At 44.0% G+C, this 144,179-nt stretch overlaps 1 protein-coding gene across 3 annotated transcripts; it reads right to left on the reverse strand.

The window, feature by feature from the left end:
• Window positions 1-19,905: 19,905 nt before the first annotated feature.
• On the reverse strand, window positions 19,906-91,810 carry slc19a1 (solute carrier family 19 member 1). 3 transcript variants are annotated; one of them, XM_072481943.1, is made up of 6 exons: window positions 91,259-91,810; window positions 44,883-45,483; window positions 37,698-37,868; window positions 33,619-33,811; window positions 31,391-31,532; window positions 19,906-20,112 (listed from the first exon to the last, which is right to left on the reverse strand). In XM_072481943.1, the coding sequence occupies exons 1-6, from the start codon at window positions 91,421-91,423 to the stop codon at window positions 19,924-19,926; spliced, it is 1,461 nt and encodes a 486-aa protein (XP_072338044.1). In that variant the 5' UTR covers window positions 91,424-91,810; the 3' UTR covers window positions 19,906-19,923. The 3 variants fall into 3 exon arrangements, with proteins under 3 accessions (XP_072338044.1, XP_072338042.1, XP_072338045.1); XM_072481941.1 differs by lacking the exon at window positions 91,259-91,810 and adding an exon at window positions 81,369-81,910; XM_072481944.1 differs by lacking the exon at window positions 91,259-91,810 and adding an exon at window positions 66,906-67,417.
• Window positions 91,811-144,179: the final 52,369 nt, after the last annotated feature.

Raw genomic sequence — 144,179 nt, forward strand, 5'->3', positions numbered from 1 at the left:
GTCAGGGATGTCTCGGATCGTGTCTTCAGGATCCTTAAGGGGGAGGGCGAGCAGCCAGAAGTCGTGGTGCACATTGGTATCAACGACATAGGTAGGAAAAGGGGTGTGGAGGTAATAAACAAGTTTAGGGAGTTAGGCTGGAAGTTAAAAGCCAGGACAGACAGAGTTGTCATCTCTGGTTTGTTGCCGGCGCCACGTGATAGCGAGGCTAGGAATAGGGAGAGAGTGCAGTTGAACACGTGGCTGCAGGAATGGTGTAGGAGGGAGGGCTTCAGGTATTTGGATAACTGGAGCGCATTCTGGGGAAGGTGGGACCTGTACAAGCAGGACGGGTTGCATCTGAACCAGAGGGGCACCAATATCCTGGGAGGGAGGTTTTCTAGTACTCTTCGAGAGGGTTTAAACTAATTTGGCAGGGGAATGGGAACCGGATTTGTAGTCCAGCAACTAAGGTAGCCGATATTCAGGACGCCAAAGCGTGTAATGAGGCAGTGGGGAAGGGAACACTGACAAAGGAGAGTACTTGCAGGCAAGGAGATGGGTTGAAGTGTGTATACTTCAACGCAAGAAGCATCAGGAATAAGGTGGGTGAACTTAAGGCATGGATCGGTACTTGGGACTACGATGTGGTGGCCATCACGGAAACTTGGATAGAAGAGGGGCAGAAATGGTTGTTGGAGGTCCCTGGTTATATATGTTTCAATAAGATTAGGGAGGGGGGTAAAAGAGGTGGGGGGGTGGCATTGTTAATTAGAGATAGTATAACAGCTGCAGAAAGGCAGTTCGAGGAGTATCACCCTAATGAGGTAGTATGGGTTGAAGTCAGAAATAGGAAAGGAGCAGTCACCTTGTTAGGAGTTTTCTATAGGCCCCCCAATAGTAGCAGAGATGTGGAGGAACAGATTGGGAAACAGATTTTGGAAAGGTGCAGAAGTCACAGGGTAGTAGTCATGGGTGACTTTAACTTCCCAAATATTGAGTGGAAACTCTTTAGATCAAATAATGTGGATGGGGTGGTGTTTGTGCAGTGTGTCCAGGAAGCTTTTCTAACACAGTATGTAGATTGTCCGACCAGAGGAGGGGCAATATTGGATTTAGTACTTAGTAATGAACCAGGGCAAGTGATAGATTTGTTAGTGGGGGAGCATTTTGGAGGTAGTGACCACAATTCTGTGACTTTCACTTTAGTAATGGAGAGGGATAGGTGCGTGCAACAGGGCAAGGTTTACAATTGGGGGAAGGGTAAATACGATGTTGTCAGACAAGAATTGAAGTGCATAAGTTGGGAACATAGGCTGGCAGGGAAGGACACAAGCGAAATGTGGAATTTGTTCAAGGAACAGGTACTACGTGTCCTTGATATGTATGTCCCTGTCAAACAGGGAAGAGATGGTCGAGTGAGGGAACCATGGTTGACAAGAGAGGTTGAATGTCTTGTTAAGAGGAAAAAGGAGACTTATGTAAGGCTGAGGAAACAAGGTTCAGACAGGGCATTGGAGGGATACAAGCTAGCCAGGAGGGAACTGAAGAAAGGGATTAGGAGAGCTAAGAGAGGGCATGAACAATCTTTGGCGGGTAGGATCAAGGAAAACCCCAAGGCCTTTTACACATATGTGAGAAATATGAGAATGACTAGAGCGAGGGTAGGTCCGATCAAGGACAGTGGCGGGAGATTGTGTATTGAGTCTGAAGAGATAGGAGAGGTCTTGAACGAGTACTTTTCTTCTGTATTTACAAATGAGAGGGGCGATATTGTTGGAGAGGACAGTGTGAAACAGATTGGTAAGCTCGAGGAAATACTTGTTAGGAAGGAAGATGTGTTGGGCATTTTGAAAAACTTGAGGATAGACAAGTCCCCCGGGTCTGACGGGATATATCCAAGGATTCTATGGGAAGCAAGAGATGAAATTGCAGAGCCGTTGGCAATGATCTTTTCGTCCTCACTGTCAACAGGGGTGGTACCAGGGGAGTGGAGAGTGGCGAATGTAGTGCCCCTGTTCAAAAAAGGGACTGGGGATAACCCTGGGAATTACAGGCCAGTTAGTCTTACTTCGGTGGTAGGCAAAGTAATGGAAAGGGTACTGAAGGATAGGATTTCTGAGCATCTGGAAAGACACTGCTTGATTATGGATAGTCAGCACGGATTTGTGAGGGGTAGGTCTTGCCTTACAAATCTTATTGAATTCTTTGAGGAGGTGACCAAGCATGTGGATGAAGGTAAAGCAGTGGATGTAGTGTACATGGATTTTAGTAAGGCATTTGATAAGGTTCCCCATGGTAGGCTTCTGCAGAAAGTAAGGAGGCATGGGATAGTGGGAAATTTGGCCAGTTGGATAACGAACTGGCTAACCGATAGAAGTCAGAGTGTGGTGGTGGATGGCAAATATTCAGCCTGGATCCCAGTTACCAGTGGCGTACCGCAGGGGTCAGTTCTGGGTCGTCTGCTGTTTGTGATTTTCATTAATGACTTGGATGAGGGAGTTGAAGGGTGGGTCAGTAAATTTGCAGACGATACGAAGATTGGTGGAGTTGTGGATAGTAAGGAGGGCTGTTGTCGGCTGCAAAGAGACATTGATAGGATGCAGAGCTGGGCTGAGAAGTGGCAGATGGAGTTTAACCTTGAAAAGTGTGAGGTTGTCCATTTTGGAAGGACAAATATGAATGCGGAATACAGGGTTAACGGTAGAGTTCTTGGCAATGTGGAGGAGCAGAGAGATCTTGGGGTCTACGTTCATACATCTTTGAAAGTTGCCACTCAAGTGGATAGAGCTGTGAAGAAGGCCTATGGTGTGCTCGCGTTCATTAACAGAGGGATTGAATTTAAGAGCCGTGAGGTGATGATGCAGCTGTACAAAACTTTGGTAAGGCCACATTTGGAGTACTGTGTACAGTTCTGGTCACCTCATTTTAGGAAGGATGTGGAAGCTTTGGAAAAGGTGCAAAGAAGATTTACCAGGATGTTACCTGGAATGGAGAGTAGGTCTTACGAGGAAAGGTTGAGGGTGCTAGGCCTTTTCTCATTAGAACGGAGAAGGATGAGGGGCGACTTGATAGAGGTTTATAAGATGATCAGGGGAATAGATAGACAGAGACTTTTTCCCCGGGTGGAACAAACCATTACAAGGGGACATAAATTTAAGGTGAAAGGTGGAAGATATAGGAGGGATATCAGAGGTAGGTTCTTTACCCAGAGAGTAGTGGGGGCATGGAATGCACTGCCCGTGGAAGTAGTTGAGTCGGAAACATTAGAGACCTTCAAGCAGCTATTGGATAGGTACATGGATTACGGTAAAATGATATAGTGTAGATTTATTTGTTCTTAAGGGCAGCACGGTAGCATTGTGGATAGCACAATTGCTTCACAGCTCCAGGGTCCCAGGTTCGATTCCGGCTTGGGTCACTGTCTGTGCGGAGTCTGCACGTCCTCCCCGTGTCTGCGTGGGTTTCCTCCGGGTGCTCCGGTTTCCTCCCACAGTCCAAAGATGTGCAGGGTAGGTGGATTGGCCATGATAAATTGCCCTTAGTGTCCAAAATTGCCCTTGGTGTTGGGTGGAGGTGTTGAGTTTGGGTGGGGTGCTCTTTCCAAGACCCAGTGCAGACTCAGGGGGCCGAATGGCCTCCTTCTGCACTGTAAATTCAATGATAATCTATGATTAATCTAGGACAAAGGTTCGGCACAACATCGTGGGCCGAAGGGCCTGTTCTGTGCTGTATTTTCTATGTTCTATGTTCTATGTCTGACGACTCGCATATCCAGACATAGGAACAGCTTCGTCCCCACAGCTACAAGACTCCTCAACGACCCCCCCTCGGACTGATCTGTTCCCTGTAAGAACGCTATTCACGATGCCCTATGCTGCTCTTGCTCATGTATTTGCTTTGTTTGGCCCCTTGTTCCGCACTGTAACCAATCACCGTTTGTCGATCTACCATTTGTCAGTGTACTCTGTTGATTATTCTTTTGTCTACTATGTACGTACTGTGTACGTTCCCTCGGCTGCAGAGAAACCAGCCGCAGGGGCTGGTTTAGCACTCTGGGCTAAATAGCTGGCTTTTAAAGTCGACCAAGGCAGGCCAGCAGCACGGTTCAATTCCCGTACCAGCCTCCCTGAACAGGCGTCGGAATGTGGCGACTAGGGGCTTTTCACAGTAACTTCATTGAAGCCTACTTGTGACAATAAGTCATTTTAATTTAATTTCAAAATATTTTTCACTGTACTTCGATACATGTGACAATAAATCAAACCAAATCAAAGTTTAGAAGAATGAGAGACATAACCTCATTGAAACATATACAAACATGGGGGTACCATAAGACCTAGGAGCGGAAGTAAGGCCATTCGGCCCATCGAGTCCACTCCACCATTCAATCATGGCTGATTTCAACTCCATTTACCCGCTCTCTCTCCATAGCCCTTAATTCCTCGAGAAATCAAGAATTTATCAACTTCTGTCTTAAAGACACTCAACGTCCCGGCCTCCACCACCCTCTGTGGCAATGAATTCCACAGTCCCACCACTCTCTGGCTGAAGAAATTTCTCCTCATCTCTGTTCTAAAGTGACTCCCTTTTATTCTAAGGCTGTGCCCCCGGGTCCTAGTCTCCCCTGCAAATGGAAATAACTTCCCTACGTCCACCCTATCTAAGCCATTCATTATCTTGTAAGTTTCTATTAGATCTCCCCTCCACCTCCTAAACTCCAATGAATATAATCCCAGGATCCTCAGACGTTCATCGTATGTTAGGCCTACCATTCCTGGGATCATCCGTGCGAATCTCCGCTGGACCCGCTCCAGTGCCAGTATGAACTTCCTGAGGTGTGGGGCCCAAAATTGCTCACAGTATTCTAAATGGGGCCTAACTAATGCTTTATAAAGCTTCAGAAGTACATCCCTGCTTTTATATTCCAAGCCTCTTGAGATGAATGACAACATTCCATTTGCTTTCTTAATTACGGACTCAACCTGCAAGTTTACCTTTAGAGAATCCTGGACTAGGACTCCCAAGTCCCTTTGCACTTCAGCATTATGAATTTTGTCACCGTTTAGAAAATAGTCCATGCCTCTATTCTTTTTTCCAAAGTGCAAGACCTCGCACTTGCCCATGTTGAATTTCATCAGCCATTTCTTGGACCACTCTCCTAAAGTGTCTAAATCTTTCTGCAGCCTCCCCACCTACTCCATACTACCTGCCCCTCCACCTATCTTTGTATCATCGGCAACCTTAGCCAGAATGCCCCCAGTCCCATCATCTAGATCGTTAATATATAAAGAGAACAGCTGTGGCCCCAACACTGAACCCTGCGGGACACCACTCGTCACCGGTTGCCATTCCGAAAAAGAACCTTTTATCCCAACTGTCTGCCTTCTGCCTGACAGCCAATCGTCAATCCATGTTAATACCTTGCCTCGAATACCATGGGCCCTTATTTTACTCAGCAGTCTCCCGTAAGGCACTTTATCAAAGGCCTTTTGGAAGTCAAAATAGATAACATCCATTGGCTCTCCTTGGTCTAACCTATTTGCTATCTCTTCAAAGAGCTCTTAACAGGTTTGTCAGGCACGACCTCCCCTTACTAAATCCACGCTGACTTGTCCTAATCCGACCCTGCACTTCCAAGAATTTAGAAATCTCATCCTTAACAATGGATTCTAGAATCTTGCCAACAACCGAGGTTAGGCTAATTGGCCTATAATTTTCCATCTTTTTCCTTGTTCCCTTTTTGAACAGGGGGGTTACAACAGCGATTTTCCAATCCTCTGGGACTTTCCCTGACTCCAGTGACTTTTGAAAGATCATAACGCCTCCACTATTTCTTCAGCTATCTCCTTTAGAACTCTAGGATGTAGCCCATCTGGGCCCGGAGATTTATCAATTTTTAGACCTCTTAGTTTTCTAGCACTTTCTCCTTTGTGATGGCTACCATATTCAACTCTGCCCCCTGACTCTCCGGAATTGTTGGGATATTACTCATGTCTTCTACTGTGAAGACTGACGCAAAGTACTTATTTAGTTCCTCAGCTATTTCCTTGTCTCCCATCACAAAATTACCAGCGTCATTTTGGAGCGGCCCAATGTCAACTTTTGCCTCCCGTTTGTTTTTAATGTATTTAAAGAAACTTTTACTATCATTCCTAATGTTACTGGCTGGCCTACCTTCATATTTGATCCTCTCTTTCCTTATTTCTCTCTTTGTTATCCTCTGTTTGTTTTTGTAGCCTTCCCAATCTTCTGACTTCCCACTATTCTTTGCCACATTATAGGCTTTCTCTTTTGCTTTGATGCATTCCCTAACTTCCTTTGTCAGCCATGGCTGCCTAATCCCCCCTCTGATAACCTTTCTTTTCTTTGGGATGAACCTCTGTACTGTGTCCTCAATTACTCCCAGAAACTCCTGCCATTGCTGTTCTACTGTCTTTCCCACTAGGCTCTGCTCCCAGTCGATTTTCGTCAGTTCCTCCCTCATGCCCCTGTAGTTACCTTTATTTAACTGTAACACCTTTACATCTGATTCTACCGTCTTTCTTTCAAATTGGAGATTGAATTCGACCATATTATGATCACTGCCTCCTAAGTGCTCCCTTACTTTAAGATCTTTAATCAAGTCTGGCTCATTACATAACACTAAGTCCAGAATGGCCTGTTCCCTCGTCGCCTCCATCACAAGCTGTTCCAAAAAGCCCTCCTGTAAACATTCAATGAATTCCCTTTCCTTGGGTCCACTGGTAGCATTATTTATCCAGTCCATCTGCATATTGAAGTCCCCCATGATCACTGTGACCTTGCCTTTCTGACATGCACTTTCGATTTCGTGGTGCATTTTGTGCCCCCGGTCCTGACCACTGTTAGGAGGCCTGTACATAACTCCCATTATGGTTTTTTTGCCTTTGTGGTTCCTCAACTCTACCCACACAGACTCCACATCATCTGACCCTATGTCATTTAGTGCTATTGATTTAATTTCATTCCTAATTGACAAGGCAACCCCGCCCCCTCTGCCCACCTCTCTGTCTTTTCGATAGGTTGTGAATCCCTGGATGTTTAAATGCCAGTCCTGAACCCCCTGCAACCATGTCTCTGTGATGCCTACCACATCATACCTGCCAGTCACAATCTGGGCCACAAGCTCATCTACCTTGTTCCGTACACTACGCGCATTTAAATATAGCACCTTTAATTCTCTATTGACCGTCCCTTTTTGTTTTCTTAGTGTGGTGGACCTTGGTTTACTGAGCCTTTCCATACACTGTGTCATAGTTTGTGGGATGGGGACTATCGTAACCTCTCCTGAGTTTTGTCTTTTCGTGCTTTTTTGTATTTCTAAGCAGCTACGCTTCCCACTGATTACTTCACCTCTTGGTTCCCTGACTTTCCCTTCCCCCCCCCCCAATCTTTAGTTTAAAGTCCTATTGACCACCCTATTTATTCTTTTCGCCAGAACACTGGTCCCAGCTCGGTTAAGTGGAGACCATCCCAACGGTATAGGTCCCCCCGTCCCAAAACTGATGCCAGTGTCCCATGAAAAGGAACCCCTCTTTACCACACCACTCTTTCAGCCACGTGTTAACTTCCCTTATTCTTGCCTCCCTATGCCAATTTGCACGTGGCTCGGGCAGTAATCCGGAGATTATGACCCTTGAGGACCTGTTTTTTTAATTTGAATCCTAGCTCTTTATAATCTCTAAACAGGTCCTCTTTCCTAGACTTGCCTATGTTGTTGGTACCGACATGGACCACAACAACTGGATCCTCCCCCTCCCTCTCCAGTATCCTTTCAAGCCGGTCAGAGATGTCCCGCACCCTAGCACCGGGCAGGCAACATATCATGCGGGACTCTTTATCCTGCTCACAAAGGATACTATCTATCCCCCTGATAATAGAATCCCCTCCAACTACAACTTGCCTATTTACTCCCTCCCCTTGAATGGCCTGCTGAACCATGGTGCCTTGGTCAGCTGACTCATCCTTCCTGCAGCCCTGTTCGCCATCCACACAGGGAGCAAGTGCCTCATACCTGTTGGACAGAGTCAAGGGCTGAGGCTCCTGAGTTCCTGACTGCTGGTTCCCTTTACCTGCCTGACTTGCTGTCACACCCTGCTGTCCCTGGCCACTGGCAGGATTTAAACTACTTACTCTAACAGGTGTGACTGCCTCCTGAAACACAGCGTCCAGGTAAGTCTCCCCCTCCCGGATGTGCCTCAGTGTTTGAAGCTCAGACTCCAGCTCATCAACTCTGAACCGGAGTTCTTCGAGCAGCCAACACTTACTGCAGATGTGGTCGCTGCAGCTCGCAATGGGATCTGCCAGCTCCCACATCAAGCAGCTCAAGCACATCACCTGACCAGCCATCACTAATTAATTAATTAGGTACCTGACAGGGTCGATGCTGAAAAGGTGTTGGAGAGATTTGAATTAATCGGTGGGAGGGCAGTTGAAAAATTAGGGATCTCCCATTTATGACAACACCAAGGAGAAATGATATTTTCACAGAGGGTCGTGGGCCTGTCTCTCCCGCAGCGAGCAGTGGAGAATGTGTCATTGAATGCAGTCAGAACTGAGTGAGATTCTTGATCCGAGTCAATGGTGTTGGGGATGCAGACAGAGAAGTAGGGTTGAGGCCACAATCAGATCAGCAATTATCTTATTGAATGATGGAGAAGATTTAAAGGGTCGAATGGCCTCCTCTTGCTCCGATTTCTTAGGTTCTTCTGAGGTAGCGAGGCAGAGAGGTTTAAGAGGAGAATTCTAAAGATTCGTGCTATGATAGCTGATGGTATGGCACCCAATGGTGTGATGAAGGTAACAGCAGGTGCATGGGGGGGTGGGGGGCAGAATTGGCAGGAGGGAAGAGTGCTGGGATGTTGCAAGGCTGGCGGCGGTTACAGAGCTAGGAAATGGAGGCGGTCAGAGAGGGATTGAAACGCAAAAGCCTGGGGGTTTCCCACCCCTGGGAGAACGTGCCCTTGAAATCAGTGACTCACTCAGCCATTTCAGTGGAGCTGTTAAGCCCCAACCACATTGCTGTGGGTCTGGAGTCACATGTAGGCCAGACCCAGTAAGGATGGCAGATTTCCATCCCCAAAGGACATTAGTGAACCAGATAGGTATTGAAGACAAATTGATGATAGTTTTGTGGTCACCATTGCCGAGACGAGCTTTTCAATTCTAGATTTATTAATTGAACTCAAATTCCACCAGCTGCTGTGGTGAGATTTGAATCCAAGTCCCCAAAACAATAACCTGGCCCTTGGGATTACTAGTCCAGTGACATTACCACTATGCCACCCGATTCTGCACCCAGGCTGAGCATTGAGCCTCCTCTTAACCTTCTCCGCTCTAAGGATGTCAAATCCAGATTCTGGCCTTTCCAATTAGCTGAAGTGCCTCATCGGTGGGCTGAGTCTAGTAAATCCTTTCTGCGCTCTCTCCAAGACTTACATGTTTCCCGAGGTGCAGTTCCCAGAGTTGGACACATTAATCCGCCATTTGTAAAATGGATGTCATGTAACATTCCTTATAGACACAGAGAGCCAAGGAGACCAGCAGTTCAGGCTTAGATTCCTGATAAGTACGGAGGGACTCTCACACAATAAATGACCCACCAAACTTATCAAGGTTGAAATATTTAATACTTTATTCAAATAATAAATCATTAATTACAAAGCAAAATGTACCATTGCGGAAAGTGAAAGTGAAGAGATCAAGAAAGCTTTAAAATCTCTAAACCAATTTGGAATTGTGGATTATCTTAATTTTTTTAAAAAAGTGATGCGTACATAAAATGTAATACTGCAAAACTGGTCTGTGACATTGTTCGATATGCAAAACATGCATATCTTTAACACTGTAATCTGTAGAGAGAGAGCAGGCAGGATGTTTCCTGGGGTCGTGCTTTGCTGAGCACTCTCAGGTCGACTTTTATGTTTGCATCTGCCTCAATGCTCTCATTAACCCAATGGTAAGTACAGCATTCTGAGTAATGTGCAGGAAGATGTTCAGGGAGCAGATTAAGCTGTGTGCTAAGTGACGAAGCAATACCCACTGCTCAAATATCTGAGGGGGTAATTCACATTCAAGTGCGATCGACTGAATCAGCAGAGGGTTTTCCATCTTCTCATCCATGGTTCCTTTGAAAGCATGTTTAGGGTAGAAATGTGGATGCACGCCCCTTTAGTACTGGGCTGGAACCGCCTCTAAACTGAATTCAGTGGGCTCAGCGGCCATCACTCTCACCTTTGGGTTGGATGTTAATAGGTTCACATGTTGCAGAGGCTGAAGTAACCCGATTTCAAAGAATTTACAGTGCAGGAGGCCATTCGGCCCATTGGGTCTGCACCGGCTCTTTGAAAGAGCACCCTACCCAAGCCCACACCTCCACCCTATCCCCATAACCCAGTAACCCCACCCAACACCAAGGGAAATTTTGGACACTAAGGGCAATTTATCATGGCCAATCCACCGAACCTCCACATCTTTGGACTGTTGGAGGAAACCGGAGCACCCGGAGGAAACCCACGCACACACGGGGAGAATGTGCAGACTCCGCACAGACAGTGACCCAAGCCAGGAATCGAACCTGGGACCCTGGAGCTGTGAAGCAATTGTGCTAACTACTATGCTACTGTGCTGATCGAGGTTAACGCTCCAGTGCAGCCATTGATGGAATGCTGCAATGTCAGAAGCATGGTACATTGGCTCAGGACTCCAAGCAAGACCTCATCTTCTCTTTAACAAGACGGTAGATGAGCCGGGCTGTCCCGGTCCCTGGGCAATAGTCAACCCCCTCCCCCAACCCCGTCCAGACTCCCATCACTAAAACAGGTCTTCTGTTCCTGACACATTGCCATCTGTGGGATCTGTGTGTGTGCAAATTTCATGCATCAAAAGCACTTCAGTGGCTGTAAAGGGCATTGGGCAATCTGGAGATCAGAAAAGGTGCAATAGAAATGCAAGCCATTGGGTTTGTATAACACGTTGGGCAAGATGTCCAAAGATGTGCGGTTTAGGTGGATTGGCTATGCTAAATTGCCCTTAGTGTTGGGTGGGGTTACTGGGGGATAGGGCGGAGGTGTGGGCTTGGGTAGAGTGCTCTTTCAAAGAGCCGGTGCAGACTCGATGGGCCGAATGGCCTCCTTCTGCACTGTAAATTCTATGAATTCTATGAAGGAGGGGGAAGGAAGAGTGAGTGAACAAGGGGAAAACAGAATTTCATGGCATTGCTGACAAATGTAAACAACCTCATGACCCTTGGTTAGAGTTGTGAAAGCAAATTCCAACATAGTTCTATATCGGTACAAGGAGGATTGGACTGTTAGCCTGACACTGGGTAGTCTGATCCAAAATCACCTCCAAATTTCCAGTAAATCCCATAATATATATTTAACTTCAAAGATTACAGATTCATCATACAAAGGCAAAGAGATTTATTTACAAAATACTGTATAAAGTAATTGCACTTCTGTTTTTCTAAGTTATAAAACTAAGCTTTAAGATACATATTAAACTGTTAAGCTACAGTACCAGGATATATAGAAAGGGATAATATCTAGGTGCTGGCTGTTTAATACTTAATCGAGGTACATGGTGAGCCTATCAGTCACTGTGCATAATGGAAAGGTGATGGAGACACTGCCCATGTACTAGAATAACCATCACGTCACCATAACATCCTATAGATTGACTGTCGTAGATTCATATCATCCATTAAGGAACAGAATGGGCACTGTGCCACTGACCATCCAATAGAATGGGCACTGGGCTAGTGACCATCTGAAGTGAGAGTATAATTGCTTAAAGAGGGAGCAGGCAACATAAGGGACCAGTTCATTCACTGCAGGTCAGTCTATGGCATGTGGCATAATTTCACAGCGGAGCACTAAATCTGGAGAAACCAGCCAAGGCGGTTTGCAAACCAGTTTGCTCTTCTGTTCAACTAAATACATTATTCACTTAATCAGAAAATGGATCTCCAACGTAGAGGAGACCCAGGGCAACATGAAGAACTTGGGAACAGCACAGTTGTCGCGACTCAAGTATTGGAGAATTACGTATATTACTTAGAATGTACTGAACAGAAACAGGCCATTCAGCCCACTGGTCTGCACCAGTTCTATGTTCCGCCTGAGCCTCTTCCTGCACAAATCCATCTCACCCCATCCTCCTGTTCCCGTTATCTGCTTATCCAGCTCCACCTTATTTGCATCCACTTCACCATAATGATTTAGAAAGATGTGCAATGTCAGCTTATATATTGTGATGTCCAAAACGGCCAATGGTTCTGAATGGTTATAATATCAAACTGAGGGCAGCACGGTGGTGCAGCCTCACGGCGCCAAGGTCCCAGGTTCGATCCCAGCTCTGGGTCACTGTGGAGTTTGCCCATTCTCCCCGTGTTTGCTTGGGTTTCGCCCCCACAACCCAAAGATGTGCAGGGTAGGTGGATTGGTTACGCTAAATTGCCCCTTAATTGGAAAAAATGAATTGGGTACTCGAAATTTTTTTTTTTAAATATCAAACCGGGGAGTGGTGACTGGGTGGGGACCTAAAATGTGTAGATGTTGACAAGTGTCAACGCTCTTAATGCCTTCGAGTTAGAAGATTATGGATTCAAGTACCGCTCTCGACACAATCGAGGCGGATGGTTGGAGGTGCTGCAATGCCAGGGGAGATGTTAAACCGAGACTCTTGTCTCTCTTAGGATGCCCCAAGGTAGTGAAAAGGAGTATTTAATTGCAAGCTCTCTCACCATTGAAAAGTGGACATGACTGGATACCATTTGCAGGATTTTCCTGCCCCTTTATGTCAGTCTCTGGATGGACATGGGGCAGCCATGAGTAGATTTCCCCCCCTGCCCCGTCCTGTGTAAAGACAGCGATGGGGTCTGTGCAGTGAGAGGGATGGACAGGTGCTGCTTTAAGACAGATGGAGCCATAATTCAGCCCCTCATTACAAAAAAAAGACTTAAGTTGAGACAGAACTTTCTCCCAAATGTAGGATGCCCAAATAACACTTTTATGGCCAAGGAGGTTTAAAAAAAATTTTTTTTTATACATGTACCACTCTTGTAACATAGGAAATGCAACAGCAAGATTTATGCACAACAAGCTTCCGCAGACAGCAATGTTCCATTTTGGTGATGTCGGCTGGGTTTAAGTATTGGATCAGGACACTTGGGGGAGCTTGCTTGGCTTCTCAGATAGTGTCACATATCGGATCTTTCCACCCATTGTTCAGCAGTGTATCAGTTGTGGCTCAGTGGATTACACCCTTACCTCTCTGAATCAAAGGCTGTGAATTCAAATCTGACATGCAAAGAAAATGAGGCAGATGCCCCAGTGCCACACTGAGGGTGTGCTACCCTCTCAGGGCCTCACAGATGATTTTCACCGTCTGTCACCTCGGTGGGTGACAAAGAATTCCATTACACCTTTGCAAAGACGAGCAGGTGAGTTCTCCCCGGTGTCCTGGGGCCAATATTTATCCCTTAATAACTTTTTTTCAACACCCCAAAAAACAGATTATGTGGTCCTTGTAACATTGGTATTTGTGGGAGCTTGCTGTGCACAAACAGCAGTGACCATACTTCCGGAAGTAGCTCATTGGGTGCAAAGCACTTTGGGGGACACCCCGAGGTCACAAAAGGTGCTATAGAAGTGCAATTTGCTCTTCCGCCACCTGACAGGGCCTCAGTTAAACGGCTGTGCAGCGGCCCCTCAGTACTGCACTGGGCAGAGACTTGGTGCTGAAGTGGGACTTGAACCAACAACCCTCTCTGGCTGAGCCTGCTCAAGTGCAGCCCGTTGAGCCATGGCTGACATCCGATGTTGGCTCGAGCATGACATGTCACTCCAATTCCAACTACCCAGGATTAGCAATGATGGAAGCCAGCTTTAGAAGTGGGGGAGGTTTGAAGACAAGTGATTCTGGGCGACAACCTAAAGCAAACCAGATGTTCTCCGGTACCACCCTCTTGGCACCAGGGCTCGCTGTTTATAACACGTGCCTGTGGCATAAATAGAACACATGTTAGGAGGCGGTGGTTTGGAAAGTGATGCGCATCCTGAGCAGTGATGCCATCGACCTCAAACGCCCACGGAGAAACTTCAGACCTCAGCAGGACACAGCCCCAAGAATCCACTCACTCCCACACGCCAACCTCAGTCCAAAATAAAACTCAACCCCAACACTGCTCTATTCTGTGTACCCAATACAAAAACAGACTCAATGTTTCCTGCTATAAGCCGCAGCTTTAAATAAAGCAATCAGTTTATGACATTGTATTTCCTTTTTTAAATTTTGCTAATCCCTCCCAGAATATTGCCACAAATAGTCACAGTAGCGAGTAGAGGTCTTGAACCGATAGGGAGGTGCCTAACACGGAGGCTGTTCCACCGTCGAGTGTGGCCGATCGATATCTCAACTTCACCCTAAGTGCTTCCGTTCTGTAATCCTTAATACCCTTCCAGCAAAATCTATCGATCTCAGTTTTGACATTTTCAATTGACGCATCTGTTTTTTTGTGGGCGGGTTGGGGGGGGGGGGGGGGGGGTTGACGATCAGTCTTTTAGATTTTCACTTTCCTTTCTATGAAGTCTGTTTCCCAACATTGTTTCCCAATCCCCTAACTTTCACTTTAAAAGCTTGTGCCACTGCCTGGCCACTCCCCATCCCATCACCAAAGGAAATAGTTTAAAAAAAATAGAGCTTATATTAGCAACTAACGTCTATTTATGATTCCTGATTTTGGACCCCAGCCCCACTAGGGGGAGCACAGGAATTAGGAACAGGAGTAGGCCAAATAGCCCCTCGAGCTTGCGCCTCCATTCAATACGATTGCGGTTGACAATTCCAATTTCCTGCCCGCTCACCATATCCCTTAATTCCCCGAGAGACCAAAACTGTCTATCCCCAGCCTTAAATACATTCAACGATGGGGCATCCACAACTCTGTGGGGTGGAGAATTCCAAAGATTCACAACCCTTTGTGTGAAGAAATTTCTCCTCATCTTAGTCCTTATCCCGAGACTGTGCTCCCTGTGTTTTAGATTCCCCAAGCAGTGGGAACAATCTCTCAGCACCCACCCTATCAAACCCCCTCAGAATCTTGTATGTTTCAATGAGATCACCTCTCGTTCTTCTAAACTCCAGGGAATATAAACTCAATTTGTTCACCTTCTCATCATAGGACAACCCAGGGACCAAACGAGGAATATCTTTACTCTGTCTACCTCATCAAATTGCTTCAAAAATATATATGTTTTTAAAGAACTCTCTCGGCTTTCTCCTTTTGAGAGTAAAGGACCCCTTCTCCACTGAATCTATATCCTTTTGGTAATATGGAGACCAAAATTGTGCACAGCATTCTAACCTGAGTGTGCTTCCTTCACTTTGCACCATCATGCCACAATTAGAAAGAATTCCAACTCTCTAAATGTTAAATCTAGTCATTAAATTGTAGCTAAGCACAACTTCAGTACCTCCAGCCTTGCTAAATATTAAAACTAAAACCTTAAAACTGTACACATTTCATTCAAACATATATATATATTATTTCTTAATGTATAATTTCTAAATAAGCACTGAAAATAATCTCTCAGTCCTGCAACCTTTGTAATAGGGCCTTGGTAGGATGCCATTAAATGTTTGCATGAAGGAGGCAACGCACAACCAAAAAATAAATTTGAAGAGGGAAGGGCTGATTTCACTGGTTCACTGGCATATTGAGCAAAGGAAGGCTGCTCAATGGGGTTGAGGCTTTGCATTCTGTAAGTGGGGGCACCCAACGCTTCGGGATCGGTCTTGGGGGCTCCTGTAATTAAAGATTAATCACTGCGAGCAAACTAAGCTAAGAAAAAATAGCGACGATATAAAAAATGTTTTTTCTTTCAATGATTTGGAATATTTTTTTTTCGTTTTATAAATTTAGAGTACCCAATTCATTTTTTCCAATTTAGCGTGGCCAATTCACTCACCCTGCACATCTTTGGGTTGTGAGGGTGAAACCCACGCAAACACGGGGAGAATGTGCAAACTCCACACAGACAGTGACCCAGAGCGAGGATTGAACCTGGGACCTCAGCGCTGTGAGGCAGCAGTGCTACCCACTGCGCCACCGTGCTGCCCGATTATGAATATTTTAGTTAGAGTTGGAGGTGGGAATTTTGATTGGCGACCAGGTAAGCGTTTTTTAAAATGCATTCAATCGCAAGATGTGGATGTCACTGACAAGGCCTGTGTTATGATATGGAGACATGGAGATAATGATATACAGACAGGCAGCTAACGAACACAGAGAACAGGACATGACCAATAAGCAGGCAGTACACTCAGGGGTGGTACCTCATACTCCACCTCTTTCCACGAGGCACTCATACTCCACCTCTTTCCACTGATGAACATCTACAGAGTGAGTCAGGGTGTATGTACAGTATCACACCTCCGCACGTGGCTAAGAGCTAGTCTGGTTCAGTCAGACAGTCAGACAGAGTAACCACACTTAGGTTAGCAGAGAGTCGAATGCATAGGGAACTGTGCTAACTGTGCTACTGGTTCAATAAATCAGATTGAACTAACTTTAAGGTCTGGAGTGTCTTTTGGTTAAAGCTGCATCCAGTTGCAGCCTGTGTTATCCCACAGTACATAACACATCAGCCAGCATTTGTTGCCCATTCCCAATTACCCAGAGTGGTTTGCTCGGCTATTTCAGGAGGGCATTTAAGAGTCAACCACACTGCTGTGGGTCTGGAGTCACATGTAGGCCAGACCGGGTAAGGACGACAGATTTCCTTTCCTAAAAGGATATTAGTGAATCAGATGGGTTTTTAAATAACAAAATAATGGTGACCATGAAACTATTACTTAGGGGACCAGATTTTTCTGTTTAATTCATTGAATTAAGATTCACCCGTGATAGTGGTGAGATTCGAACCCAAATCTCCCCCCCCCCCCATAGCATCTGGATTATTCATCCAGTAACATTTCGGCTACAGCACCTTGTCCCTCCATGAAGTGATGAAGCCTCTAGGGACAGCCCAATCGGAGTTGGTAACGCTATGAGGCCTCAATAAAGACTGGGGCTGGGTTAAAAAGCTACCTCTATGGTCCTGCTTGAGAATGCAACCGTTTTGGTTTAACATGCAGCCTGGACATTCCTCTGACCACCAATAATCAGCCATGGCATCTGCCAGAGTGAGTATTGGCACCTTGCTCGCCTCTAATGTCCAACTCGGCTGGACTAGCAACAAATCTGGGTACAATGCGTACTGATCAGTTAAGTAGCAATATTTATAGAACATGGTTGACATGATTTACATAAAACAAACAGAATGGTTAAAAAGTATCACAAACTGAAAGCATTTTTGAATTGGTTACTACAGAGCATGTTGAAGTTACCTATAATTCAACCCACTTCTTGGTAAAGAGCGTGTGAGAAATGGGGCCTCGTTAAACAAGTTTAAATAATTCCTTCTAAATCAGCTCTGGGGGAAAACCAGCACCTGGCTACGACTCTGTATTCATTGAATTGCGAGTGTTTAAACTGTCATCTGTGGGCTGGAGGGGTTGCCAACCCTTCAGGATTTGCCCCGAGCTCTCCAGGAATTGAAGGTTAATCGTTTAGACAATGTCACAAGCTAGTGGGGGAGGGGGGGAAAAATATAGGAACAAAATTGTGTTTTAAAACAAAAACAATTTATTATATTTAATAGTCGTTGAAATATTAGAAATGTGGGGGAGGCGAGGAACAGGCAACTCAACCAGGTAGGACAGTTAGCTGTGGGAGGTCATGTGATGGAACATTCCGATTATGTCCAATGAGAGTTGGCAGCCATGTGCCCTGGTGACAGCTTTTTTTAGACATCACCAACTGGGCCCCAAGACTCAGCCACATCTTAGGAGAAAAAGGTTGTGCTTGTATGGCCGTGGAGTGCACAATTACTGCAAGGCTAGGCACAGGTCAATGTGACCTCGGAGACGTAAGAAAGATGCTCTGGGGCCAGGTGATGCAATTTGGTTTGAGTTTGAAAAAAAAATATTCACATGTCTTGAAGCTCCTTGCTCTTCAAAATAATCCCCTATTTCCACTCACCTGTCATTCCTAACATTGCCTCAAACTTGGCAGTCCTGTGTTTGATTCCTAGTTCTCAATGACAGCTCCCTGACCAGAAGAGGCGTTCACTAATCAAAATTGTTGGAGAAGCATCAAATATCTTAATTTAAAAAGTGGAGACATGATCTTGACGTATTCTAATCATTGCTAACCAGGAACCCACTCCGGCATCAAGCCTCCAATACTGTCCATAAATTATGTATTGAAAAAAATATTTTTTAACACTATTATTGTTGATCGATAATTATAAACCACTACAATATGACCAAGTTACAATCAATCGACTTGATCTCCTCCCTTACCAGTCATGCAAATGGAGCTAGTTAATGGGTGTGCATTAATAGAGTTAGAGTTAGTCGTTTGGTAATATAGAACTTGAATATTGCTAACAAACACAAATTAAAGAGACATCCTGTCAAAGCTTTTTGTCTTGCACTCATCAGGCCAGATGAAAGAACACCAAATTCCAAAGGGAGCAACAATCTATACTACATGAAGGGTGGTGATTCGCTAGCAAATCGACTTGGGGTGATGTCGTTTACAGAGGCCATTCATCCCAAAGATGGGTGGATTGCGCCGAACCACACATACCCATCAGCTGTTCGCAAGAGACAGAGAACGTATCGGACTCAGCCAGCCCATGCTTGCAAAAGCCAGAATATAATGTTGAATGTTAGACTTGATTCCACCCACTATTGGACAGCACTTGTTGAATAATCCCAACTGTGCTACAAATTACGCTGACAGCCCATTTAAGATTATGAGTCGGGTTCACTTATGTTTACTAGAAGTTACACATATTCATGCAGCCAAAGGAAGATGCCCAGGCATGTGCCTTTCTTGAAGTGTTGGGGACAATTTTTTCCTAGTGCATTCTCCATTGCAGCGCCTCAACCAATCAGAGTCAATTTGCCAACTAATCAGTATCCTTTATTCATGCAGCGTAAATTGTTGCTCCCTTTGAAATTTGGCATTCTTGTGTCTGTCCTTATGAGTACAAGATGAATAGCTTCAACAGCATGTGTCTCTCTTTTCATTAATAATATAGTTCTATTTTAAATGTGCTTCCCTCTCCATTATAATTGTGGCAGGGAAACAGGCTTGGAAAATTGGTCTGTGGCTATTTTTACCAGATCCCTTATGGAATGAACCCTCTTGATGTCTGTTCTGTGCACCTCAGTGACGAGTGTCATGGATATGGCAGATTTTGTGTCCTTACTTGTGCCTGATGGTCAGTGTCTTTGTGAGCACTTGTGCTTAGAGCAAAATTGTCTGCCACTCAGGATGCATGCATCGCTCTGTAAAGCCAATGGCGATCAAGTTATCATGCAGAGGAGCTTGCATTGAGAAGGCATGCTGGCGATATAGAGTTCAATACAAGGATGAACCATCCTTTTTTCCAAGTTAAAGTGCATAAATTTTGAAATGATTGACATATTAAATTATAGACAAGTGGGTGGCAGTGTAGACCCTACCTCTCATCCCCAATTCCTAGGTTTTCAGATTGGCGGTGAAATCACATTAGTGGTAGTTATGATCCAACCCTGCATATTTCCATTGAGATTTCTCATCTCAATCTTTGTTGTCATGGTATATCTATTGACTTTGGAAGCGTCCATTAGTGACCAGCCTGGTTAAAATGTTGACCAATCGTTCGCCCAATCGCAAACAGTAGCTTCCACGCTTCCTACTTTAAATTAAATCCCAAAACATTCTCACCCTTGTCTTAAGGCACAAGAGACACCTCCTTTCCCCACCCCCACCAACCCCCTCCCCTCACTTCACCCTAACCCACCCCGCTGACGCCCATTTCCACCTCACGCCTTCGAGCAGGCCGCGTATGCTTGACCGTCAGTCCTATCCCCCTCCGTTGCCGAGCAGGTGGCCTCCTCCTCCTTCTGTGTCCCTCGCGCCTTCTGCTCCTGGTGGTGCCTAATGCAGACGTACAGTCCTCTCCCCAGGTAAATGGTTGCCAGCAGGGTGAAGTAGCCAATGTAGAAGTAGAACTGCAGCCAGGACAATGGGGTGGGAGGTAAAGAGAGAGAAGAGTTAGTGATTGACGACAATGGTAAATTGAGCAGATGTCAAGCAGAAATGTGTGGCCTGAATTGTAGGAACTAATTGGCCTCTGCTCGATTATAAACAGGTCTGGTGGAAAATCAGGCAGAATCACACCCAAAACCATGAGCAAAATTTCCACTACATCATATAATTAATGCCAGTTAGCCTTAATCATTTCCCTCAGTGTCCTCTCATCCTACTGTGAAAGGGTGTGTTGCCAACCTAGGGGCAAACCCTAGTGCCCGTTAGACGGGAAGATTTGTCGATTTTTGTTCCCACCCCCCCCCCAAATCACCATCCCCCCCACCCCCCATCATATAATCGACAAGGAGACTTGGATACTAAATCTCGAGTTCGGGGGCAGCCCGCGTGTGCCAGCCGTAGCTAGGTGGACAGCACCCACCTAGCTGAGGCCAAGATTGAGAGTTCAAGCCCCGCTCCCAAAAGATGATCTCGTCCGACGCTCCCAGTGGGGTATGAAGAAAGAGTGCTGCACTAGGAGGTGCAGTCAAATTGAGGCCCTCGCATGTCAATTTAAATGATCCCCTGGCAGTATTTCGAAGGGGTGGGGGATGAAGGCAGGGGAGTTCCACCCTGAACCAATACTTATCACTCAATTAACAATCACAAAAACAGATTGTCTGGTCATTATCATAGTGCTGTATGAGAGAGCTTGCTGCGCAGTAACTGACTGTCACTTCTCCACACTGCTCCAGAGGCTACACTACATTAAAAAAAACACTTCGGTGAGAAAGCGTTTTGGGACGTCCTGAAGTGCTATAGAAATGCAGGTCTTATTAAACCACCTGCTTGGGGTAATGCAGGCTATCCACAGGGGATGAACAAGGAGCCAGCAGCCGCGAGGGTTGGAAAGGTCTGCCAGTCATACCCGCTCCTGCACTGTAACGCTACCAATCAGGCTCTGCTTCCAGCTCAATAGTAATTAATTAAAAACACAGGTTTTGTAAAAAGAAAAAATTGTTTTTGCATTTTGTGGCTTATTGCAAAATCAAAATCCACACAGCAAGGACGGCCTGGCAGCTGTCATTAATACACTGTTTATCAATTAAAGCAGCTCAAAGCAGACCCCTGGCTGGAAAACGTGAAGATCTGCAATACTCTGTTTGGCAGTTCACTCCAACACTGCGGCTTTGGCATCTCTCAAAGTTCCATTCCTGCTCCATGAAGAGGTTGAAATGTGGTTATTATAATGAATTTCAGAATTATGTAATGTCCTGTGTGTTCAAGACCGTGCTAAACCACTGGTACCTGGGACTAATTCAGCTTCCTGTCATTTTTAAGTGTACATACAAATGCGGCTCCTATAATGAGGGGGTTGTTCGGTTTTCCTGTGTTGTTGAGAAAACAATATTTAAAAATAACAACACGATTTGTCGCGACGGTTTAGACCTTCTCGTCAATCTTAACCTGCACAATGCTCCAAAATGAAGGGGAACACATTAATTTTGAATATCCACAGAATCACTACAGTGCAGAAGGAGGCCATTCGGCTCTTTGAGTCTGCACTGGCCCTCTGAAAGAGCTTGTTGCCAAGGCTCACCTAGCAGGAGTTACCGGGCTCGTGAGGCCCGGCTCAATCACGCTGGGCAAGATCCAGAAATGCATATTTAAATGAACTATTAGGCTCATCTCAATATGCGTTAACCGGATACACCCGGCGCTCAGGATTCAACAGCTGCGCCTGTGAGGCCTCAACCTAGCGCCGTTCAGTACTGGTTCGCACAAACGTGAAACAGGCATGATGGCCCTCACCAGGCAGCACCAAGGTGCCCAGGTGCCATGGTGGAAATGTCAGGGCAGACGGGAGGGGCCTAGATTTTGGGGTAGTCTTCCAAAATGACACCTCAATCTGTGAGGAACCAGTCCTACTGGTAAGCTCAGCTCGTCAGTGCAGGATGGTTGCCCAAGAAAGTCCCCAAGGCAAAATAAAAAAGCAGCAAAGTGCCCAGTGAATAGCGGGGTTATTCTCGGTGACTCAGCCACCAAGAAACACCCCACCAAACGGCCCGATACAGCATTTTCATTCAAATGCACCCCCATGCTGACAAGAGCTTGATCTTACCCAAAAGGCTGAGAAGGCCTTTCTTTTATTAGCCAGCATTTATTGCCGATCCGAGCAGCACAGTGGTTAGCACTACTGCCTCACAGCGCCAGGGACCCTGGTTCAATTCTGTCCTTGGGTGACTATCTGTGTGGAGTTTGCATGTCCTCCCAGTGTCTGCGCGGGTTTCCTCCGGGTGCTCCGGTTTCCTCCCACAGTCCAAAGATGTGCAGGTTAGGTGGATTGGCCATGATAAATTTCCCCTTATGTGTTCAGCATTGTGCGGGTTAGGCGGGGTTGAGGTTGCAAGGAGAGGGCCGAAGCCTGGTTAGGGTGTGGTTTCAGAGGATCGGTGCCGACTCGATGTGCTGAATGGCCTCCTTCTGCATGGTTGGGATTCTATCCCTAATTTACCTTGAACTGATGGTTTGCTCGGCCGTTTTAGAGGGCATTTAAGAGTCAACCACATTGGTGTGTATCTGGAGTCACATGTAGGCCAGACCAGGAAATGATGGCAGATTTCCTTCCCTAAAAGGGATTTTAGTGAACCAGGCGGATTTTTACAACAATAGTTTCATCATCATCATTAGACTTTTTAATTCCAGATTTTTATTGAATCCAATACCATGGTGGGATACGAACCAGGGTTCTCTGGAGATTTATCTCCCATTGGGTTGAATACCTGCGGTGGTGGGTTGAAGACCTTAAGTGGCCACATAATCACAGGTCATCAATTGGATCTTCTTGATCCTTCCTGCCCCAGATTTGATTGGTGGGAGTCGAGAAGGTGACTGGATCTCCCCCTGCACCTTGCCAACCCTGTAGGCCCCCACTCCTGCTTCAAGGTGGGCATCACATGACACAGAAGTCCATTTGGTCCATCGAGTCTGTGTCGGCTCTTCTAGGAAGCTACCCAATTAGTCCCCCTATCTCAAGGCAATAACTATTCCCTTTTGAAAGTTACAAAGAACTCTTTCAGGCAGTGGATAACACCTCGCTGTGTAAAAAATATTCTGCTCATCTCCCCGCTCTGGTTCTTTTGCCAATTATCTTCAACCTGTGTCCACCTGGTTACCAACCCTCCTGCCAGCGAAAACTGCTCCTCCTTATTTACTCCATCAAAAGCCCTGATCATTTTAAATGCCTCAGTTCAAACTCTGCTCAGAGGAGAATAATTACACCTTCGCCAGTCCCACCACATGACTGAAGTCACTCATCTATAAATCTCCTCCGCACCCTCCCCAGGACCTTGGCATCCTTCATACCGTGCCCAAGAGGTTGACACAATACTCCAGCTGGGGTGAAACTGGCCATTTCTAAGTGTTTAGAATAACTTATTTGCTTTTGTACTCAAATGATTCTCCTTTTAAAGCCATGAATGTGATGAGCAACATCAATGCCCGGCCTAAAGGGAAATATTTACAGCAATGTGAGAGGGCATTCATAACTGTTCAGTGGAAACATGTGAGCGACTTTCAGCTGCAGGATTATAGCTTGGGCAAACAAATTAAGTATTTGTTCATTTTATTATTTCATCATGGAGACAGCCAGCTGCATTAGCACTCAAGTGTGTTTACCCATGCGATTAACTCAGCCAAGCCCAAGCTTGATCAAGCCTGGTATTTTTGACCCCATGCAACAACAGGGGCCCACAAAAGATCTTCAAGCCACATTCATTGCTGGGAAGATCGGCTGGGCAGTAGAGGTGGGAGGGGTTACTGATGACTTCAGCTCATTTTCTCACCCTTGCCCTGTCACACCCCTGCGTCCATTCGCTAAGAGGGACTTAATACCGTGGGCTGGCCTGGAGGAGGTAATACAGTCTCTGTCGGCCTGATGCCTCCATAAAATTCTGCACACTACCTTCCCCCCCCAAAAGTCTGATGCGCAGAATCAGACCCAATACCCCAGCTGAGACTGAACAAGTGGTTTATAAAGTCTATGGTGGGTACCTCATGACAACATCCATCCTGTCCCTGGGTCGAGTAGGAGGGGAGCTTGAGAGAACTTTAGTCTTATACACACCTTGTTTTTTAAAAATAATATTTTATGAAGGTATTTGACATTTTTTATAACAGTAACAAAAATAATGACAGCCCTTGGAATGCTGCGAACAGGCACCGGAATGTGGCGACTAGGGGCTTTTCACAGTAACTTCATTGAAGCCTACTTGTGACAATAAGCGATTTTTCATTTCATTTCATTTCATCTGCTGACGTTTTTAATTTTGCCCGAGAAAGTCGACGAACGGCTGCCACCTCCGGGAGAACCCCAACATTGACCCCCTTCAGGCAAACTTTATTTTCTCAAGACTGTGAAACCCAGCCATGTCACTAACCCAGGTCTCGACACTCAGGGGGGCTTAGAGTCCCTCCACCTTAATAAGATCCGTCTCCGGTCTACCAGGGAGGCAAAGGCCAGGACGTCAGCCTCTTTCGCCCCCTGAACTCCCAGATCTTCCGACACTCCAAAGATCACTACCTCCGGACTCGGCACCACCCGTGTTTTTAGCACCGTGGACATTGCCTGCCTTAACCCTGCCAAAACCCTCTAAGCTTCGGGCATGCCCAAAACATGTGGACATGATTTGCTGGGCTTCCCGCGCACACCTACCCTCTACCCCGAAAAACTTGGCTCATCCTAGCCACTGTCATGTGTGCCCGGTGGACTACCTTAAATTGGATCAGGCTAAGCCTGGTGCACGATGAGGTGGTATTAACCCAGCTTAGGGCATCCGGTCATTGCCCCGCCTCTACCTCTCATCCTAGCTCGTCCTCCCACTTGCCCTTAAGCTCCTCCACCGGCAATGTCGCAGGCCTCGATTGCATTGATTCTGAAACGGGAGAAAGATCCGGAGCAATGCGGGTCATACAGGCCACTCCCTCCACTCTCTTATATGTCCTCCACTGCCTACAGATTCTCAGAGCCGCCACTACCACCGGACTTGTGGAATATCGGGCCGACGAGAACGGCAGAGGTGCCGTTACCAATGCTCCCAGGCTGGTGTCTTTACATGACGCCGCCTCCATCCGCTCCCATGCCGACCCGTCCCCCACTACCCACTTCCTGATCATGGCTATATTAGCCGCCAAGTAGTAATTGCATCCACATGCAGTAGAAAAATCGGCCTGTATGATCCGCATTGCTCCGGATCCTTCTCCCGTTTCAAGATCGATGAAATCGAGGCCTGCGATATTGTTTGGGGAGGGGGGGGGGGGGGGGGGGGGAGGACTCCCTTACTCCCTTCTCTCTTGCTTCGTTAAATGTCCTCACAAGCAGTGGGCTCAATATCTGAAAACCTCTTATAGAATTCCACCGGGTAGCCGTCAGGCTCCGGGGCCTTGCCCGACTGCATGCCCTCCAGCCCCTTGATTATTTCCTCAATCGCAATTGGGGCTCTCAGCCCCTCCACCAGATCCTCCTCCACCCTGGGGAACCTCAAATGATCCAGAAACTGCCTCACCCCCCACCCCAGCCGGGGGTTCCGACTCATATAATTTACTATAGAAGTCCTTAAACACCTCGTTCAACCCCGCTGGGTCCAGGATAGTATTCCCACCTCTACTCTTTACTTTACCTATCTCCCTGGCCGCCTCTCTTTTCCCGAGCTGGTGCGCTAACATTCTGCTTGACTTTTCTCCGTACCCATAAATCACCTCCCTTGCCTTCCTTAACTGTTCCACTGCTTTCCCTGTGGTCAACAGCCCAAACTCCGCCTGTAACCTCCGCCGCTCCCTCAGTAGCCCCGCGTCCGGGGCCTCAGAGTATCTCCTGTCCACCTGGAGTATCTCCTCCATTAACTCAACCCTCTCAGCACATTCCACCTTTCCTCCGTGGGCCTGTATAGCGATTAATTCCCCTTTGACTACTGCCTTCAAAGCTTCCCAGACCGTCGCTGCAGAGACCTCCCCCGTATCATTTGTTTCCAGGTAGTTGTGGATGGACTTGTTAACCCACCCACAGACCGCCTCGTCCACTAGCAACCCCACATCCCGTCTCCATAGCGGGAATTGCCCCCTCTCCACACTAACCCATAGATCCACCCAATACGGGGCATGATCCAACATTGCAATTGCCGAATACTCAGTATCCACCACCTTCGGTATTAGTGCCCTGCTCAGGACAAAAAAGTCGATGCGAGAGTATACCTTGTGAACACGTGAAAAAAAGGAAAACTCCTTCGTCCTCGGCCGTGCAAACCTCCATGGGTCTACTCCCCCCATCTATTCCATAAAACCCTTCAATTCCTTTGCTGCAGCCGGCCTCCTCCCTGTCCTGGATTTTGACCAGTCCAAATCCGGATCAATGACTTTGTTGAAGTCCCCTCCCATGATCAGGTTATGTGACTCTAAGTCTGGGATCTTACCGAACACCCGCCTCATAAATTCCACGTCGTCCCAATTCGGAGCACATATGTTCACAAGTACCACTTGCGCCCCATCCAGCTTCCCACTCACCATTATGTACCTACCCCCCTTGTCTGACACGATTCTCCCTGCCTCGAATGCCACTCGTTTGCTGATCAAGATCGCTACCCCCCTGATCGGAGTCCAGTCCTGAGTGGAACACTTGGCTGACCCACCCCGTCCTCAATCTTGTCTGGTCTGTAACATTTAGGTGTGTTTCTTGTAGCATTGCCATGTCCGCCTTCAGTTCCCTCAAATGCTCGAACACGCGAGCCCACTTGACCGGCCCATTCAGTCCTCTCATGTTCCATGTGATCAGCCTGGACGGGGGCTTCCAACCCACCACCCTGCCGACTAGCCATCACCCTTTTTAGGCTAGCCTCCGCTTCCTCGAGTCCCCACTCAGGCTGTCACCGTTCCCGACCTCCCATATGTCCCCTAGTAACAGTTCCTCCCCTGTCAGCAAAGCAGCTCCCCCCTAGCAACAAAACTAAAAACCTACTCCCCCAAGTCAAGCTCCAGCTTAACACCTGTCCAACCCCCACTGCGCTTCAGAGAGTCAGCTGACCCATGCTGACTCGATAGTTCCCGCCCCTGGCACCAAGCAGTCGGTCTCCCTATTGTACTCTCCTCTCCCCCTCACATGAATAAACATTTTAAAAGCATCTCATTCCCCAGTAAATAAACAACCGGAAAAACAGTGAAGAAACAATCACTTTAGAAAAATAGTCACCCAAAAAGCAGAACTAAATTCAAAGCCCATCTCCCCTCGAGCAAGGTCCCTGCAAGACAGATCAACCTTTAACCATCCACACAGCCCATTATTTCACATAGAGCTACTTAAACTTTTTACAATCCAGCACCACAATCGCTGCCTCAGTACTTCTCCAAGGCTTAAGTGTCTTTTAATTCACCTATAAAAAAGGTCCATACTTCGTCTGCCGTTTCAAAGTAGATGTCCAGTTCCTCATGTGTGACCCACAGGGGGGCTGGGTACAGCATCCCGAACTTCACCCCCTTCTTAAAGAGGGCCGTTTTTGCCCGATTATACCCAGCTCGCCTCTTGGCCAAATCCGCTCCCAGGTCCTGATAAATGCACAACTCACAGTTCTCCCATTTTTTGTTCCGTTCTTTCTTGGCCCACTGCAAAACGTGTTCCTTGTCCATGAAACGGTGAAAATGTAGCACCATGACCCCCAGCGGTTCATTCGCTCTGGGCTTCCTCGGTGTGCTCTGTCAATTCCAGGGATGGAGGGAACTCCCCAGCCCCCATCAACTTCTCCAACATGTCCGTCACATGCCCTCACATCCGAGGCCCTCGCATCCGATCCCTCACTGCCTTCAGGGAGGCCAACAATTCTGAGATTCTGACTCCTTAGCCTATTCTCCCGGTCCTCCAGCTTCTCCTGCATTCTTTTCTGTGGTTATACATAGAATTTACAGTGAAGGAGGCCATTCGGCCCATCGAGACTGCACCGGCTCTTGGAAAGAGCACCCTACCCAAGGTCAACACCTCCACCGATCCCCATAACCCAGTAACCCCACTCAACACGAAGGGCAATTTTGGACACTAAGCGCAATTTATCTATGCTAATCCACCTAGCCTGCACATCTTTGGACTGTGGGAGGAAACCGGAGCACCCGGAGGAAACCCACGCACACACGGGGAGGATGTGCAGACTCCGCACAGACAGTGACCCAAGCCAGAATCGAACTTGGGACCCTGGAGCGGTGAAGCAATTGTGCTATCCACAATGCTACCGTGCTGCCCCTCGTGCTCGGACAACTTTTGTTCGACCTCCTGGATCCCTCTCCCGTGGGTTTCCTGATTCTGAACCACTTGATCAATCGAAGCCTTAAATCGGGTCCAGCATGCCATTCTTCAGCTTGGCAAAGCAATCCTGAAAAAACTTCACCAGCTGCTCCGTCGACCACTGTGCCATCTCCCCGCGGCCCTTGCCCTCCGCCATACTGTCCCTTATAGGACTTTGTCGTCTCACACGGCCACTTCTGGTCCAATTCTCCATACACCAGAGGGGGATTTCTCCTTACTGTCTCACTCTTCACTGCTTTATCCCATAAAATCCAAAAAGAAATTGAGGGAAAAAGATCCAAAAGTCCGTGACAGGCGGGAGCCATCAAATGTGTGACCTACCCCTCCATGGCCGCCACCGGAAGTCTTATAAACACCTCGTTGATCACACATCTGCCAGCACTAATCAGGGTGATGATGGCTTCTTAAAATGGTGGCCAGCAATCTGTTCATACTGAATACCAGGTTGCACAGTTCTTTGGGATCTTAATGGTGCTTTGTTAACGCAAGTTGCTGGCTCGTCTCGACATAAGAATTTATAAGACTTTATAGGCCTGGGATAGGGGGTGGCCAGTGCCGAACGAATCATGGAAGGGCCAACATTAGGATATCAGAACTTTCACTTGGAGGTAGACCTGGGGGTTCATGTGCATCGATCTTTGAAGCTTACAGGACACATTGACAAAGCAATAAGCCAAGCATATGAGAACTCCGACTTCATAAATACAGGCATAGAGTACAAAATTGCTGAACCTTAATGAAGCACTGGTTAGGTCCCAATTAGAATATGCTGCTTAGTCTGGTCACCACATTTTAGGAAGAATGGGAAATCCTTGAGACGGTGCGGAGGGAGATTTACCAGAATGGTTCGAGGGATTTTAGTTACCAGGTTCTGGTTGGAGAAGTTGGAGTTGTTCACCTTGGGAGCGAAGGATATTGAGGAGAGATTTAATTGAGGTAGACAAGATTATGGCTGACTTCGGCAAAGAAAAGCTGTTCCCATTGGCTGACAGTCCAAGGACCGGGGGTGTCACAGATTTAAGGTTTTTGGAGAGAGATGCGGGGGAGGGGGATGTGAGGAGAATTTTTTTTTTACTTACCCAGCAAGTGGCAATGACCTGGAACTTGCTGCCCATGAGGGCAGTGGAAGAGGAGACAATGAAGGAGTTCAAATGAAAATAGGATGGGGACTGGAGAGAAATAAACTTAGAGCCAAGGGAAATGGGACTGACAGTATTGGTGTACAGAGAGAGACAGCATGAGCCCGATGGGCCGATTGGCCTACTTCTGTCACAATGAACACACAACTCTTAGTGTATGGTTCACCCAGATCGTGTTTGATTCACCGGATTTCTTAGCTGCTGATTGTCAGCCCTCTCGTCGAGGACTGTGAGGATGAGACTGAATCTTCCAACAATCCACCAACCTCGAGAGTGTGGGGCTCCTCACTCACTAAAAGCAGGAATTTAGGGCTGGCAGTCGAGCACATCCAACAGCACGTGACCAGATGTTCTGTGCCTGACCTCGGCTTGGCTCCTCCCTCCCCCCACAGCACAGGGCAGCAAAAATGTTTATTTACATTTGACACAAATCTCTTCCCCTCCTGTGTCGCTGCCAAAACCTCAAAGCGAGACCAAGAGATAGAAAGAATTTCAACATTACAGTTATAAATAACTACAGAGTGCACTTCATGACCTCCGCGCAGCCAATGAAGTGCTTTTTGAGGTGCAGTTGCTGTAAAAGAGTGCAGCTAATTTTGTACACAGCAGGACTCCACAAGCAGCAATGCGATAAAGGCCAGGTGATCGTTCTCTCCCAGGGTTGACTGAGAGATAGCTATAGGCCCCGGGACCTGGGAGAGATTCCCCTGTAACCCGCGGTACTTCCCCAATTTAGTGCCGTGCATTTCTTACAGCCTGTCTCTTCCCCCCCCCCCCCCCCCATCCCGAGGAAGCAGGCAGGGCCTGGGTTGAGCGGCTCATCCAAAAAGAGAGGCAATTACAGTGTGCAGCAGTCAGGACAGACAGGGTCCTGCGGACAGGGCCCTGGGAATACCAGATTACCCAGAATCCCAGTGCACTGCAGAGGGGACCTTTATAGAATCCCACACAGGGCCTATGCCAGCTCCTTGGTGGGGCCAATTAGTCCCACTTGCCTGCTCTTTGCCCAGTGGCTCGGCGAACGTTTCCCTTTCAAGTGTTTACTCAAGCCCAGTTTGAATATTCATTGTTGAATCAGCTGTTGCCACCTTTTCAGGCCTCGCATTCCAAATCAGAACAGCTCACGGTGCGAAGAAAAAAATCTTTCTCCTGCTGTTTTTATCCAGTTATCTTCAACCTGTGCCCCTCTGGTGTTTATCCTGCTAGTGCAAACAACTTCCCCTTATTTATCCTATCAAAAATCCCTCATGAATTTGAACGGAATTAAAATTTCCCTTAACCTTCTCTGCTCGAAGGAGATCAATCCTAATTTACAGGAACCGCTCCTTCAAGCCCGCTCCGCCACTCAATAAGATCATCACCCCCACCCCCCAACCCTTCGGCCCCATGCCAACCAAGAAATTGTCCAACTTATCTTTGGATAAATTCAATGACTCGACCTCCACTGCTTTTTGGATTTTGGAGAATAAATCGTCACAGATTAGCGACCCCCTGAGGGAAAGATTCGCCTCATCTTTTTTGTCCATCCCATCATTTCACAGCTTTTCCAGTTCTCTCCGCATTAATTGAAGCCCGTTACCCTCGGTGCCATTCTAAGAAATCTCCTCTGCAGCCTCTCCCAGGCTCTAGCATCCTTCCTAATGTGAGGTGCCCAGAATTGCACACTGTATTCACGCCGAGGCCTAACTAGTCATTTACAAAGTCTCACTCCCCACCGCCCTTTACTCCTGGCCCAGTGCAGTACAGAGGGGGAGCTCAGCAGACTGTTAATCTTCCAGTTACCTGGTTGTTCACATGCAGTCCCAGACCCCGTTTGTCGGCAATGATCAGGGTGATGATGGTTTTCAAGATGGTGGCTAGAAAGGTGTTGATACCAAACACCAGGGCACAGAGCTCCTTGGACAACGACGCTGCGATCTGAAAACTAAAGACAGTGGACACGCAGTCAGGAGAAATGCACTAGTGGACAGGGTATCCCTCACGTGTGGCAAATCATTCACATAAATTTGATCAGCACTTGGGGACATTGGTTGTGGACTGGTGGGGGGCACGATCGCCTTGCTGAACATCTCCTTTTGTCTGCAAACAGGATCTCCAGCTTCCATTCACCTGTCATTTTAATTCTCCCGCCAGATTCCCATTCAGGAGTCACAATGTAGGCCAAATGTCTGCACCAGCTCTCCAGATAAGCAATTTCCCTGGTGCCATTCTCCCACCTTCTCCTCTAACCCTGCACATTCTTCCTTTTCAGATAACAGTGTAATTACCTTTTTTTTCAAATTAAAAAAAAAATCCCAATTAAGGGGCAATTTAGAATGGCCAATTCACCTACCCTACAAACGTTTGGGTTGTGGGGGCGAAACCCACGCAAACATGGGGACAATCTGCAAACTTCCCACAGACACTGACTCGAGTTCAACCCTTGGTGCCATGAGGCAACAGTGCTAACCATTGCACCACCATGCCACCCCCGAATTTCCTTTTGAAAGCCTCGATTGAACCGGTCTCTACCACACTCTCAGGCAGCACATTCCAAACCCTGACCACTCGCTGCATGGAGTGTTTTCTCATGTCGCTTTTGCCAATCACTTTAAATCGGTGTCCTCTCGTTCTCGATCCTTTTACGAGAAGGAACCGTTTCTCCCTGTCTACTCTGTCTGACCCCTTGTGATTTTGACCATTTCAATTAAAACTCCTTTCAGCTTTCTTCAACTTATCTCTTTGATTAAACAATTATTCATCAGCCCTGATCTAATATCTGCCTTTCTGGCTGGATTCTCATTGGCTCATAATTTCCTGGTTCCCCAACACCACATTCAGGGTGTACTCCAAGGAATCCCTCTCGGAAGTTCCCACGTAAGGGTTTACCCGGTAATTGACCAGGTGTAATAACGTCCCCTGGGCAACTGCACTGGGCCAGAGCCAAACGACAAGTGTTTTAAATCACTAACTTCGGTTGTTCTGCCAGTTTAACCTGGATAGCTACTCTGAAAGAGTTGGAAGAAAATTTTTTAAAATCAGTTTGAACTCCAGAGCCAATATTTAAACTTCCAGATCCAGCCTCACACAGGACACCCCCAACAAAAGTAACTCCCCCCAACCCCCCTCCCTCCCCCCGCAGAGAAACCCACCACAGCAGGCGGGTCCAGACACTCCCCCGCAACCTGGACTGACCTGAACCACCGACCATCTCCCCCCACCCGCCCGATCCAACTCGACCCCCACCCACGCCTCGTCTGACAGTCTCCATCCCTCCTGGACTTGTCCTCCTCCCCTACAGAACACAACTCCCTCCCGCCCAGACAGACTGAAGCCACTCTCCCTCCCCCGCTCCCTCCCAGTCTGACCCCACTCACTCCATCGCAGATGACTCCCACTCTGCCTCCATCGCAGATGGATTCCCACTCTTTCTCTCTCTCTCCCTCCCTCCTGTCAGGCTGAACCCACTTGCTCCTCCCAGAAATGTGCCCCCTCCCAAACTGACCCTCTTCTGGCCCGACCCCACTCTATCCAACTGACCCCCATTCCCTGAATTTTTACACTTACCTGCTCCCTGTAAATTGTCCCTTTAAACATTCCATTTAATAATAAACTTTATTAGGTTTACATTAACACTGCAATGAAGTTACTGTGAAAAGCCCCTAGTCGCCACATTCCAGCGCCTGTTTGGGTACACAGAGGGACAATTCAGAATGTCCAATTCACCCAACAGCATGTCTTTCAGGACTTGGGGGAGGAAACTGGAGCACCCGGAGGAAACTCACGCAGACACGGGGAGAACATGTAGAGTCCGCACAGTGACCCAAGCCAGGGATCGAACCTGGGACCCTGGTGCTGTGCTAACCACTGTGCTATAGCAAAAAAGGGTTGCGTGGCTTAACCTCTCTGCACCCCAGTTAGTCCACGACAATCATGCCGGGGGCACGCTTCACCGCTCCTCTCACCAATCCAATTTTCCTTCTCCCCTTCAGCCAACACATTGTGGGAGGAGAGTCACGAGTAATGCTCACATTGCTATGGGAACCAGGAGTTGGTGGCTGCTCCGGAACAGGACGAAGCCAACATAGCAGACCCAGATGTTGGTGGTGGTGTTCATGAGGAAGAGAAGTCCAGCCTGCAGCGCAGTGATGACAAAAATCACCAGCTCTGCCCACAGCGACCACTGCAACTTGACATGCCCCGCAGAGAAAGAAGCAATAGCACCTGTCAACGAGACAAAGACAAGACAAATTAAAACGCAGGGGACCACTGGATTGGATGAAGATCAGACAGTAGCACCCGAGTGTGGTAAAATTGCAGGTCCTGAGCCACCAACAGTAGAATAAAAAAGGTTTTTATTTTCCAAGTCAAGGGCTTTTTATCCTCAGTGAATAAAAAATAGAGATCCAAATTATGAGTTGGACATCAATGATATTTTAAAATGTATTTATTCACAGGATGTGGGTGTCCCCTGCTAGGCCAGCATTTATTGCCCATTCCAAATTGCCCTTAAGGTGGTGGTGAGCTGCCTTCTTGAAGTGATGCAGTCCCTGTGGTGTAAGTACATCCACTGTTCTGTTGGGGAGGAAGTTCCAAAATTTTGACCCAGTGATAGTGAAGCCAGTATGCTTCCAAGTCAGGATGATGAGTGACTTGGAGGGGAGCTTGCAGGTGATGATGTTCCCATGCTGTCCTTGTCCTTCTAGATGGTAGTGCTCGTGGATTTGGAAGGTGCTATCGAAGGAGCCTTGGACAAGTTGCTTCAGTGCATCTTGCAGATAGTACACACAGCTGCTATTGTACGTCAGTGGTGGAGGGGGTGAATGTTTATGTGGATGAGCTGTCAGTCAAGCGAGCTGCTTTGTCCTTTGAGTTTCTTGTGTTGGTGTTGGAGCTGCACTCATTCAGGCAAGTGGAGAGTATTCCCTCACACTCCTGATTTGGGCCTTGTAGATGGTGGACAGGCTTTGGGGGGGGGGGGGTCAGGAGGCGAGTTACTCACCACAGAATTCCCAGCCTCTGACCTGCTGCTGTAGCCACAGTATTTACATAGCTGGTGTCCTGTAGAGTAGTCACCCATTCTGCATTTGTCTCCCCAGAGCAGTGGAGACCACGTTGTGAGCAGCGACTATAGTACTACCTGCAAATTGCTGCTTCATCTGGAAGGAGTATTTGGAGCTTTGGGCAGGTGTTACACCACCCGTGATTGCATGGGGAGCTTTTAGGTCCTTTAGCTTGTAGATTTGTGCTGTAGCTAAATATACAGAAATTTGGTTATTTGAGTTTTATCCGTCAGGATACAACCTTACAGCTGAAGGATGTCATAATAACATTTTAATCGGTGATGGCCTTTGGTGAGAAGTGTGTAATAAGATCTGGAGCTTTTCTTGGCTAACGTGTAGAGGTCAATTGTCTCGACCCAGGGAAAGAAAATACCGTTATCGTTTTGATTTCTTGGTCTGATTGAAAGATATTGGGGTCTCGGGCAATACATTTAGGATATTGGAAACCAGGTGACAGGATCCAAACTGGTTGGAACAAGGCCGGCTGGGCTGAATGCCTGTGGTCGCTACAATTTCTGTATTAAAAATAACGAAAATCCAGAGAGTAGATTGCTGATGCAGTCACTGTGCGTAGATGCTGGTCTGTGGCTCAGGATGGTTAGCACTCTGAACTCGGGTGTCAGGAGGTTGTGGGCCCGAATCACACTCCAGAGACTGATGCACCCACCGTGGAACTGAGCGAGAGCTCAGCTGTTGATGGGGGACATTGATCATATAGGACTATAAACCACCGTGTCACCTGGGCTAAACGGATTCCCACTGCACTATATTGAAGCAGAGCTGGAGCACTCTGTCCGGTGTCCTGGTTGACCTTTATCCCACGAATCAGCATCACAAGAAACCAATGATCTGGTCCTCTATCTCACTGCTGCCTGTGGGAGCTTGCTTTGGAGAAATCGGTTGCCCGGTTTCTTGCATGACTACAGTACAAGACTACTTCATTGACTGTAAAACACTTTTGGACATGCGGAGGTTGTCAAAGATGCTACATAAATAAAACTCTAAATTCTGATGTGTGGGTAGAATGGGGTCAAACTGGATGATTTAGGATTTAAACTTTACCATTTTGAATCCTACGTGCTAAAAATCAGTACCATGGTGCCAAGGGCAGCTTGTTGAATTTGCTTTAGGGGTGTGGAGGGATCTGTTTACAGCTCTTGCTTTCAAACCTGGGCAGCCAAGATTAACAAGTGTCATTACTTCACAGCAACAGGTCTTGGTATCTGAGTACATGAGCATTCTTGCCTACCAGAGCATGTTATTCTAAGTCAATTGATGGTTTGGGGCAAGCATGTTTGTCTAAGAATTGGATTTCTTGGCCCTAACCGCCATGCTTGAACTGGCAGTATCAGTGATGTAAACAACGTACTTTGGCAAAGTCATTCATCTGGACTGGTGTCAATCTCAAAGAGTTACAACACAGTCAGATTCAAACCTTCAGAATAAATAACCACGCTCCTCTCACTTCCAAGGTAGTAAAACGCTGGGAAAACATTTCCCAAATACAAAAGAAAGGAATATAGAGATTTTGCCTGTACACACAACGGGCTTCGATGGCAAGGGTACGGAAGTGGTGGACGGGTTTGCAAGCCCAAGAAACTCAATAGCTCAGTAAAAGGGGGAGGTGTGCGAGAAAGATGGCAAGATTCGCCTTTCCATAGCATCCTTCACATCTTGTTGACATCCCAAATGGAATACCTTATGGACGTACAGTCGCTGTTGTAATATAGGAAATATGGAAACTAATTTGGATCCCACAAACAGCAACGAGAAAATCATATAATCTATTTTTTAGTGATGAGGGATGGGACTGGACAACGACAACCCCGCCCCCATAAAATGATGTTGTGGGATCTTTCGCAAGCTCTTTATATAATTTCATCTGTAAATATATCTCACGGAGTGGCTTAGCCTGCATGGATCAGTATGGTGGGGGTTTATTTTCTACATTTGAGATGACAGCAGGACATGTATTCCCCAATAAACAATCAACCTCGACTTAAGTCATTAGATGGTTCCCTAACCAATTCATGTACCGGTCTAGATAATATGGGACTCATTTCTACCACTACTTACTTAGCTTTCTAACTGCAACCACATACAAATTGGGACACAACCCAAGTGGCTTGGCTACATTCCTTGGGCAATTAATCATAGGATTTGGAGCAGAGAAGGTCAAGGGAGATTTAATTGTTGGGGATGTGCAGATTCTTTTTAAATATTGATCTGAAATGCACTGTGGCCGCAGATTCAATGTTGGTGGTGTTGTGTTACAGTTCATTCAGAGTCCATGTCGCTGTGCAACATACACTTTTCCACGCATCTTGTAGCCTGGAGCTATGGATAGTGATGGATAGTAGAAGCCTCAACATTCATTCCATCACATGGCTGACCAGGAATTTCTCCTGATTTTACCATCAGCGTGTTTGGAAGGATTTACAAGTTGATAATCAACCTGTTTGGCCACGCTATGAATGCACTTTCCTTGGCCATCAAACCCTGGGAGGACTCAAACCTGGGGCTTCTGACTCAGATTCAGGGGCGCCACCGACTGCATCACAAGCTTCATGGTCACCATTATGGAGACTAGCTTTATATTCCAGGTTTTCATTAATTGAATTTAAATTCCGCCAACTGCCATGGTGGGATTCAAACCCATGTCGACAGAGCAGTAGCCAGGGTCTCTGGATTACTAGCTCAGTGACATCACCACTACACCACCACCTCCCAGTGCACCAACTGCCCGACAAGAGCTTCCAGCAGATTCAATCGTAACTTGTAAGAAAGGAATTGGATAAGTACTTGAGAAGGAGAAATGTGCAGGGCTCTGGGATAAGGACAGGGGAGTGCGACTAATTGGCTGGCACTCTTTCTGCATTGCATGATACTCTATCAGAACTGTAGACTCTGATAGTCCCGGACATTCTCGCCATTATGGTATTGTGTTGGGTTATGCCATATTGTAACTATAGGGTCCCCTGCACAGTAAACTCTCCTACCTCACACCTCATTCCCAAGGGCTGAGCGGGGCATTTTCTTTTCCATACCTAGCAGTGTTGCGGCTGCATCCACACCTCCATTGTAGACGCCCCGGTTTTCCCTGGACGGGTGGATATTGTCCCACAGGATCTGCACATAGTAGACCACCAGGTAATAACCGGTGGAGTTAAAAACCCACCACAGAGACCACAACTTCAACCGCGGTGATCGGACCGTATCTGAAGAAAGAGAAAAGACAAAAGAAAAGTTAATGATTTTGGTAGCAAGGTGGCACAGTGGTAGCACCACTGCCTCAGTGCTAGGGACCCAAGTTTGATGCCAGCCTTGGGTCACTGACTGTTGGAGTTTGCACGTTCTCCCAGTGTCTGCATGGATTTCCTCCGGGTGCTCCGGTTTCTTTCCACAGTCCAAAGATGTGCAGGTTAGCTGGGGTTATTGGGATAGGATGGGGGAGTGCGTCTAGGTAAGGTGCTTTTTCAGGGGGTCAGTACAGACTCATTGGGCCGAATGGCCTCCTTCTGCACTGTGGGGATTCTATGTTTGCTGTTCGAACTCCTGACCAGAGGCACATTTCGTAGAATCATAGAATCGCAGATTGGCCTATCGAGTATTTTGCGGGTTAGCCAGTGGCTCAGTTAATAGCATTCATGCCTTTCAAGCCAGAAGGTCATTGGTTCAAATCCCATTCCAGGTACTTGAGCCTATAATCCAGGCTACGTTAACTTACAGCACTGAAAGAAGGCTGCACTGTTTCAGAAAAGCCACCTTTCAGGTGAAGCCAAGGGCCCTCACGGATGGATATTTTGAAGAGCAGGCGAGCCCACCCAGTGTCCCGGCCAATGTTTATCCCTCAATCAACATCACCAAAGACAGATCCAAAAGCAAAATACAATAGATGACGGAAATTTTAAATTAAAAAAAAAAAGCCAATGCTGGAAACACTCAGCAAGTCTATGAGCAGAGTTAATGGGCAAACCTTTCCATCCTTGTTTGCAGCTGGGATTTTCTGGTGCCACTCAAAGTAAATCGAATTTTGGCTTGAACGCCAAATTTGCCCTTCTCACCCACAACGTGTCCAGCCACAGACGGGACCAGAGGATCCCGATCTTTCAGGGCTGCGATGTTTCAAACTGTAGTTTCTTTCCCACGGATGCTGCCAGACCAGCTGAGTATTTGTAGGATCGTCTGGTTTCGATGCAAAGAGTCAGATTATTATTACACTGCTGTTTGTGGGATCCTGCTGCGCACAAATATTGCTGTTTGCGTTTCTCACTACAACAGTGCTTACAGTTTGGAAATACTTTCATTGGCTTGAGCATTTCAGGAAATCCCGAGGCCGAGTGGTGCTACCGAAGCTTTTACTTCTTTTGAATTCTGGACAAATTCCTTTGGCATGGCAGGCTGCGAATGCAGGTGGAGGGGCCTGGGGAACAGCATCGTCAACCAGGCTCACAGCTAAAAGCAGCTGTCCAAATCTGCTGAACCCTGAACAAAGCTCAAAGCTGCTCATGGGCGCCACCTGCAGCACAGCTCCCTGACCGGCAGTGCCCTTCCCCAAATCGGAATACCAGGGTGAAAGGTCAGTTTGTCATGTAGGGTACTGCCAACATGCGTGTAGAAGAGCAGGCGGTAAACCAGTTGGCGAGGAGGAGACGCAGAACCAGGGTGCACAAGGGTGGAAAAGTCTCATGGAGATCAGGAGATCCATCTGGAGGGGGGGGGTGGGGGGGGGGGGGGAGGAAATAAGGATTGCTGAACCTCCAGGGATTGACCTCCCTGACACCACTTTGAGTAAAACCTGGACTAAATCAAAGGGAGATAAAATCCTCCTTGGTTTGCTTTGAGCACTATTGTTCATTTGTTAACAAAATTTGGGGGGGGGGGGGGGGTTTGGGCAGAGAGACAAGAATGGTTCAATCTCAGGTAACCAAAGGTCAATTCGCTTTCCAATTATTGAAGGTAGATGGTGTGGCAGCCAGGATGTAGCTACCATCAACCCCATCCCAGAAGGGGGGGGGGGGGAAACAGGTCGGACCAGTATTCTTATTTCCCTGTTTTACTACATTTTCCTTCTGGGGTGGTAGGGGCAGTTATTGGTCATGGGATGAAACCAGAGAAGAAATCATGAGTCGGAGGGGCTGGGATCTGTAAGGTATTTTTGGGGGTTGGGGGGGGCGTGCGCATGGCCATTGGCTGGAAAGCTACTGGCAACGAGGCGAGATGGAGAGGCTGACTGCGAAACAGGATCATCAACACTTAAAATGTAATATTTCAAACTTCCAATACAACATCAAGGATACACTGGTCACATAATCCCACAAGAGTGTTACAAGGGCTTCTGAAAGACAGGCTGTATAGACTTGGGCTTGTATTCCCTCGAGTAACCGGGTGATTTAATTGAAATGATTGAAGGATTCACTAGGATAAAGAGAATAACTATTTCCTCTTGGGTAGGTGGGGGTAGTCCAGAACAAGGGGGCAGAATCCTGAAATTCGGGCCAGTCTGTTCATGGTTGTTGTCAGGAAGCAGTTCCTCGCACGGAGAGGAGTGAAATCTGGATGCGGTCAGTCAAATCAAAATGGAGATCAATAGTTGAGGGTATATGGAGTTTAAGATCCAGATCAGCAATGTGTAAGAGGATAGAAGGGCTGAATGGTTCCTCTGGAGTGTTGTGAGAAATGTTCTGTGCCATTATCACAATATAGTAAAAGACACAAAGCAAATTCAAGGACAAAAGTTGATGCAGACTCAAATCTGGTTTGAGATGTGGGATATGGGGAGTTTAACAGTTTCCTCCCCCTTGACTTTTAAAGCAACAGAGATTTGAGGACAGGCAAACCATCTCTTTCCTCCCAGAGTGGTAGCCTTTTATGGGGTGTGTCCCCAGAGTCATGTGACCTAATTGGCTAATGGGGCCAGAGCATGCTACCACTGGGGGCAGAGCGTAGATCCTTGAAACATGGCAGCTTTTATCTCACTCTCTGAACATAAATTTCTTATTTTAATAAATCGCTCATTTGTTAATCCAGCTGGTGGTCACCCAGCTGTCAGGATATTACATTGGCAAAGAGGATCCACCGGAGTGCCTTCCTGCTGTTAAGAAAATCTGGAGAGTAGACCTGGTGTGAAAACTTCTCCATCGAAGCAAACTCGTTTCACGGTCCGCAAGTGACTATGCTCCTTTTTGGTAAACTAGAACGATTCAACCCTGATATAGAGCAATGAGCACTGTACTCCATTATTTTTCAAGGCAAATGCAAGTGGGAGTGGAGGAAAAGCAGTGGATAATTCTGTTAATGGTCTGCGGGGCTCCCACTTAACATCTCCAGAAGTCCGGACTCCAAAACATTCAAGAAGTTGGTGAAGTTAGTCAAGGGGCATTACCACCCAAAGCCCTCGATGATAAATGCAGTGTTACAATTTCAAATCGACAACAAGAACCCCAGGGTAGACAATCGCAGTGTTCATGGTGCACCTAAAACAAAGAGAGTTTGGGTTTGCACTCAACAACATGTTGAGGGACAGGCTGACCTGTGGTGTTAACTACAAAAACAATTTATGGAGCAGAGATTAACTTAATGAAGGCCTTAGAGGTTGCCCAGGCTATGGAAAGTGCTGAGAGGGGAGTTACAGAGCTTGCAAACAGTGGAGGTCCACCAGGTTTGGCAGAAGTGGTTAGCATTGCTGCTTCACAGCACCAAGGACCCAGGTTCGATTCCGGCCCCGGGATACTGTCTTGCGTGGTGTTTGCACATTCTCCTAGTGTCTGCGTGGGTTTCACCCCCACAACCCAAAGATGTGCAGGGTAGTTGGATTGGCCATGCTAAATTGCCCCTTAATTGGAAAAATAACGAATTGGGTACTTTAAATTTTTTTTAAAATTGTTTTAAAGGTCGCTGGCAGTCATGGCATTAAGGACGAAGGTGCAGAAAGTAATGAGCAAAGAGGTTCGGAGATGAGAGTGCTGAGATACAAGGAATTTGATCCGCAGACCAGGGGCTATAAAGAATGCTACTAGTGTTGGGAAGATCGTCCCCAGGAAAAGTGTAGATTCAGGGAAGTGCAGGGGTGGGGTTAACATTGCTGAGCTTGTCGAACTACTACTGGGCCACTAATATTGCAATGGTTGAAAATGGGCAGTGGAGGAACGGTCAGTTTTGGGGCAGTTAGATGCGGCCTTGTGTAAGGGGACAGGTTTGAGGGCACTGTTGTTGGCATCCCTTCCATTCTCACCAGTCAGGTACTGCACGAGACCCAATGTCAGCAGCACTTTGGATTGGACGGCATGTCTTTGTGGGCGCCGATAGGTTTGCTCCAGTGGGATTGGGTGCGATGTTCCGGGGGTGGTGGCAGGTGGGGATAAAATATTTAGGGATGTTTTTATGGGAGGGCAGTTTGCAGGCCTGGAGGGGGCATAACAGTAGTAAAAGGGGAATTGGTTCAGATATCTGCAGATTAGGGACTTCATGAGGCAGGAGGTGCCATTGTTTCCGATGTTGCCTCCCCCATTGCTGTAGGATAAACGTCTGTCAGAGGATGAGATAGGAGAGGCCACAGTTGTGGATATATATGAGGAGCTATTGAAGAGGGAGAGTGCTCCCATAGAGGAGGTTAGGTGTAAGTGGGAAGAGGAGTTGGGTGGGATGTTGGGGCCAGAGTGTGGAGTGAAGCTCTGCGAAGGGTGAATGTGTCCTCAATGTGTGCGAGATTAGGCCTCATCCAAGTTAAGGTGGTGCACAGGGCCCACATGACTGTGTCCAGGAGGAGTCGGTTCTTTCCATGGGTGGAGGGTAGGTGTGTGTGGGGAAGGGGGGGGGGGGGTTTACTGCGGTTGGCTTTTGTACTTCTTGGTTATGTATATATTGAAAATGCCTTCAATAAAACGTTTTTCAAAGAATAAACAGAATCTGGTCAAACAGTGTGGCCAGTGTCAATTGCAGCAACACTTACATTTGTGGCCCTCGTGCGCCCTTGGCAGTGGCCAGGTTGATCACGGGTCAGACTATACATTCACTCGCTGGCCCATATATATTGTTGCTCATCGTTGATGCTCACTCCAAATGGTTGGAAAGCCACAAAATGAAGTGCACAACCTCATCGGCAACGTAGAGAAATTGCAACAGATACTATCCACCCACGGGTTGCCCAAGGTTCTGGTCTCAAGATAAAGGGATTGCTTTTACAAGTGAATGATTCCAACATTTTGAGGACTAATGACATTCGACATATTCAAACTGCCCCCCTACCATCCCGCTTCAAATGGACTGGCTGAGAGGGCCATCCAGTCAAGGCCACGTTGCAAACAGTCTTCAGCCCCTTGGCAATTCAGACTGGCCTGGTTCCTACTCACCTACCGTACTATGCCTCACGCCACCACAGGTGCCACACCCACCAAACTCCTAATGGGCAGGCGTATTAGACCGTGATGGGACCGTATATGTGCAAATTTGGCAGGGAGGGTGGAGACTAAACAAAACAAACAGAAAAGACACCACAGTGCAAAGAAAGTTGATAAACACTTGTGTGGGCGATTTAATTTACATGAAGAATTTCAGTGCTGACCCTTTGTGGGTCCCAGGAATGACTGCGACCAAATCAGGTGCAGTATCATACGAGAAAGAAGTACAAGATGATGGTTAAAAAAAAAAAACACTTGGACCATTTAAGGAAAAGAGAACCACACACTGAACCAGTGGCCCTTGTAGGCTTGTCAGCGAGATGGATGTGGATGAAAGTAATGCCGCAGCAAACTACCCGAGGATGAACCCAGTATTGTTTCAGGGGGAACCTGTATGGGTACACCTTCACCTATCAAGAGTCAGTGAGGGCCAAACACTAGTCACCTCTACCTGAAGCATCTGTAAGTGAACTGCATAAGAATTAAGAAGTCCCCTGACCGACTGACCCTATGAGAGACTGTTTTGAGTACATTTTTGCAAATAGTTCCTGGATTATTTGAGAATGTTAATCTGGGATTTAAAAGCGGGAGGGATATGGTAGCATACCCCTTTAAGGTAATTTGGGCATTCCGAATTCTCCCTCAGTGTACCCGAACAGGCGCCAGAGTGCGGTGACTCGGGGCTTTTCACAGCAACTTCATTGCAGTGTTAATGTAAGCCTACTTGTGACAATGATTATTATTATAAGGGGGCATGTCCCCGAAGGATCATGTGATCTAATCGGCCAATGGGGCAGAGTGCAGGTCCCCAGTCAGCTTTGTCTTGGAACATGGCAGCTTTCATCTTACTCTCTGTACATATTTAAACTGTTTGTTTATTAACCAATCTGGTGGTCACCCGGTCAGGATATTACATGGAGCTATTGCCAAATCCAAGAGACCTTTCACAGTAACGTCATTGCAGTGTTAATGTAAGACTACTTGTGATAATAATAAAGATTATCATTCAGCATCCCAACATTTCCCATTGGATTAGGCCCATGATGTGGCACAGTGGTTAGCACTGCTGCCTCACAGTGCCAGGATCCATGTTCAATTCCAGCCTTTGGTCACTGCCTGTCTGGAGTCTGCATGTACTCCCTGTGTCTACGTGGTTTTCCTCTGGGTGCTCCGCTTCCTCCCACAGTCTCAAGATGTGCAAGTTAGGTGGATTGGCCACGCTAAATTTCTCCTAGTGTCCAAAAGGTTAGGTGGGGTTCCTGGATTAGGAGGATGGGGTGGGGGTGTGAGGGCTCTTTCAGAGGGTCGGTGCAGACTCAACGGGCCGAATGGCCTCCTTTTGCGCTGTAGTGATTCTATGTATACACAAAGAAAGAAGCCAACAAGCTTGCATTTATACAGCACGTTACACGACCTCATGGCCCAAAGCGTTTACAGCCAATTAAGTACTCTTGAAATATATATTGTAGTGCATGAAACATGGCAGCCAATTTGTGCACAGCAGGATCCCACAAACAGCAATGAGCTAATTATCAGATAATCTATTATTTTGTAATGTTGATTGAGGAATAAATATCGGCCAGGACACGGGGAGATCTCCCCTGTCCCACTTCGAATAGTGCCCTGGAGTCTTCGACATCCACTAGAGGGAACAGGCATGGCCTCAATTTAATGTCTCATCCAAAAGACAGCACCTCCGGCAGCGCAGCACTCCCTCAGTACTGCACAGGCAGTGCCAAATTAGATGACGTGTTCGGGTCAGGAGTGGGACTTGAACCCACCGCCTTCAGACTGTGAAGCAAGCATGGGCAAAAGAAAGGGATTCCCACTAACGTTTCAGCTCCAGCATCATCTTCACCAGCGCGGTTTCCCTCCAGTTCCAACCACCAGGGGACTTCTGCTTCTCGTTAACTAGCGTGACCGAGGTGACGTGCACAGCGTCTGCCTCGGACTGCACCGACCCATTGGCTGCCAGAGCTCGGCTGTTGAAGAACATGGTCCGTTTGGGCCTCTTGAGGAAAAGAGTCAAGGTGAAGGCAAAAGCCACAAAGCCAAGGGAGATGTAGTTCAGGGTGAAGAAGGGCATGTCACCCAAGGAAACAAAGAGTTGACCCAGCACGGAGCTAACAAAGACCCCCATGAGTACTGATGAGCGGGAGTAGCTGGCTACCTTCTGGTAGGACTGGGGGCTGACCAAGGTGAAGATGTAGGAAGAGTAGGCCACTCGGGCGGCCATGGTGATCCCGTAGAAGAACTCCATGAACTGCATCTGAAGCACGGTGGTTCCAAATAGCAGCAGAAGCCAGATGGCAACATGGCTGAGACTTTGTAGGATAAGAACTGGCTTGTAGCGGAGGTAGTCTGTCATTAGGAAGACAGGGACCAGCACCGACATGTAGGAATACGACAGGACCGGCGTGATCTCATTGGTGACCTGGAGAAAGGAACGGCAGGAAAAAGAAGAGTTTAGAGCAGCCCTTGAAAACAACTTGCATTGATATACTGCCTTTAACCCAATAACAACCTCCCAAGACTTTGCATAGGAGCATTATGCAGCAAGGTCAGACACCAAGGTACATTGAGACAGCTGTCCAAAATCTTGACCGACACCAACGGTTACGGTTTAAAATTAGGAATCTCACATATAGAACAAGAGGCGAGGAGAATTTAATTCTCCGAGGGTGTGCGAATTTGGAACACTTTAACTCAGAAGGCGGTAGGGACCAGGAGGCTGACTGAATATTTTTAAGGCGGAGGTAAAGTTATCGGGGGGGGGGGGGGGGGGGGGGATTTGGATCAGCCATGATCTTATTGAATGGTGCAGCCTGCTCAAGGGACCAAATGGCCTATTCTGCTTCTATTTCTTGGTACAGTATGTTCAGAAGTACCTTTTTTGTTTTGAATGGATAGATTCTTCCATAGACTCTCTACAGTGCAGAAGGAGGCCATTCGGCCCATCAAGTCAGCGCCAACCCTCAGAAAAGAGCACCCAAACCCACTCCCTCACCCCATCCATTCAACATAACCTACAGACCGGGCACCAAGGGGCAATTCATCATGGCCAATCCACCTAACCTGTACATCTTCGGACTGTGGCAGGAAACCCACGCAGACACGGGGAGGATGTGCAAACTCCACACAGACAATCGGTCACAGTCAGAATCAAACCTGGGTCCCTGGCGCTGTGAGGTGCCAGCGCTAACCACTGTGCCGCCAACATGACTCATTGTTCACGGCCCCTCAGAGGAATCAGTAACCAGAATCTGGATTCAGGAATCTTTTGAAAGGTAAATTCAAAAGGTTGTACTCATGCCCCCAAACATTCCCCATGGCCTCGCATATTCAGCATCCCAACTCAATGCCGACTCATGCCCCTTTCCATACAAGCTTCAATGAGGACTGGGACATCCGTGTTTCTACCTCTCCTCATTTTGCACACTTGACTAAGAGACCAGAGATATTATCTCAGGAGGAAATCGGTTTTGACGTGTAGTGAATTGTAGACTTCAGATGATTGACACCTTTAAGTGGTTATAAGTTGGTTTTCTGTGATCACTTTTGTTAATGTCTCAATGCTTATTTGAACATAATTACACAAGAAAAGGAGGAGTAATCCGCATGGTCCTTCAAACTGTTCCACCATTAAATACGATCATGGCTGGCCTTAGTTTCAACTCCAATATCCTGCCAGTTTCCCCATATCCTGCAATTTCCCGAGACCCCAAAAATCTGTCTATCCCCAGCTTCAAATATATTCAATGATATGATCAGTCCCTTATCCTGAGAATGGGCCCCCCTGCGATTTAGATTTCCCACCCAGCATGGTTATTATATATGGGCTCTTAATAAGTTATGTCTTTGATGCATATTGAATGAACGGGCATGAATGAGTAAGAGTTGGCATTGAGTTTGACTGTATGAGACGCCATGAGCAGTGGGGGAGGTTGGATGAGGTGGTGTGAGGGATGAAATCTAAGAGGGCCTCACTGTTTTTACTTCAAGACGCGAGACAGATCTTCTAACCAGCCCACCTCAGCACTCGGCAGCCCCACCCAGAGGACCTGCTCCGGGCAAAAGGGTCCGACTCTGTCCCACAGGCACTTCAACCCACAATTTCCCTGGCTCAAGCTACCTGCCTCGATAATGAAAATCCCACCCTGGGTGTCAGGGAAGCAGCCTAGCAGTGGCAAGAGATTGAGAGGTCACGCTGGGTGCTGTGTGCACAAAAAGGCTGATTCCCCCTACTTCTGAGAAAAAGGGAGTGCTCAGATGGATCCTTGGCTGGGGTATTCCGGAGGCGTCGGGGCAGAAAAGAAATTGGGAAGCCATTTCTGGAAACAGCTGGATCAGGATGAGTGGAATCAGAAGAGGGCCATTATACACCACAGGAGGGAGCATGGCTGGAGAATGGGGTGTGTAACCATGTCAAAGGCAGCTAACAGGAAAAGAATGCAAAACAATTACAGTCAGGAGGCACCCCTTTGGTGAGGGTGTTCGAGTGCTGTGGTTTCAGCATTAACCATCCTGGGAGGGCCCAGAGTCTCTGCTCAGCCTCTGGTGCAGAACCTTGAACCTTTATCAGCTGATTCCAAGGCGAGAGTTTAGCCAACTAGCAGCTGACACTGAAGAAGTCACACAGGCAGGTGGCTACGAACCAACAGAGCAGAGAGAGAAATATAATACACATCTGTCAAGAGAAGGCTGAAGTACCCGACTCGAATGATGCCACTTTTGTTGGAGTTTTGAGTTCGCTGGTGAATGTAGAATGGATTGCGATTGTTTGAATGACTTTTGGCAGTTACAGAGTCAACAGAAACAGCTACTGTTTGTTTAGAAGTAGAATGACATTCATTCTATCCAGAGTAGTTCAAGAATAGAACTTTTGATCCTTATCCTGTTTCGATGAGTTTTATCTGTAAGCTGACTCAGGCTTGGCAACTCGCATTCCATTATGTTCACAATGTATCAGCTGGTTAATAATCTCCACAGTCTTCACACCAACCCTGCCAATTATCACACAGGAATGAGTGTCCAGCAAACTCACATGGGTTCATAATCCCTCATTGCCAAGCGCACACACACACACAGATAGAGACGGACACACAGACGCAAGCACAGAGCCACACGCACAGACACAGGCACACAGTTGCCCTATTCTCAAAGTGTCTCCAGGTCCCAATGCCAGGCCTTGCCTCAGTGCAGTCCCACTGATGGTAGACGCATGATGATAGATGCCGAAACCCTGCTATTTGTTATGAAGTGCATCACCCACAAGCCAAGCCAATCTTCGCCCAATGTCTACACACCCACATTCCCCATCGGGATTCAGGACACGCTGATCAGGACAAAGAGACCCGGACGATACGGTTTTCCTTCTTTACTGAGCACAATGGGACCAATTCTAGTAAATCCTTCCATCTCGGCCTGCCTGACCAGACAGCAGCCAACGCTGCACAGGCCAAGGAATGTCTTTGCGCTATCTAACACTTAGTTGCGCACCAATTGATAACCTTGCATAAATTAGATTAATTCATAGCACAAAGGAGATCATTCAGTCCATCATGCCCCTGCTGGCTCTTCCAATTAGTCCCACTCCCCTCCAAATTCCTCCTCAAGTATTTTCACAGTTCCGTGTGGAAAATTACTACAGAATCTGCTTCCACTACCCTTTCAGACATTGTGATCCAGATCATAATAACTCGCTCCTCGTTTTGTTCTCCCAGCTCATTTTGGCAATGAACTTAAATCTGTGAGCCCTGGCTCTTCTGCCAAAAAAACAAGTTCATCATTTAGATGCACCCTGCTGGAGCAACTGCTGCTTCCGGATGTGGAAGGGGAGGGAAGAATTGGGGATATATACTAGTGGCTGTGGGAGCAGGGGATGGTGAAGATCAGGGAGAAATGGGAAGCGGAGTTGGGAGGAGAGGTCAATTGGGGAGTATGGAGTGAGGCACTGCGAAGGGTAAACAGGACCTCCTCTTGTGCAAGGATGAGCCTGATACAGTTTAAGGTGGTGCACAGGGTGCATATGACTCGGGTGGGAATGAGTGGGTTCTTTCAGGGGGGAGCAGATGAGAGAATCACACGCACATGTTTTGGGGTTGTGAAAAATTGGGAAGATTCTGGGCAGGAGTGTTTGCGGTTTTAGCCAGGATAGTGGAGGAGGGAGTGGACCCGGACCCTTTGGTGGCGATATTTGGGGTTTTGGAGAAGCCAGAGAGCATGGAGAGGAGGAAGGCTGATGTCATGGCCTTCGCCTCTCTGATTGCACGGTGGTGAATTCAGCTGGAGTGGCAGTCGGCATCACCACCATGGGTAGTGGCATGGTTGGGTGACCTGTACGACTTCCTGCGGTTAGAGAAGATAAAGTATGAATTAAGGGGCTCTTCAGGGGAGTTTGAGAAAAGGTGGGAGATGTTTGTGACGGTGTTTGAGGGGCTGTTTGTCACATGAGGTTGGGGGAGGGGGGGAATTGAAGAAGGGGAAAAATCTGTACAGGCCGTATAGTTGATTGTTGGGAAGTACGTTTCCCGGGGTGTTTATTTGCTGTAACCTGTTTTGATACATGTTTGTAATGAAATACATTTTTTTTTTAAACAAATTCATCATTTATATGTTCACCCTTTGTAATTTCTAATTCTTTAAATTTATAAACAGATGCAGAATGTATCTTCAGTGCAGGTTGAAAATAAAAATTGACTGTACTTCGAGAATAGGTTATGTGTGGTGTTGTCAACCCTCCAGGCCTGGAGTCAACAGGAATTGGAGATCAATCCCCAGGACACTGCTGTGTGAACCCCTGGAGACATTAACAAAGATTGTTCATTTTCTTTGAACATTTCTACTTGCCAGATATAAAAGGTGGTTTGGTTGACAGTCAAGCACCATCCCAATTGGAGATAGTGGTGTCGATGGACTCTGAGAAAGCCTTTGATAGGGTAGAGTGGGGGTACCTGTGGGAGGTGCTGAAGAGGTTCGGGTTTGGGGAGGGATTTGTCAGGTGGGTTAGGCTGTTGTATGAGGTCCCGATGGCGAGTGTGGCCACAAATAGGACGAGGTCCAAGTACTTTCGGTTGCACCGAGGGACGAGACAGGGGTCCCCCCTGTCCCCCCTGCTCTTCGCACTGGCGATTGAACCCCTGGCTATGGCACTGAGAGAGTAGAGGAACTAGAGGGGGTTGGTGCGGGGTGGGGAGGAGCATAGGGTGTCGCTTTTTGCGGACGACCTGCTGCTGTATGTGGCGGACCTGGTGGGAGGAATTCCAGAGGTAATGAGGATCCTTCGGGAATTCGGGGACTTTTCCGGGTACAAGCTCAATATGGGGAAGAGCGAGCTGTTCGTAGTTCATCCAGGGGACCAGGAGAGGGGGATTGGCGAGCTCCCACTAAAAAGGGCAGAGAGGAGCTTCAGATATTTGGGGGTCCAGGTGGCCAGGAGCTGGGGGGCCCTGCATAGGCTTAACTTTACAAGGCTGGTGGAGCAAATGGAGGAGGAGTTCAAGAGGTGGGACGTGTTGCCGCTGTCCCTGGCGGGTAGGGTGCAGTCAATCAAAATGACGGTGCTCCCAAGGTTTTTGTTCCTGTTCCAGTGCCTCCCTGTGTTTATCCCGAAGGCTTTTTTCAGGCGGGTTAACAGGAGTATAATGGGGTTTGTGTGGGCGCGAGGGACTCCGAGGGTGAGAAGGGTGTTCCTGGAGCGGAGTAGAGATGGGGGGGGGGGGGGGGGGGGGGGGGGGGCTGGCGCTGCCCAACCTCTGTGGGTACTACTGGGCCGCCAATGCGACAATGGTGCGCAAGTGGGTGATGGAGGGGGCTGCAGACGGCGTCCTGTGTGGGTACGAGTCTGGGGGCACAGGCAACGGCGCCGCTGCCGCTCCCTCCAAGGAGGTATACCACGAGCCCGGTGGTGGTGACGGACCTCAAAATTTGGGGGCAGTGGAGGCGGCATAGGGGGGGGAAGTTAGGGCCTCGGCGTGGACCCCATTACGGGGGAACCACCGAGATCTCGGAAACTTACCAGGTGATGCAGGAGGAGGAGGAGGCCTCGGTGGTGGAGTTGAAAGGTAAGTGGGAGGAGGAGTTGGGAGAGGAGATCGAAGAGGGGATGTGGGCAGATGCCCTAGGGAGGGTGAACTCTTCCTCATCGTGCGCAAGGCTCAGCCTCATACAGTTTAAGGTGCTGCACAGGGCACACATGACCAGGACAAGGATGAGCAGGTTCTTTGGGGGCAAGGACAGGTGTGTTAGGTGCTCAGGGAGCCCAGCAAATCACACCCATATGTTCTGGGCATGCCCAGCGCTGGAGGAATTTTGGAAGGGCGTCGCGAGGACGGTGTCGAGGGTGGTAGGATCCAGGGTCAAACCGGGCTGGGGGCTCGCAATATTTGGGGTGGCAGAGGAGCCGGGAGTGCAGGAGGCGAAAGAGGCCGGAATTCTGGCTTTTGCGTCCCTGGTAGCCCGGTGAAGGATTCGCCTTCAGTGGAAAGATACGAGGCCCCCAAGCGTGGAATCCTGGATCAGCGATATGGCAGGGTTCATTAAATTGGAGAGGGTGAAATTCGCCTTGAGGGTCGGTACAAGGGTTCTTTAGGCGGTGGCAACCGTTCTTAGACTTTCTGGCAGAACGCTAGACATTGGTCAATGGCAGCAGCAGCTTGGCGGGGGGGGGGGGGGTTTACTTTATTTTTGTTTATGTTATTTACACTGGAAGGGTCTGAGGGGGTGTATACACCTGTTGTGTTAAGTCGGGGTGTTAATGTTAATTTATTATTTAGGTACGGCGGGGGGGGGGGGGGGGGGGGGGAGGGGGGGGTTGCTTTTTTAGATTGTGTTTTGTACTTAACCCTGTTGGGTTCTTTTCTCTTTCTCATTTTGTTATTGATATTTTATGAAAACCTTTAATAAAAAAACTTTTTTTTTTTTTTTATAATATAAAAGCACCATCCCAATTGGGTCAGATCATAGAATGCCTACAGTGCAGAAAGGGGCCATTTGGCCCATCGAGTCTGCACCAACTCCCCGAAGGAGTGGCCATACCAGGCCTATTACCCATCCTATCCCCGTAACCCCATCCAACCTTTGGACACTAAGGGGCAATTTAGCATAGCCAGTCCACCTAACCTGCACGTCTTCGGACTCTGGGGAGGAAACCGGAGCACCCGGAGGAAACCCACGCAAACACGGGAAGAGAGTCACTCAAGACCAGAATTAAATCTGGGTCCCTGGCGCTGTGAGGCAGCAGTGCTAACCACTGTGCCGCCATTCTGAAGTACTTCATTGGTGGTAATCGCTTTGAGACAAATGGTGTGGTGAGAGGCTATATATATATAAATCCAAGTCTTTCATTTTCTTTTTTTGTATGTGCTCCTTCATACAGAAAATAAAATTATTTGTATTATTCTAGAGTCTTTCAGGACCTCCCAAAGCGCTTTCCAGCCAAGTTAAATACTTTCTGAAGTGGAGTCACTGAGAAACACAGCAGCCAATTATCACACAGCAATCTCTTACAAACAATGACGTGAAAACAACAGACAATCTGTTTTAGTGACATTGATCAGCATTTGGGCAGCACAGTGGTTAGCACAGTGGCTTCACAGCTCCAGGATACCAGGTTCGATTCCCGGCTTGGGTCACTGTCTGTGCGGAGTCTGCACGTTCTCCGTGTCTGCGTGGGTTTCCTCCTCCGGTTTCCTCCCACAGTCCAAATATGTGCAGGTTTGGTGGATTGGCCATGCTAAATTGCCCTTAGTATCTAAAACAAAAGGTTGGGTGGGGTTACAGGGATAGGTGTGGGCTTGGGTAGGGTGCTCTTTCCAAGGGCCGGTGCAGACTTGATGGGCCAAATGGCCTCCTTCTGCACTGTAAATTCAATGATTCTAAATTCTATGATTCTATGATCGAAGGCTAGATATTGAACAGGGGTAAGGGCACTGCTCTTCTTTGCCAATAGCGCTGCAGGAACTTATGTCCGCCCATGATCGCAGACGCGACAGTTAACATCTCATTCAACAGATGGCACCCCAGACAGTGCAGCACTCTACAATACTGCACTGGAGTGTCACCTCGAATTCTGGAACCTTCTGACTTGAGAGTGCTTCCACCCAGACACCATGGGCGGGATTCTCCAAAACGGAGGCAGTGTTCGCGCCGTCGAGGTTCACGACGGCGCGAAACCGCCCCTATTCCGGCCGATTCAGGGCCCGATAATGGACTTGGAGCGGCGCCGCGTCATTTACGTGCGCCAGGCCTTGGCGCCGCGTAAAGGCGGCGCCGCATACATGACGCGGCCGGCGCTGCATAACTGGAGTCACCCGCGCATGCGTGGTTGCCGTCCTCTCCGAGTCCGCCCTGCAAGAAGATGTCAGACGGATCTTGTGGGGCTGCAGAAGAAAGGAGGTCCTCCTTCAGAGAGGGCGGCCTGACGATCAGTGGGCACCGATCGCGGGCCATACCCCATTTCAGCCCCCCCCCCGGTGCAGGATTCCCCCTCCCCCCACCTGCAGGCCGCTCCCCCAGCATTCCCACGCTGTTCCCACCGGCAGTGACCAGGTGTGGACGGTACCGGGGGGGGAACCCGACGTTTTGGGCAGGCCGCTCAGCCCATCCGGGCCTGAGAATAGCAGGGGTGCTGAAGAATCGCCATTTTGGGTGTCTCAGGCGATTCTCCGGTCTGCGCTGCGCGGAACTCGACGGGGCCTTTCTCGCCGCTTGGGAGAATCGCAGGAGGGCGTCGGACCGGCGTCGCGGGAAAATGTGGCGACCCAGGCGATTCTCCCAACCGCCGCGGGAGCGGAGAATCGCGCTCCCATGGGTCAACGGTCATTTGTATCTTTAAGTCACTTTTTTTATTTAACATTCTGTTTTCAATTGGTGGAGCTGCTGCTAGGGGTCGCAAATCACACGTAGAATGTTGTAGCAATAGAGATTATTGGTGAAATTGCGTACTAAATATAGGATCTATCATCTTCCTGGGATTATTATGCACTGTCTATTGATACAATAGGCTATGCTCGGTCCTATATTCTTTCCAGATGAACTTTAAAACCCCATCACTTCGACCAAGCCTTCAGTCTCCAGTCTCCTTACCACATGGTTCTGTATCAAATCCTGTCCATCATGCTCATTTGGAGAGCCTGTGCAGACAAGATGGACCAAATGGCTTCCTTCTGCACCATAACAATTCGGTGGCTATAAATGGGCAACATGGTGGCAGTGGTTAGCGCCAGGGACCTGGGTTCATTTCCAGCCTTGGGCGACTGTGTGGAGTCTGCACATTCTCCCAGTGTCCACATGGGTTTCCTCCGGGTGCTCCTGTTTCCTCCCACAGTCCAAACATGTGCAGGTTAGGTGGATTGACCATGCTAAGGGGCTAGTTTAGCACAGTGGGCTAAACAGCTGGCTTGTAATGCAGGACGATGCCAGCAGTGCGGGTTCAATTCCCGTACCGGCCTCCCCGAACAGGCGCTGGGATGTGGCGACTAGGGGCTTTTCACAGTAACTTCATTGAAGCCTACTTGTGACAATAAGCTATTATTATTATTAAATTGTCCCCGATTGTCCAAAGGCTTATATAGAGTTACGGGAATAGGGAGGGTGTGTGGCCCTAGGTAGGGTCCTCTTTTGGAGGGTTGGTGCAGACTTGATGAGCCGAATGGCCTCCTTCTGGACTTTAGTCATTCTATGATGCCGAGTGCAAGTTGCCTGTTTATGTGTAGACGTCACCAAATGCAACCAGTTCAAATCCACTTTGAGAAACCCACTTCAGTGGATAGTTTAATTTTTCATCCCATTCCTAATCTGATATTCCTGTCCTCAGCGACACTCAGCACCTCACCTTTTAGTTTGGCATGTACAGCTTTCCAGCCTCAACACTGGCCAGGACTTTGCCATTAACGGTGATGGAGTGGCACCAACTGTTCATTAATAATATTTATTGTCACAGGTAGACTTTACATTAACACTGCAATGAAGTTATGCGTACACTTACCACTAAGTTTCTATGGGTGTTTTCACTGGCATTTGTTACATATTGGAAAGTTATTTCAAAGCAATGTCAGCCTCAGGGGATCTGGGATCAGTAGCTAGAGCAAGCAAACATGTATCATTTTAACCATTCAGATTAAGAATTCTTATTGAGGCACAGCATCTGAACCAGCAAGTATTAATTAAAGTAGTTAATTCATTGTAAAATATGCTGAAAAGCGGAATTTTGAGAAGGTACAGGGATAATAATAATCGCTTATCACAAGTAGGCTTCAATGAAGTTACTGTGAAAAGTCCCTAGTCGCCACATTCCGGCGCCTGTTCGGGGAGGCCGGTACGGGAATTGAACCCACGCTGCTGACATTGTTCTGCATTGCAAGCCAGCTATTTAGCCCACTGTGTTAAATAAGCTCCAGGATTGCAAGATAGATCAGAGAGACAGAAAGAGAGTCTTTATTGTATCAAATTATTTTAAATCTCCAATAATAATTAAAATCTAAAGGAATGAGCCCCCACACTTGTCAAAGATGATTTTTCAGTACCAGAGTGGCTGTCTGGCTATAATTAAGGATTAGCACATTGTTAGAAATATACAAATCCACAAACCAACTTTTCTGGCAAACTTAGTTAAATACTACAACTCAATTGCTGTTGTGTGTGTTTCTATGCAAAGTCTCTTGACAACATGCTAGTTTAGCACAGTTTCAGGAGAGGCAGAGAAACTCCGAACAGGGGGAGCAAACTTCCAGATTACCACATTTTACTGCAGATGTGCAGTCACCATAAAGTTGTACCGTGAGTACCCGCTAGCTTCACCATTATTTCTCATCACAAAATCTGGATTATTCAGTTCAACAACCGCCAATCATAATCACTGCTTGCAGTTTTGCTGACAGTAATGGTTCCTGCTCCCACCTTTCTTTATTGTCCCATAACTTTCTCCTTTGGCATTGCACAATCATCCTAATTGGCATTTAGTCTCTCCTCCCTTCTTTCCCACTCGCTCTCCTTTTGGCCGTTTTCCCACTTCCCCTTTTCTCTACCTATTTGTTTAAAACCTGTTCCAGCTCTGATGAAAGGTCACCGACTTGAAACGTTAATTATTTTTCTCTCTCCACAGATGCTCACTGATCTGCTGAGGGATTCCAGCATTTATTTGTGAAACAAGCTTAGATTTTCCACCGGTTGAGGATTTGTTAAAAATGAGTGTCAGGGTCGACGGGGTCATTCATTGAAACCAGACCCCCAATGTCATTTTTAACTCCGAGTTGCATGTTTGCTGAACGGCCCAAGTCTTGTCAAGAATGGGGTAGGAATTAAAATGTCTCAGGTCTCATTGTTGTAGAGTCAGGGTGATCCTGCCTCACACTGACCTCTCGCCCCTGCAGCGTGAACTTATTGGACAGCAGTATCCACTCCATCCATTGGATGAATAGAAACAACTATCAACCAAGCAGCATTACATCACATTGCCAACCTCGAAGACAGATTTCATAAACTAAAAACTGATATTCCCTAGAGTATTGAAGATTGGCGGGTGGCCTAATGAAGGTGATTGAACAAATTGATAGGGTAGATATGAAATAAACTATTTCCTCTGGTGCAGAGGTCAAGAACAAGACAACCCACATCCTCACCTCAATTCTCTACTCCTGAGGGTTGGAGAGCCTCAGTCAATGAGTCAAGACAAAGATCAATCATTAGGTTTCTAGATATTAAAGATGTCAAGGGAAGTGCAGGAAAATGGTGATGAGATATTAAACCAGCCACCATCCAGTTAAAGGGTGGAGCAGGCTCAGAGGGGTGAATGGCCCACTTCTGCTCCCATTTCCCATGTCACCTCAAAATCAGTGTAAAACCATTCAGCGGTGACATCAGGAAGCACCTCTTCACACAAACATTCTTCCCAAAGATATTTTTGAGGCAGGAGGCTCAATTGAAAATTTCAAAACCAAGAGCAATTGAGTTTTGTTGGGTAAGGAAATATGGAACCAAGGCAGCTGGTTGGAGTTAGGGTACAGCTCAGCCATGATCTAATGGAATGGTAGAATGGGTGGGGCCAAATGGCCTACCCCTTTGCTACGTGCTGGAACAGGGATCAGGTGGGAGCCTCACCACCACATCATCTCCAGCAGTTTCTCCCACATCCCCATATAACTGACGTGCCTCATTCCCAGTGCCACATATTATGATCCAGACCAAACCCCAACTGTGGCACGAATACTGGCCAGAAACACCAATATTTTATTTTCGTTTTGTAAGACTGAGGAAAGGATACCTTCGCTCTAGGGGTGAATTTACATCTATAACATCACACAGGAAAATAGCTTACAATTACCCTATAAACAATGCTAATCAATACAGTAACACAATAACCCTTAACTGCTATCTTTATTCCCACTCAAACAACAAAACCATCCCATGTCCAATCCACTTTTCAATACAGTTAGCAGACTCAGGAATACGTGATGTGGAAAGATGTCTTGGATGCTCCACTTGAGAAAGAGAGATCTTTTGAGACTGCTTGCAAGAAAGATACCGGACCCCATCAGAATAATAGAATCTCTGGCTGTATTCTTCAGAAAACTTTCTCAGCACACCTTCCCCCGTCAGACTAACTCTGAACTTCACCTGAACCTCAACACCTGACTACTTCAGCCCTTGGCTCCTCCCATTAACTACATCATCTTGCTAAACAGAACATAATGTCTGACGACTCTGCAAGGAACCCTCTTAATTTAAGTAAAAATCAATTAACCCAAACTTTTACAATGCTTTAATTGTACTTCTGGCTCCCAAAAGCCTAGATGCCTTGCAAAGCAGGATTTTTAAAACACTACTGCAGCAGTCACAGACTGCCCCCTACTGCACCAAATACATTATCTGACATCCTTACATATATCTGACATTCCTATATTCATCACATGCTCTCGGAAACCCCGCTGCATCTTTCTCTGAAGATGGTGGATGTGATGTCAAAGTCAGAGCAGGGGTAGAGACGGCCAGAAATAAACTATGAAGTTGAAGGATTTGTTAACAATAAGAAAACTTAGCTTGTAACATGGGGGAAAAAAACACTTGAGGGTGCCACATTCTATCCACTTCCCAGTGAGCTTCAGAAAGCTAGATACTAAATAAAGTTCAGCAGAAGCCATGTGGGCAAAAGGTCCATTGGCTTTGGGTGGGAATTTCCAGTCACATGGCTGGCGGGACGGGAACATCGCACCCAAAATGTTAGTATTTTGCAAATTGATCCGAGCTGAGAAGCTGCAATTCTCTCTCCTAGAGGGTAAAATAGAGGGAAGCAGGGAGCGCGGTCCACTAGGCGTAGTTGGATGATGGACAGCGCAGAACGGTTGCAGATGAGTGCAGTGAATGTGCGAGTATGGCATACAATCGCCTGGTAAGTGTAGATACAAGCAGCAGCAATACACAAATTAATCTTCCAACCATGTGGTCACCATTTTGCAAAAAGGGATATGGAGATGTTAAAAAAAAAAAAGGATTAACAAGGATGAAACGAGAAACTCGAGAGGTTATAACAGGTGTTTCAAAACTGCGGGGTCACAGGATGAGGTGTTGGAGTCCTGAACTGTGGGGCAGTGGTGTTGGCCTTGGAGCTCAGACCATGTTGTGACAGATGTGGGGGCCCTTTCAAATGCTTGTGCTTTTTTCCTGTTGGTGGGCATGGCTCAATCATCTGTTCTTCAAGTCCCGATTGTCAGTACAACCACCACTTCTTTAAAAAGAAAAGGATCGCCCCATTTTTCATTCAGGGCAAACCCAAAGTTTTTTAACCCCCTCTCCCTCCCCCCTCCCCCCTCCCCCGAACAACTCAACTCCCCAATCCACAAACCTCCAATCGCCCCCCCCCCCCCCAGCCCCCCGACCAACTTTCAAACCTTTACCCCCCCCCCCCCCTCCACCACCTCACATATTCTCCAAGTCTTCATCTGGAGGTCACACAGGTCAGAGGCATTAAAATGAGGTCACATAACAGGGGACAAGTTTGGGAATCACCGGGTTACAACCATCAGCAAAAGGCTGTGAAAGTTGGGGATCTTTTCTCCAGAATGGAGAAGATGGCGAGGTAATTGGTTAGAGGTCTTATCATCATTGAATCAGAGGCTAGCACTGCAGGAGGCTAGTCCACCCATTAAGATGTGCTGGCCTTTACTGGGTATCTAACCTGTGTAGAACACAATTCCTTCATCTACATCTCATTGACATAGATTATAGAACAGCAATGGTCCTTGCAGCAGCCATCATAGTGCCAGCCTGAAGAGGTGATCTGGTCATTACGACTCTGGCTCCTGTCCTTTGATCCTCAGCCACAACTATGAAGGGGTTTGATGGGATCTCGACATGGAGGTGGTGGTTCCCACTTGTTGAGAAGCCATACTTATATAACATAGTCCCCAATAATTCAAGTACATGAGGTCTTGCAGCACCCTGCCTCCGATTTCAAGTCCCGCCCCAGGACGTGATGGCCGAGGAAGGTGTGTTCACAACGAGACCAAACGGGTCGAGTGCCAACTTGCAAATCCTTCCAAACACATGCCAATGGCTTGTGGTCAGCCATGCTCAATGTGGATTGGCACCCCTAAAACTATAAGCCCCTGGCGACAGCCTAGCAACCTGTTCCAGGAATAACTAGCTATGGAACCTAGGTGCGGAAGAGAAAGAAGAAATCCAGTAAGGAATTCAGGAGAAACTGTGTTACTAAAGCAAGTGGTTAGAACACAGAACTCACTTACACTACACGAGGTAAATAGTTTATTAAGGGCCCATGAATGAGTAAGGAGCAGAAAGTTCAGGAGGAAGGATATCTTTGAGCTGTCGGTTATCTGTTCAAAACAGATAAAGCCAGTAGCTCATTCTGCATGCTCAGCAATTCTACGTAAAATTGAGAATAGTGGAACACCCATGGAGTCACTAATGAAGCTTCAACTTAATCCTGGACAACAGGGAATACAGCTCGTTAAACAAAAAGGAAACTGTACTGGGGGGAGGGTGACACTCAACAAACCGGCTGAAATGCGATTAGCACAGCTTCAAGTAGTTGCAACGGCATCTTCGTGTCTAGAACTGCCAATTCTGAAAGCTAAAATAAAATCAGAAATCATGCTAATTGCCAAAAGGCAGAAAATAAATTATTTTAATATGTCTTTCAAACCATCCAAGTGCTTTCCCGCCAATGGAGCACGTTGAACAGGCACAGCAAGATCCCACAGGCAGAGCAGTGGTAGGATAATATGTTTGAGCGATGTTGGTCGAAGGGATACAGGAGACGAATTTTCCTGCCCTTGTGTTAAAAAAAGTCTCCACAGGATTTTTTACATCACTCGAGCTAACAGCCCGTCAGAACGACAGCACAGCACTCCCCAAGTGCTGCATGGGGAATGTCCACATAAAATGTGCTGTTCCTGGCGCAGGAATTGAATCCACAAAACGTCAGATTTCAAGGGGAGGGTGCTAGCTCTGGGCCACACGTTGGCTCATACAAGTTCCAGTCTTCCCCACTCCCCCCCAAAAGGAAGTAGAATGGAACTTTCTAGATGTCGGTCAAATAATTTTTTAAAATAAATTTAGAGTACCCAATTCATTTTTTCCAATTAAAGGGCAATTTAGCGTGGCCAATCCACCTAACCTGCACATGTGTGTGTTGTGGGGACGAAATCCACGCAAACATGGGGAAAATGTGCAAACTCCACATAGACAGTGACCCAGAGCCGGGATCAAACCTGGGAACTCGGCGCCGTGAGGCAACTGTGCTACCCACTGTGCCACCGTGCTGCCCCCATGTCTGTAAAATATTGACTGAAAGGAAAGGTTTACACCCGAGCTCTGTCGAGCGTTAATAAGTTAACAAGTAAGACCAGGCAGGTATAAACATGGCAACTTTAGGATTAAGTGGTAACACTCAGAACAATCTATTCTGGGGCTGGTAGAAGAGTGAACCGAGTGGCCTCCCGCACTTATACAAACAAAGGATCTAACCTGGCACATCCATTCAATATGCTCAGCACGTCAGTAGAGGCATCTATCCACTGAACCTTAATGCAACCTAAATTAAGATGTGATGGTGAGCTGCTGTTTGTATTTCTTCCCCCCAGGCCGAAAGTAATTTTCCTAACAGGGATGTGTGGTCTGGTCAGAAAGGCAGAGTTCATTGAGTACGTCTTCAGCACAACAATGTGTGTCTATATAGCACTTTTAAAAACAACATAACCTCCAAAGGCACCTCAGTGCAGCGGAGGTTCGACAGACTGATACCAGTGATTGCGGGGCTGTCCTTTGAGGAGAGATTAAGGAGACTGGGCCTGTATTCTCTCTCGTTTTGAAGAACAAGAGATGATCTCATTGAAGCGTAACAAAATTCTTACAGGGTAGATGGGTTATCCACGGGTGTTCTGGTTTCCTCCAACAGTCCAAAGATGTGCAGGTGAGGTGGATTGGCCACGCCAAATTGCCCTTAGTGTCCAAAAGGTTAGGTGGGGTTAGAAAAGAAGTTGGGACCTAGGTAGGGTGCTCTTTCAGAGGGTTGGTGCTGACTTGATGGGCCGCCTTCTGCTCTGCTTTCCTATAATAATGAAGTTCTCACAGATCCTGGGTCCATGGGAGCACTCTCGCCTCAAAGTCAGAATGTTTGTATGCCATTCTCAGAGGCCGAGTACAAACTCTGGCAACAGAGCACCCCTCCCTAATGAACTCGATGTATTCAATGCTCCTTTCGAGCAGGAAACCAACAAACCATTGTCAACTGTTCCAGCAGCCTCGGACACGCCCACCGTCAAAGCTTTCGAAGTCAGATAGGCCTTCTTGAAAGTGAACCCTCGGAAAGAAATAGGTTCTGACGAGAATCCCTGGTCGTGCACCCAGATCCTGCGCTGACCAACTAGCAGCTGTGTTCACGCACATCTTCAATCTCTCCCTCGTTCTGAAGTTCCCATCTACTTCAAGACCACCATCGTACCGATGCCAAAGAAGAACCAGGCAACGTGTCTCAATGGCTACCGTCTGGTGGCCTTGACATCTAACATTATGAAGTGCTTTGAGAGGTTGGCCATGATACGCATCAATGCCATACTCCCAGAGTGCCTAGATCCACTGCAATTAGAACATAGAACATTACAGCGCAGTACAGGCCCTTCGGCCCTCGATGTTGCGCCGACCTGTGAAACCACACTAAAGCCCATCTACACTATTCCCTTATCGTCTTATTCGTATACTGCCACCTCCCTGGCCCTGCACTGATCCCTGGAGCATCTCGATAACAAGGACTCGTGTCAGACTCCTATTCGTTGACTACAACTCCGCCTTCAACACCATAATCCCAGCCAAGCTCATACCAAAACTCCTCCCTCTGCAACTGGATCCTCGACTTCCTGACCAATAGACCACAATCAGAAAGGATAAACAACACCTCCTCCACAATAGTTCTCAATATCGGGACCCCACAAGGCTGCGTACTTCGTCCCCTACTATACTCCCTATACACACACACACACACACACACACGACAGGGTGGCAAAATTCGGCTCCAACTCCATCTACAAGTTTGCTGATGACAACGGTAGTGGGCCAGAACTCAAACAACGTTCAGTCAGAATACAGGAGGGAGATAGAGAACCTAGTGGAGTGGTGTAACAACAACAATCTCGCCCTCAATGTCAGCAAAACTAAGGAGCTGGTCACTGATTTCAGGAAGCAAAGTGTCATACACACCCCTGTCTGCATCAACGAGCCCAGAGATGGAGATGGTTGACAGCTTCAAATTCCAAGGTGTGCACATCACCAATCTGTCCTGGCCCACCCACATCGACGCTACCACCAAGAAAGTACAACAGCGCCTCTACTTCCTCAGGAAACTAAGGAAATTCGACATGTCCACATTGACTCTTACCAACTTTTACAGATGCACCATAGAAAGCATCCTATCTGGCTTTATCACAGCCTGGTATGGCAACTGCTCGGCCCAAGACCATAAAAAGCTACAGAGAGTCATGTACACAGCCCAGTCCATCACACAAATCTGCCTCCCATCCATCAACTCAGTCTAAACCTCCTGCTGCCTTGGGAAAGTGGGCAGTATGACCAAAGACCTCTCCCACCCTTGGTATTCTCTCTTCAGTCGGGCAGAAGATGCAAAAGTCTGAGAATACGCAACAACAGATTCAAAAACAACTTCTTCCCCGCCTCTACCAGACTCCTGAATGATCCTCTTACGGACTGAACTGGTCCCTCCACACATTTTCGCTACTGTTGCAGCATTACACTCCGTATGCTTCACCCAATGTTGGTATCTATGTATTTACAATTGTGCTGCATCCTATGTTTTCATTTTCTTAAATGAATTTAGAGTACCAAATTCATTTTTTCCAATTAAGGGGCAATTTAGCATGGCCAATCCACCTAACCTGCACATCTTTGGGTTGTGGGGGTGAAACCCACGCAAACACGGGGAGAATGTGCAAACTCCACACGGGCAGTGACCCAAAGCCAGGATCGAACCTGGGACCTCGGCGCCGTGAGGCAGCAGTGCTAGCCACTGTGCCACCGTGCCGGCCCTGTCGCATGTTTTTCCATTTATGGAACGATCTGTCTGGACTGTACGCAGAACAATACTTGTCATTGTACCTCAGTACAATAAATCTGTATCAGAGGCTTTGATGCTGATGCAGCACAAAAAGGAAGCCCTTCAGCCCATTGTGCACCATCCATCCAGCACCTATCTATTCTAAGCCCAAGTTCCAACATTTGGTCAGTAGCCTCGTACACTGCAATGTTTCAAGTGCTCATCTAAATGCTTCATACATTTGTGAGGTTTCCTGCCTCTATCACCGTTTCAGGCAGCGAGTTCCAGATTCCCACCACCGAGTGAAAATCTTCTTCCTCAATTTCCCATTAAATAGGGCGGCACAGTGGTTAGCACTTCTGCCTCATGGCGCTGAGGACCCAGGTTCCATCCCGGCATTGGGTCACTGCCCGTGTGGAGCTTGCGCAGTCTCCCTGTGTTTGTGTGGGTTTCACCCCCACAACCCAAAGTGCAGGGTGGGTGGATTGGCCACACTAAATTGCCCTTAATTGGAAAAAAAATAATTGGGTACTCTAAATTCATTTTTAAAAATGGGTTTGACTCTGGCCCTGGGTCGCTGTCTGTGTGGAGTCATTCTCCCTGTGTCTGTGTGGGTCTCACTCCCAGAACCCAAAGATGTGCAGGGTAGGTGTATTGGCCATGCTAAATTGCTCCTTAAATAGAAAAAAATAAATAATTGGGTACTCTATTTTTTTGTTTTACATCCACACTAAATCCTCTGCCCCTTACCTTGCATCCATGATGCCTGGTTATTGACTACTCTACTAAAAAGGGAAAAAGTTACTTCCCATCTACCCTACGTCCCTCAATTTTATACACCTTCATCAGGTGCCCCCCTCAGCGATTTCTGCTCCAAGGAAAACAACCCCAGCCTAACCAACCTCTTCATAACTGCAATGCTCCAGCCCAGGCAACATCCTGGTGAATCTCCTTTGTACCTTTCTAGTGCAATCATATCCTTCCTATAGCGTGGTGACCAGGCACAGAACTCTCAGTGCCAGTACCGAGCGGATATAAGACGTCCCCAGGCAAATTATGCTGAAGATCAGAGGCGTTCTCCCCTCAACCCTTCCCAATATTTATCCCTCATTCAACATTATTAGAACGGACAGACTATCAGACCATTATCACACTGCTGCCTTTGGGAGATTGCCGTGCACAAATTGGCTGCCTGCACGTTTTCTACATTGCAATAGTGACAACACTTCAAAAGCACTGGCTTAGCTGCAAGGCACTTCAGGGTGCCCTTGAGGTGGAAGGCAGGAATATCAGAGTGGGAATAAGGTTCCAACTGAAGGGGGCTTAGCCAAAGTGGATTTGGACTGGCAGTATTTAGCAACGCCAATCTGCATTTATATAGCGCCTTTCAATAGCAAATCACCCTAAGTTTCATCATAGGAGTATTATTGGACGGAATACAATATGAGCTATACAAGGAGATATTGGGATGGTGACATAGATACCTACCTCTTCAGCAAGCTCGAAGGAGGGAAAAGAGAGAGGTATGAAAAAGAAAGCAGCCGATTGTGCCAGCAGACAGTTCATAAATGATCCCAGAGAAATAAGAGATCCCCCATGCATTATACAATTGTCCCACTATTTCCTATCACCAGAGACATCCTGCACCCAACCAAGACCTTTGGCAAAGCTCCCAATTGAAAACAGAATTTTATAAACCTACTCGCTTAAAGGCATTGGTTAGGAATAGTGAAGACCTTTGACAGGTGACCCAATGGTGTCTTAGTGGTGACACTCTCTCCCGAGTCCAAGGTTTGCAAAGCCGGGCTCCAGAGCCCGGTGTACCTAGGGTGTGCTGCACTGACGCTAAAGGAGGCTTGAAATCAGGGCCTCCATCTGCTCTCCGGGAAGAGTAATTTCAGTTCTCTTTGGATTCCTAGACAGTATTTATCCCTCAACCAACTATCATGCTGTCATTCTCACCCCTGCTGCTTGTGGGATCTTGCTGTGCATGGAATTGGCTGCCACATGTCATACATTACAATGGCGACCATGCTTCAAATACAACATTGGTTGGCTGACGTGGGGCAGGGGATCCTGAGGTTGGGATAGGTGCTACCTAAATGCAAGTTTTCCTGTCATTTCAAACCCATGACCGAACAAGTGATTTTGGCAGTTCTGCTTTCGATGACAATTGTTAGAAATAGAAAACTTGGGCCGGCACATGGCACAGTGGTTAGCACTGCAGCCCACGGAGCTGAGGACCCCGGTTCGAATCTCGGCCCTGGCTCACTGTCCATGTAGAGTTTGCACACATTCTCCCAGTGTCTGCATGGGTTTCACCCCCACAACCCAAAGATGTGCAGGTTGGGTGAATTGGACATGCTAAATTGCCCCTTAATTGGAAAAAGAATTGGGTACTCTACATTTATTTTTTAAAAAGAAACAGAAAACCTACATTGCAGAAATAGGACATTCAGCCCATCAGATCTGCATGAACCATCTGAACGAGCAGCTTACCGAACCCTATACGCCTGCCCCATCCCCATTACACCTCAGCTTTGGACACTTAAGGGGCAATTTATCAGTCAGGGGAGGAGGGGGGGGGGGGGGGTTGAAAACGTACAAATTCCACACTGGCAGTAACCCAAGATTTGAAGCCAGGCCCCTGGCGCTGTCAGCCAACAGTGCTAACCACTGTGCCAGCCGTACACCATAGCTTGTTACATGGCAGGGATGGTGGGCAGCAAATCATTGACGCAAATTCCTGCCAGTCTTGATTGCAACCTGACATTTTCTCTCTCTGAATCTCCAGTCTGAGCTAGGCTGGCGGCACCTTGCGGTATCTTTTGCATCAATAAAGCACCAATCCTGTGGTCTATCAGCCCTGGGTTCTTTCACTGGGTGATAACACAAAGCAACTGACACTGAACCATAGTGCTGAGACAGGTGGCCAGGGGGTGAAAGCGCATGTTTGAAATCCAAACTCGGTCATTCGCCGAGAGTGTTCAAAGTGTATTATTGTGCAGCACTGCACAAAGCAGCCCAGAGTGTATGACTGTGAAACACTGCATAAAACTGTCCAGAATGTATTGCTGTGAACTACTCCATAAAACAGTCCACAGTGTGTTACTGTGAAACACTGCATAAAACAGTGCAGTGTATTGTTCTGAAACACTGCCAAAAACAGACCAGAGAATATCCCTGTGAGACCTGGATGCTAACACACAGCAATTGACAGCCAGGAGGTTAAAGTGCGTGTCCGAAATCCAAACTGGGTCATCTTCCACTCTCAGATTTTAGCCATCTCTACTCACCTGCTCTCTGGTGAAATTCTTGTCTGGACCCAAGAGGTAAGGAGTGATGAAGCTTTCTGCTGGTTTAATCTAAGCCATTAACCCATAAAAACACAGGTACAAGACAGAGAACCTCCAGCACTCTCCACGTTGCTGTGGGGGGTTCTCTCGGACCTCAGGGTCCATTGCTGCTTGACTCTCACACACACAGCTCCCTCTGCCCCGTCTCTCGCTCCCACTTCTCTCTCGTTGCGGTTTAACAGCTGATTCCAGCACAGCTTCGCTGCCTTTGCCACAGTGCCCCAGGTGGACAGGGAAGGTGCACAAATTCCCCGTCTGCTGAAGCCGCTGGGGGAAGCGAGTGTTCACCGTCAGTAACCCAAACCAGCCGGGTGCTGAAGAGCCAGTGTGGTTAATGCTGCTGCCCAGAGCTGGTACACAGCACAAGTCCCATTAACAACACCATCTCCTGTGTGTCTCACTGGGAATTGGAACTGTCTGCGGAACATCCAGAGACTGGACATTTATTAGAAGCAGAGTCCTAAGAGCTAACCTCGTCTCCAGCTCTGGCGCTGATAATTTAAACATTCACTCGCCTTCAGAACAACTTTTTACAGATATTACCCACAAGCCATTTCTCTGAACGGTGCAAACTGGGATTTGGAGTCCTTCAGGCTCCACACGGAGTCACACCAGCTCCAAACTGCACTACACTAACCAGGGAGCACTCTTTTACCAAGGATGCTGATAAACTGACAGCGTGTGAACTACCATCAAATTACCATCATTCGGGGATTGAGTGTAATTTAACATTGTTCCCAGCTTCACAATTTAGGTATTCAGAGAAAAACAAAGTTGCATTTACAATGAAAGCTGGAACATCCTCCCACAGACACTTAAAACTGATGAGTTGCTTCAGATTCCCACCTCAGGATTAATCGGAGCCGAGAATGATCAGAGTGTATTACTGTGAAACACGGCATAAAACAGTCCAGAGTGTATTACTGTGAAACACTGCATAAAACAGCCCAGAGTGTATTACTGTGCAACACTGCATAAAACAGTCCAGAGTGTATTACTGTGAAACACTGCATAAAACAGCCCAGAGTGTATTACTGTGAAACACTGCATAAAACAGTCCAGAGTGTATTACTGTGAAACACTGCATAAAACAGTCCAGAGTGTATTACTGTGAAACACTGCATAAAACAGTCCAGAGTGTATTACTGTGAAACACTGCATAAAACAGACCAGAGTGTATTACAGTGAAACACGGCATAAAACAGTCCAGAGTGTATTACTGTGAAACACTGCATAAAACAGCCCAGAGTGTATTACTGTGAAACACTGCATAAAACAGCCCAGAGTGTATTACTGTGAAACACTGCATAAAACAGTCCAGAGTGTATTACTGTGAAACACTGCATAAAACAGTCCAGAGTGTATTACTGTGAAACACTGCATAAAACAGCCCAGAGTGTATTACTGTGAAACACTGCATAAAACAGCCCAGAGTGTATTACTGTGAAACACTGCATAAAACAGTCCAGAGTGTATTACTGTGAAACACTGCATAAAACAGTCCAGAGTGTATTACTGTGAAACACTGCATAAAACAGTCCAGAGTGTATTACTGTGAAACACTGCACAACACAGCCCAGAGTGTATTACTGTGAAACACTGCATAAAACAGGCCAGAGTGTATTACTGTGAAACACGGCATAAAACAGTCCAGAGTGTATTACTGTGAAACACGGCATAAAACAGCCCAGAGTGTATTACTGTGAAACACTGCATAAAACAGTCCAGAGTGTATTACTGTGAAACACTGCATAAAACAGCCCAGAGTGTATTACTGTGAAACACTGCATAAAACAGTCCAGAGTGTATTACTGTGAAACACTGCATAAAACAGCCCAGAGTGTATTACTGTGAAACACTGCATAAAACAGTCCGGAGTGTATTACAGTGAAACACTGCATAAAACAGTCCAGAGTGTATTACTGTGAAACACTGCATAAAACAGTCCAGAGTGTATTACTGTGAAACACGGCATAAAACAGTCCAGAGTGTATTACTGTGAAACACTGCATAAAACAGCCCAGAGTGTATTACTGTGAAACACTGCATAAAACAGCCCAGAGTGTATTACTGTGAAACACTGCATAAAACAGCCCAGAGTGTATTACTGTGAAACACTGCATAAAACAGTCCAGAGTGTATTACTGTGAAACACTGCATAAAACAGCCCAGAGTGTATTACTGTGAAACCTAGATAGAACTGTCCCGAGAATATCCCTGTGAAACCTGGTGATAACACACAGCAATTTACACTGAACACACAAGGTGGGGACAGGTGGCCAGGAGGCGAAAGCGCGTGTTTGAAATCCAAACTCGGTCATTCATTATCTTCCACTCAGATTTTAGCCATCTCTACTCACCTGCTCTCTGGTGAAATTCTTGTCTGGACCCAAGAGGTAAGGAATGATGAAGCTTTCTGCTGGTTTAATCTGAGCCATGAACCCATAAAAGCACAGGTACAAGACAGAGAACCTCCAGCACTCTCCACGTTGCTGTGGGGGTTTCTCATGGACCTCCGGGTCCATTGCTGCTTGACTCTCTCTCTCTCACACTTACAGCTCCCTCTGCCCCGTCTCTTTCTCCAACTCCGCTTCTCTCTCTCGTTGCGGTTTAACAGCTGATTCCAGCACAGCTCCGCTGCCTTTGCCACGGTGCCCCAGGTGGACAGGGAAGGTGCACAAATCCCCCGTCTGCTGAAGCCGCTGGGGGAAGCGAGTGTTCACCGTCAGTAACCCAAACCAGCCGGGTGCTGAAGAGCCAGTGTGGTTAATGCTGCTGCCCAGAGCTGGTACACAGCACAAGTCCCATTGACAACAACGTCTCCTGTGTGTCTCACTGGGAATTGGAACCGTCTGCGGAACATCCAGAGACTGGACATTTATTATAAGCAGAGTCTAACTCCGCCTCCAGCTCTGGGACTGATAATTTAAACATTCACTCGCCTTCAGAACAACTTTTTACAGATATTACCCACAAGCCTTTCCTCTGACCGGTGCAAACTGGGATTTGGAGTCCTTCAGGCTCCACACTGAGTCAGACCAGCTCCAAACTGCACTACACTAACCAGGGAACACTCTTTTCCCAAGGAGGCTGATAAACTGACAGCTTGTGAACACCCCATCACATTACCATCATTCGGGGATTGAGAGTAATTTAACATTGTTCCCAGCTTCACGACCGAAGCAGTTCAGAGAAAAACGAAGCTACATTTACAATGAAAGGTGGAACATCCTCCCAAAGACACTAACTGATTGAAGAGCCGCTTCAGATTCCCACATCAGGATTAATCGGAGCCGAGAATGATCCCAGTGTATTACTGTGAAGCACTGCATAAAACAGTCTAGAGTGTATTACTGTGAAACACTGCATAAAACAGCCCAGAGTGTATTACTGTGAAACACTGCATAAAACAGTCCAGAGTGCATTACTGTGAAACACTGCATAAAACAGTCCAGAGTGTATTACTGTGAAACACGGCATAAAACAGTCCAGAGTGTATTACTGTGAAACACTGCATAAAACAGCCCAGAGTGTATTACTGTGAAACACTGCATAAAACAGTCCAGAGTGTATTACTGTGAAACACGGCATAAAACAGCGCAGTGTATTACTGTGAAACACTGCATAAAACAGCCCAGAGTGTATTACAGTGAAACACTGCATAAAACAGACCAAAGTGTATTACTGTGAAACACGGCATAAAACAGTCCAGAGTGTATTACAGTGATACGCTGCATAAAACAGCCCAGAGTGTATTACTGTGAAACACGGCATAAAACAGCCCAGAGTGTATTACTGTGAAACACTGCATAAAACAGTCCAGAGTGTATCACTGTGAAACACTGCATAAAACAGCCCAGAGTGTATTACAGTGAAACGCTGCATAAAACAGCCCAGAGTGTATTACTGTGAAACACTGCATAAAACAGCCCAGAGTGTATTACTGTGAAACACTGCATAAAACAGCCCAGAGTGTATTACTGTGAAACACTGCATAAAACAGACCAGAGTGTATTCCTGTGAAACACGGCATAAAACAGACCAGAGTGTATTACTGTGAAACACTGCATAAAACAGTCCAGAGTGTATTACTGTGAAGCACTGCATAAAACAGCCCAGAGTGTATTACTGTGAACCACTGCATAAAACAGTCCAGAGTGTATTACTGTGAAACACTGCATAAAACAGTCCAGAGTGTATTACTGTGCAACACTGCATAAAACAGTCCAGAGTGTATTACTGTGAAACACTGCATAAAACAGCCCAGAGTGTATTACTGTGAAACACTGCATAAAACAGTCCAGAGTGTATTACTGTGAAACACTGCATAAAACAGCCCAGAGTGTATTACTGTGAACCACTGCATAAAACAGTCCAGAGTGTATTACTGTGAAACACTGCATAAAACAGTCCAGAGTGTATTACTGTGAAACACTGCATAAAACAGCCCAGAGTGTATTACTGTGAACCACTGCATAAAACAGTCCAGAGTGTATTACTGTGAAACACTGCATAAAACAGTCCAGAGTGTATTACTGTGCAACACTGCATAAAACAGTCCAGAGTGTATTACTGTGCAACACTGCATAAAACAGTCCAGAGTGTATTACTGTGAAACACTGCATAAAACAGTCCAGAGTGTATTACTGTGAAACACTGCATAAAACAGTCCAGAGTGTATTACTGTGAAACACTGCATAAAACAGCCCAGAGTGTATTACTGTGAAACACTGCATAAAACAGTCCAGAGTGTATTACTGTGCAACACTGCATAAAACAGTCCAGAGTGTATTACTGTGCAACACTGCATAAAACAATCCAGAGTGTATTACTGTGAAACACTGCATAAAACAGCCCAGAGTGTATTACTGTGAAACACTGCATAAAACAGTCCAGAGTGTATTACTGTGAAACACTGCATAAAACAGCCCAGAGTGTATTACTGTGAAACACTGCATAAAACAGTCCAGAGTGTATTACTGTGAAACACTGCATAACACAGCCCAGAGTGTATTACTGTGAAACACTGCATAAAACAGTCCAGAGTGTATTACTGTGAAACACTGCATAAAACAGCCCAGAGTGTATTACTGTGAAACACTGCATAAAACAGTCCAGAGTGTATTACTGTGAAACACGGCATAAAACAGCCCAGAGTGTATTACTGTGAAACACTGCATAAAACAGTCCAGAGTGTATTACTGTGAAACACTGCATAAAACAGCCCAGAGTGTATTCCTGTGAAACCTAGATAGAACTGTCCCGAGAATATCCCTGTGAAACCTGGTGATAACACACAGTAATTTACACTGAACCACACAAGGTGGGGACAGGTGGCCAGGAGGCGAAAGCGCGTGTTTGAAATCCAAACTCGGTCATTCATTATCTTCCACTCAGATTTTAGCCATCTCTTCTCACCTGCTCTCTGGTTAAATTCTTGTCTGGACCCAAGAGGTAAGGAATGATGAAGCTTTCTGCTGGTTTAATCTGAGCCATGAACCCATAAAAGCACAGGTATAGGACAGAGAACCTCCAACACTCTCCACGTTGCTGTGGGGCTTTCTCTCGGACCTCCAGGTCCATTGCTGCTCGACTCTCTCTCTCACACTTACAGCTCCCTCTGCCCCGTCTCTCTCTCTCTATCTCGTTGCGGTTTAACAGCTGATTCCAGCACAACTTCGCTGCCTTTGCCACAGTGCCCCAGGTGGACAGGGAAGGTGCATGTTATAACCTGCCTACTTACCATTGGCTGGGGACTAATGACTATCCCACAATCCTGTGGGAGCATGAGCTTCCCCAATGAGGGGGGGGGGCGGAGAAACCACTAGTAAACTCCTAGTATAAATAAGCTGGCCAGTTCAGGAACCAGCAGGAAGCAGTATGTAGCAAGGGAAGTTACTGCTACTGTTATGTATATATGTTATAGTAAATAAATGTTATTACTTTGTATCCTTAAAACTCGTGCTGGATTCTTCGTGGCCCTTACAAAAGTGCACAAATCCCCCATCTGCTGAAGCCGCTGGGGGAAGTGAGTGTTCACCGTCAGTAACCCAAACCAGCTCGGAGCTGAAGAGCCAGTGTGGTTAATGCTGTTGCCCAGAGCTGGTATACAGCACAAGTCCCATTAACAACAACATCTCCTGTGTGTCTCACTGGGAATTGGAACCGTCTGCGGAACATCCAGAGACTGGACATTTATTAGAAGCAGAGTCTAACTCTGCCTCCAGCTCTGGCGCTGATAATTTAAACATTCACTCGCCTTCAGAACAACTTTTTACAGATATTACCCTCAGGCCTTTTCTCTGAACGGTGCAAACTGGGATTTGGAGTCCTTCAGGTTCCACACGGAGTCAAACCAGCTCCAAACTGCATTACAGTAACCAGGGAGCACTGTTTTACGAAGGAGGCTGATAAACTGACAGCGTGTGAATTCCCCCATCACATTACCATCATTCGGGGATTGAGTGTAATTTAACATTGTTCCCAGCTTCACGACCTAAGCAGTTCAGAGAAAAACGAAGCTACATTTACAATGAAAGGTGGAACATCCTCCCACAGACACTAACAGATTCAAGAGTCGCTTCAGATTCCCACCTCAGGATTAATTGGAGCCGAGAATGATCCCAGTGTATTACTGTGAAACACTGCATAAAACAGTCTAGAGTGTATTACTGTGAAACACTGCATAAAACAGTCCAGAGTGTATTACTGTGAAACACTGCATAAAACAGCCCAGAGTGTATTACTGTGAAACACTGCATAAAACAGTCCAGAGTGTATTACTGTGAAACACTGCATAAAACAGCCCAGAGTGTATTACTGTGAAACACTGCATAAAACAGCCCAGAGTGTATTACTGTGAAACACTGCATAAAACAGTCCAGAGTGTATTACTGTGAAACACTGCATAAAACAGCCCAGAGTGTATTACTGTGAAACACTGCATAAAACAGCCCAGACTGTATTACTGTGAAACACTGCATAAAACAGCCCAGAGTGTATTACTGTGAAGCACTGCATAAAACAGCGCAGTGTATTACTGTGAAACACTGCATAAAACAGCCCAGAGTGTATTACTGTGAAACACTGCATAAAACAGCCCAGAGTGTATTACTGTGGAACACTGCATAAAACAGTCCAGAGTGTAGTACTGTGAAACACTGCATAAAACAGCCCAGAGTGTATTACTGTGAAGCACTGCATAAAACAGCGCAGTGTATTACTGTGAAACACTGCATAAAACAGCCCAGAGTGTATTACTGTGAAACACTGCATAAAACAGCCCAGAGTGTATTACTGTGGAACACTGCATAAAACAGTCCAGAGTGTAGTACTGTGAAACACGGCATAAAACAGACCAGAGTGTATTACTGTGAAACACTGCATAAAACAGCCCAGAGTGTATTACTGTGGAACACTGCATAAAACAGTCCAGAGTGTATTACTGTGAAACACGGCATAAAACAGACCAGAGTGTATTACTGTGAAACACTGCATAAAACAGTCCAGAGTGTATTACTGTGAAACACTGCATAAAACAGCCCAGAGTGTATTACTGTGAAACACTGCATAAAACAGACCAGAGTGTATTACTGTGAAACACGGCATAAAACAGTCCAGAGTGTATTACTGTGAAACACTGCATAAAACAGTCCAGAGTGTATTACTGTGAAACACTGCATAAAACAGTCCAGAGTGTATTACTGTGAAACACTGCATAAAAACAGTCCAGAGTGTATTACTGTGAAACACTGCATAAAACAGCCCAGAGTGTATTACTGTGAAACACTGCATAAAACAGTCCAGAGTGTATTACTGTGAAACACTGCATAAAACAGTCCAGAGTGTATTACTGTGAAACACTGCATAAAACAGCCCAGAGTGTATTACTGTGAAACACTGCATAAAACAGACCAGAGTGTATTACTGTGAAACACTGCATAAAACAGTCCAGAGTGTTTTACTGTGAAACACTGCATAAAACAGCCCAGAGTGTATTACAGTGAAACACGGCATAAAACAGCCCAGAGTGTATTACTGTGAAACACGGCATAAAACAGCCCAGAGTGTATTACTGTGAAACACTGCATAAAACAGCCCAGAGTGTATTACTGTGAAACACTGCATAAAACAGCCCAGAGTGTATTGCTGTGAAACACTGCATAAAACAGCCCAGAGTGTATTACTGTGAAACACGGCATAAAACAGCCCAGAGTGTATTACTGTGAAACACTGCATAAAACAGCCCAGAGTGTATTACTGTGAAACACTGCATAAAACAGCCCAGAGTGTATTGCTGTGAAACACTGCATAAAACAGCCCAGAGTGTATTACTGTGAAACACGGCATAAAACAGCCCAGAGTGTATTACTGTGAAACACTGCATAAAACAGCCCAGAGTGTATTACTGTGAAACACGGCATAAAACAGCCCAGAGTGTATTACTGTGAAACACGGCATAAAACAGCCCAGAGTGTATTACTGTGAAACACTGCATAAAACAGCGCAGTGTATTACTGTGAAACACTGCATAAAACAGCCCAGAGTGTATTCCTGTGAAACCTAGATAGAACTGTCCCGAGAATATCCCTGTGAAACCTGGTGATAACACACAGCAATTTACACTGAACCACACAAGGTGGGGACAGGTGGCCAGGAGGCGAAAGCGCGTGTTTGAAATCCAAACTCGGTCATTCATTATCTTCCACTCAGATTTTAGCCATCTCTTCTCACCTGCTCTCTGGTTAAATTCTTGTCTGGACCCAAGAGGTAAGGAATGATGAAGCTTTCTGCTGGTTTAATCTGAGCCATGAACCCATAAAAGCACAGGTATAGGACAGAGAACCTCCAGCACTCTCCACGTTGCTGTGGGGGTTTCTCTCGGACCTCCAGGTCCATTGCTGCTCGACTCTCTCTCTCACACTTACAGCTCCCTCTGCCCCGTCTCTCTCTCTCTATCTCGTTGCGGTTTAACAGCTGATTCCAGCACAACTTCGCTGCCTTTGCCACAGTGCCCCAGGTGGACAGGGAAGGTGCATGTTATAACCTGCCTACTTACCATTGGCTGGGGACTAATGACTATCCCACAATCCTGTGGGAGCATGAGCTTCCCCAATGAGGGGGGGGGGCGGAGAAACCACTAGTAAACTCCTAGTATAAATAAGCTGGCCAGTTCAGGAACCAGCAGGAAGGAGTATGTAGCAAGGGAAGTTACTGCTACTGTTATGTATATATGTTATAGTAAATAAATGTTATTACTTTGTATCCTTAAAACTCGTGCTGGATTCTTCGTGGCCCTTACAAAAGTGCACAAATCCCCCATCTGCTGAAGCCGCTGGGGGAAGTGAGTGTTCACCGTCAGTAACCCAAACCAGCTCGGAGCTGAAGAGCCAGTGTGGTTAATGCTGTTGCCCAGAGCTGGTATACAGCACAAGTCCCATTAACAACAACATCTCCTGTGTGTCTCACTGGGAATTGGAACCGTCTGCGGAACATCCAGAGACTGGACATTTATTAGAAGCAGAGTCTAACTCTGCCTCCAGCTCTGGCACTGATAATTTAAACATTCACTCGCCTTCAGAACAACTTTTTACAGATATTACCCTCAGGCCTTTTCTCTGAACGGTGCAAACTGGGATTTGGAGTCCTTCAGGTTCCACACTGAGTCAAACCAGCTCCAAACTGCATTACACTAACCAGGGAGCACTCTTTTACCAAGGAGGCTGATAAACTGACAGCGTGTGAACTCCCATCAAATTACCATCATTCGGGGATTGAGTGTAATTTAACATTGTTCCCAGCTTCACGACCTAAGCAGTTCAGAGAAAAACGAAGCTACATTTACAATGAAAGGTGGAACATCCTCCCACAGACACTAACTGATTCAAGAGTCGCTTCAGATTCCCACCTCAGGATTAATTGGAGCCGAGAATGATCCCAGTGTATTACTGTGAAACACGGCATAAAACAGTCCAGAGTGTATTACTGTGAAACACTGCATAAAACAGTCCAGAGTGTATTACTGTGGAATGCTGCATAAAACAGCCCAGAGTGTATTACTGTGAAACACTGCATAAAACAGTCCAGAGTGTATTACTGTGAAACACTGCATAAAACAGCCCAGAGTGTATTACTGTGAAACACGGCATAAAACAGTCCAGAGTGTATTACTGTGAAACACTGCATAAAACAGTCCAGAGTGTATTACTGTGGAATGCTGCATAAAACAGCCCAGAGTGTATTACTGTGAAACACTGCATAAAACAGCCCAGAGTGTATTACTGTGAAACACTGCATAAAACAGTCCAGATTGTATTACTGTGAAACACTGCATAAAACAGTCCAGGGTGTATTACTGTGAAACACTGCATAAAACAGCCCAGAGTGTATTACTGTGGAATGCTGCATAAAACAGCCCAGAGTGTATTACTGTGAAACACTGCATAAAACAGCCCAGAGTGTATTACTGTGAAACAGGGCATAAAACAGACCAGAGTGTATTACTGTGAAACACTGCATAAAACAGCCCAGAGTGTATTACTGTGAAACACTGCATAAAACAGTCCAGATTGTATTACTGTGAAACACTGCATAAAACAGTCCAGGGTGTATTACTGTGAAACACTGCATAAAACAGCCCAGAGTGTATTACTGTGAAACACTGCATAAAACAGTCCAGAGTGTATTACTGTGAAACACTGCACAACACAGCCCAGAGTGTATTACTGTGAAACACTGCATAAAACAGTCCAGAGTGTATTACTGTGAAACACTGCATAAAACAGCCCAGAGTGTATTACTGTGAAACACTGCATAAAACAGCCCAGAGTGTATTACTGTGAAACACTGCATAAAACAGTCCAGATTGTATTACTGTGAAACACTGCATAAAACAGTCCAGGGTGTATTACTGTGAAACACTGCATAAAACAGTCCAGAGTGTATTACTGTGAAACACTGCACAACACAGCCCAGAGTGTATTACTGTGAAACACTGCATAAAACAGTCCAGAGTGTATTACTGTGAAACACTGCATAAAACAGACCAAAGTGTATTACTGTGAAACACTGCAGAAAACAGTCCAGAGTGTATTACAGTGAAACACAACAAATGCATAAAACAATCCAGAGTGGGCAGCACGGTGGTGCAGTGGGTTAGCACTACAGCCTCACGGGGCCAGGGACCCAGGTCCGATCCCGGCTCTGGGTCACTGTCCGTGTGGAGTTTGCACATTCGCCCAGAGTTTGTGTGGGTTTCGTCCCCACAACCCAAAAGATGTGCAGGCTAGGTGGATTGGCCACGCTAAATTGCCCCTTAATTGGAAAAAATGAATTGGGTACTCTAAATTTATTTTTATTTTTTTTAAAAACAGTCCAGAGTGTATTACTGTGAAACACTGCATAAAACAGCCCAGAGTGTATTACTGTGAAACACTGCATAAAACTGTCCAGAATGTATTACTGTGAAACACTGCATAAAACTGTCCAGAATGTATTACTGTGAAATCTAGATAACAGTCCAGAGAATATCCCTGTGAAACCTGGGAAAGACAGAGAGGTGGGCAGAGGGGGCGGGGATGCCTTGTTAATTAGGAATGAAATTAAATCAATAGCACTAAACGACATGGGGTCGGATGATGTGGAGTCTGTGTGGGTAGAGCTGAGGAACCACAAAGGCAAAAAAACCATAATGGGAGTTATGTACAGGCCTCCTAACAGTGGTCAGGACCAGGGGCACAAGATGCACCACGAAATAGAAAGTGCATGTCAGATAGGCAAGGTCACAGTGATCATGGGGGACTTTAATATGCAGGTGGACTGGGTAAATAATACTTGCCAGTGGACCCAAGGAAAGGGAATTCATTGAATGTTTACAGGAGGGCTTTTTGGAACAGCTTGTGATGGAGCCCACGAGGGAACAGGCCATTCTGGACTTAGTGTTATGTAATGAGCCAGACTTGATTAAAGATCTTAAAGTAAGGGAACACTTAGGAGGCAGTGATCATAATATGGTCGAACTCAATCTCCAATTTGAAAGAAAGAATGTAGAATCAGATGTAAAGGTGTTACAGTTAAATAAAGGTAACTACAGGGGCATGAGGGAGGAACTGACGAAAATCGACTGGAAGCAGACCCTAGTGGGAAAGACAGTAGAACAGCAATGGCAGGAGTTTCTGGGAGTAATTGAGGACACAGTACAGAGGTTCATCCCAAAGAAAAGAAAGGTTATCAGAGGGGGGATTAGGCAGCCATGGCTGACAAAGGAAGTTAGGGAATGCATCAAAGCAAAAGAGAAAGCCTATAATGTGGCAAAGAGTAGTGGGAAGTCAGAAGATTGGGAAGGCTACAAAAACAAACAGAGGATAACAAAGAGAGAGATAAGGAAAGAGAGGATCAAATTTGAAGGTAGGCTAGCCAGTAACATTAGGAATGATAGTAAAAGTTTCTTTAAATACATTAAAAACAAACGGGAGGCAAAAGTTGACATTGGGCCGCTCCAAAATGACGCTGGTAATTTTGTGATGGGAGACATGGAAATAGCCGAGGAACTGAATAAGTACTTTGCGTCAGTCTTCACAGTAGAAGACATGAGTAATATCCCAACAATTCCGGAGAGTCAGGGGACAGAGTTGAATATGGTAGCCATCACAAAGGAGAAAGTGCTAGAGAAACTAAGAGGTCTAAAAATTGATAACTCTCCGGGCCCAGATGGGCTACATCCTAGAGTTCTAAAGGAGATAGCTGAAGAAATAGTGGAGGCGTTGGTGATGATGTTTCAACAGTCACTGGAGTCAGGGAAAGTACCAGAGGATTGGAAAATCGCTGTTGTAACCCCACTGTTCAAGAAGGGAACAAGGAAAAAGATGGAAAATTATAGGCCAATTAGCCTGACCTCGGTTGTTGGCAAGATTCTAGAATCCATTGTTAAGGATGAGATTTCTAAATTCTTGGAAGTGCAGGGTCGGATTAGGACAAGTCAGCATGGATTTAGTAAGGGGAGGTCGTGCCTGACAAACCTGTTAGAGTTCTTTGAAGAGATAACAAATAGGTTAGACCAAGGAGAGCCAATGGATGTTATCTATCTTGACTTCCAAAAGGCCTTTGATAAGGTGCCTCACGGGAGACTGCTGAGTAAAGTAAGGGCCCATGGTATTCGCGGCAAGGTACTAACATGGATTGACGATTGGCTGTCAGACAGAAGGCAGAGAGTTGGGATAAAAGGTTCTTTTTCAGAATGGCAACCGGTGACGAGTGGTGTCCCGCAGGGTTCAGTGTTGGGACCACAGCTGTTCTCTTTATATATTAACGATCTAGATAACGGGACTGAGGGCATTCTGGCTAAGTTTGCCGATGATACAAGATAGGTGGAGGGGCAGGTAGTATGGAGGAGGTGGGGAGGCTTCAGAAAGATTTAGACAGTTTAGGAGAGTGGTCCAAGAAATGGCTGATGAAATTCAACGTGGGCAAGTGCGAGGTCTTGCACTTGGGAAAAAAGAATAGAGGCGTGGACTATTTTCTAAACGGTGACAAAATTCATAATGCTGAAGTGCAGAGGGACTTGGGAGTCCTAGTCCAGGATTCTCTAAAGGTAAACTTGCAGGTTGAGTCCGTAATTAAGAAAGCAAATGCAATGTTGTCATTCATCTCGAGAGGCTTGGAATATAAAAGCAGGGATGTACTTCTGAAGCTTTATAAAGCATTAGTTAGGCCCCATTTAGAATACTGTGAGCAATTTTGGGCCCCACACCTCAGGAAGGACATACTGGCACTGGAGCGGGTCCAGCGGAGATTCACACAGATGATCCCAGGAATGGTAGGCCTAACATACGATGAACGTCTGAGGATCCTGGGATTATATTCATTGGAGTTTAGGAGGTTGAGGGGAGATCTAATAGAAACTTACAAGATAATGAATGGCTTAGATAGGGTGGATGTAGGGAAGTTGTTTCCATCAGCAGGGGAGACTAGGACCCGGAGGCACAGCCTTAGAATAAAAGGGAGTCACTTTAGAACAGAGATGAGGAGAAATTTCTTCAGCCAGAGAGTGGTGGGTCTGTGGAATTCATTGCCACAGAGGGCGGTGGAGGCTGGGACGTTGAGTGTCTTTAAGACAGAAGTTGATAAATTCTTGATTTCTCGAGGAATTAAGGGCTATGGAGAGAGAGCGGGTAAATGGAGTTGAAATCAGTCATGATTGAATGGTGGAGTGGACTCGATGGGCCGAATGGCCTTACTTCCACTCCTATATGTCTTATGGTCTTAACACACGGCAATTGACACTGAAACACACACGCTGGGACATAGGCCAGGAGGTTAAAGGCCAGGAGGTTAAAGTGCGTGTCCGAAATCCAAACTCGGTCATTCATTATCTTCCACTCTCAGATTTTAGCCATCTCTACTCACCTGCTCTCTGGTGAAATTCCTGTCTGGACCCAAGAGGTAAGGAGTGATGAAGCTTTCTGCTGGTTTAATCTGAGCCATGAACCCATAAAAACACAGGTACAAGACAGAGAACCTCCAGCTGTCTCCAGGTTGCTGTGGGGGGGTCTCTCTGACCTCCGGGTCCATTGCTGCTTGACTCTCTCTCACACACACAGCTCCCTCTGCCCCGTCTCTCGCTCCCACTTCTCTCTCTCTCTCGTTGCGGTTTAACAGCTGATTCCAGCACAGCCTCGCTGCCTTTGCCACGGTGCCCCAGGTGGACAGGGAAGGTGCACAAATCCCCCGTCTGCTGAAGCCGCTGGGGGAAGCGAGTGTTCACCGTCAGTAACCCAAACCAGCCGGGTGCTGAAGAGCCAGTGTGGTTAATGCTGCTGCCCAGAGCTGGTACACAGCACAAGTCCCATTAACAACACCATCTCCTGTGTGTCTCACTGGGAATTGGAACCGTCTGCGGAACATCCAGAGACTGGACATTTATTAGAAGCAGAGTCTAACTCCGCCTCCAGCTCTGGGACTGATAATTTAAACATTCACTCGCTTTCAGAACAACTTTTTACAGATATTACCCACAAGCCATTTCTCTGAACGGTGCAAACTGGGATTTGGAGTCCTTCAGGCTCCACACTGAGTCAGACCAGCTCCAAACTGCACTACACTAACCAGGGAGCACTCTTTTACCAAAGAGGCTGATAAACTGACAGACAGTTTGTGAACTGCCTCTACCCATCACATTGCCATCATTAGGGGATTGAGTGTAATTTAACATTGTTATCAACTTCACGAATTAAAGGTGTTCAGAGAAAAACGAAATTGCATTTACAATGAAAGGTGGAACATCCTCCCACAGACACTAACTGATTCAAGAGCCGCTTTAGATTCCCACCTCAGGATTAATCGGAGCCGAGAATGATCAGAGTGTATTACTGCGAAACACGGCATAAAACAGCCCAGAGTGTATTACTGTGAAACACTGCATAAAACAGCCCAGAGTGTATTACTGTGAAACACTGCATAAAACAGCCCAGAGTGTATTACTGTGAAACACTGCATAAAACAGTCCAGAGTGTATTACTGTGAAACACTGCATAAAACAGCCCAGAGTGTATTACTGTGAAACACTGCATAAAACAGCCCAGAGTGTATTACTGTGAAACACTGCATAAAACAGCGCAGTGTATTACTGTGAAACACTGCATAAAACAGTCCAGAGTGTATTACTGTGAAACACTGCATAAAACAGCGCAGTGTATTACTGTGAAACACTGCATAAAACAGCCCAGAGTGTATTACTGTGAAACACTGCATAAAACAGCGCAGTGTATTACTGTGAAACACTGCATAAAACAGCCCAGAGTGTATTACTGTGAAACACTGCATAAAACAGCCCAGAGTGTATTACTGTGAAACACTGCATAAAACAGTCCAGAGTGTATTACTGTGAAACACTGCATAAAACAGCCCAGAGTGTATTACTGTGAAACACTAAAACAGCCCAGAGTGTATTACTGTGAAACACTGCATAAAACGGACCAGAGTGTATTACTGTGAAACACTGCATAAAACAGACCAGAGTGTATTACTGTGAAACACTGCATAAAACAGTCCAGAGTGTATTACTGTGAAACACGGCATAAAACAGCCCAGAGTGTATTACTGTGCAACACTGCATAAAACAGTCCAGAGTGTATTACTGTGAAACACTGCATAAAACAGACCAGAGTGTATTACTGTGAAACACTGCATAAAACAGTCCAGAGTGTATTACTGTGAAACACGGCATAAAACAGCCCAGAGTGTATTACTGTGCAACACTGCATAAAACAGTCCAGAGTGTATTACTGTGAAACACGGCATAAAACAGCCCAGAGTGTATTACTGTGAAACACTGCATAAAACAGCCCAGAGTGTATTACTGTGAAACACTGCATAAAACAGACCAGAGTGTATTACTGTGAAACACTGCATAAAACAGCGCAGTGTATTACTGTGAAACACTGCATAAAACAGTCCAGAGTGTATTACTGTGAAACACGGCATAAAACAGCCCAGAGTGTATTACTGTGAAACACTGCATAAAACAGTCCAGAGTGTATTACTGTGAAACACGGCATAAAACAGCCCAGAGTGTATTACTGTGAAACACTGCATAAAACAGTCCAGAGTGTATTACTGTGAAACACTGCATAAAACAGTCCAGAGTGTATTACTGTGAAACACTGCATAAAACAGTCCAGATTGCATTACTGTGAAACACTGCATAAAACAGTCCAGAGTGTATTACTGTGAAACACTGCATAAAACAGCCCAGAGTGTTTTACTGTGAAACACTGCATAAAACAGCCCAGAGTGTATTACTGTGAAACACTGCATAAAACAGACCAGAGTGTATTACTGTGAAACACTGCATAAAACAGCGCAGTGTATTACTGTGAAACACTGCATAAAACAGTCCAGAGTGTATTACTGTGAAACACGGCATAAAACAGCCCAGAGTGTATTACTGTGAAGCACTGCATAAAACAGCCCAGAGTGTATTACTGTGAAACACTGCATAAAACAGCCCAGAGTGTATTACTGTGAAACACTGCATAAAACAGTCCAGATTGCATTACTGTGAAACACTGCATAAAACAGCCCAGAGTGTTTTACTGTGAAACACTGCATAAAACAGCCCAGTGTATTACTGTGAAACACTGCATAAAACAGCCCAGATTGCATTACTGTGAAACACGGCATAAAACAGCCCAGAGTGTTTTACTGTGAAACACTGCATAAAACAGCCCAGTGTATTACTGTGAAACACTGCATAAAACAGCCCAGATTGCATTACTGTGAAACACGGCATAAAACAGCCCAGAGTGTATTACTGTGAAACACTGCATAAAACAGACCAGAGTGTATTACTGTGAAACACTGCATAAAACAGCCCAGAGTGTATTACTGTGAAACACTGCATAAAACAGCCCAGATTGCATTACTGTGAAACACGGCATAAAACAGTCCAGAGTGTATTACTGTGAAACACTGCATAAAACAGACCAGAGTGTATTACTGTGAAACACGGCATAAACCAGTCCAGAGTGTATTACTGTGAAACACTGCATAAAACAGCCCAGAGTGTATTACTGTGAAACACTGCATAAAACAGACCAGAGTGTATTACTGTGAAACACTGCATAAAACAGTCCAGAGTGTATTACTGTGAAACACTGCATAAAACAGCCCAGAGTGTATTACTGTGAAACACTGCATAAAACAGCCCAGATTGCATTACTGTGAAACACTGCATAAAACAGCCCAGAGTGTATTACTGTGAAACACTGCATAAAACAGTCCAGATTGCATTACTGTGAAACACTGCATAAAACAGCCCAGAGTGTTTTACTGTGAAACACTGCATAAAACAGCCCAGTGTATTACTGTGAAACACTGCATAAAACAGCCCAGATTGCATTACTGTGAAACACTGCATAAAACAGCCCAGAGTGTATTACTGTGAAACACTGCATAAAACAGCCCAGAGTGTATTACTGTGAAACACTGCATAAAACAGTCCAGAGTGTATTACTGTGAAACACTGCATAAAACAGCCCAGAGTATATTACTGTGAAACACTGCATAACACAGTCCAGAGTGTATTACTGTGAAACACTGCATAAAACAGTCCACAGTGTATTACTGTGAAACACTGCATAAAACAGTCCAGAGTGTATTACTGTGAAACACGGCATAAAACAGACCAGAGTGTATTACTGTGAAACACTGCATAAAACAGACCAGAGTGTATTACTGTGAAACACTGCATAAAACAGCGCAGTGTATTACTGTGAAACACTGCATAAAACAGTCCAGAGTGTATTACTGTGAAACACGGCATAAAACAGCCCAGAGTGTATTACTGTGAAACACTGCATAAAACAGTGCAGAGTGGGGTAGCACGATGGTGCAGTGGGTTCGCCCTGCAGCCTGACGTCGCCAAGGACCCAGGTTCGATCCCGACTCTGGGTCACGGTCTGTGTGGAGTTTGCACATTTTTCCAGAATTTGCGTGGGTCTCACCCCCACAACCCAAAGATATGCAGGGTAGGTGGATTGGCCAGGCTAAATTGCCCCTTAATTGGAAAAAATGAATTGGGCACTCTAAAAATTTATTTTTTTAAAGTCCTGAGTGTATTACTGTGAAACACTATGTGAAACACGGGATGCTTCTGCCAGAGCCAAGGAGAGTAGTAACACAGTAACACGGGGCAGCACGGTAGCATTGTGGATAGCACAATTGCTTCACAGCTCCAGGGTCCCAGGTTCGATTCCGGCTTGGGTCACTGTCTGTGCGGAGTCTGCACATCCTCCCCGTGTGTGCGTGGGTTTCCTCCGGGTGCTCCGGTTTCCTCCCACAGTCCAAAGATGTGCAGGTTAGGTGGATTAGCCATGATAAATTGCCCTTAGTGTCCAAAATTGCCCTTCGTGTTGGGTGGGGTTGCTGGGTTATTGGGATAGGGTGGAGGTGTTGACCTTGGGTACGGTGCTCTTTCCAAGAGCCGGTGCAGACTCGATGGGCCGAATGGCCTCCTTCTGCACTGTAAATTCTATGAAAACAATCTGTCCTCGTCCATCCACATCGATGCCAGGACCAAGAAAGCCCAACAGCGCCTATACTTTCTCAGGAAACAAAAGAAATTCAGCATGTTCACATGGACTCTTACCAGCTTTTACAGGTGCACCACAGAAAGCCTCCTGGGCTGGATTCTCCGTTTCTGCGACTAAGTGTTGACGCCAACAGAAAATCCATGGGCGTTTTAAGAGAGGAAAATCAGCACCGCACCTGCACCGATTCCACTAGCGGTGAGGGGCTAGCAATGCTGCTGTGTGGAACACCATCGATTACCACTAAAAATGGTGCAGGATTCGCCGGGTCCCTGATTAACACTCGCAAGGTTGACAACCTGCAGCCGCACATAAACAGTACAGTCCCCACACACACGATCGGGGTCGTAAAGATGGACAGGTTGTGCTGAAGCACCGATATAGCGGTTGGGTCGGCTGGGGGGTCACCTGTACGTCCCAGGGCACCAGGTTTAAAGCAGGCTGTCAGTGGCATGTGCAGCCATATAGCTGCCTTGCCGGCTACATTAATGGTGTTACGTACCTGTCCACTTCGGAAGAAAAAACAGAAAGGTAGTTTACTACCTGAATGGTTGTAAATTGGGAGAGGGGAGTGTGCAGCGGGACCTGGGAGTCCTTGTGCACCAGTCGCTGAAGGTAAGCATGCAGGTGCAGCAGGCGGTAAAGAAGGCTGTTGGTATGTTGGGAAAAGTTTAGAGTATGGAAGCAGGGAAGTGGGTTGCTGTAATTATACAGGGCCTTGGTGAGGCCACACCTGGAGTATTGTGCGCAGTTTTGGTCTCCTTCTCTGAGGAAGGATGTTCTTGCTCTCAAGGGAGTGCTGCAAAGATTTACCAGACTGATTCCAGGGATGGTGGGACTGTCATATGAGGAGAAATTGACTAGGTTGGAATTGTTCTCACTGGAGTTCAGAAGAGTGAGGGGGGGCTCTCACTGAGACTTATAAAATTCTAACAGGAATAGACAGGGAAGATGTTACCAATGATGGGTGTTTCCAGAACCAGGGGTCACAGTCTGAGGATTCGGGGTAAACCATTTCGGACAGAGATGAGGAGACATTTCTTCACACAAAGAGTGGTGAGCCTGTGGAATTCATTGCTACAGGAAGTAGTTGATGCTACATCATTGAATATATTCAAGAGGCGGCTGGATATAGCACTTGGGGAGAATGGGATCAAAGACTATGGGGAGAAAGCAGGATTAGGCTATTGAGTTGGATGATCAGCCATGATCGTGATGAATGGCGGAGCAGGCTCGCAGGGCCTAAAGGTCTCCTCCTGCTCCTATCTTCTGTGTATCTATGTACCCCGACCACACAACCCACCTCCTGGCCACCCTCCACTACTCTCCTTGGCCCTGGCAGAAGCATCTCGGCCAGCGGGACGACTGTCGGCGAAGTATAGCGGTGCTGGACACTGCCCTCTCTCTCAGCAGCCACCACGCCAGGTTCACGAGTTGTGACAGCACACTTGGACCACGCCGTTGGGAACTCGGCCCATCGGAGGCAGAGAATCGCAGATGGGTCTACTAATGATATGCAAAGTGTTTAAAGTACATGTGGCATGCATTGCATTGACACCATTTGAGGTGACGGAGCATAACGATTTGGCGTCAAACCGGCACCTGCTGCGATATTACTGTTGGAAGCTTTTCTCCGCCCGATCGTACACCGCGGTTTTGGCACGACTAACGGAAAATCCCACCCCCTATCTGGCTGCATCACAGCCTGGTATGGCAACTGTTTGGCCCAAGGCCATAAGAAACTATAGAAAGTCGTGAACACCGCCCAGTCCATCACACGAACCTGCCTCCCATCCATTGACTCTCTCTACATCTTCCCGCTGCCTTGGGAATCATAGAATTTACAGTGCAGAAGGAGGCCATTTGGCCCATCGAGTCTGCACCGACCCTTGGAAAGAGCACCCCATTTAAGCCCATGACTCCACCCTATCCCCGTAACCCAGTAACCCCACCTAACCTTTTTGGACACAAAGGGAAATTTAGCATGGCCAATCCACCTAACCTAACCTGCGAGAGGAAACCAGAGCACCCGGAGGAAACCCACACAAACACGGGGAGAACATGCAGACTCCGCACAGACAGTGACCCAAGCCGGGAGTCAAACCTGGAACCCTGGAGCTGTGATGCAACTGTGCCAACCACTGTTCTACCATGCTGCGGGAAAGCAGGCAGCATAATCAAAGGCCCCTCCCAACAGGTTATTCTCTCTTCCAAGCTCTTCCATCAGGCAGGAGTTACAAAAGTCTTACAACACGCACCAACAGATTCAAAAACAACTTCTCCGAAAAGTTCCAGAGATGTAGAGGAAAGGATTGCAAAGATGATTCTGGATACGAGCGAAAGCAACAGAGTAGTTGTTATGGGGGACTTTAACTTTCCAAATATTGACTGGAAACGCTATAGTTCGAGTACTTTAGATGGGTCTGTTTTTGTCCAATATGTGTTCAGGAGGGTTTCCTGACACAGTCTGTAGATAGGCCAACGACAGGCGAGGCCATACTGGATTTGGTACTGAGTAAGGAACCAAGACAGGTGTTGGATTTGGAGGTAGGTGAGCACTTTGGTGATAGTGACCACAATTCGATTACGTTTACTTTAGTGATGGAAAGGGATAGGTATATACCGCAGGGCAAGAGTTATATCTGGGGGAAAGGCAATTATGATGCGATGAGGCAAGACGTAGGATGTAGCGGATGGAGAGGAAACCTGCAGGGGATGGGCACAATGGAAATGTGGAGCTTGTTCAAGGAACAGCTACTGCGTGTCCTTGATAAGTATGTACATGTCAGGCAGGGAGGAAGTGGTCCAGCAAGGGAACCGTGGTTTACTAAAGCAGTCGAAACACTAGTCAAGAGGAAGGAGGAGGCTTATGTAAAGATGAGACATGAAGGTTCAGTTAGGGCGCTCGAGAGTTACAAGTTAGCTAGGAAGGACCTAAAGAGAGAACTAAGAAGAGCCAGGAGGGGACATGAGAAGTCTTTGGCAGGTAGGATCAAGGATAACCCTAAAGCTTTCTATAGATATGTCAGGAATAAAAGAATGACTAGGGTAAGAGTAGGGCCAGTCAAGGACAGAGGTGGGAAGTTGTGCGTGGAGTCAGAGGAGATAGGAGAGGTGCTAAATGAATATTTTTTGTCAGTATTCACACAAAAAAAGACAATGTTGTCAAGGAGAATACAGAGATTCAGGCTACTAGACTAGAAGGGCTTGAGGTTCATAAGGAGGGGGTGTTAGCAATTCTGGAAAGTGTGAAAATAGATAAGTCCCCTGGGCCGGATGGGATTTATCCTAGGATTCTCTGGGAAGCTAGGGAGGAGATTGCTGAGCTTTTGGCTTTGATCTTTAAGTCATTTTTGTCTACAGGAATAGTGCCAGAAGACTGGAGGATAGCAAATGTTGTCCCCTTGTTCAAGAAGGGCAGTCGAAACAACCCCAGTAACTATAGACCAGTGAGCCTTACTTCGGTTGTGGGCAAAATCTTGGGAAGCTTTATAAGAGATAGGATGTATAATCATCTGGAAAGGAATAATTTGATTAGAGATAGTCAACACGGTTTTGTGAAGGGTAGGTCGTGCCTCACAAACCTGATTGAGTTCTTTGAGAAGGTGACCAAACAGGTGGATGAGGGTAAAGCAGTTGATGTGGTATACATGGATTTTAGTAAAGCGTTTGATAAGGTTCCCCACAGTAGGCTACTGCAGAAAATACGGAGGCATGGGATTCAGGGTGATTTAGCAGTTTGGATCAGAAATTGGCTAGCTGGAAGAAGACAAAGGGTGGTGGTTGATGGGAAATGTTCAGACTGGAGTCCAGTTACTAGTGGTGTACCACAATGATCTGTTTTGGGGCCACTGCTGTTTGTCATTTTTATAAATGACCTGGAGGGCGTAGAAGGATGGGTGAGTAAATTTGCAGAGGACACTAAAGTCGGTGGAGTTGTGGACAGTGCGGAAGGATGTTACAAGTTACAGAGGGACATAGATCAGCTGCAGCGCTGGGTTGAGATGTGGCAAATGGAGTTTAATGCAGAAAAGTGAGGTGATTCATTTTGGAAGGAATAACAGGAAGACAGAGTACTGGGCTAATGGTAAGATTCTTGGCAGTGTGGATGAGCAGAGAGATCTTGGTGTCTATGTACATAGATCCCTGAAAGTTGCCACCCAGGTTGAGAGGGTTGTTAAGAAGGCATACGGTGTGTTAGCTTTTATTGGTAGGGGGATTGAGGTTTGGAGCCATGAGGTCATGTTGCAGCTGTACAAAACTCTGGTGCGGCCACATTTGGAGTATTGCGTGCAATTCTGGTCGCCGCATTATAGGAAGGATGTGGAAGCATTGGAAAGGGTGCAGAGGAGATTTACCAGAATGTTGCCTGGTATCGAGGGAAGATCTTATGAGGAAAGGCTGAGGGACATGAGGCTGTTTTCGTTAGAGAGAAGAAGGTTAAGAGGTGACTTAATTGAGGCATACAAGATGATCAGAGGATTGGATAGGGTGGACAGTGAGAGCCTTTTTCCTCGGATGGTGATGTCTAGCATGAGGAATCATAGCTTTAAATTGAGGGGAGATAGATATAGGACAGATGTAGGTTCTTTACTCAGAGAGTAGCAAGGGTGTGGAATGCCCAGCCTGCAACAGTAGTGGACTCACCAACACTAAGGGCATTCAAATGGTCATTGGATATACATATGGACAATAAGGGAATAGTGTAGATGGGCTTTAGAGTGGTTTCACAGGTCGGCACAACATCGAGGGCCGAAGGGCCTGTACTGCGCTGTAATGTTCTATGTTCTTCCCCGCTGTGAGCAGACTCCTGAATGACTCGCTTATGGACTGATCTGATCTCTTCACTTATCTTCTATGTGGAGTAGTACTACACTCTTGTATGCTTCGCCCAACGTCTGTGTCTATGTATTTACATTGCGTATTTTATGTTTGCCCTATGTATTCTTTTCAAGAAGGGAATGATCTGTTTGGCTGTACGCAGAACAATACTTTTCACTGTCCTCTGTTCACGTGACAATAAAATAATCCAATCCACTATAACACTGCATAAAACAGTCCAGTGTGTTACTGTGAAACCTGGGTGTTAACACACGGCAATTGACACTGAACCACACAAGCTGGGACATGGGCCAGGAGGTTAAAGTGAGTGTCCGAAATCGGTCATTTATTATTTTCCACTCTGAGACTTTAGCCATCTCTACTCACCTGCTCTCTGGTGAAATTCCTGTCTGGGCCCAAGAGGTAAGGAGTGATGAAGCTTTCTGCTGGTTTAATCTGAGCCATGAACCCATAAAAACACAGGTACAAGACAGAGAACCTCCAGCTGTCTCCAGGTTGCTGTGGGGGGGTCTCTCTGACCTCCGGGTCCATTGCTGCTTGACTCTCTCTCACACACACAGCTCCCTCTGCCCCGTCTCTCTCTCTCTCTATCTCGTTGCGGTTTAACAGCTGATTCCAGCACAGCCTCGCTGCCTTTGCCACGGTGCCCCAGGTGGTCAGGGAAGGTGCACAAATCCCCCGTCTGCTGAAGCCGCTGGGGGAAGCGAGTGTTCACCGTCAGTAACCCAAACCAGCCGGGTGCTGAAGAGCCAGTGTGGTTAATGCTGCTGCCCAGAGCTGGTACACAGCACAAGTCCCATTAACAACACCATCTCCTGTGTGTCTCACTGGGAATTGGAATCGTCTGCGGAACACCCAGAGACTGGACATTTATTAGAAGCAGAGTCTAACTCCGCCTCCAGCTCTGGGACTGATAATTTAAACATTCACTCGCTTTCAGAACAACTTTTTACAGATATTACCCACAAGCCATTTCTCTGAACGGTGCAAACTGGGATTTGGAGTCCTTCAGGCTCCACACTGAGTCAGACCAGCTCCAAACTGCACTACACTAACCAGGGAGCACTCTTTTACCAAGGAGGCTGATAAACTGACAGACAGTTTGTGAACTGCCTCTACCCATCACATTGCCATCATTAGGGGATTGAGTGTAATTTAACATTGTTATCAACTTCACGAATTAAAGGTGTTCAGAGAAAAACGAAATTGCATTTACCATAAAAACAGAACATCCTCCCAAAGACACTAACTGATTGAAGAGCCGCTTCAGATTCCCACCTCAGGATTAATCGGAGCCGAGAATGATCCCAGTGTATTACTGTGAAACACTGCATAAAACAGTCCAGAGTGTATTACTGTGAAACACTGCATAAAACAATCCAGAGTGTATTACTGTGAAACACTGCATAAAACAGTCCAGAGTGTATTACTGTGAAACACTGCATAAAACAATCCAGAGTGTATTACTGTGAAACACTGCATAAAACAGCCCAGAGTGTATTACTGTGAAACACTGCATAAAACAGCCCAGAGTGTATTACTGTGAAACACTGCATAAAACAGTCCAGAGTGTATTACTGTGAAACACTGCATAAAACAGCCCAGAGTGTATTACTGTGAAACACTGCATAAAACAGTCCAGAGTGTATTACTGTGAAACACTGCATAAAACAGACCAAAGTGTATTACTGTGAAACACTGCATAAAACAGTCCAGAGTGTATTACTGTGAAACACTGCATAAAACAGCCCAGAGTGTATTACTGTGAAACACTGCATAAAACAGTCCAGAGTGTATTACTGTGAAACACTGCATAAAACAGTCCAGAGTGTATTACTGTGAAACACTGCATAAAACAGACCAAAGTGTATTACTGTGAAACACTGCATAAAACAGTCCAGAGTGTATTACTGTGAAACACTGCATAAAACAGTCCAGAGTGTATTACTGTGAAACACTGCATAAAACAATCCAGAGTGTATTACTGTGAAACACTGCATAAAACAGCCCAGAGTGTATTACTGTGCAACACTGCATAAAACAGACCAGAGTGTATTACTGTGAAACACTGCATAAAACAGTCCAGAGTGTATTACTGTGAAACACTGCATAAAACAGTCCAGAGTGTATTACTGTGAAACACTGCATAAAACAGCCCAGAGTGTATTACTGTGAAACACTGCATAAAACAGTCCAGAGTGTATTACTGTGAAACACTGCATAAAACAGTCCAGAGTGTATTACTGTGAAACACTGCATAAAACAATCCAGAGTGTATTACTGTGAAACACTGCATAAAACAGCCCAGAGTGTATTACTGTGAAACACTGCATAAAACAGTCCAGAGTGTATTACTGTGAAACACTGCATAAAACAGTCCAGAGTGTATTACTGTGAAACACTGCATAAAACAATCCAGAGTGTATTACTGTGAAACACTGCATAAAACAGCCCAGAGTGTATTACTGTGAAACACTGCATAAAACAGCCCAGAGTGTATTACTGTGAAACACTGCATAAAACAGCCCAGAGTGTATTACTGTGAAACATTGCATAAAACAGACCAGAGTGTATTACTGTGAAACACTGCATAAAACAGTCCAGTGTTTTACTGTGAAACACTGCATAAAACAGCCCAGAGTGTATTACTGTGAAACACTGCATAAAACAATCCAGAGTGTATTACTGTGAAACACTGCATAAAACAGCCCAGAGTGTATTACTGTGAAACACTGCATAAAACAGTCCAGAGTGTATTACTGTGAAACACTGCATAAAACAGACCGGAGTATATTACTGTGAAACACTGCATAAAACGGTCCAGAGTGTATTACTGTGGAACACTGCATAAAACAGTCCAGAGTGTATTACTGTGAAACACTGCATAAAACAGCCCAGAGCGTTTTACTGTGAAACACTGCATAAAACAGGCCAGAGTGTATTACTGTGAAACACTGCATAAAACAGCCCAGAGTGTATTACTGTGAAACACTGCATAAAACAGTCCAGAGTGTATTACTGTGAAACACTGCATAAAACAGACCGGAGTATATTACTGTGAAACACTGCATAAAACAGTCCAGAGTGTATTACTGTGAAACACTGCATAAAACAGTCGAGAGTGTATTACTGTGAAACACTGCATAAAACAGTCGAGAGTGTATTACTGTGAAACACTGCATAAAACAGCCCAGAGTGTATTACTGTGAAACACTGCATAAAACAGCCCAGAGTGTATTACTGTGAAGCACTGCATAAAACAGTCGAGAGTGTATTACTGTGAAACACTGCATAAAACAGTCCAGAGTGTATTACTGTGAAACACTGCATAAAACAGTCCAGAGTGTATTACTGTGAAATACGGCGTAAAACAGCCCAGAGTGTATTACTGTGAAGCACTGCATAAAACAGCCCAGAGTGTATTACTGTGAAGCACTGCATAAAACAGCGCAGAGTGTATTACTGTGAAACACTGCATAAAACAGCCCAGAGTGTATTACTGTGAAGCACTGCATAAAACAGCCCAGAGTGTATTACTGTGAAACACTGCATAAAACAGACCAGAGTGTATTACTGTGAAACACTGCATAAAACAGCGCTGTGTGTATTACTGTGAAACACTGCATAAAACAGCCCAGAGTGTATTACTGTGAAACACTGCATAAAACAGACCAGAGTGTATTACAGTGAAACACTGCATAAAACAGCCCAGAGTGTATTACTGTGAAACACTGCATAAAACAGTCCAGAGTGTATTACTGTGAAACACTGCATAAAACAGTCCAGAGTGTATTACTGTGAAACAATGCATAAAACAGTCCAGAGTGTATTACTGTGAAGCACTGCATAAAACAGCCCAGAGTGTATTACTGTGAAACACTGCATAAAAAAGACCAGAGTGTATTACTGTGAAACACTGCATAAAACAGTCCAGAGTGTATTACTGTGAAACACTGCATAAAACAGTCCAGAGTGTATTACTGTAAAGCACTGCATAAAACAGCGCAGTGTATTACTGTGAAACACTGCATAAAACAGTCCAGAGTGTATTACAGTGAAACACTGCATAAAACAGTCCAGAGTGTATTACTGTGAAGCACTGCATAAAACAGCGCAGAGTGTATTACTGTGAAACACTGCATAAAACAGTCTAGAGTGTATGACTGTGAAACACTGCATAAAACAGTCCAGAGTGTATTACTGTGAAACACTGCATAAAACAGTCCCGAGTGTATTACTGTGAAGCACTGCATAAAACAGTGCAGAGTGTATTACTGTGAAACACTGCATAAAACAGTCCGGAGTGTATGACTGTGAAACACTGCATAAAACAGCCCAGAGTGTATTACTGTGAAACACTGCATAAAACAGTCCAATGTGTATCACTGTGAAACACTGCATAAAACAGTCCAGAGTGTATTACTGTGAAACACTGCATAAAACAGCCCAGAGTGTATTACTGTGAAACACTGCATAAAACAGTCCAGAGTGTATTACTGTGAAATACTGCATAAAACAGTCCAGAGTGTATTACTGTGAAACACTGCATAAAACAGTCCAGAGTGTATTCCTGTGAAACACTGCATAAAACAGTCCAGAGTGTATTACTGTGAAGCACTGCATAAAACTGCGCAGTGTATTACTGTGAAACACTGCATAAAACAGTCCAGAGTGTATTACTGTGCAACACTGCATAAAACAGTCCAGAGTGTATTACTGTGAAACACTGCATAAAACAGTCCAGAGTGTATTACTGTGAAACACTGCATAAAACAGTCCAGAGCGTTTTACTGTGAAACACGGCATAAAACAGTCCAGAGTGTATGACTGTGAAACACTGCATAAAACAGTCCAGAGTGTATTAGTGTGAAACACTGCATAAAACAGTCCAGAGTGTATTACTGTGAAACACTGCATAAAACAGTCCAGAGTGTATTACTGTGAAACACGGCATAAAACAGCCCAGAGTGTATTACTGTGAAACACTGCATAAAACAGCCCAGATTGTATTACTGTGAAACACTGCATAAAACAGTCCAGAGTGTATTACTGTGAAATACGGCATAAAACAGCCCAGAGTGTATTACTGTGAAGCACTGCATAAAACAGCCCAGAGTGTATTACTGTGAAGCACTGCAGAAAACAGCGCAGAGTGTATTACTGTGAAACACTGCATAAAACAGCCCAGAGTGTATTACTGTGAAACACTGCATAAAACAGTCCAGAGTGTATTACAGTGAAACACTGCATAAAACAGACCAAAGTGTATTACTGTGAAACACTGCATAAAACAGTCCAGAGTGTATTACTGTGAAACACTGCATAAAACAGCCCAGAGTGTATTACTGTGAAACACTGCATAAAACAGTCCAGAGTGTATTACTGTGAAACACTGCATAAAACAGTCCAGAGTGTATTACTGTGAAACACTGCATAAAACAATCCAGAGTGTATTACTGTGAAACACTGCATAAAACAGCCCAGAGTGTATTACTGTGAAACACTGCATAAAACAGTCCAGAGTGTATTACTGTGAAACACTGCATAAAACAGTCCAGAGTGTATTACTGTGAAACACTGCATAAAACAATCCAGAGTGTATTACTGTGAAACACTGCATAAAACAGCCCAGAGTGTATTACTGTGAAACACTGCATAAAACAGCCCAGAGTGTATTACTGTGAAACACTGCATAAAACAGCCCAGAGTGTATTACTGTGAAACATTGCATAAAACAGACCAGAGTGTATTACTGTGAAACACTGCATAAAACAGTCCAGTGTTTTACTGTGAAACACTGCATAAAACAGCCCAGAGTGTATTACTGTGAAACACTGCATAAAACAATCCAGAGTGTATTACTGTGAAACACTGCATAAAACAGCCCAGAGTGTATTACTGTGAAACACTGCATAAAACAGTCCAGAGTGTATTACTGTGAAACACTGCATAAAACAGACCGGAGTATATTACTGTGAAACACTGCATAAAACAGTCCAGAGTGTATTACTGTGGAACACTGCATAAAACAGTCCAGAGTGTATTACTGTGAAACACTGCATAAAACAGCCCAGAGCGTTTTACTGTGAAACACTGCATAAAACAGGCCAGAGTGTATTACTGTGAAACACTGCATAAAACAGCCCAGAGTGTATTACTGTGAAACACTGCATAAAACAGTCCAGAGTGTATTACTGTGAAACACTGCATAAAACAGACCGGAGTATATTACTGTGAAACACTGCATAAAACAGTCCAGAGTGTATTACTGTGAAACACTGCATAAAACAGTCGAGAGTGTATTACTGTGAAACACTGCATAAAACAGTCGAGAGTGTATTACTGTGAAACACTGCATAAAACAGCCCAGAGTGTATTACTGTGAAACACTGCATAAAACAGCCCAGAGTGTATTACTGTGAAGCACTGCAGAAAACAGTCGAGAGTGTATTACTGTGAAACACTGCATAAAACAGTCCAGAGTGTATTACTGTGAAACACTGCATAAAACAGTCCAGAGTGTATTACTGTGAAATACGGCGTAAAACAGCCCAGAGTGTATTACTGTGAAGCACTGCATAAAACAGCCCAGAGTGTATTACTGTGAAGCACTGCATAAAACAGCGCAGAGTGTATTACTGTGAAACACTGCATAAAACAGCCCAGAGTGTATTACTGTGAAGCACTGCATAAAACAGCCCAGAGTGTATTACTGTGAAACACTGCATAAAACAGCTCAGAGTGTATTACTGTGAAACACTGCATAAAACAGCGCTGTGTGTATTACTGTGAAACACTGCATAAAACAGCCCAGAGTGTATTACTGTGAAACACTGCATAAAACAGACCAGAGTGTATTACAGTGAAACACTGCATAAAACAGCCCAGCGTGTATTACTGTGAAACACTGCATAAAACAGTCCAGAGTGTATTACTGTGAAACACTGCATAAAACAGTCCAGAGTGTATTACTGTGAAACAATGCATAAAACAGTCCAGAGTGTATTACTGTGAAGCACTGCATAAAACAGCCCAGAGTGTATTACTGTGAAACACTGCATAAAACAGACCAGAGTGTATTACTGTGAAACACTGCATAAAACAGTCCAGAGTGTATTACTGTGAAACACTGCATAAAACAGTCCAGAACGTATTACTGTGAAGCACTGCATAAAACAGCGCAGTGTATTACTGTGAAACACTGCATAAAACAGTCCAGAGTGTATTACAGTGAAACACTGCATAAAACAGTCCAGAGTGTATTACTGTGAAGCACTGCATAAAACAGCGCAGAGTGTATTACTGTGAAACACTGCATAAAACAGTCCGGAGTGTATGACTGTGAAACACTGCATAAAACAGTCCAGAGTGTATTACTGTGAAACACTGCATAAAACAGTCCCGAGTGTATTACTGTGAAGCACTGCATAAAACAGTGCAGAGTGTATTACTGTGAAACACTGCATAAAACAGTCCGGAGTGTATGACTGTGAAACACTGCATAAAACAGCCCAGAGTGTATTACTGTGAAACACTGCATAAAACAGTCCAATGTGTATGACTGTGAAACACTGCATAAAACAGTCCAGAGTGTATTACTGTGAAACACTGCATAAAACAGCCCAGAGTGTATTACTGTGAAACACTGCATAAAACAGTCCAGAGTGTATTACTGTGAAATACTGCATAAAACAGTCCAGAGTGTATTACTGTGAAACACTGCATAAAACAGTCGAGAGTGTATTACTGTGAAACACTGCATAAAACAATCCAGAGTGTATTACTGTGAAACACTGCATAAAACAGCCCAGAGTGTATTACTGTGAAACACTGCATAAAACAGTCCAGAGTGTATTACTGTGAAACACTGCATAAAACAGTCCAGAGTGTATTACTGTGAAACACTGCATAAAACAATCCAGAGTGTATTACTGTGAAACACTGCATAAAACAGCCCAGAGTGTATTACTGTGAAACACTGCATAAAACAGCCCAGAGTGTATTACTGTGAAACACTGCATAAAACAGCCCAGAGTGTATTACTGTGAAACATTGCATAAAACAGACCAGAGTGTATTACTGTGAAACACTGCATAAAACAGTCCAGTGTTTTACTGTGAAACACTGCATAAAACAGCCCAGAGTGTATTACTGTGAAACACTGCATAAAACAATCCAGAGTGTATTACTGTGAAACACTGCATAAAACAGCCCAGAGTGTATTACTGTGAAACACTGCATAAAACAGTCCAGAGTGTATTACTGTGAAACACTGCATAAAACAGACCGGAGTATATTACTGTGAAACACTGCATAAAACGGTCCAGAGTGTATTACTGTGGAACACTGCATAAAACAGTCCAGAGTGTATTACTGTGAAACACTGCATAAAACAGCCCAGAGCGTTTTACTGTGAAACACTGCATAAAACAGGCCAGAGTGTATTACTGTGAAACACTGCATAAAACAGCCCAGAGTGTATTACTGTGAAACACTGCATAAAACAGTCCAGAGTGTATTACTGTGAAACACTGCATAAAACAGACCGGAGTATATTACTGTGAAACACTGCATAAAACAGTCCAGAGTGTATTACTGTGAAACACTGCATAAAACAGTCGAGAGTGTATTACTGTGAAACACTGCATAAAACAGTCGAGAGTGTATTACTGTGAAACACTGCATAAAACAGCCCAGAGTGTATTACTGTGAAACACTGCATAAAACAGCCCAGAGTGTATTACTGTGAAGCACTGCATAAAACAGTCGAGAGTGTATTACTGTGAAACACTGCATAAAACAGTCCAGAGTGTATTACTGTGAAACACTGCATAAAACAGTCCAGAGTGTATTACTGTGAAATACGGCGTAAAACAGCCCAGAGTGTATTACTGTGAAGCACTGCATAAAACAGCCCAGAGTTTATTACTGTGAAGCACTGCATAAAACAGCGCAGAGTGTATTACTGTGAAACACTGCATAAAACAGCCCAGAGTGTATTACTGTGAAGCACTGCATAAAACAGCCCAGAGTGTATTACTGTGAAACACTGCATAAAACAGACCAGAGTGTATTACTGTGAAACACTGCATAAAACAGCGCTGTGTGTATTACTGTGAAACACTGCATAAAACAGCCCAGAGTGTATTACTGTGAAACACTGCATAAAACAGACCAGAGTGTATTACAGTGAAACACTGCATAAAACAGCCCAGAGTGTATTACTGTGAAACACTGCATAAAACAGTCCAGAGTGTATTACTGTGAAACACTGCATAAAACAGTCCAGAGTGTATTACTGTGAAACAATGCATAAAACAGTCCAGAGTGTATTACTGTGAAGCACTGCATAAAACAGCCCAGAGTGTATTACTGTGAAACACTGCATAAAAAAGACCAGAGTGTATTACTGTGAAACACTGCATAAAACAGTCCAGAGTGTATTACTGTGAAACACTGCATAAAACAGTCCAGAGTGTATTACTGTAAAGCACTGCATAAAACAGCGCAGTGTATTACTGTGAAACACTGCATAAAACAGTCCAGAGTGTATTACAGTGAAACACTGCATAAAACAGTCCAGAGTGTATTACTGTGAAGCACTGCATAAAACAGCGCAGAGTGTATTACTGTGAAACACTGCATAAAACAGTCCGGAGTGTATGACTGTGAAACACTGCATAAAACAGTCCAGAGTGTATTACTGTGAAACACTGCATAAAACAGTCCCGAGTGTATTACTGTGAAGCACTGCATAAAACAGTGCAGAGTGTATTACTGTGAAACACTGCATAAAACAGTCCGGAGTGTATGACTGTGAAACACTGCATAAAACAGCCCAGAGTGTATTACTGTGAAACACTGCATAAAACAGTCCAATGTGTATCACTGTGAAACACTGCATAAAACAGTCCAGAGTGTATTACTGTGAAACACTGCATAAAACAGCCCAGAGTGTATTACTGTGAAACACTGCATAAAACAGTCCAGAGTGTATTACTGTGAAATACTGCATAAAACAGTCCAGAGTGTATTACTGTGAAACACTGCATAAAACAGTCCAGAGTGTATTACTGTGAAACACTGCATAAAACAGTCCAGAGTGTATTACTGTGAAGCACTGCATAAAACTGCGCAGTGTATTACTGTGAAACACTGCATAAAACAGTCCAGAGTGTATTACTGTGCAACACTGCATAAAACAGTCCAGAGTGTATTACTGTGAAACACTGCATAAAACAGTCCAGAGTGTATTACTGTGAAACACTGCATAAAACAGTCCAGAGCGTTTTACTGTGAAACACGGCATAAAACAGTCCAGAGGGTATGACTGTGAAACACTGCATAAAACAGTCCAGAGTGTATTAGTGTGAAACACTGCATAAAACAGTCCAGAGTGTATTACTGTGAAACACTGCATAAAACAGTCCAGAGTGTATTACTGTGAAACACGGCATAAAACAGCCCAGAGTGTATTACTGTGAAACACTGCATAAAACAGCCCAGATTGTATTACTGTGAAACACTGCATAAAACAGTCCAGAGTGTATTACTGTGAAATACGGCATAAAACAGCCCAGAGTGTATTACTGTGAAGCACTGCATAAAACAGCCCAGAGTGTATTACTGTGAAGCACTGCAGAAAACAGCGCAGAGTGTATTACTGTGAAACACTGCATAAAACAGCCCAGAGTGTATTACTGTGAAACACTGCATAAAACAGTCCAGAGTGTATTACAGTGAAACACTGCATAAAACAGACCAAAGTGTATTACTGTGAAACACTGCATAAAACAGTCCAGAGTGTATTACTGTGAAACACTGCATAAAACAGTCCAGAGTGTATTACTGTGAAACACTGCATAAAACAATCCAGAGTGTATTACTGTGAAACACTGCATAAAACAGCCCAGAGTGTATTACTGTGCAACACTGCATAAAACAGACCAGAGTGTATTACTGTGAAACACTGCATAAAACAGCCCAGAGTGTATTACTGTGAAACACTGCATAAAACAGTCCAGAGTGTATTACTGTGAAACACTGCATAAAACAGTCCAGAGTGTATTACTGTGAAACACTGCATAAAACAATCCAGAGTGTATTACTGTGAAACACTGCATAAAACAGCCCAGAGTGTATTACTGTGAAACACTGCATAAAACAGTCCAGAGTGTATTACTGTGAAACACTGCATAAAACAGTCCAGAGTGTATTACTGTGAAACACTGCATAAAACAATCCAGAGTGTATTACTGTGAAACACTGCATAAAACAGCCCAGAGTGTATTACTGTGAAACACTGCATAAAACAGCCCAGAGTGTATTACTGTGAAACACTGCATAAAACAGCCCAGAGTGTATTACTGTGAAACATTGCATAAAACAGACCAGAGTGTATTACTGTGAAACACTGCATAAAACAGTCCAGTGTTTTACTGTGAAACACTGCATAAAACAGCCCAGAGTGTATTACTGTGAAACACTGCATAAAACAATCCAGAGTGTATTACTGTGAAACACTGCATAAAACAGCCCAGAGTGTATTACTGTGAAACACTGCATAAAACAGTCCAGAGTGTATTACTGTGAAACACTGCATAAAACAGACCGGAGTATATTACTGTGAAACACTGCATAAAACAGTCCAGAGTGTATTACTGTGGAACACTGCATAAAACAGTCCAGAGTGTATTACTGTGAAACACTGCATAAAACAGCCCAGAGCGTTTTACTGTGAAACACTGCATAAAACAGGCCAGAGTGTATTACTGTGAAACACTGCATAAAACAGCCCAGAGTGTATTACTGTGAAACACTGCATAAAACAGTCCAGAGTGTATTACTGTGAAACACTGCATAAAACAGACCGGAGTATATTACTGTGAAACACTGCATAAAACAGTCCAGAGTGTATTACTGTGAAACACTGCATAAAACAGTCGAGAGTGTATTACTGTGAAACACTGCATAAAACAGTCGAGAGTGTATTACTGTGAAACACTGCATAAAACAGCCCAGAGTGTATTACTGTGAAACACTGCATAAAACAGCCCAGAGTGTATTACTGTGAAGCACTGCAGAAAACAGTCGAGAGTGTATTACTGTGAAACACTGCATAAAACAGTCCAGAGTGTATTACTGTGAAACACTGCATAAAACAGTCCAGAGTGTATTACTGTGAAATACGGCGTAAAACAGCCCAGAGTGTATTACTGTGAAGCACTGCATAAAACAGCCCAGAGTGTATTACTGTGAAGCACTGCATAAAACAGCGCAGAGTGTATTACTGTGAAACACTGCATAAAACAGCCCAGAGTGTATTACTGTGAAGCACTGCATAAAACAGCCCAGAGTGTATTACTGTGAAACACTGCATAAAACAGCTCAGAGTGTATTACTGTGAAACACTGCATAAAACAGCGCTGTGTGTATTACTGTGAAACACTGCATAAAACAGCCCAGAGTGTATTACTGTGAAACACTGCATAAAACAGACCAGAGTGTATTACAGTGAAACACTGCATAAAACAGCCCAGCGTGTATTACTGTGAAACACTGCATAAAACAGTCCAGAGTGTATTACTGTGAAACACTGCATAAAACAGTCCAGAGTGTATTACTGTGAAACAATGCATAAAACAGTCCAGAGTGTATTACTGTGAAGCACTGCATAAAACAGCCCAGAGTGTATTACTGTGAAACACTGCATAAAACAGACCAGAGTGTATTACTGTGAAACACTGCATAAAACAGTCCAGAGTGTATTACTGTGAAACACTGCATAAAACAGTCCAGAACGTATTACTGTGAAGCACTGCATAAAACAGCGCAGTGTATTACTGTGAAACACTGCATAAAACAGTCCAGAGTGTATTACAGTGAAACACTGCATAAAACAGTCCAGAGTGTATTACTGTGAAGCACTGCATAAAACAGCGCAGAGTGTATTACTGTGAAACACTGCATAAAACAGTCCGGAGTGTATGACTGTGAAACACTGCATAAAACAGTCCAGAGTGTATTACTGTGAAACACTGCATAAAACAGTCCCGAGTGTATTACTGTGAAGCACTGCATAAAACAGTGCAGAGTGTATTACTGTGAAACACTGCATAAAACAGTCCGGAGTGTATGACTGTGAAACACTGCATAAAACAGCCCAGAGTGTATTACTGTGAAACACTGCATAAAACAGTCCAATGTGTATGACTGTGAAACACTGCATAAAACAGTCCAGAGTGTATTACTGTGAAACACTGCATAAAACAGCCCAGAGTGTATTACTGTGAAACACTGCATAAAACAGTCCAGAGTGTATTACTGTGAAATACTGCATAAAACAGTCCAGAGTGTATTACTGTGAAACACTGCATAAAACAGTCCAGAGTGTATTACTGTGAAACACTGCATAAAACAGTCCAGAGTGTATTACTGTGAAGCACTGCATAAAACTGCGCAGTGTATTACTGTGAAACACTGCATAAAACAGTCCAGAGTGTATTACTGTGCAACACTGCATAAAACAGTCCAGAGTGTATTACTGTGAAACACTGCATAAAACAGTCCAGAGTGTATTACTGTGAAACACTGCATAAAACAGTCCAGAGCGTTTTACTGTGAAACACGGCATAAAACAGTCCAGAGTGTATGACTGTGAAACACTGCATAAAACAGTCCAGAGTGTATTAGTGTGAAACACTGCATAAAACAGTCCAGAGTGTATTACTGTGAAACACTGCATAAAACAGTCCAGAGTGTATTACTGTGAAACACGGCATAAAACAGCCCAGAGTGTATTACTGTGAAACACTGCATAAAACAGCCCAGATTGTATTACTGTGAAACACTGCATAAAACAGTCCAGAGTGTATTACTGTGAAATACGGCATAAAACAGCCCAGAGTGTATTACTGTGAAGCACTGCATAAAACAGCCCAGAGTGTATTACTGTGAAGCACTGCAGAAAACAGCGCAGAGTGTATTACTGTGAAACACTGCATAAAACAGCCCAGAGTGTATTACTGTGAAACACTGCATAAAACAGACCAGAGTGTATTACAGTGAAACACTGCATAAAACAGCCCAGAGTGTATTACTGTGAAACACTGCATAAAACAGTCCAGAGTGTATTACTGTGAAACACTGCATAAAACAGTCCAGAGTGTATTACTGTGAAACACTGCATAAAACAGTCCAGAGTGTATTACTGTGAAGCACTGCATAAAACAGCCCAGAGTGTATTACTGTGAAACACTGCATAAAACAGACCAGAGTGTATTACTGTGAAACACTGCATAAAACAGTCCAGAGTGTATTACTGTGAAACACTGCATAAAACAGTCCAGAGTGTATTACTGTGAAGCACTGCATAAAACAGCGCAGTGTATTACTGTGAAACACTGCATAAAACAGTCCAGAGTGTATTACTGTGAAACACTGCATAAAACAGTCCAGAGTGTATTACTGTGAAGCACTGCATAAAACAGCGCAGAGTGTATTACTGTGAAACACTGCATAAAACAGTCCGGAGTGTATGACTGTGAAACACTGCATAAAACAGTCCAGAGTGTATTACTGTGAAACACTGCATAAAACAGTCGAGAGTGTATTGCTGTGAAGCACTGCATAAAACAGTGCAGAGTGTATTACTGTGAAACACTGCATAAAACAGTCCGGAGTGTATGACTGTGAAACACTGCATAAAACAGCCCAGAGTGTATTACTGTGAAACACTGCATAAAAAAGTCCAATGTGTATGACTGTGAAACACTGCATAAAACAGTCCAGAGTGTATTACTGTGAAGCACTGCATAAAACAGCGCAGTGTATTACTGTGAAACACTGCATAAAACAGTCCAGAGTGTATTACTGTAAAACACTGCATAAAACAGTCCAGAGTGTATTACTGTGAAGCACTGCATAAAACAGCGCAGAGTGTATTACTGTGAAACACTGCATAAAACAGTGCAGAGCGTTTTACTGTGAAACACGGCATAAAACAGTCCAGAGTGTATGACTGTGAAACACTGCATAAAACAGTCCAGAGTGTATTAGTGTGAAACACTGCATAAAACAGCCCAGAGTGTATTAGTGTGAAACACTGCATAAAACAGCCCAGAGTGTATTACTGTGAAACACTGCATAAAACAGTCCAGAGTGTATTACTGTGAAGCACTGCATAAAACAGCGCAGAGTGTATTACTGTGAAACACTGCATAAAACAGCCCAGAGTGTATTACTGTGAAACACTGCATAAAACAGACCAGAGTGTATTACTGTGAAACACTGCATAAAACAGCCCAGAGTGTATTACTGTGAAACACTGCATAAAACAGTCCAGAGTGTATTACTGTGAAACACTGCATAAAACAGTCCAGAGTGTATTACTGTGAAACACTGCATAAAACAGTCCAGAGTGTATTACTGTGAAACACTGCATAAAACAGACCAGAGTGTATTACTGTGAAGCACTGCATAAAACAGTCGAGAGTGTATTACTGTGAAGCACTGCATAAAACAATCCAGAGTGTATTACTGTGAAACACTGCATAAAACAATCCAGAGTGTATTACTGTGAAACACGGCATAAAACAGTCCAGAGTGTATTACTGTGAAGCACTGCATAAAACAGTCGAGAGTGTATTACTGTGAAACACTGCATAAAACAGTCCAGAGTGTATTACTGTGAAGCACTGCATAAAACAGTCGAGAGTGTATTACTGTGAAGCACTGCATAAAACAGTCGAGAGTGTATTACTGTGAAACACTGCATAAAACAGTCCAGAGTGTATTACTGTGAAGCACTGCATAAAACAGTCGAGAGTGTATTACTGTGAAGCACTGCATAAAACAGTCGAGAGTGTATTACTGTGAAACACTGCATAAAACAGTGCAGAGTGTATTACTGTGAAACACTGCATAAAACAGCCCAGGGTGTATTACTATGAAACACTGCATAAAACAGCCCAGAGTGTATTACTGTGAAACACGGCATAAAACAGTCCAGAGTGTATTACTGTGAAGCACTGCATAAAACAGTCCAGAGTGTATTAGTGTGAAACACTGCATAAAACAGTCCAGAGTGTATTACTGTGAAACACTGCATAAAACAGTCCAGAGTGTATTACTGTGAAACACGGCATAAAACAGCCCAGAGTGTATTACTGTGAAACACTGCATAAAACAGCCCAGATTGTATTACTGTGAAACACTGCATAAAACAGTCCAGAGTGTATTACTGTGAAATACGGCATAAAACAGCCCAGAGTGTATTACTGTGAAGCACTGCATAAAACAGCCCAGAGTGTATTACTGTGAAGCACTGCAGAAAACAGCGCAGAGTGTATTACTGTGAAACACTGCATAAAACAGCCCAGAGTGTATTACTGTGAAACACTGCATAAAACAGTCCAGAGTGTATTACAGTGAAACACTGCATAAAACAGACCAAAGTGTATTACTGTGAAACACTGCATAAAACAGTCCAGAGTGTATTACTGTGAAACACTGCATAAAACAGTCCAGAGTGTATTACTGTGAAACACTGCATAAAACAATCCAGAGTGTATTACTGTGAAACACTGCATAAAACAGCCCAGAGTGTATTACTGTGCAACACTGCATAAAACAGACCAGAGTGTATTACTGTGAAACACTGCATAAAACAGTCCAGAGTGTATTACTGTGAAACACTGCATAAAACAGTCCAGAGTGTATTACTGTGAAACACTGCATAAAACAGCCCAGAGTGTATTACTGTGAAACACTGCATAAAACAGTCCAGAGTGTATTACTGTGAAACACTGCATAAAACAGTCCAGAGTGTATTACTGTGAAACACTGCATAAAACAATCCAGAGTGTATTACTGTGAAACACTGCATAAAACAGCCCAGAGTGTATTACTGTGAAACACTGCATAAAACAGTCCAGAGTGTATTACTGTGAAACACTGCATAAAACAGTCCAGAGTGTATTACTGTGAAACACTGCATAAAACAATCCAGAGTGTATTACTGTGAAACACTGCATAAAACAGCCCAGAGTGTATTACTGTGAAACACTGCATAAAACAGCCCAGAGTGTATTACTGTGAAACACTGCATAAAACAGCCCAGAGTGTATTACTGTGAAACATTGCATAAAACAGACCAGAGTGTATTACTGTGAAACACTGCATAAAACAGTCCAGTGTTTTACTGTGAAACACTGCATAAAACAGCCCAGAGTGTATTACTGTGAAACACTGCATAAAACAATCCAGAGTGTATTACTGTGAAACACTGCATAAAACAGCCCAGAGTGTATTACTGTGAAACACTGCATAAAACAGTCCAGAGTGTATTACTGTGAAACACTGCATAAAACAGACCGGAGTATATTACTGTGAAACACTGCATAAAACAGTCCAGAGTGTATTACTGTGGAACACTGCATAAAACAGTCCAGAGTGTATTACTGTGAAACACTGCATAAAACAGCCCAGAGCGTTTTACTGTGAAACACTGCATAAAACAGGCCAGAGTGTATTACAGTGAAACACTGCATAAAACAGACCAAAGTGTATTACTGTGAAACACTGCATAAAACAGTCCAGAGTGTATTACTGTGAAACACTGCATAAAACAGTCCAGAGTGTATTACTGTGAAACACTGCATAAAACAATCCAGAGTGTATTACTGTGAAACACTGCATAAAACAGCCCAGAGTGTATTACTGTGCAACACTGCATAAAACAGACCAGAGTGTATTACTGTGAAACACTGCATAAAACAGTCCAGAGTGTATTACTGTGAAACACTGCATAAAACAGTCCAGAGTGTATTACTGTGAAACACTGCATAAAACAGCCCAGAGTGTATTACTGTGAAACACTGCATAAAACAGTCCAGAGTGTATTACTGTGAAACACTGCATAAAACAGTCCAGAGTGTATTACTGTGAAACACTGCATAAAACAATCCAGAGTGTATTACTGTGAAACACTGCATAAAACAGCCCAGAGTGTATTACTGTGAAACACTGCATAAAACAGTCCAGAGTGTATTACTGTGAAACACTGCATAAAACAGTCCAGAGTGTATTACTGTGAAACACTGCATAAAACAATCCAGAGTGTATTACTGTGAAACACTGCATAAAACAGCCCAGAGTGTATTACTGTGAAACACTGCATAAAACAGCCCAGAGTGTATTACTGTGAAACACTGCATAAAACAGCCCAGAGTGTATTACTGTGAAACATTGCATAAAACAGACCAGAGTGTATTACTGTGAAACACTGCATAAAACAGTCCAGTGTTTTACTGTGAAACACTGCATAAAACAGCCCAGAGTGTATTACTGTGAAACACTGCATAAAACAATCCAGAGTGTATTACTGTGAAACACTGCATAAAACAGCCCAGAGTGTATTACTGTGAAACACTGCATAAAACAGTCCAGAGTGTATTACTGTGAAACACTGCATAAAACAGACCGGAGTATATTACTGTGAAACACTGCATAAAACAGTCCAGAGTGTATTACTGTGGAACACTGCATAAAACAGTCCAGAGTGTATTACTGTGAAACACTGCATAAAACAGCCCAGAGCGTTTTACTGTGAAACACTGCATAAAACAGGCCAGAGTGTATTACTGTGAAACACTGCATAAAACAGCCCAGAGTGTATTACTGTGAAACACTGCATAAAACAGTCCAGAGTGTATTACTGTGAAACACTGCATAAAACAGACCGGAGTATATTACTGTGAAACACTGCATAAAACAGTCCAGAGTGTATTACTGTGAAACACTGCATAAAACAGTCGAGAGTGTATTACTGTGAAACACTGCATAAAACAGTCGAGAGTGTATTACTGTGAAACACTGCATAAAACAGCCCAGAGTGTATTACTGTGAAACACTGCATAAAACAGCCCAGAGTGTATTACTGTGAAGCACTGCATAAAACAGTCGAGAGTGTATTACTGTGAAACACTGCATAAAACAGTCCAGAGTGTATTACTGTGAAACACTGCATAAAACAGTCCAGAGTGTATTACTGTGAAATACGGCGTAAAACAGCCCAGAGTGTATTACTGTGAAGCACTGCATAAAACAGCCCAGAGTGTATTACTGTGAAGCACTGCATAAAACAGCGCAGAGTGTATTACTGTGAAACACTGCATAAAACAGCCCAGAGTGTATTACTGTGAAGCACTGCATAAAACAGCCCAGAGTGTATTACTGTGAAACACTGCATAAAACAGCTCAGAGTGTATTACTGTGAAACACTGCATAAAACAGCGCTGTGTGTATTACTGTGAAACACTGCATAAAACAGTGCAGAGTGTATTACTGTGAAACACTGCATAAAACAGTCCGGAGTGTATGACTGTGAAACACTGCATAAAACAGCCCAGAGTGTATTACTGTGAAACACTGCATAAAACAGTCCAATGTGTATGACTGTGAAACACTGCATAAAACAGTCCAGAGTGTATTACTGTGAAACACTGCATAAAACAGCCCAGAGTGTATTACTGTGAAACACTGCATAAAACAGTCCAGAGTGTATTACTGTGAAATACTGCATAAAACAGTCCAGAGTGTATTACTGTGAAACACTGCATAAAACAGTCCAGAGTGTATTACTGTGAAACACTGCATAAAACAGTCCAGAGTGTATTACTGTGAAGCACTGCATAAAACTGCGCAGTGTATTACTGTGAAACACTGCATAAAACAGTCCAGAGTGTATTACTGTGCAACACTGCATAAAACAGTCCAGAGTGTATTACTGTGAAACACTGCATAAAACAGTCCAGAGTGTATTACTGTGAAACACTGCATAAAACAGTCCAGAGCGTTTTACTGTGAAACACGGCATAAAACAGTCCAGAGTGTATGACTGTGAAACACTGCATAAAACAGTCCAGAGTGTATTAGTGTGAAACACTGCATAAAACAGTCCAGAGTGTATTACTGTGAAACACTGCATAAAACAGTCCAGAGTGTATTACTGTGAAACACGGCATAAAACAGCCCAGAGTGTATTACTGTGAAACACTGCATAAAACAGCCCAGATTGTATTACTGTGAAACACTGCATAAAACAGTCCAGAGTGTATTACTGTGAAATACGGCATAAAACAGCCCAGAGTGTATTACTGTGAAGCACTGCATAAAACAGCCCAGAGTGTATTACTGTGAAGCACTGCAGAAAACAGCGCAGAGTGTATTACTGTGAAACACTGCATAAAACAGCCCAGAGTGTATTACTGTGAAACACTGCATAAAACAGACCAGAGTGTATTACAGTGAAACACTGCATAAAACAGCCCAGAGTGTATTACTGTGAAACACTGCATAAAACAGTCCAGAGTGTATTACTGTGAAACACTGCATAAAACAGTCCAGAGTGTATTACTGTGAAACACTGCATAAAACAGTCCAGAGTGTATTACTGTGAAGCACTGCATAAAACAGCCCAGAGTGTATTACTGTGAAACACTGCATAAAACAGACCAGAGTGTATTACTGTGAAACACTGCATAAAACAGTCCAGAGTGTATTACTGTGAAACACTGCCTAAAACAGTCCAGAGTGTATTACTGTGAAGCACTGCATAAAACAGCGCAGTGTATTACTGTGAAACACTGCATAAAACAGTCCAGAGTGTATTACTGTGAAACACTGCATAAAACAGTCCAGAGTGTATTACTGTGAAGCACTGCATAAAACAGCGCAGAGTGTATTACTGTGAAACACTGCATAAAACAGTCCGGAGTGTATGACTGTGAAACACTGCATAAAACAGTCCAGAGTGTATTACTGTGAAACACTGCATAAAACAGTCGAGAGTGTATTACTGTGAAGCACTGCATAAAACAGTGCAGAGTGTATTACTGTGAAACACTGCATAAAACAGTCCGGAGTGTATGACTGTGAAACACTGCATAAAACAGCCCAGAGTGTATTACTGTGAAACACTGCATAAAAAAGTCCAATGTGTATGACTGTGAAACACTGCATAAAACAGTCCAGAGTGTATTACTGTGAAACACTGCATAAAACAGCCCAGAGTGTATTACTGTGAAACACTGTATAAAACAGTCCAGAGTGTATTACTGTGAAACACTGCATAAAACAGTCCAGAGTGTATTACTGTGAAACACTGCATAAAACAGTCCAGAGTGTATTTCTGTGAAACACTGCATATAACAGTCCAGAGTGTATTACTGTGAAGCACTGCATAAAACAGCGCAGTGTATTACTGTGAAACACTGCATAAATCAGTCCAGAGTGTATTACTGTAAAACACTGCATAAAACAGTCCAGAGTGTATTACTGTGAAGCACTGCATAAAACAGCGCAGAGTGTATTACTGTGAAACACTGCATAAAACAGTGCAGAGCGTTTTACTGTGAAACACGGCATAAAACAGTCCAGAGTGTATGACTGTGAAACACTGCATAAAACAGTCCAGAGTGTATTAGTGTGAAACACTGCATAAAACAGCCCAGAGTGTATTAGTGTGAAACACTGCATAAAACAGCCCAGAGTGTATTACTGTGAAACACTGCATAAAACAGTCCAGAGTGTATTACTGTGAAGCACTGCATAAAACAGCGCAGAGTGTATTACTGTGAAACACTGCATAAAACAGCCCAGAGTGTATTACTGTGAAACACTGCATAAAACAGACCAGAGTGTATTACTGTGAAACACTGCATAAAACAGCCCAGAGTGTATTACTGTGAAACACTGCATAAAACAGTCCAGAGTGTATTACTGTGAAACACTGCATAAAACAGTCCAGAGTGTATTACTGTGAAACACTGCATAAAACAGACCAGAGTGTATTACTGTGAAGCACTGCATAAAACAGTCGAGAGTGTATTACTGTGAAGCACTGCATAAAACAATCCAGAGTGTATTACTGTGAAACACTGCATAAAACAATCCAGAGTGTATTACTGTGAAACACGGCATAAAACAGTCCAGAGTGTATTACTGTGAAGCACTGCATAAAACAGTCGAGAGTGTATTACTGTGAAACACTGCATAAAACAGTCCAGAGTGTATTACTGTGAAGCACTGCATAAAACAGTCGAGAGTGTATTACTGTGAAGCACTGCATAAAACAGTCGAGAGTGTATTACTGTGAAACACTGCATAAAACAGTCCAGAGTGTATTACTGTGAAGCACTGCATAAAACAGTCGAGAGTGTATTACTGTGAAGCACTGCATAAAACAGTCGAGAGTGTATTACTGTGAAACACTGCATAAAACAGTGCAGAGTGTATTACTGTGAAACACTGCATAAAACAGCCCAGGGTGTATTACTATGAAACACTGCATAAAACAGCCCAGAGTGTATTACTGTGAAACACGGCATAAAACAGTCGAGAGTGTATTACTGTGAAGCACTGCATAAAACAGTCGAGAGTGTATTACTGTGAAACACTGCATAAAACAGCCCAGAGTGTATTACTGTGAAACACTGCATAAAACAGCCCAGAGTGTATTACTGTGAAACACTGCATAAAACAGTCCAGAGTGTATTACTGTGAAGCACTGCATAAAACAGCGCAGAGTGTATTACTGTGAAACACTGCATAAAACAAACCAGAGTGTATTACTGTGAAACACTGCATAAAACAGCCCAGAGTGTATTACTGTGAAACACTGCATAAAACAGTCCAGAGTGTATTACTGTGAAGCACTGCATAAAACAGTCGAGAGTGTATTACTGTGAAACACTGCATAAAACAGTCCAGATTGTATTACTGTGAAACACTGCATAAAACAGCCCAGAGTGTATTACTGTGAAACACTGCATAAAACAGTCCAGAGTGTATTACTGTGAAGCACTGCATAAAACAGTCGAGAGTGTATTACTGTGAAACACTGCATAAAACAGTCCAGAGTGTATTACTGTGAAGCACTGCATAAAACAGTCCAGAGTGTATTACTGTGAAGCACTGCATGAAACAGTCCAGAGTGTATTACTGTGAAGCACTGCATAAAACAGTCGAGAGTATATTACTGTGAAACACTGCATAAAACAGCCCAGAGTGTATTACTGTGAAACACGGCATAAAACAGCCCAGAGTGTATTACTGTGAAACACTGCAAAAAACAGCCCAGAGTGTATTACTGTGAAACATTGCATAAAACAGACCAGAGTGTATTACTGTGAAACACTGCATAAAACAGTCCAGAGTGTATTTCTGTGAAACATTGCATAAAACAGTCCAGAGTGTATTACTGTGAAACACTGCATAAAACAGCCCAGAGTGTATTACTGTGAAACATTGCATAAAACAGTCCAGAGTGTATTTCTGTGAAACATTGCATAAAACAGTCCAGAGTGTATTACTGTGAAACACTGCATAAAACAGTCCAGAGTGTATTACTGTGAAACACTGCATAAAACAGCCCAGAGTGTATTACTGTGAAACATTGCATAAAACAGTCCAGAGTGTATTACTGTGAAACACTGCATAAAACAGTCGAGAGTATATTACTGTGAAACACTGCATAAAACAGCCCAGAGTGTATTACTGTGAAACACTGCATAAAACAGTCCAGGGTGTATTACAGTGAAACACTGCATAAAACAGCCCAGAGTGTATTACTGTGAAACACTGCATAAAACAGTCCAGAGTGTATTACTGTGAAACACTGCATAAAACAGTCCAGAGTGTATTACTGTGAAACACTGCATAAAACAGTCCAGAGTGTATTACTGTGAAACACTGCATAAAACAGTCCAGAGTGTATTACTGTGAAGCACTGCATAAAACAGCGCAGTGTATTACTGTGAAACACTGCATAAAACAGTCCAGAGTGTATTACTGTGAAACACGGCATAAAACAGACCAGAGTGTATTACTGTGGAATGCTGCATAAAACAGCCCAGAGTGTATTACTGTGAAACACTGCATAAAACAGTCCAGAGTGTATTACTGTGAAACACTGCATAAAACAGTCCAGAGTGTATTACTGTGAAACACTGCATACAACAGACCAGAGTGTATTACTGTGAAACACGGCATAAAACAATCCAGAGTGTATCACTGTGGAATGCTGCATAAAACAGCCCAGAGTGTATTACTGTGAAACACTGCATAAAACAGTCCAGAGTGTATTACTGTGAAACACTGCATAAAACAGTCCAGAGTGTATTACTGTGAAACACTGCATAAAACAGTCCAGAGTGTATTACTGTGAAACACTGCATAAAACAGTCCAGAGTGTATTACTGTGAAACACTGCATAAAACGGACCAGAGTGTATTACTGTGAAACACTGCATAAAACAGTCCAGAGTGTATTACTGTGAAACACTGCATAAAACGGACCAGAGTGTATTACTGTGAAACACTGCATAAAACAATCCAGAGTGTTTTACTGTGGAATGCTGCATAAAACAGCCCAGAGTGTATTACTGTGGAATGCTGCATAAAACAGACCAGAGTGTATTACTGTGAAACACTGCATAAAACAGTCCAGAGTGTATTACTGTGAAACACTGCATAAAACAGTCCAGAGTGTATTACTGTGAAACACTGCATAAAACAGTCCAGATTGTATTACTGTGAAACACTGCATAAAACAATCCAGAGTGTATTACTGAGGAATGCTGCATAAAACAGCCCAGAGTGCATTACTGTGGAACGCTGCATAAAACAGTCCAGAGTGTATTACTGTGAAGCACTGCATAAAACAGCGCAGTGTATTACTGTGAAACACTGCATAAAACAGCCCAGAGTGTATTACTGTGAAACACTGCATAAAACAGCCCAGAGTGTATTACTGTGAAACACTGCATAAAACAGTCCAGAGTGTATTACTGTGAAACACTGCATAAAACAGCCCAGAGTGTATTACTGTGCAACACTGCATAAAACAGTCCACAGTGTATTACTGTGAAACACTGCATAAAACAGTCCAGAGTGTATTACTGTGAAACACTGCATAAAACAGCCCAGAGTGTATTACTGTGCAACACTGCATAAAACAGTCCAGAGTGTATTACTGTGAAACACTGCATAAAACAGCCCAGAGTGTATTACTGTGAAACACTGCATAAAACAGTCCAGAGTGCATTACTGTGAAACACTGCATAAAACAGCCCAGAGTGTATTACTGTGCAACACTGCATAAAACAGTCCACAGTGTATTACTGTGAAACACTGCATAAAACAGTCCAGAGTGTATTACTGTGAAACACTGCATAAAACAGCCCAGAGTGTATTACTGTGCAACACTGCATAAAACAGTCCAGAGTGTATTACTGTGAAACACTGCATAAAACAGTCCAGAGTGTATTACAGTGAAACGCTGCATAAAACAGTCCAGAGTGTATTACTGTGAAACACTGCATAAAACAGTCCAGGGTGTATTACTGTGAAACACTGCATAAAACAGCGCAGTGTATTACTGTGAAACACTGCATAAAACAGCGCAGTGTTTTACTGTGAAACACTGCATAAAACAGTCCAGAGTGTATTACTGTGAAACACTGCATAAAACAGCCCAGAGTGTATTACTGTGAAGCACTGCATAAAACAGCCCAGAGTGTATTACTGTGAAACACTGCATAAAACAGCCCAGAGTGTATTACTGTGAAACACTGCATAAAACAGCCCAGAGTGTATTACTGTGAAACACTGCATAAAACAGCCCAGAGTGTATTACTGTGAAACACTACATAAAACAGCCCAGAGTGTATTACTGTGAAACACTGCATAAAACAGCGCAGTGTATTACTGTGAAACACTGCATAAAACAGTCCAGATTGTATTACTGTGAAACACTGCATAAAACAATCCAGAGTGTATTACTGTGAAACACTGCATAAAACAGCCCAGAGTGTATTACTGTGAAACACTGCATAAAACAGTCCAGAGTGTATTACTGTGAAACACTGCATAAAACAGACCAGAGTGTATTACTGTGAAACACGGCATAAAACAGTCCAGAGTGTATTACTGTGAAACACTGCATAAAACAGCCCAGAGTGTATTACTGTGAAACACTGCAAAAAACAGTCCAGAGTGTATTACTGTGAAACACTGCATAAAACAGCCCAGAGTGTATTACTGTGAAACACTGCATAAAACAGCCCAGAGTGTATTACTGTGAAACACTGCATAAAACAGCCCAGAATGTATTACTGTGAAACACTGCATGAAACAGCCCAGAGTGTATTACTGTGAAACACTGCATAAAACAGCCCAGAGTGTATTACTGTGAAACACTGCATAAAACAGCGCAGTGTATTACTGTGAAACACTGCATAAAACAGCGCAGTGTTTTACTGTGAAACACTGCATAAAACAGTCCAGAGTGTATTACTGTGAAACACTGCATAAAACAGCCCAGAGTGTATAACTGTGAAACACTGCATAAAACAGCCCACAGTGTATTACTGTGAAACACTGCATAAAACAGCCCAGAGTGTATTACTGTGAAGCACTGCATAAAACAGCGCAGTGTATTACTGTGAAACACTGCATAAAACAGCGCAGTGTTTTACTGTGAAACACTGCATAAAACAGTCCAGAGTGTATTACTGTGAAACACTGCATAAAACAGCCCAGAGTGTATTACTGTGAAACATTGCATAAAACAGTCCAGAGTGTATTTCTGTGAAACATTGCATAAAACAGTCCAGAGTGTATTACTGTGAAACACTGCATAAAACAGTCCAGAGTGTATTACTGTGAAACACTGCATAAAACAGCCCAGAGTGTATTACTGTGAAACATTGCATAAAACAGTCCAGAGTGTATTACTGTGAAACACTGCATAAAACAGTCAAGAGTATATTACTGTGAAACACTGCATAAAACAGCCCAGAGTGTATTACTGTGAAACACTGCATAAAACAGTCCAGAGTGTATTACAGTGAAACACTGCATAAAACAGCCCAGAGTGTATTACTGTGAAACACTGCATAAAACAGTCCAGAGTGTATTACTGTGAAACACTGCATAAAACAGTCCAGAGTGTATTACTGTGAAACACTGCATAAAACAGTCCAGAGTGTATTACTGTGAAACACTGCATAAAACAGTCCAGAGTGTATTACTGTGAAGCACTGCATGAAACAGCGCAGTGTATTACTGTGAAACACTGCATAAAACAGTCCAGAGTGTATTACTGTGAAACACTGCATAAAACAGTCCAGAGTGTATTACTGTGAAACACGGCATAAAACAGACCAGAGTGTATTACTGTGGAATGCTGCATAAAACAGCCCAGAGTGTATTACTGTGAAACACTGCATAAAACAGTCCAGAGTGTATTACTGTGAAACACTGCATAAAACAGTCCAGAGTGTATTACTGTGAAACACTGCATAAAACAGACCAGAGTGTATTACTGTGAAACACGGCATAAAACAATCCAGAGTGTATCACTGTGGAATGCTGCATAAAACAGCCCAGAGTGTATTACTGTGAAACACTGCATAAAACAGTCCAGAGTGTATTACTGTGAAACACTGCATAAAACAGTCCAGAGTGTATTACTGTGAAACACTGCATAAAACAGTCCAGAGTGTATTACTGTGAAACACTGCATAAAACAGTCCAGAGTGTGTTACTGTGAAACACTGCATAAAACGGACCAGAGTGTATTACTGTGAAACACTGCATAAAACAGTCCAGAGTGTATTACTGTGAAACACTGCATAAAACGGACCAGAGTGTATTACTGTGAAACACTGCATAAAACAATCCAGAGTGTATTACTGTGGAATGCTGCATAAAACAGCCCAGAGTGTATTACTGTGGAATGCTGCATAAAACAGACCAGAGTGTATTACTGTGAAACACTGCATAAAACAGTCCAGAGTGTATTACTGTGAAACACTGCATAAAACAGTCCAGAGTGTATTACTGTGAAACACTGCATAAAACAGTCCAGATTGTATTACTGTGAAACACTGCATAAAACAATCCAGAGTGTATTACTGAGGAATGCTGCATAAAACAGCCCAGAGTGCATTACTGTGGAATGCTGCATAAAACAGTCCAGAGTGTATTACTGTGAAGCACTGCATAAAACAGCGCAGTGTATTACTGTGAAACACTGCATAAAACAGCCCAGAGTGTATTACTGTGAAACACTGCATAAAACAGCCCAGAGTGTATTACTGTGAAACACTGCATAAAACAGTCCAGAGTGTATTACTGTGAAACACTGCATAAAACAGCCCAGAGTGTATTACAGTGAAACACTGCATAAAACAGCCCAGAGTGTATTACTGTGAAACACTGCATAAAACAGCCCAGAGTGTATTACTGTGAAACACTGCATAAAACAGTCCAGAGTGTATTACTGTGAAGCACTGCATAAAACAGCCCAGAGTGTATTACTGTGAAACACTGCATAAAACAGTCCAGAGTGTATTACTGTGAAACACTGCATAAAACAGTCCAGAGTGTATTACTGTGAAACACTGCATAAAACAGTCCAGAGTGTATTACTGTGAAACACTGCATAAAACAGTCCAGAGTGTATTACTGTGAAACGCTGCATAAAACAGTCCAGAGTGTATTACTGTGGAATGCTGCGTAAAACAGCCCAGAGTGTATTACTGTGAAACACTGCATAAAACAATCCAGAGTGTATTACTGTGAAACACTGCATAAAACAGTCCAGAGTGTATTACTGTGAAACACTGCATAAAACAGTCCAGAGTGTATTACTGTGAAACACTGCATAAAACAGTCCAGAGTGTATTACTGTGGAAGGCTGCATAAAACAGTCCAGAGTGTATTACTGTGGAATGCTGCATAAAACAGCCCAGAGTGTATTACTGTGGACTGCTGCATAAAACATCCCAGAGTGTATTACTGTGGAATGCTGCATAAAACAGTCCAGAGTGTATTACTGTGATGCACTGCATAAAACAGCGCAGTGTATTACTGTGAAACACTGCATAAAACAATCCAGAGCGTATTACTGTGAAACACTGCATAAAACAGTCCAGAGTGTATTACTGTGGAATGCTGCATAAAAGAGCCCAGAGTGTATTACTGTGGAATGCTGCATAAAACAGTCCAGAGTGTATTACTGTGAAGCACTGCATAAAACAGCGCAGTGTATTACTCTGAAACACTGCATAAAACAGCCCAGAGTGTATTACTGTGAAACACGGCATAAAACAGTCCAGAGTGTATTACTGTGAAACACTGCATAAAACAGTCCAGAGTGTATTACTGTGAAGCACTGCATAAAACGGTCCAGAGTGTATTACTGTGAAACACTGCATAAAACAGTCCAGAGTGTATTACTGTGAAACTCTGCATAAAACAGCCCAGAGTGTATTACTGTGCAACACTGCATAAAACAGTCCACAGTTTATTACTGTGAAACACTGCATAAAACAGTCCAGAGTGTATTACTGTGAAACACTGCATAAAACAGCCCAGAGTGTATTACTGTGCAACACTGCATAAAACAGTCCAGAGTGTATTACTGTGAAACACTGCATAAAACAGCCCAGAGTGTATTACTGTGAAACACTGCATAAAACAGTCCAGAGTGCATTACTGTGAAACACTGCATAAAACAGCCCAGAGTGTATTACTGTGAAACACTGCATAAAACAGCCCAGAGTGTATTACTGTGAAACACTGCATAAAACAGCCCAGAGTGTATTACTGTGAAACACTGCATAAAACAGCCCAGAGTGTATTACTGTGAAACACTGCATAAAACAGCGCAGTGTATTACTGTGAAACACTGCATAAAACAGACCAGATTGTATTACTGTGAAACACTGCATAAAACAATCCAGAGTGTATTACTGTGAAACACTGCATAAAACAGCCCAGAGTGTATTACTGTGAAACACTGCATAAAACAGTCCAGAGTGTATTACTGTGAAACACTGCATAAAACAGACCAGAGTGTATTACTGTGAAACACGGCATAAAACAGTCCAGAGTGTATTACTGTGAAACACTGCATAAAACAGCCCAGAGTGTATTACTGTGAAACACTGCAAAAAACAGTCCAGAGTGTATTACTGTGAAACACTGCATAAAACAGCCCAGAGTGTATTACTGTGAAACACTGCATAAAACAGCCCAGAGTGTATTACTGTGAAACACTGCATAAAACAGCCCAGAATGTATTACTGTGAAACACTGCATAAAACAGCCCAGAGTGTATTACTGTGAAACACTGCATAAAACAGCCCAGAGTGTATTACTGTGAAACACTGCATAAAACAGCGCAGTGTATTACTGTGAAACACTGCATAAAACAGCCCAGAGTGTATAACTGTGAAACACTGCATAAAACAGCCCACAGTGTATTACTGTGAAACACTGCATAAAACAGCCCAGAGTGTATAACTGTGAAACACTGCATAAAACAGCCCACAGTGTATTACTGTGAAACACTGCATAAAACAGCCCAGAGTGTATTACTGTGAAGCACTGCATAAAACAGCGCAGTGTATTACTGTGAAACACTGCATAAAACAGTCCAGAGTGTATTACTGTGAAACACTGCATAAAACAGCCCAGAGTGTATTACTGTGAAGCACTGCATAAAACAGCGCAGTGTATTACTGTGAAACACTGCATAAAACAGCGCAGTGTTTTACTGTGAAACACTGCATAAAACAGTCCAGAGTGTATTACTGTGAAACACTGCATAAAACAGCCCAGAGTGTATTACTGTGAAGCACTGCATAAAACAGTCCAGAGTGTATTACTGTGAAACACTGCATAAAACAGCCCAGAGTGTATTACTGTGAAACACTGCATAAAACAGCCCAGAGTGTATTACTGTGAAACACTGCATAAAACAGCCCAGAGTGTATTACTGTGAAACACTGCATAAAACAGCCCAGAGTGTATTACTGTGAAACACTGCATAAAACAGCGCAGTGTATTACTGTGAAACACTGCATAAAACAGTCCAGATTGTATTACTGTGAAACACTGCATAAAACAATCCAGAGTGTATTACTGTGAAACACTGCTTAAAACAGTTCAGAGTGTATTACTGTGAAACACTGCATAAAACAATCCAGAGTGTATTACTGTGAAACACTGCATAAAACAGCCCAGAGTGTATTACTGTGAAACACTGCATAAAACAGTCCAGAGTGTATTACTGTGAAACACTGCATAAAACAGACCAGAGTGTATTACTGTGAAACACGGCATAAAACAGTCCAGAGTGTATTACTGTGAAACACTGCATAAACCAGTCCAGAGTGTATTACTGTGAAACACGGCATAAAACAGTCCAGAGTGTATTACTGTGAAACACTGCATAAAACAGTCCAGAGTGTATTACTGTGAAACACTGCATAAAACAGTCCAGAGTGTATTACTGTGAAACACGGCATAAAACAGCCCAGAGTGTATTACTGTGAAACACTGCATAAAACAGTCCAGATTGTATTACTGTGAAACACTGCATAAAACAATCCAGAGTGTATTACTGTGGAATGCTGCATAAAACAGCCCCAAGTGTATTACTGTGGAATGCTGCATAAAACAGACCAGAGTGTATTACTGTGAAACACTGCATAAAACAGTCCAGAGTGTATTACTGTGAAACACTGCATAAAACAGTCCAGAGTGTATTACTGTGAAACACTGCATAAAACAGTCCAGAGTGTATTACTGTGAAACACTGCATAAAACAGTCCAGAGTGTATTACTGTGAAACACTGCATAAAACAGTCCAGAGTGTATTACTGTGAAACACTGCATAAAACAGTCCAGAGTGTATTACTGTGAAACACTGCATAAAACAGCCCAGAGTGTATTACTGTGCAACACTGCATAAAACAGTCCAGAGTGTATTACTGTCAAACACTGCATAAAACAGTCCACAGTGTGTTACTGTGAAACACTGCATAAAACAGTCCAGAGTGTATTACTGTGAAACACTGCATAAAACAGTCCAGAGTGTATTACTGTGAAACACTGCATAAAACAGTCCAGAGTGTATTACTGTGAAACACTGCATAAAACAGTCCAGATTTTATTACTGTGAAACACTGCATAAAACAGCCCAGAGTGTATTACTGTGAAACACGGCATAAAACAGTCCAGAGTGTATTACTGTGAAACACTGCATAAAACAATCCAGAGTGTATTACTGTGGAATGCTGCATAAAACAGCCCAGAGTGTATTACTGTGGAATGCTGCATAAAACAGACCAGAGTGTATTACTGTGAAACACTGCATAAAACATTCCAGAGTGTATTACTGTGAAGCACTGCATAAAACAGTCCAGAGTGTATTACTGTGAAACACTGCATAAAATAGTCCAGAGTGTATTACTGTGAAACACTGCATAAAACAGTCCAGAGTGTATTACTGTGAAACACTGCATAAAACAGTCCAGAGTGTATTACTGTGAAACACTGCATAAAACAGTCCAGAGTGTATTACTGTGAAACACTGCATAAAACAGTCCAGAGTGTATTACTGTGAAACACTGCATAAAACAGTCCAGAGTGTATTACTGTGAAACACTGCATAAAACAGCCCAGAGTGTATTACTGTGCAACACTGCATAAAACAGTCCAGAGTGTATTACTGTGAAACACTGCATAAAACAGTCCAGAGTGTGTTACTGTGAAACACTGCATAAAACAGTCCAGAGTGTATTACTGTGAAACACTGCATAAAACAGTCCAGAGTGTATTACTGTGAAACACTGCATAAAACAGTCCAGAGTGTATTACTGTGAAACACTGCATAAAACAGTCCAGATTTTATTACTGTGAAACACTGCATAAAACAGCCCAGAGTGTATTACTGTGAAACACGGCATAAAACAGTCCAGAGTGTATTACTGTGAAACACTGCATAAAACAGCCCAGAGTGTATTACTGTGAAACACTGCATAAAACAGCCCAGAGTGTATTACTGTGAAACACTGCATAAAACAGCCCAGAGTGTATTACTGTGAAACACTGCATAAAACAGCGCAGTGTATTACTGTGAAACACTGCATAAAACAGCGCAGTGTTTTACTGTGAAACACTGCATAAAACAGTCCAGAGTGTATTACTGTGAAACACTGCATAAAACAGCCCAGAGTGTATTACTGTGAAACACTGCATAAAACAGCCCACAGTGTATTACTGTGAAACACTGCATAAAACAGCCCACAGTGTATTACTGTGAAACACTGCATAAAACAGCCCAGAGTGTATTACTGTGAAACACTGCATAAAACAGCCCAGAGTGTATTACTGTGAAACACTGCATAAAACAGCCCAGAGTGTATTACTGTGAAACACTGCATGAAACAGCGCAGTGTATTACTGTGAAACACTGCATAAAACAGTCCAGATTGTATTACTGTGAAACACTGCATAAAACAATCCAGAGTGTATTACTGTGAAATACTGCATAAAACAGCCCAGAGTGTATTACTGTGAAACACTGCATAAAACAGTCCAGAGTGTATTACTGTGAAACACTGCATAAAACAGACCAGAGTGTATTACTGTGAAAAACGGCATTATACAGTCCAGAGTGTATTACTGTGAAACACTGCATAAAACAGTCCAGAGTGTATTACTGTGAAACACGGCATAAAACAGTCCAGAGTGTATTACTGTGAAACACTGCATAAAACAATCCGGAGTGTATTACTGTGAAACACTGCATAAAACAGCCCAGAGTGTATTACTGTGAAACACTGCATAAAACAGTCCAGAGTGTATTACTGTGAAACACTGCATAAAACAGACCAGAGTGTATTACTGTGAAACACGGCATAAAACAGTCCAGAGTGTATTACTGTGAAACACTGCATAAAACAGTCCAGAGTGTATTACTGTGAAACACGGCATAAAACAGTCCAGAGTGTATTACTGTGAAACACTGCATAAAACAGTCCAGAGTGTATTACTGTGAAACACTGCATAAAACAGTCCAGAGTGTATTACTGTGAAACACGGCATAAAACAGCCCAGAGTGTATTACTGTGAAACACTGCATAAAACAGTCCAGATTGTATTACTGTGAAACACTGCATAAAACAATCCAGAGTGTATTACTGTGGAATGCTGCATAAAACAGCCCAGAGTGTATTACTGTGGAATGCTGCATAAAACAGACCAGAGTGTATTACTGTGAAACACTGCATAAAACAGCCCAGAGTGTATTACTGTGCAACACTGCATAAAACAGTCCAGAGTGTATTACTGTGAAACACTGCATAAAACAGTCCAGAGTGTATTACTGTGAAACACTGCATAAAACAGTCCAGAGTGTATTACTGTGAAACACTGCATAAAACAGTCCAGAGTGTATTACTGTGAAACACTGCATAAAACAGTCCAGAGTGTATTACTGTGAAACACTGCATAAAACAGTCCATATTGTATTACTGTGAAACACTGCATAAAACAGCCCAGAGTGTATTACTGTGAAACACTGCATAAAACAGTCCAGATTGTATTACTGTGAAACACTGCATAAAACAGTCCAGAGAGTATTACTGTGAAACACTGCATAAAACAATCCAGAGTGTATTACTGTGGAATGCTGCATAAAACAGCCCAGAGTGTATTACTGTGAAACACTGCATAAAATAGCCCAGAGTGTTTTACAGTGAAACACGGCATAAAACGGACCAGAATGTATTACTGTGAAACCCTGCATAAAACAGTCCAGAGTGTATTACAGTGAAACGCTGCATAAAACAGTCCAGAGTGTATTACTGTGAAACACTGCATAAAACAGTCCAGAGTGCATTACAGTGAAACGCTGCATAAAACAGCTCAGAGTGTATTACTGTGAAACACTGCATAAAACGGACCAGAGTGTATTACTGTGGAACACTGCATGAAACAGTCCAGAGTGTATTACTGTGAAACACTGCATAAAACAGCCCAGGGCGTTTTACAGTGAAACACTGCATAAAACAGTCCAGAGTGTAATACTGTGAAACACTGCATAAAACAGCCCAGAGTGTATTACTGTGAAACACTGCATAAAACAGTCCAGAGCGTTTTACTGTGAAACACTGCATAAAACAGTCCAGAGTGTATTACTGTGAAACACTGCATAAAACAGTCCAGAGTGCATTACAGTGAAACGCTGCATAAAACAGCTCAGAGTGTATTACTGTGAAGCACTGCATAAAACGGACCAGAGTGTATTACTGTGAAACACTGCATAAAACAGTCCAGAGTGTATTACTGTGAAACACGGCATAAAACAGTCCAGAGTGTATTACTGTGAAACACTGCATAAAACAATCCGGAGTGTATTACTGTGAAACACTGCATAAAACAGCCCAGAGTGTATTACTGTGAAACACTGCATAAAACAGTCCAGAGTGTATTACTGTGAAACACTGCATAAAACAGACCAGAGTGTATTACTGTGAAACACGGCATAAAACAGTCCAGAGTGTATTACTGTGAAACACTGCATAAAACAGTCCAGAGTGTATTACTGTGAAACACGGCATAAAACAGTCCAGAGTGTATTACTGTGAAACACTGCATAAAACAGTCCAGAGTGTATTACTGTGAAACACTGCATAAAACAGTCCAGAGTGTATTACTGTGAAACACGGCATAAAACAGCCCAGAGTGTATTACTGTGAAACACTGCATAAAACAGTCCAGATTGTATTACTGTGAAACACTGCATAAAACAATCCAGAGTGTATTACTGTGGAATGCTGCATAAAACAGCCCAGAGTGTATTACTGTGGAATGCTGCATAAAACAGACCAGAGTGTATTACTGTGAAACACTGCATAAAACAGCCCAGAGTGTATTACTGTGCAACACTGCATAAAACAGTCCAGAGTGTATTACTGTGAAACACTGCATAAAACAGTCCAGAGTGTATTACTGTGAAACACTGCATAAAACAGTCCAGAGTGTATTACTGTGAAACACTGCATAAAAAAGTCCAGAGTGTATTACTGTGAAACACTGCATAAAACAGTCCAGAGTGTATTACTGTGAAACACTGCATAAAACAGTCCATATTGTATTACTGTGAAACACTGCATAAAACAGCCCAGAGTGTATTACTGTGAAACACTGCATAAAACAGTCCAGATTGTATTACTGTGAAACACTGCATAAAACAGTCCAGAGTGTATTACTGTGAAACACTGCATAAAACAATCCAGAGTGTATTACTGTGGAATGCTGCATAAAACAGCCCAGAGTGTATTACTGTGAAACACTGCATAAAATAGCCCAGAGTGTTTTACAGTGAAACACGGCATAAAACGGACCAGAATGTATTACTGTGAAACCCTGCATAAAACAGTCCTGAGTGTATTACAGTGAAACGCTGCATAAAACAGTCCAGAGTGTATTACTGTGAAACACTGCATAAAACAGTCCAGAGTGCATTACAGTGAAACGCTGCATAAAACAGCTCAGAGTGTATTACTGTGAAACACTGCATAAAACGGACCAGAGTGTATTACTGTGGAACACTGCATGAAACAGTCCAGAGTGTATTACTGTGAAACACTGCATAAAACAGCCCAGGGCGTTTTACAGTGAAACACTGCATAAAACAGTCCAGAGTGTAATACTGTGAAACACTGCATAAAACAGCCCAGAGTGTATTACTGTGAAACACTGCATAAAACAGTCCAGAGCGTTTTACTGTGAAACACTGCATAAAACAGTCCAGAGTGTATTACTGTGAAACACTGCATAAAACAGCCCAGAGTGTATTACTGTGAAACACTAAAATAGCCCAGAGTGTATCACTGTGAAACACTGCATAAAACAGTCCAGAGTGTATTACTGTGAAGCACTGCATAAAACAATCCAGAGTGTATTACTGTGAAGCACTGCATAAAACAGCGCAGTGTATTACTGTGAAACACTGCATAAAACAGCCCAGAGTGTATTACTGTGAAACACTGCATAAAACAGCCCAGAGTGTATTACAGTGAAACACTGCATAAAACAGTCCAGAGTGTATTACTGTGAAACACTGCATAAAACAGACCAGAGTGTATTACTGTGAAACACTGCATAAAACAGCCCAGAGGGTATTACTGTGAAACACTGCATAAAACAGACCAGAGTGTATTACTGTGAAACACTGCATAAAACAGCCTAGAGTGTATTATTGTGAAACACTGCATAAAACAGCCCAGAGTGTATTACTGTGAAACACTGTATAAAACAGTCCAGAGTGTATTACTGTGAAACACTGCATAAAACAGCCCAGAGTATATTACTGTGGAATGCTGCATAAAACAATCCAGAGTGTATTACTGTGAAACACTGCATAAAACAGTCCAGAGTGTATTACTGTGAAACACTGCATAAAACAGCCCAGAGTATATTACTGTGGAATGCTACATAAAACAATCCAGAGTGTATTACTGTGAAACACTGCATAAAACAGTCCAGAGTGTATTACTGTGAAACACTGCATAAAACAGCCCAGAGTGTATAACTGTGAAACACTGCATAAAACAGCCCACAGTGTATTACTGTGAAACACTGCATAAAACAGCCCAGAGTGTATTACTGTGAAGCACTGCATAAAACAGCGCAGTGTATTACTGTGAAACACTGCATAAAACAGTCCAGAGTGTATTACTGTGAAACACTGCATAAAACAGCCCAGAGTGTATTACTGTGAAGCACTGCATAAAACAGCGCAGTGTATTACTGTGAAACACTGCATAAAACAGCGCAGTGTTTTACTGTGAAACACTGCATAAAACAGTCCAGAGTGTATTACTGTGAAACACTGCATAAAACAGCCCAGAGTGTATTACTGTGAAGCACTGCATAAAACAGTCCAGAGTGTATTACTGTGAAACACTGCATAAAACAGCCCAGAGTGTATTACTGTGAAACACTGCATAAAACAGCCCAGAGTGTATTACTGTGAAACACTGCATAAAACAGCCCAGAGTGTATTACTGTGAAACACTGCATAAAACAGCCCAGAGTGTATTACTGTGAAACACTGCATAAAACAGCGCAGTGGATTACTGTGAAACACTGCATAAAACAGTCCAGATTGTATTACTGTGAAACACTGCATAAAACAATCCAGAGTGTATTACTCTGAAACACTGCATAAAACAGTCCAGAGTGTATTACTGTGAAACACTGCATAAAACAGCCCAGAGTGTATTACTGTGAAACACTGCATAAAACAGTCCAGAGTGTATTACTGTGAAACACTGCATAAAACAGACCAGAGTGTATTACTGTGAAACACGGCATAAAACAGTCCAGAGTGTATTACTGTGAAACACTGCATAAACCAGTCCAGAGTGTATTACTGTGAAACACGGCATAAAACAGTCCAGAGTGTATTACTGTGAAACACTGCATAAAACAGTCCAGAGTGTATTACTGTGAAACACTGCATAAAACAGTCCAGAGTGTATTACTGTGAAACACGGCATAAAACAGCCCAGAGTGTATTACTGTGAAACACTGCATAAAACAGTCCAGATTGTATTACTGTGAAACACTGCATAAAACAATCCAGAGTGTATTACTGTGGAATGCTGCATAAAACAGCCCAGAGTGTATTACTGTGGAATGCTGCATAAAACAGACCAGAGTGTATTACTGTGAAACACTGCATAAAACAGTCCAGAGTGTATTACTGTGAAACACTGCATAAAACAGTCCAGAGTGTATTACTGTGAAACACTGCATAAAACAGTCCAGAGTGTATTACTGTGAAACACTGCATAAAACAGTCCAGAGTGTATTACTGTGAAACACTGCATAAAACAGTCCAGAGTGTATTACTGTGAAACACTGCATAAAACAGTCCAGAGTGTATTACTGTGAAACACTGCATAAAACAGCCCAGAGTGTATTACTGTGCAACACTGCAGAAAACAGTCCAGAGTGTATTACTGTGAAACACTGCATAAAACAGTCCAGAGTGTGTTACTGTGAAACACTGCATAAAACAGTCCAGAGTGTATTACTGTGAAACACTGCATAAAACAGTCCAGAGTGTATTACTGTGAAACACTGCATAAAACAGTCCAGAGTGTATTACTGTGAAACACTGCATAAAACAGTCCAGATTTTATTACTGTGAAACACTGCATAAAACAGCCCAGAGTGTATTACTGTGAAACACTGCATAAAACAGTCCAGATTGTATTACTGTGAAACACTGCATAAAACAGTCCAGAGTGTATTACTGTGAAACACTGCATAAAACAATCCAGAGTGTATTACTGTGGAATGCTGCATAAAACAGCCCAGAGTGTATTACTGTGGAATGCTGCATAAAACAGACCAGAGTGTATTACTGTGAAACACTGCATAAAACAGTCCAGAGTATATTACTGTGAAGCACTGCATAAAACAGTCCAGAGTGTATTACTGTGGAATGCTGCATAAAACAGCCCAGAGTGTATTACTGTGAAACACTGCATAAAACAGCCCAGAGTGTATTACTGTGAAACACTGCATAAAACAGCCCAGAGTGTATTACTGTGAAACACTGCATAAAACAGCGCAGTGTATTACTGTGAAACACTGCATAAAACAGCGCAGTGTTTTACTGTGAAACACTGCATAAAACAGTCCAGAGTGTATTACTGTGAAACACTGCATAAAACAGCCCAGAGTGTATTACTGTGAAACACTGCATAAAACAGCCCACAGTGTATTACTGTGAAACACTGCATAAAACAGCCCAGAGTGTATTACTGTGAAGCACTGCATAAAACAGCGCAGTGTATTACTGTGAAACACTGCATAAAACAGTCCAGAGTGTATTACTGTGAAACACTGCATAAAACAGCCCAGAGTGTATTACAGTGAAGCACTGCATAAAACAGCGCAGTGTATTACTGTGAAACACTGCATAAAACAGCGCAGTGTTTTACTGTGAAACACTGCATAAAACAGTCCAGAGTGTATTACTGTGAAACACTGCATAAAACAGCCCAGAGTGTATTACTGTGAAGCACTGCATAAAACAGTCCAGAGTGTATTACTGTGAAACACTGCATAAAACAGCCCAGAGTGTATTACTGTGAAACACTGCATAAAACAGCCCAGAGTGTATTACTGTGAAACACTGCATAAAACAGCCCAGAGTGTATTACTGTGAAACACTGCATAAAACAGCCCAGAGTGTATTACTGTGAAACACTGCATGAAACAGCGCAGTGTATTACTGTGAAACACTGCATAAAACAGTCCAGATTGTATTACTGTGAAACACTGCATAAAACAATCCAGAGTGTATTACTGTGAAATACTGCATAAAACAGCCCAGAGTGTATTACTGTGAAACACTGCATAAAACAGTCCAGAGTGTATTACTGTGAAACACTGCATAAAACAGACCAGAGTGTATTACTGTGAAAAACGGCATAAAACAGTCCAGAGTGTATTACTGTGAAACACTGCATAAAACAGTCCAGAGTGTATTACTGTGAAACACGGCATAAAACAGTCCAGAGTGTATTACTGTGAAACACTGCATAAAACAATCCGGAGTGTATTACTGTGAAACACTGCATAAAACAGCCCAGAGTGTATTATTGTGAAACACTGCATAAAACAGTCCAGAGTGTATTACTGTGAAACACTGCATAAAACAGACCAGAGTGTATTACTGTGAAACACTGCATAAAACAGCCCAGAGTGTATTACTGTGAAACACTGCATACAACAGCCCAGAGTGTATTACTGTGAAACACTGCATAAAACAGTCCAGATTGTATTACTGTGAAACACTGCATCAAACAATCCAGAGTGTATTACTGTGAAACACTGCATAAAACAGTCCAGAGTGTATTACTGTGAAACACTGCAGAAAACAATCCAGAGTGTATTACTGTGAAACACTGCATAAAACAGTCCAGAGTGTATTACTGTGAAACACGGCATAAAACAGTCCAGAGTGTATTACTGTGAAACACTGCATAAAACAGTCCAGAGTGTATTACTGTGAAACACTGCATAAAACAGTCCAGAGTGTATTACTGTGAAACACTGCATAAAACAGTCCAGAGTGTATTACTGTGAAACACTGCATAAAACAGTCCAGAGTGTATTACTGTGAAACACTGCATAAAACAGTCCAGAGTGTATTACTGTGAAACACTGCATAAAACAGTCCAGAGTGTATTACTGTGAAACACTGCATAAAACAGTCCAGAGTGTATTACTGTGAAACACTGCATAAAACAGCCCAGAGTGTATTACTGTGCAACACTGCATAAAACAGTCCAGAGTGTATTACTGTGAAACACTGCATAAAACAGCGCAGAGTGTATTACTGTGAAACACTGCATAAAACAGTCCAGAGTGTATTACTGTGAAACGCTGCATAAAACAGCCCAGAGTGTATTACTGTGCAACACTGCATAAAACAGTCCAGAGTGTGTTACTGTGGAACACTGCATAAAACAGTCCAGAGTGTATTACTGTGAAACACTGCATAAAACAGTCCAGAGTGTATTACTGTGAAACACTGCATAAAACAGCCCAGAGTGTATTACTGTGCAACACTGCATAAAACAGTCCAGAGTGTGTTACTGTGAAACACTGCATAAAACAGTCCAGAGTGTATTACTGTGAAACACTGCATAAAACAGTCCAGAGTGTATTACTGTGAAACACTGCATAAAACAGTCCAGAGTGTATTACTGTGAAACACTGCATAAAACAGTCCAGATTTTATTACTGTGAAACACTGCATAAAACAGCCCAGAGTGTATTACTGTGAAACACTGCATAAAACAGTCCAGATTGTATTACTGTGAAACACTGCATAAAACAGTCCAGAGTGTATTACTGTGAAACACTGCATAAAACAATCCAGAGTGTATTACTGTGGAATGCTGCATAAAACAGCCCAGAGTGTATTACTGTGGAATGCTGCATAAAACAGACCAGAGTGTATTACTGTGAAACACTGCATAAAATAGTCCAGAGTGTATTACTGTGAAGCACTGCATAAAACAGTCCAGAGTGTATTACTGTGGAATGCTGCATAAAACAGCCCAGAGTGTATTACTGTGAAACACTGCATAAAACAGCCCAGAGTGTATTACTGTGAAACACTGCATAAAACAGCCCAGAGTGTATTACTGTGAAACACTGCATAAAACAGCGCAGTGTTTTACTGTGAAACACTGCATAAAACAGTCCAGAGTGTATTACTGTGAAACACTGCATAAAACAGCCCAGAGTGTATTACTGTGAAACACTGCATAAAACAGCCCACAGTGTATTACTGTGAAACACTGCATAAAACAGCCCAGAGTGTATTACTGTGAAGCACTGCATAAAACAGCGCAGTGTATTACTGTGAAACACTGCATAAAACAGTCCAGAGTGTATTACTGTGAAACACTGCATAAAACAGCCCAGAGTGTATTACTGTGAAGCACTGCATAAAACAGCGCAGTGTATTACTGTGAAACACTGCATAAAACAGCGCAGTGTTTTACTGTGAAACACTGCATAAAACAGTCCAGAGTGTATTACTGTGAAACACTGCATAAAACAGTCCAGAGTGTATTACTGTGAAGCACTGCATAAAACAGTCCAGAGTGTATTACTGTGAAACACTGCATAAAACAGCCCAGAGTGTATTACTGTGAAACACTGCATAAAACAGTCCAGAGTGTATTACTGTGAAACACTGCATAAAACAGTCCAGATTTTATTACTGTGAAACACTGCATAAAACAGCCCAGAGTGTATTACTGTGAAACACTGCATAAAACAGTCCAGATTGTATTACTGTGAAACACTGCATAAAACAGTCCAGAGTGTATTACTGTGAAACACTGCATAAAACAATCCAGAGTGTATTACTGTGGAATGCTGCATAAAACAGCCCAGAGTGTATTACTGTGGAATGCTGCATAAAACAGACCAGAGTGTATTACTGTGAAACACTGCATAAAATAGTCCAGAGTGTATTACTGTGAAGCACTGCATAAAACAGTCCAGAGTGTATTACTGTGGAATGCTGCATAAAACAGCCCAGAGTGTATTACTGTGAAACACTGCATAAAACAGCCCAGAGTGTATTACTGTGAAACACTGCATAAAACAGCCCAGAGTGTATTACTGTGAAACACTGCATAAAACAGCGCAGTGTATTACTGTGAAACACTGCATAAAACAGCGCAGTGTTTTACTGTGAAACACTGCATAAAACAGTCCAGAGTGTATTACTGTGAAACACTGCATAAAACAGCCCAGAGTGTATTACTGTGAAACACTGCATAAAACAGCCCACAGTGTATTACTGTGAAACACTGCATAAAACAGCCCAGAGTGTATTACTGTGAAGCACTGCATAAAACAGCGCAGTGTATTACTGTGAAACACTGCATAAAACAGTCCAGAGTGTATTACTGTGAAACACTGCATAAAACAGCCCAGAGTGTATTACTGTGAAGCACTGCATAAAACAGCGCAGTGTATTACTGTGAAACACTGCATAAAACAGTCCAGAGTGTATTACTGTGAAACACTGCATAAAACAGCCCAGAGTGTATTACTGTGAAGCACTGCATAAAACAGCGCAGTGTTTTACTGTGAAACACTGCATAAAACAGTCCAGAGTGTATTACTGTGAAACACTGCATAAAACAGCCCAGAGTGTATTACTGTGAAGCACTGCATGAAACAGTCCAGAGTGTATTACTGTGAAACACTGCATAAAACAGCCCAGAGTGTATTACTGTGAAACACTGCATAAAACAGCCCAGAGTGTATTACTGTGAAACACTGCATAAAACAGCCCAGAGTGTATTACTGTGAAACACTGCATAAAACAGCCCAGAGTGTATTACTGTGAAACACTGCATGAAACAGCGCAGTGTATTACTGTGAAACACTGCATAAAACAGTCCAGATTGTATTACTGTGAAACACTGCATAAAACAATCCAGAGTGTATTACTGTGAAACACTGCATAAAACAGCCCAGAGTGTATTACTGTGAAACACTGCATAAAACAGTCCAGAGTGTATTACTGTGAAACACTGCATAAAACAGACCAGAGTGTATTACTGTGAAAAACGGCATAAAACAGTCCAGAGTGTATTACTGTGAAACACTGCATAAAACAGTCCAGAGTGTATTACTGTGAAACACGGCATAAAACAGTCCAGAGTGTATTACTGTGAAACACTGCATAAAACAGTCCAGAGTGTATTACTGTGAAACACTGCATAAAACAGCCCAGAGTGTATTACTGTGAAACACTGCATAAAACAGCGCAGTGTATTACTGTGAAACACTGCATAAAACAGTCCAGATTGTATTACTGTGAAACACTGCATCAAACAGTCCAGAGTGTATTACTGTGAAACACTGCATAAAACAGTCCAGAGTGTATTACTGTGAAACACTGCATAAAACAATCCAGAGTGTATTACTGTGAAACACTGCATAAAACAGCCCAGAGTGTATTACTGTGAAACACTGCATAAAACAGTCCAGAGTGTATTACTGTGAAACACTGCATAAAACAGCCCAGAGTGTATTACTGTGAAACACTGCATAAAACAGCCCAGAGTGTATTACTGTGAAACACTGCATAAAACAGCCCAGAGTGTATTACTGTGAAACACTGCATAAAACAGCGCAGTGTATTACTGTGAAACACTGCATAAAACAGCGCAGTGTTTTACTGTGAAACACTGCATAAAACAGTCCAGAGTGTATTACTGTGAAACACTGCATAAAACAGCCCAGAGTGTATAACTGTGAAACACTGCATAAAACAGCCCACAGTGTATTACTGTGAAACACTGCATAAAACAGCCCAGAGTGTATTACTGTGAAGCACTGCATAAAACAGCGCAGTGTATTACTGTGAAACACTGCATAAAACAGTCCAGAGTGTATTACTGTGAAACACTGCATAAAACAGCCCAGAGTGTATTACTGTGAAGCACTGCATAAAACAGCGCAGTGTATTACTGTGAAACACTGCATAAAACAGCGCAGTGTATTACTGTGAAACACTGCATAAAACAGCGCAGTGTTTTACTGTGAAACACTGCATAAAACAGTCCAGAGTGTATTACTGTGAAACACTGCATAAAACAGCCCAGAGTGTATTACTGTGAAGCACTGCATGAAACAGCCCAGAGTGTATTACTGTGAAACACTGCATAAAACAGCCCAGAGTGTATTACTGTGAAACACTGCATAAAACAGCCCAGAGTGTATTACTGTGAAACACTGCATAAAACAGCCCAGAGTGTATTACTGTGAAACACTGCATAAAACAGCCCAGAGTGTATTACTGTGAAACACTGCATAAAACAGCGCAGTGTATTACTGTGAAACACTGCATAAAACAGTCCAGATTGTATTACTGTGAAACACTGCATAAAACAATCCAGAGTGTATTACTGTGAAACACTGCATAAAACAGCCCAGAGTGTATTACTGTGAAACACTGCATAAAACAGTCCAGAGTGTATTACTGTGAAACACTGCATAAAACAGACCAGAGTGTATTACTGTGAAACACGGCATAAAACAGTCCAGAGTGTATTACTGTGAAACACGGCATAAAACAGTCCAGAGTGTATTACTGTGAAACACTGCATAAAACAATCCAGAGTGTATTACTGTGAAACACTGCATAAAACAGCCCAGAGTGTATTACTGTGAAACACTGCATAAAACAGTCCAGAGTGTATTACTGTGAAACACTGCATTAAACAGCCCAGAGTGTATTACTGTGAAACACTGCAAAAAACAGTCCAGAGTGTATTACTGTGAAACACTGCATAAAACAGCCCAGAGTGTATTACTGTGAAACACTGCATAAAACAGCCCAGAGTGTATTACTGTGAAACACTGCATAAAACAGCCCAGAGTGTATTACTGTGAAACACTGCATAAAACAGCCCAGAGTGTATTACTGTGAAACACTGCATAAAACAGCCCAGAGTGTATTACTGTGAAACACTGCATAAAACAGCGCAGTGTATTACTGTGAAACACTGCATAAAACAGCGCAGTGTTTTACTGTGAAACACTGCATAAAACAGTCCAGAGTGTATTACTGTGAAACACTGCATAAAACAGCCCAGAGTGTATAACTGTGAAACACTGCATAAAACAGCCCACAGTGTATTACTGTGAAACACTGCATAAAACAGCCCAGAGTGTATTACTGTGAATCACTGCATAAAACAGCGCAGTGTATTACTGTGAAACACTGCATAAAACAGTCCAGAGTGTATTACTGTGAAACACTGCATAAAACAGCCCAGAGTGTATTACTGTGAAGCACTGCATAAAACAGCGCAGTGTATTACTGTGAAACACTGCATAAAACAGCGCAGTGTTTTACTGTGAAACACTGCATAAAACAGTCCAGAGTGTATTACTGTGAAACACTGCATAAAACAGCCCAGAGTGTATTACTGTGAAGCACTGCATAAAACAGTCCAGAGTGTATTACTGTGAAACACTGCATAAAACAGCCCAGAGTGTATTACTGTGAAACACTGCATAAAACAGCCCAGAGTGTATTACTGTGAAACACTGCATAAAACAGCCCAGAGTGTATTACTGTGAAACACTGCATAAAACAGCCCAGAGTGTATTACTGTGAAACACTGCATAAAACAGCGCAGTGTATTACTGTGAAACACTGCATAAAACAGTCCAGAGTGTATTCCTGTGAAACACTGCATAAAACAGCCCAGAGTGTATTACTGTGAAACACTGCATAAAACAGCCCAGAGTGTATTACTGTGAAACACTGCATAAAACAGCCCAGAGTGTATTACTGTGAAACACTGCATAAAACAGCGCAGTGTATTACTGTGAAACACTGCATAAAACAGTCCAGAGTGTATTCCTGTGAAACACTGCATAAAACAGCCCAGAGTGTATTACTGTGAAACACTGCATACAACAGCCCAGAGTGTATTACTGTGAAACACTGCATAAAACAGTCCAGATTGTATTACTGTGAAACACTGCATCAAACAATCCAGAGTGTATTACTGTGAAACACTGCATAAAACAGTCCAGAGTGTATTACTGTGAAACACTGCATAAAACAATCCAGAGTGTATTACTGTGAAACACTGCATAAAACAGCCCAGAGTGTATTACTGTGAAACACTGCATAAAACAGTCCAGAGTGTATTACTGTGAAACACTGCATAAAACAGACCAGAGTGTATTACTGTGAAACACGGCATAAAACAGTCCAGAGTGTATTACTGTGAAACACTGCATAAAACAGTCCAGAGTGTATTACTGTGAAACACGGCATAAAACAGTCCAGAGTGTATTACTGTGAAACACTGCATAAAACAGTCCAGAGTGTATTACTGTGAAACACTGCATAAAACAGTCCAGAGTGTATTACTGTGAAACACTGCATAAAACAGTCCAGAGTGTATTACTGTGAAACACTGCATAAAACAGTCCAGAGTGTATTACTGTGAAACACTGCATAAAACAGTCCAGAGTGTATTACTGTGAAACACTGCATAAAACAGTCCAGAGTGTATTACTGTGAAACACTGCATAAAACAGTCCAGAGTGTATTACTGTGAAACACTGCATAAAACAGCCCAGAGTGTATTACTGTGCAACACTGCATAAAACAGTCCAGAGTGTATTACTGTGAAACACTGCATAAAACAGCGCAGAGTGTATTACTGTGAAACACTGCATAAAACAGTCCAGAGTGTATTACTGTGAAACGCTGCATAAAACAGCCCAGAGTGTATTACTGTGCAACACTGCATAAAACAGTCCAGAGTGTGTTACTGTGAAACACTGCATAAAACAGTCCAGAGTGTATTACTGTGAAACACTGCATAAAACAGTCCAGAGTGTATTACTGTGAAACACTGCATAAAACAGCCCAGAGTGTATTACTGTGCAACACTGCATAAAACAGTCCAGAGTGTGTTACTGTGAAACACTGCATAAAACAGTCCAGAGTGTATTACTGTGAAACACTGCATAAAACAGTCCAGAGTGTATTACTGTGAAACACTGCATAAAACAGTCCAGAGTGTATTACTGTGAAACACTGCATAAAACAGTCCAGATTTTATTACTGTGAAACACTGCATAAAACAGCCCAGAGTGTATTACTGTGAAACACTGCATAAAACAGTCCAGATTGTATTACTGTGAAACACTGCATAAAACAGTCCAGAGTGTATTACTGTGAAACACTGCATAAAACAATCCAGAGTGTATTACTGTGGAATGCTGCATAAAACAGCCCAGAGTGTATTACTGTGGAATGCTGCATAAAACAGACCAGAGTGTATTACTGTGAAACACTGCATAAAACAGTCCAGAGTGTATTACTGTGAAGCACTGCATAAAACAGTCCAGAGTGTATTACTGTGGAATGCTGCATAAAACAGCCCAGAGTGTATTACTGTGAAACACTGCATAAAACAGCCCAGAGTGTATTACTGTGAAACACTGCATAAAACAGCCCAGAGTGTATTACTGTGAAACACTGCATAAAACAGCGCAGTGTATTACTGTGAAACACTGCATAAAACAGCGCAGTGTTTTACTGTGAAACACTGCATAAAACAGTCCAGAGTGTATTACTGTGAAACACTGCATAAAACAGCCCAGAGTGTATTACTGTGAAACACTGCATAAAACAGCCCACAGTGTATTACTGTGAAACACTGCATAAAACAGCCCAGAGTGTATTACTGTGAAGCACTGCATAAAACAGCGCAGTGTATTACTGTGAAACACTGCATAAAACAGTCCAGAGTGTATTACTGTGAAACACTGCATAAAACAGCCCAGAGTGTATTACTGTGAAGCACTGCATAAAACAGCGCAGTGTATTACTGTGAAACACTGCATAAAACAGCGCAGTGTTTTACTGTGAAACACTGCATAAAACAGTCCAGAGTGTATTACTGTGAAACACTGCATAAAACAGCCCAGAGTGTATTACTGTGAAGCACTGCATAAAACAGTCCAGAGTGTATTACTGTGAAACACTGCATAAAACAGCCCAGAGTGTATTACTGTGAAACACTGCATAAAACAGCCCAGAGTGTATTACTGTGAAACACTGCATAAAACAGCCCAGAGTGTATTACTGTGAAACACTGCATAAAACAGCCCAGAGTGTATTACTGTGAAACACTGCATGAAACAGCGCAGTGTATTACTGTGAAACACTGCATAAAACAGTCCAGATTGTATTACTGTGAAACACTGCATAAAACAATCCAGAGTGTATTACTGTGAAACACTGCATAAAACAGCCCAGAGTGTATTACTGTGAAACACTGCATAAAACAGTCCAGAGTGTATTACTGTGAAACACTGCATAAAACAGACCAGAGTGTATTACTGTGAAAAACGGCATAAAACAGTCCAGAGTGTATTACTGTGAAACACTGCATAAAACAGTCCAGAGTGTATTACAGTGAAACACGGCATAAAACAGTCCAGAGTGTATTACTGTGAAACACTGCATAAAACAATCCAGAGTGTATTACTGTGAAACACTGCATAAAACAGCCCAGAGTGTATTACTGTGAAACACGGCATAAAACAGTCCAGAGTGTATTACTGTGAAACACTGCATAAAACAGACCAGAGTGTATTACTGTGAAACACGGCATAAAACAGTCCAGAGTGTATTACCGTGAAACACTGCATAAAACAGCCCAGATTGCATTACTGTGAAACACTGCATAAAACAGTCCAGAGTGTATTACTGTGAAACACTGCATAAAACAGTCCAGAGTGTATTACTGTGAAACACTGCATAAAACATTCCAGAGTGTATTACTGTGAAACACTGCATAAAACAGTCCAGATTTTATTACTGTGAAACACTGCATAAAACAGCCCAGAGTGTATTACTGTGAAACACTGCATAAAACAGTCCAGATTGTATTACTGTGAAACACTGCATAAAACAGTCCAGAGTGTATTACTGTGAAACACTGCATAAAACAATCCAGAGTGTATTACTGTGGAATGCTGCATAAAACAGCCCAGAGTGTATTACTGTGGAATGCTGCATAAAACAGACCAGAGTGTATTACTGTGAAACACTGCATAAAACAGTCCAGAGTGTATTACTGTGAAGCACTGCATAAAACAGTCCAGAGTGTATTACTGTGGAATGCTGCATAAAACAGCCCAGAGTGTATTACTGTGAAACACTGCATAAAACAGCCCAGAGTGTATTACTGTGAAACACTGCATAAAACAGCCCAGAGTGTATTACTGTGAAACACTGCATAAAACAGCGCAGTGTATTACTGTGAAACACTGCATAAAACAGCGCAGTGTTTTACTGTGAAACACTGCATAAAACAGTCCAGAGTGTATTACTGTGAAACACTGCATAAAACAGCCCAGAGTGTATTACTGTGAAACACTGCATAAAACAGCCCACAGTGTATTACTGTGAAACACTGCATAAAACAGCCCAGAGTGTATTACTGTGAAGCACTGCATAAAACAGCGCAGTGTATTACTGTGAAACACTGCATAAAACAGTCCAGAGTGTATTACTGTGAAACACTGCATAAAACAGCCCAGAGTGTATTACTGTGAAGCACTGCATAAAACAGCGCAGTGTATTACTGTGAAACACTGCATAAAACAGCGCAGTGTTTTAATGTGAAACACTGCATAAAACAGTCCAGAGTGTATTACTGTGCAACACTGCATAAAACAGTCCAGAGTGTATTACTGTGAAGCACTGCATAAAACAGTCCAGAGTGTATTACTGTGGAATGCTGCATAAAACAGCCCAGAGTGTATTACTGTGGAATGGAGCATAAAACAGCCCAGAGTGTATTACTGTGAAACACTGCATAAAACAGACCAGAGTGTATTACTGTGAAACACTGCATAAAACAGCCCAGAGTGTATTACTGTGAAACACTGCATATAACAGTCCAGAGTGTATTACTGTGAAACACTGCATAAAACAGCCCAGAGTGTATTACTGTGAAGCACTGCATAAAACAGCGCAGTGTATTACTGTGAAACACTGCATAAAACAGCGCAGTGTTTTACTGTGAAACACTGCATAAAACAGTCCAGAGTGTATTACTGTGAAACACTGCATAAAACAGCCCAGAGTGTATTACTGTGAAGCACTGCATAAAACAGTCCAGAGTGTATTACTGTGAAACACTGCATAAAACAGCCCAGAGTGTATTACTGTGAAACACTGCATAAAACAGCCCAGAGTGTATTACTGTGAAACACTGCATAAAACAGCCCAGAGTGTATTACTGTGAAACACTGCATAAAACAGCCCAGAGTGTATTACTGTGAAACACTGCATGAAACAGCGCAGTGTATTACTGTGAAACACTGCATAAAACAGTCCAGATTGTATTACTGTGAAACACTGCATAAAACAATCCAGAGTGTATTACTGTGAAACACTGCATAAAACAGCCCAGAGTGTATTACTGTGAAACACTGCATAAAACAGTCCAGAGTGTATTACTGTGAAACACTGCATAAAACAGACCAGAGTGTATTACTGTGAAAAACGGCATAAAACAGTCCAGAGTGTATTACTGTGAAACACTGCATAAAACAGTCCAGAGTGTATTACTGTGAAACACGGCATAAAACAGTCCAGAGTGTATTACTGTGAAACACTGCATAAAACAATCCAGAGTGTATTACTGTGAAACACTGCATAAAACAGCCCAGAGTGTATTACTGTGAAACACGGCATAAAACAGTCCAGAGTGTATTACTGTGAAACACTGCATAAAACAGACCAGAGTGTATTACTGTGAAACACGGCATAAAACAGTCCAGAGTGTATTACCGTGAAACACTGCATAAAACAGTCCAGAGTGTATTACTGTGAAACACGGCATAAAACAGTCCAGAGTGTATTACTGTGAAACACTGCATAAAACAGTCCAGAGTGTATTACTGTGAAACACTGCATAAAACAGTCCAGAGTGTATTACTGTGAAACACTGCATAAAACAGTCCAGAGTGTATTACTGTGAAACACTGCATAAAACAGTCCAGATTTTATTACTGTGAAACACTGCATAAAACAGCCCAGAGTGTATTACTGTGAAACACTGCATAAAACAGTCCAGATTGTATTACTGTGAAACACTGCATAAAACAGTCCAGAGTGTATTACTGTGAAACACTGCATAAAACAATCCAGAGTGTATTACTGTGGAATGCTGCATAAAACAGCCCAGAGTGTATTACTGTGGAATGCTGCATAAAACAGACCAGAGTGTATTACTGTGAAACACTGCATAAAACAGTCCAGAGTGTATTACTGTGAAGCACTGCATAAAACAGTCCAGAGTGTATTACTGTGGAATGCTGCATAAAACAGCCCAGAGTGTATTACTGTGAAACACTGCATAAAACAGCCCAGAGTGTATTACTGTGAAACACTGCATAAAACAGCCCAGAGTGTATTACTGTGAAACACTGCATAAAACAGCGCAGTGTATTACTGTGAAACACTGCATAAAACAGCGCAGTGTTTTACTGTGAAACACTGCATAAAACAGTCCAGAGTGTATTACTGTGAAACACTGCATAAAACAGCCCAGAGTGTATTACTGTGAAACACTGCATAAAACAGCCCACAGTGTATTACTGTGAAACACTGCATAAAACAGCCCAGAGTGTATTACTGTGAAGCACTGCATAAAACAGCGCAGTGTATTACTGTGAAACACTGCATAAAACAGCGCAGTGTTTTACTGTGAAACACTGCATAAAACAGCCCAGAGTGTATTACTGTGAAACACTGCATAAAACAGCGCAGTGTATTACTGTGAAACACTGCATAAAACAGCGCAGTGTTTTACTGTGAAACACTGCATAAAACAGTCCAGAGTGTATTACTGTGAAACACTGCATAAAACAGCCCAGAGTGTATTACTGTGAAACACTGCATAAAACAGCCCACAGTGTATTACTGTGAAACACTGCATAAAACAGCCCAGAGTGTATTACTGTGAAGCACTGCATAAAACAGCGCAGTGTATTACTGTGAAACACTGCATAAAACAGTCCAGAGTGTATTACTGTGAAACACTGCATAAAACAGCCCAGAGTGTATTACTGTGAAGCACTGCATAAAACAGCGCAGTGTATTACTGTGAAACACTGCATAAAACAGCGCAGTGTTTTACTGTGAAACACTGCATAAAACAGTCCAGAGTGTATTACTGTGCAACACTGCATAAAACAGTCCAGAGTGTATTACTGTGAAGCACTGCATAAAACAGTCCAGAGTGTATTAC

This window comes from Scyliorhinus torazame, chromosome 2 (assembly GCF_047496885.1).
Source record: "Scyliorhinus torazame isolate Kashiwa2021f chromosome 2, sScyTor2.1, whole genome shotgun sequence".
NCBI lineage: Eukaryota > Metazoa > Chordata > Chondrichthyes > Carcharhiniformes > Scyliorhinidae > Scyliorhinus > Scyliorhinus torazame.

Bases quoted from the DNA above. Each gene is read 5' to 3' on its own strand.
- slc19a1 (XM_072481943.1), bottom strand. From the start codon at position 91,423: ATGGACCCGGAGGTCAGAGAGACCCCCCCACAGCAACCTGGAGACAGC. The intron at 45,484-91,258 runs GTGAGTAGAGAT...TCCTTTCTCCAG, and splicing joins GGAATTTCACCAGAGAGCAG to GTCACCAATGAGATCACGCC. The intron at 37,869-44,882 runs GTTAGTGGGAAT...CTCTTTCTTCAG, and splicing joins GATGATGCTGGAGCTGAAAC to ATACGGTCCGATCACCGCGG.